General features: G+C 38.4%; 1 protein-coding gene across 6 annotated transcripts; it reads left to right on the forward strand.

Moving 5' to 3' along the window:
* The first annotated feature begins 2,296 nt into the window (after nucleotides 1–2,296).
* Nucleotides 2,297–87,064, forward strand: NUBPL (NUBP iron-sulfur cluster assembly factor, mitochondrial). Of its 6 annotated transcripts, XM_069017772.1 has the most exons (11): nucleotides 2,297–2,444; nucleotides 3,380–3,527; nucleotides 9,252–9,286; nucleotides 19,944–20,034; nucleotides 33,208–33,247; nucleotides 33,338–33,428; nucleotides 55,147–55,240; nucleotides 67,429–67,514; nucleotides 73,096–73,216; nucleotides 77,228–77,310; nucleotides 86,142–87,064. In XM_069017772.1, the coding sequence occupies exons 1-11, from the start codon at nucleotides 2,304–2,306 to the stop codon at nucleotides 86,202–86,204; spliced, it is 993 nt and encodes a 330-aa protein (XP_068873873.1). In that variant the 5' UTR covers nucleotides 2,297–2,303; the 3' UTR covers nucleotides 86,205–87,064. The 6 variants fall into 6 exon arrangements, with proteins under 6 accessions (XP_068873873.1, XP_068873874.1, XP_068873879.1 ...); XM_069017777.1 differs by lacking the exons at nucleotides 2,297–2,444; nucleotides 19,944–20,034 and adding an exon at nucleotides 20,075–20,154 and having other exon boundaries at nucleotides 3,507–3,527; XM_069017776.1 differs by lacking the exons at nucleotides 2,297–2,444; nucleotides 19,944–20,034 and adding an exon at nucleotides 20,075–20,150 and having other exon boundaries at nucleotides 3,507–3,527.
* The last annotated feature ends 57,115 nt before the right edge of the window (nucleotides 87,065–144,179 follow it).

Raw genomic sequence — 144,179 nt, forward strand, 5'->3', positions numbered from 1 at the left:
TATATAGGAAGCCAAGAGCTATTGTGTGAAGTGTACAATCCATAAAACTGTCTTCACAATTAGTAGAGATAGAAACACTACTCAGTCAAACTGCAGTGTATTCCACTAAAGTCAAGGCATTTTGGAAAAGTCTGCTATATTGGTGAGCAAATTGATTCCCTTTCTAATGGCCAAATACTACTTTTCATACTCATGTTCAATACAACCTACTGCCATGTTAGCTACCCTACTAACAGGGTAGTTAACAAACCAGTGCTAAAAGAAATTATTAAAACTAAAAATATTGAGGATTGTTAGCTCCATTTTAGTTTGTGCTAGATCAGCTTTACAAAACCCCACAAAAATACTTGAGTATTATTCTTGTCAGTGTTAGAGCTATTCTCAAAATGAGGAAGTGTATCATACATTTTCACCATGCTCTTTTCTTTGGAAAGACTTTGAAGGGAAGCATCTCTCAAGTGTGAGCCTACCCGTGATCCCGCAGTACCAATTCTGTTGACGTGACATGCACAATACTTTGCACTTTAACACTGCCTCCAACTGCTCAAGGTAGAAGAAACAATTATGCAAATTTCCTGCAATGCAAAAAGTAACATAGTTTCCAGAGGCAGTGGGGAAAAAAAAGCCCTGGATGTACATCTATATAACAGTTTCAAAACAAAGTTGCTTGTTAGTTTTCCGTATTCTTTTCCAGTTTGGTTTGACAGTATGGTAAATTATTGGGAAATTATTTGACCTCTTCAGGTGTCTGTGTTAGTTATGCAAAATATGCTCATGTGGGTACATCAAAAATGTAGGTTGAATGAGAATCACTTCAAGGATAGGGAAAAAAAAAAATTAGCATTGTAATTTATGTGTTGTAGCTGAGCACCGGAATGTGCCTTTGGAAATGGTGGGGTTTAGTAAAATGCTTGATTAGAGCCTTTAATACAATTTAAAAAGCAACATTTGAAATGATGAAAATTCTGCTGTGAGAGAGAGGAAATGTTTATCATAATAACACTTTAAACTGATGTAAAATCCTCTGATCCATTACATATTACAACAGATACCAACAAAAGACACTGTCTACACTGTATTTTATATTTGCAAACTAATGACCTGAAAGTGCTAAGTTCTGAATTATTTCTATAATAGCACTTAGCTGAATAGGGACTATTCATGGAATTGTAAGAGCAAATCATATCAAACCAAACTAATTTCCTTCTACAACGTGGTTACAAGGCTTGTAGGAGGGAGAGAAGCAGTAGATGATGTGTGTCTTAAAGCTTTAAGCGAATCACACATGATATAAGGAACAGAAAAGAGTTTTCGTGAGCTTTTACTGAGTGAGGGTAAACTGGACGGATAATCAAAACTATCACCAGAACAATGATCAGTGCCAAACAATAGGACAAGAGGCAATGGGTAGAAACTGATGCACAGGAAGTTCCACCTGAATATGAGGAAGAACAACTTTATTGTGCACGTGACCGAGCACTGGAACAGATTGCCAAGAGAGGCTGTGGAGTCGCCCTCACTGGAAATATTTAAGAACCATCTGGGTGCAATCTTGTGCCATGTGCCCTAGGATGACCCTGCTTGAGCAGGGAGACTGGACCAGATAATCCACAGTGGGGGCCTTCCAACTTGACTAATTCTGTGATTCTGTGCTTTAGTATTATAAAAAAACCCCAACCAACCAAAAAATCCAAATCAAAATAAGCAAAAAACCACCAAATAGGTGCCATCTGTCTCGGCTACAGGTCTCTTTGTTCTTTTACCTAATGATCTAAAGGAGAAAATGGGATATATTTATTGTATTTGTAGAGCACACCAACCAAGACCAAGCTCTTGCCCAAGCATTTTGCGGGGCCAAGGTGAGAATTCAGAAGGCACCGACGAGCCGAAGGAGCACTGCAGAGAACGCCAGAACGAGCCTCTGCGGGGACAATTACGGCACTACGAGGAATGAGCCCGAAGCGGTTTGCAATGCGTGTGGTGACCCGGTGGTGATCCCTTGGCCCCGGTATTCTTACAAACAGCGGCAAGGATCTGCTTTCCGTGCTGCTGCTGCTGCCCGCTGCCACCGCTCGACGCTCTCGGCGGGAGGGCGCAGGTCGTTTCCCGCAGCTCCGGAGCCGCGGCACCTCTCAGCGCCACACCCTCAGCTCCAGCAAGCAGCGCGCTGTCCCCCGGGCTGCCGGGCCGACCCAGCGCCAGCCCCGCCGGCAGGGCAGCGGGCGGAGTGCGGCGCGGCGCGGGGGGCGGGCCGAGGCGCGGCCGCACGGCGCCATCTCAGCGCGCCCGGGGCGGCCGTGGGCATGGGAGGTGCTGCCTGGCGCTGGGCGCTGCGCGCCGCCCGCCTCCTGCCCGGCGCCGGCGGCAGGAGGCCTCTGGCGGCGCGGCGGCATGGCCCGGGCTGCGCGCCCGCCGCTTGCGCCGCTCCGTCCGCCGGCTCCGCGGTGAGTGAGGCGGGAGCTCCGCCGTGCGCCGCGGCCGCCGCGGCGGGCTGGGCTGTGCCTGTGCTTGCGGGGGCGGCAGGCGGGACGGTCTGTCCCTGCACGGGTGCCCCGAGGGGCTCTGTCCTGCGGCAGCCGCTTCAGCAGTAGCGTCCCTGCGGGAGGGGATGCGGTCGCTGCAGGCGTTGGCGGCGGGGGCCGGTCTGGGGCAGCGCCGGGCTGGGAGAGGAAGATGGATGGGCTCTGCCGTCTTTTTATCCGGACCCGCGTGAACTGCGTGGAAACAGCGCGCGGCGCTCAGTGCCCGTGGCGGTACAATTGTGCCAGCCGGGAGCAGGTGGGAGCTGCCTGCGGGGATGCTTGGCTCGGCTGCTCTGTCCGTCCAGCCGTGGGGGCCCCACGTGTGGCTCTTCTGCCGCAGGAGCAGCGGAGCGCGGCGCGCTCCAGCGCACCCGCATGTGTGCGGTGCCTGTGGCACGGCTCAGGGCAGCGAGAGCCCTCGGACAGCTGCCTGCCGGCACTGCCTGCCCTCAGAACCTCGGGTTCCTGCCCGTTCGCTGTTGCTGTATTTGTTGTGCCTGAAACAGCTGTACCGAAAGGACCGCCAAGTCTAGCCTGTTTCTTAAAGCTTCGGACTTTTAAAGCAGTGTTTTGGTTTATTTCAACACAATTTTTTTTTTCTTTTTCTCTTTAACTGTCAAGATCAATCATATTTAAGTGTTTGTAAAAAAACCATGTGAATGGCGTTATTTTTAACGAGGCCTAGTCCCTGCCTGCTTGTGAAGCAGACTCCCTTTGGGAAAGCCCCTGTGCAGAATGTTTTTTTTAAACGAGTAGGGGAAGTTTCTCAGTGTGCAGGTAGATTCCTTCTTGTCAGATTTTTCTGCGAAAACTGCAAGTTGGTGCATGTGCATTGACTTGCTTTTTGGTTTTGTTAGTCCTCAAGCTCTGGCGATGAGGCTCTGAGGGACAAACGTGCTCGGATCCTGTCACGAGGGCTGCCAAAGCAGAAACCCATAGAAGGAGTTAAGCAGGTGGTGGTTGTGGCTTCTGGCAAAGGGGGAGTTGGAAAATCAACAACAGCAGGTACGGTTTCTTTTTTTAAAAAAATAATTTCCTTTGCACATTTTCTAGTACTCTGTATGGAATATTTACGTGCTTGTGTCACTTTGTAATTGGGTTCCATAACACTGCCCTTCACCTCTGTCAAGTCCCTTTGCAGCCATTGAGAATCTACTTGGGTACAGAAGTCATGACTTTAACTTAGGTGGGAATTAAACAGACAGCTTTGAAATAATATCTTTGTAATAGTGCATTGCTGTCCTGGGACATCAGGACATCTTAAGAAGTGATGGAGGCTTGAGGTCAAGGGATTCATATGCTAGTGCACTGCTACTGTTCCTTGTTCCCTGGCTGCTTAGGTGTGCCTATACAGTTCCTTTCTATGCTATGTCAGCATAGTCGTGTGCTCCGTAGAGGATACTAATATTTAGAAAGTTTCAAGATCAGGACTCTGTTCAATTTTCTCAACTACTTGTATAGGTGTTTCATAAACAAAAAGTGAAACTACTTATAAACCACACAAATTGATGAGAGCCTTGTGAAGCACCTTGAATTCTTCTCTCAAAGTCACCATTAGGTTTTGAATTAATTTTTCTCTAACTGTGCTGTTCCTAGGTGGGAGAATGGGATAATACGTGGGTTACAGTACTGCAGAAATTTACTTGAACTTAGACAGGTGACAGAATGGAAGAATACTTGTCATGCCAACAAATGTGATGGCCTTCGTACACTGGTGGTGGATGAGGGAAGAGTGACTGGTGTCATCAACCTAGACTTCTGCAAAGCATTTGGCATTGTCCTGCATGACATTCTTGTCGCTGAACTGGAGAGACAGGAAGTTGATGGATGGACCACTTGGTGGATTAGGAATTGGCTGGATGGCTGCATTGTGTCCAGGTCTGGATCTCCTATCATAAGAAGGACCTGTCAGAGCAGGTCCAACAAGTACCACAAAGATGATCAGAGGCTGGAGCACCTCTCCTGTGAAGACAGGCTGAGAGAGTTGGGGTTGTTTACCCTGGAGAAGAGAAGGCTTCAGGGAGACTCTTAGAGCACCTTCGAGTACTTAAAGGGGGCTTACAAAAAGGAAGGAGCGTGACTTTTTATGTGAGCAGATAGGTCAAGTGTGAATAGTTCTAAATTAGAAGTGGAGAGATGTGGATTAGATACTAGGAAGAAATTCTATACTGTGAGGGTGGTGAGCCACTGGAACAGGTTGCCCAGACAAGGGATGGTTGTCCCGTCCCCAGAAGTGTTCAAGGCCAGGTTGGATGGAGTTTGTGCACAGCCTTGTCTAGAGGAAGGTGTCCCTGTCCATGGCAGGGGTTTGGAGCTGGGTCATCCTTAGGGTCCCTTCCAACCCAAACCATTCTATGATTCTATGACACTGAAAGTAAACTTCTTTGAAAAGATCTCTGTAAAGTGTTAGAACTTTGTTTAAAGATCTCTTCCTTAGTGTCTAGACTGGAGAAGAGTTGAAGGATGTCCATTCTTTAGTTGAAGGATGTCTGCTGTTCATCTCCATGTGTGGTGAATAACACATGGATATAGCTCTTAATGTATCATTCTGTGGTTTGTATTTCAGCCATGCTTGAAACAGACAGATTGTCTAATCATTTCTAGTACAGACTAACATTATCTGTACTAAAAGTAACCATGCTTAAAAAAAAAGGAATTTTTTTTCTATTTATTTGCTATCTGTCCTATATATAGGATATACATACTGTACAATGACATGCAAAACAATTAAAACGTGCATTTCTTAACCATCAAAAGGTATATCATTATAATACATAGACTGGTTGTTGCAGGTTACCAAAAATATCAGATACCTGTTCATCAATCAACAGTTTACAAAATGAACATAATTTGAAAAGTAAATTCAGATTATTCTCCTCATGTCTGCAAACAAATATCTGAATTTAAGTTCTTGTAACTGGCATCTGTGTGCAATTTCTACATCAAATATAACACATGTATAAATAATACTTAGAGCTATGAGTTCATTCCTATGCATTTAAAAGTAAAAAATCAGTGTTCAACAAGCATTAAATAAGATATTTGAAATGTAAATGAACCATTTAAATGTATCTATATTGGACAGCCTTTTAAAATGAATGTTTTAATTCATAATGTTGAGAAGGAAATCTATATTCTTGTTTATTATAATGAGGATAAATTTCATGGTTCAGATGAGCAATTGAATTTCAGATAGCTTGTATAAACAAAAGTATTGCTTGGCTTCCTTACTGGATTATGTACTTAAAATCATATTCTTCTTACTTGAGGTTTGTGGGGAACATGTTTGGTGACATTTCTGCTGATGCATTTTGAGAGCAGGAATTGAAAAGAAAGGAGACTAGTAAGCACTTCTAATTCCTAAAGCACCACAGAAAATATCATCAGTCTTGGGTGTATGTCAGAAGGCCTGTCAGGGCTTTTTTTTTTTGTTTTCTCCAGTACAGTTGTGTTTTAATTGCTCTGGATCTCCATTTCAGGAAAAGAGCTTCTGCATTCTGGTCAAGTTTGTCAGGGTCATTCCTTACCCTGTTGAATAACTCATTCTGTTTATTGCATATGGCTTTCATGTTGTATTCTCTGTTGTTTCCAGTGCTTTTTGGTCTTCTGAAATCAATGTAGTTAATGATTAGAAGAAATTGTTACAGGAAAAATATTTTTCAATGCATATTTAAATACTTTGATAGTTTTTTGTTGTTGTTTCTATTTGTCTAATATGTTGGTTTGTTTGTTTGCCATGTTTCCTGTCACTGTCCTGTCAAGTTTCTGTCTTTTCACAGCATTCTTCTATATTTACCCCATTTGTCCAAAGTTTGTTTTGTTTTGGTTTTTTTTTGGTATTTTTAAATTCTTGCTCCTCTGTTCCCTTTTTGCACTACCCTAAAGATGAGAGTACTGAAGAAAATTGATCCTGGTGTGAAAAGAAGTCAAAGTGTCGTCTTGAAAGAGGGGAAATTTCCAATTTATTGGAAGTCTTACTGTTTTTAGCTGTGGAAGTGGAATAAAATTAAAGGCTGGTGTTCTTGCTCACATTTTGCTAATCCTGATGTTTGAGGAAAACACAGCAACTGACTACATGAACCTTCAGACATTTTTAGCAAAGGCTAACAGGCTGAGATTTTTCATTATTGTTCAGGGAAGTTGATACATTTCACCATATGCTGACTATATCTCAGTCATATTAACTTCATTTAACTTTTTTTCCCTCTTGCATACTTTTATTCCGCATGTAGGATGTACTATTATTGAAACATTTTTGATTTTGGGCCTTCTTTATATGTTAAAATATTCTCATAAACTCTATTTCTAAATGCTACTTAGATTGAGATGCAGGTATTGAAAGTTATCTTCCAAAGTTCATCTGAATTATCTAGAGGTATTTTATTGATTATGTATATTAACCATGTCAGATACAGACACACTCAGCTGGCTCTGTACTTGTCTGATTTTGGACCAAGAAGTTTTATTTGTATTGTTAGCTCAGTGTTCTGAGAGTTCAACTGTGCTATTCCTAGGGTCAGTTTGGATTTGGAAGTTAGAAAGTCCGAAGTGACAAACTATAACAAACCTTCCCAGACTTGTACTGATTTCAAGAGGACTAGAGGCACAGAATCACAGAATAAGCTGAGTTCAAAGGGACCCACAAGGATCATCAAGTCCAGCTCCTGGCCCTTCATGGGACATCCCAGGAGTTGTGCCCTGTGCCTGAGAGCGTTGTCCAAACGCTTCTTGAACTCTGTCAGGGTGGTGCTGTGACACCACTTCCCTGGGGAGCCTGTTCCAGTGCCCAACCACCCCTTGAGTGAACAACCTTTCCCTAATATCCAACCTAAGTCTCTCCTGACTCAGCTTCATGCCACTGAAGCTGTATCAGGGGAGGTTTAGTTTAGATGAGACCAACTCGAAGTTTAGGTTGGATCAAACTCCGATCTCCCTGTGCATCATTCCTTATACTGGTTGGTAGGTTTAGCATGGGTGGAAAGACCTTAGTGACTTTTCTTGGAGCCTGCTGTGAAGTTGTGTAGAGTTGCTGGCATATATTGCCAAGATGTCCTGCACTCCTGGTTATGGGAATGTATTTAGGGCCAGTATGAATGTTCAGGAGGGGTCAGGTTAGGTCCTATTCTGCATGTTTATGCCCTCTTGGAACTGATAGTAATACAAAAACAAGGAAATGCAAGATTCAGCTGGGATTCAAAATGAAGTGTTCAGCTAGATATCCAGGTAAAAACCTTAGGTTTACATGCTATGTTATTCCCACTGTCTCCCTTCTTTCCCTTCAGTAGTTAAATATCCCTTATTGAAGAAGCATTGTGGGTCATACTTTAATTTTCACACATGAAAGCTGTTTAAGAAGAAGATAGATGTGTAAAGTGATTTTAAGAAAGTCTTTGTCTCCCTTCTTCAGACATGAGCTGCAGCTGATTTTATTTTGTTTTCTTTTTTGTTTGTAATTGGTTTGCTTGTTTTTTTCTCCATATCTGTCATTTGTAGATCGGTCTCCAAGTTTCAGAGGATGAATTTTCCTCTGATTGATTGGGGGAATAGTTAATTGAGCATCTGTTTAAACAAAAAATTGAAGGGTAAAATCTATGTTCTTTGTTAGCTTAGGAGGAAAGAGACTGTATGCCTCTTTGAGAAAGCTGTACAGTTGTCCTTGCTAACCTACTGTTTTGTTTGAAGGAACTTAGCTTTCTTGGTGTTAAGTTCTTCAAGACAGGAATCTGGCTCACCAGCTTCTTCTCAGAACTTTTGTACTCTTCCAGCAGAACAAGGCTGACTGCAGCTTACCTTTCTTGAAAGAGTGTGTGGACTGACATACAGCAACATGTAAAGGAAACAAAAGATTTTTTGTTTCCAAGAAAGGGTTGTGTGTGTTGGATTTTTCCCTTGTTTTTTTCTTTTTTTTCTAGAACATATAACTTCTTGGATTATAAACATTACTATTTGTTTATACTGAAGTTTCTAGGAGATCTTCCAACATAATTGAAGCTGGTGAGCCAATGAAGATACCATTTGCACATGCTATTTGTTTATGAGAGTTAAGTATTGATGGAAATGTAAAAGCTTTAAACAAATGGTCTTTTTAGTTGATTTTTCTCTTTTTGTCTGTTTTTTTTTTCGTTACAGATGCTTTCAGGTAGACGTGACTTTGTTTTCTGACATAAAAATAAGTGGAAAGCATGCATTGCACCTTCTTCCAGAAAACATCTCTGTTCAATATATCACAAGAAATCAAAAAAAGGGATATGTTCATCTTTTTGGTCACTTGTTTTAACAGTTTATGTCAATACTTAACTAATTTCTAGTTTTAGGAAAGTTCACTAGAGAGTGTGATGAAGGTTACTGATGGTAGGGTTAGTTTTATAGTGTGGTATCCACTTTCAAAAGTGGGTACTTCCAGAAGTTTTTCTTAATGTTACTCTTTGGCTAAATACTGAGACTGTATTTTTATTTTTCAGTGTCCTCTAGAAACTGAGAGTCTGCAAGTGTTTGCAGATTAGCTTGAGTTTGTTTGCTGGTTGAGAAGCATGGACTGAAATGTGGGTGCTGCTGCCACTTAGCTGCAAATGTAGAGATGCAAGAAGCTGAGAACTGAGATGATGATGCAGTTATTAAATAAGATGTATTTATATTTTGTCTTGTTAGCAGTGGTAGCATTCTCAATATTTAGGAATTAAGTTTTCCTGCACTTAATATTTTTGTTTTTCCTCTTCTTCTTTTTTGCAGTAAATATAGCCCTCGCCCTAGCAGCAAATGATTCGGTAGGTGAACATTTAATTCTCAGCCTTAATGTGAAATGCATGTCATAAATAAAATGGTTACTGCTGAGGGCAGTTGCATACATTTAATGTATTTAATTTTTTTTACTTAATTTTTAATTTGTTTTTGATGGGCTTTTGAGTTTCTGTCAGCTTGTTTATATTTTATCAGTACCATGAATAACTTAGTAGATCTCATTCTACTTCTGGGTTTGGCTCTGTCCTTTTCCTGGTGCGTCACTGAGTTGAACTGCAATTCTGCAAGTATGGGTAGATGTCATAGAGGTTGCTTCTGCAGGTTGGAGACACTTAAGAAATAACTAAATTCTATCACCTCAGAACACTGACTTGAAAAAAATAGGAGTTAGTGCTGAATAGGGTCCAAAACATTTTTTTTTTTAATAGCTCCACAGATTTACTGTTTCTGGAGAAATTATGTGCAAAAATACTTCATAAACAGCTAAGGAAAAAACCCCAAAAACTATGTATTTTCCCCAAAGCTTGGAAATACAGTTTTTTTGAGTGATTTCCCAGCTTGGTATTACTCAAACTGTTACCTGGACTGTAAATAGAGAGTAGGAACCATTCAAGAGTAAAAACCACAGGTGTTTGCTGTGTCCACCTGCTGCTGTAGACTGGGAGTCGTTCCATTGTGCACATTTATTGCCACAAAGGTAAACTCGGAAGCAAGCCTCCTTTGCAGCAGGAGGGTATATAATGTAGGCTTTGTACTCATAAAACATTAAATACAAAGTATCCTCAAGTACTTCAATCAGGGAAATGTAGAATCTTTTTCTTTTTGTAAAAGAATCTTTTCTTGTTGTAAAAGACAAGTAGAACAAAACACGACAGGTAGAAGGAGCGAGTACTGCATGCAATCTGCGAGCTTCCTGTAGGAATTTTGTAAAAAATTTAAAACAATTTTCCATATACTCAGTCACACTTAATAGGAAGAGTGTTTAAAGCTGTTATATGAAATATGTACTGTTTGTGATGGCATCTGATCTTGTTATTTCACAGTTTTTAATTCTGTGTTTTAAATAGGCTGTTGGAATAATTGAATCTCAGAGAAGAATCTGTCATTTTGAAAAGCAAAACTGCTTGAATGGTTCCTTCTAATTAACTTTAAAACATGGCATTTGCTCTAATACTTCTGCAAAACAAGTATCAGTCTGCAATGTGATCTGTGTTGTGGGATGGTCATTGAGTAGCTCCATGGAAACCATGTCAACCAATTGCACATAACTTTTCTGTACCAGCTTATGTGTTTTTAAGATGGTGTCTGATACTTCTCAAGCATGCAGTTTTAAAATATATTTAGATAATGCATTTCTTAGTAATTCTGACATACACAAGTTTTGAGATTATGTCCTTTGTTAGGAATTTTGATGTTACAATTATGTGTTGGTGTGTGAAATTGGAGGCCAGCATCTGGTGGATGTTAATTAATGAAGAGCAGTGAAACTGACGAAATATCTGTGAATTGTGTGAACTGGTAGTCACAAGTTAGCAAGCTGTTACTGTGGTGAAATTGTGCATTGATGTGGTTACAAGTTAGAAAGTATGAAATTAGGTGGATTAAATAAACAACTTTCTTGTTTGTTCATGCATTAATATATTTTTTCTTTTGTGGTTTATTTTCCTTAAGATAATGATGGCATGCATCATGTTTATGTTTAACCTTTGGGCTTGAAGTTGCTGGTTTCTTCATTTGTGTACTCACATTTATTTCAGCTCACTAATTTTGTGAGTCAAGGTTTTGAAATGAGAATTTCTGTGACCTTATTCCAGGCAGGCACTGTCCAGTGCTGTGAATTCTAGAGATCATTGCAATGTTCAGTTTTGTAATGGTGAGTGAAGTAAATAAGAAAGTTGTTTTTCAGAGTCCATTGGTGCCTCCTGCTGTATTTTATAGTCAATTTCTTTGTCCTCAGGTATGCAGCAAGGGATGCCTTTATTTTACATTTAATAACTACTGATTGTGCCTCACCTTACCATGATTTTTTGCCCTTCATTGCTCTTGTAAGTTCATCTCTTTCAGAAGAAGCAGTAATGATTGTTAGTAGACCAGAGCTTCAGGAGGCCCCTGCAACTTCATTAACAGTCCTTATGCCTCTTATAAATGAAATACAGATTCATAGAAGCTAATCTTGAACTTGATGTACTGCTTAAAGAAGGAAATAAAGGACTCGTGGAGGAATATAGGTCATCATGACTATGAAAGTCTGTCCTTTTTTCATTAGTCTGTATTACAAGTTCTATGCTTGTAACTCAAGTGTTCTTTTTCTAAGATAAAACAAGTTACAGACTATTGACAACACCTGTTTTCTGGTGAGTGAGATCTGTGAAAGATGCTCTTCTCTCAGACAGGATTGGATTAGAGTAGATTCTTGCTGCTTTCAGTAACAGCTGTGACATCTTATTGGTGTTTGGTGTAGCATAAGTCAGAAGATTAATAGTCAAAGAATAAAGGATTTTTTGTCCTCCTGATGAAAGAAAACATCCTTCTATCTTTTAAAAATCTACTTTCTCTAGTTAAAAAAGAAAACAAAAACCCCACTGTTTCTACTGATACATATTTTAAAAAAATTTTTTAATAATATGGAAGCTTTTTCAGTTATCGTAGTGATGGTCTGAAATACTAAGGCATTGACAGAGTCTTGGACATTGTCATGGTCTCACAGTGTTGTTGGCAGAGCCGGATTAGAATTTGGGAGTTCAAAGTCTTGCATGCTGGTGCTCAGTCTGATTGGCATATTTTTACCTCATGGTTACAGAGTAAATAATTCAAGACAGGATTTCATTTAGATGCTTAGATACCGTGTCCAAGACAGAGTACATTTTTTTGGGAGTTCCCTCCTCTCCCCCCTTGTTTGCTTTTGTTTTTTGATTCAGAGCCAGGGAAAGCAAGCAGGGCAGCCTCTTATGCCTTCCTAGAATATTAGTCTTTTTGGTACCCTGGGTTATCTGTTGTAGATGGACTAGTTAAGAAATATATAAGCTCTTGGGCCTGTACCAAGGCCTGTAAATCTATACAGTGTTCTTTTTGTGTTAAGAAATAACTTAAAGTTTTACCCTTGTGTCCTATTGTTAATTGCTTGCTTAGTTTGACAGCTGATTCTTTTCATTCTTTTGATGTACCAGCAGTCAGTTGTGCTCCCCTAGGAGCACTTGGGAAGAATTTTTGGGTTTTGTGCCAGGACGATTCATATTCAGACTAGAATGACTATTTATGAAAGCTGCCTGGCCAGAGACAATTTATTATAGTAGAAACAAGTTGAATTAATAGATGGCAGCAATAATAGGGTAGGGATTGCTTGTTTATGAACAGAGTATTTTAGTGAGCAAACACCAGCTGTGCATGACTAAGGATGGCACAAATCCAGTTGGGAGGCTGTATGCTTGTGCTGTCACTATGAGGCAAGCTCCCCAGTCAGATTTCCTTTGGCTCGCCTTTTCGTTCGGGAAGATTTACATTTTCACTATAGGATGAAATGTTTTTTGTGTTGTGAAGGACAGAGGAGCAAGAAGTAAAACCATATGGACCAAGTTAGCATGTAAGCATAAGCAAGCGGCTTCTGCCTGCAGTAGTGGGGACACGTGGTGAAAGGCAGCAGTTTTCAGTATTCGAACCTAGCCCTGCACGAGGGGGTTACTGGGTCATGGAGACCAGGACCAAAATGTGAAATGCATGAAGGGTGATTTTTATCCGGGGGAGCGGCCCCTGTTTTCCCAAGCAAGCCCCCCGGTTGCTGCGCAACGCGGGGAGTGCGGCTGCGGCCCGGCCATGCCCGCGCGGGGGGCGGCGGCCGGCAGGGGGCGCGCGGGCCGCGGGTGCTGTGGCGCTGGGAGCGGCGCTCGGCGGGGGAAGCGGGTTGGGGTCGCACAATGCCCGGCTGCCAAATTGTCTCAACATCCCGCAGTTGTTCTTCTTGAACCAGAAAACTCGCGTGGATATCTGACCGATGCAAACACAGGCGGGGAAGAGATTTCTCATGCATATATAGTAAGTTACAGCATAGTAATGATGTAGTTAGGAGCCAAGTCTTCGTGTGAACTGACTGCTGTGATAATAAAATTAATTTTTATTTCTTCAAATCGTGTATTTAACCAAAACCCACACATTTTGAAACTACTCAGAAGACACCCAACTTACTTTTTTTTACACTCCAGCTCTTTTTTAAAAAATATTTGGTTTGTGTAATTAAACTGTTTGTCCACAGGATAATATCTGACAGCTACATTCATAGATGACTCTACAATGTATATACATTTGTTGCTGGTAAGGAAAGAATTCCATGTGGGAAAACAAATCTAGAAGAATTCAGACAATAATGGGATCCTTCAGTGAGTAATTGTAGTATGAAGGCAAGTTTTGCCTTGTTTTGTCCTCTTCCCATGCAGCTTTTCTAGTTGTGAGGATTTGATTTCTAGGCATCCTTAACCCTGTTGCTTAGAGAATCAGAAGACTTTAATCACTGTAGCTAATGTCTTCATGTTTGTTTCTTAATGCTGAAAAGTTTCAGTAAAGCTGGAGATGCCAGTTGGAATTGATTTGGTTTATTTGCAATGATAGTTTAGCTTCTAGATCAATTGAAAAAAAACGAGAGAATAAAGCTTAAAAATTTTTGCTGTTTTTCAAATAAAAATGACCAAAATTAAAAATACATTTTAACACAGACCTCCTAAGATATTTACTTAAATCAGATAACTGTATGCTTAATTTGAAGAAAATTTCCTTTTTTGTTTGTTTTGTTTTGAAGTTAAAGTTTGTATCCTTAGTCTTCAAGTCATTGAAAGCCCAGTGCACGTACCAGAGAGACTGATGTGAAAGGTGGACCCTTTTTTATAATAACTTGACATGCTGTGAAAGTGGCGAGGCATCTTGTAGAGATGTGGTAATGTTGGGGATTCTGTTTTGGTAATTTATTTTTGAAATGGTTCTGTATGGAATTTTTTTTTTTTCCAGCGAGATACATAGTGTGCAAAAAGGCCAAACAAGGATGAATTACTGGTATGCAATTGTTAAGAACATTGAGTAGGAGCTACTGCAGGCTGTTGTGGAAAAGAAGTGCCAGAGAAGTCCTGTGGCTGGCAGAAAATTTGGAACACTTCATACGAGGAAAAGGGCTTTTAAATCAGTAGCAGACTGAGTTTTTAAAGGAAGTTTGCATTTCTAGGATAGAGTGAGGAAACTGCAGTGGTACATTTTTTGGCTTAAATCCAATTTACAGCTAGGCACTTAAATAGTGTGCAGCTGAAAGAGTTAGAGAATTAAGGATTAAAAGATGGCTATTCATTGTGTCAGTATGTCAAACGAGGAATCCGTAGCCTATCCTGATTTTAAAGTTCCCTTTTGTCCATGTGTTGCTGCTTGCAGTTTGGGATTAGCTCTAAGTCTATAATGACATTAAAAGGGTAAATTGAGAGTCCTGGTGGTGGATTAAGAGCACCAGCTCTAAAATAACTGGCGCCTTCACTTAGCAAAGCTGAAATTTCTGTCTTTGGAATGGACTACAGCTGCTGAATATTGGGAACACTTCTCGTGTAGGAAGTTCTTCACTGTATAGAACAATAACAGCTCATTAACCTGTGTCTTCATCCCTCCCAGGCTAAACACCAGGGAATTCTGGTGGTCTGCAGAGTTTACTTCAAAGTAAAATACTGTCTACTAGCATCCAGTGGGGATACATAAGCCCTACCAAGCATGGAAAAAAGTCTCAGAAAAGATGAGCAAAAATGAAATTAATGCTGTCAGAGAGTCTCTGGATGTTTAGCAGTAACGTAGGCTATGTTGATTAACAGCTATTTATAGAAGCTTTTTGTGAGCTCTTCTTTTTATTATTTTTTTTTCTCCCTCTTTTCTCTCTGTTGGTATGAGGTCTTTAATCAGGTCTGTTCCTCACTAAAGGATTTGGCAACTTGGAAGAAATTAATATCACCAGATTTTCCATTGCACACAGAACTGTGTGGAGGGGTTGTTTGTGACATGTGAATGGAACTGGTTGCATTTGGTTGAAAATTTGTTTTTGGAAAATGTAGTTGATTCTGTAGTTAATATTCCCTGAAAGACAGAAAAGGGAACCTACATAAAGAAAGTATAGGGATGGACAAAGCATTTCTTAAGGATCCGCTCAGAGAGCTAAGAGGAGGAAAGATAAGGATCATTTTGTCATTAGCATGAATTTACGCCACCTGAACAAGGATTATGTACAGTAACATTTGCCTGCCTAAGAGAGCAAACATAATAGCAGTTGAATACTTTCTAATCTGCGTAAGGAAAAGGAGGCAAAATTTATTGGTTTTTTTACATGACCTCTCTCTGCCAGGACTTTGGCCTTCAGCAACTTAATTTTAATTTTTTCCCCCAAAGGAAGTACAACTAAGTTCAGAGCTTGAAAATCGTTAATTTAGAATATTGCTGTCTTCCAAATCCCCACTACTTACAAGGCAGTGGCCAGGTTCAAGGACTAAACTGAAATTTAATTATGCAGAGAATCTTGCCAGAGAAGATAAAGAGAAGTATCTTTTTAAAAAGTGAGGTTATCTATGCCTGTAATTTGTACACTGCACAAAATGAAGCTGTAGAATTCTCATCTCTCAGAGATATGTGCAAGAATATCTTCTTTATCTATTGATGTAGCATTTGGTTTTCTTGTAAATATGGAATCTGTACCTGGGGACAGTGAAAAATAGTTTTTTATTCTTACTGTAGGTGAGAGAAGTTTCTAAATTGGAATGAAAACTTCACTGTATTTTTAATGGGTTAAGAGCTGCAGTGATTGTGTAACTTACACTGCGTCATGAAGAATGTTTGTCAGAAATCTTTAGAAAGGTCTAATGGGCAAATTAATATTTTGCTGAGAAGATTATTGATAGCGTGTAAAAGAAGTGGAAAGAATTACTTAGTCAATGATGTAAAAGATGAAGAGGAATTATAGTTCTTTATTCTGTAATATAGTTCTTTATTCTGTAAATTTTTTGTGTTCTTGAGGTGATCAGATGAGACCATGACAGTACCAGTACTGCAGAAATAGCAAATCCTAGAGTAGTGAGCTTGTAGAGACTGTTTACCTATGGTAGGGGAACCTTAAAAGCATTGATAAGAAGGTAAATGTGAACGTTTGTGAGTTTTTAAGTATAGTTTTTGCTGACATGAGAATACTTTTGTATTTTCATGTGCTGACAATATATTTATTTCTGATTTCATGGTCTCTGCCTCATGGAATTTTGATAAGGATCATACACTGCATGAAAAGGTCAATGATACTGCATGTGTTTGTATATTTTTTCAAAGTAGCTTCTAGTGACATGACTAAATCGTATGGGAATGCTTACATTGTCAGTTGTATCCTTAGAGCTTAAGTTGCAGAACTTGCAGTAAGGCAACCAAAAAATAAGGTCTCCAGAAAGTATTTTCCAAGCGTCATAAACTTGAAAGTTGATTCGAACTTTCTTTCACAGTAGGGCAGGTGAAAGTAGAAGGATAAATGTTAACTTGAGAACAGCTATTTTGAACTTGGTTATTGCTATGCCATCTGGAGAGATGGAATGTTGTTTGTTTAATAGCACAGGAGAGAAATATGCTTATAAGGAGAAAAAACAGCCATAAGAAGATGGTGGAGTTGTATTTTCTGAATTATTTTCCTGCCAGAGTGCCGAGGGAGGCTGTAGCAGTGGTGTGTGCTGTGCTCTGAAAAACACTTAGTAGCAGGGGGACTTCTGTGTGCTTGGGTATGCTTTTAGTATTGCATTTCTCTCTGTGTAACTAGTATTACTTAAGAATAAAAAGATTCAGCATTGGTATGAGAAGTATATGCATATGAAAATGATGTCAGAGAACATAAGAGGAATCTTAGAGCTCCCCCCCCTCCTTTTTTTCCTAAGTTGCATTTCTGGTCCTGCTTTTGATCCCCTGTAATCTATTCCTTCTGCCTAGATTTTTTTTTTTTTTTTTTTTTTTTACCTTGTGTGATGTTATGTATATGTTTTCAGGATTTGTTTTAATACAGCAATGCTTTGAAAGATGTGCGGTTTTATATGAGATGTGGGTTATATGGGGAGAAAAAACAATTTATTAAAATTTAATTTAATTTTTTAATTATTGTAACTTGTGCATCTGGATTATATTTCACTCAGCATGAGAAGTATCTGGTAATTCTGATTAACAGTTTCATGTGGTAGCATCCAGGTGTGTGCATATTATTTCTTCTCTTGGGGATTTAAAACATTGTAAATGCTGGAAGAGATGATCTGGACTGTACTGTGCATGTCTTAAAAAATCCCTTCGTAGCTGCCATAATATTTTTCCGAGGTAATTAAACCTTGAATAAAGGGTTATTTGCATTCTAGGGATGTTTACATACTGCAAAAGCAGGGGTAGTTGGGAGAAACAAAACTCAAAACCATAGCTTATTGAGCAAATGCTTTCTGTATCAGCTTCTACTTCTAGGCAGTGTGAACTCTTCTCACCTAAGATGTTGAATTGCTTAGTGAAGAAAGAAACCTTTTCTTTAAGCTATTAAGTGAGGTTCTGTCAGTGATTTAAAGATTTTCTGAAAGACCTTTCTCCTATAATCCTGTAGAAAGCACCATGCTTACAGGAATACTTGTGCTTTTGTTTACATGTGTCATAGAAACTTGAGAATCTGTTAATTATGCTTCTGTTTGATGACAGCAATTTTCTTGAACCATGAGAAGAACAGTGCATCTCAGAAACAGGCACTTTTCTTACTTTCGAACAAGTGTGTAAATTTTTTAGAGAAATGGCCAGGTTTATTGTATTAGCATGGTAATTTAAAGTAGTAGCTGAATTTGCAAAGTCCTCTAGGATGTTTTTCTCCAATGTGGATCTATTTATTCTTTATTTCAGGAAATTTTGTACACTTAGGTTAGATAATATAGTAGATACAGTGCTGCTGACTCCTAGGAATAAGTGGATTGTAGTGGTGAATACCTGATTATGCCCAGGAGGTCATAAAGTCATTCTAATTATAAAGTCCTAAATCTTTAGTCCCTTTGTGCTGAAAGTGAAACTCCAATGAGTTGTGAGATCATTGTAGTCAGTCAATAGTCACAATCCTTGCATGAGGGGGAAAATCCTCAAAAAATTCAGGGGAAGTATGTAATCAAGTTTAAAACACTATGTAGGTTTTTCAGCAATTACTTCCTTTCATTTGAGAAGGAATTAGGTGGAACAGCCTGTAGATGATGTGTTGATGGGTTTGATTAGCTCCTGACACAGATGGAGGGACTGAGTCATGAATCTTTCTAATCTGTTAAAATATGCATTTTGTACAAGAACAAAGAAGCTCTGATAGTCTGTTTTTGATGTCTTCAAAGTTTAACATAAAGATGGGTCTTTTCAATGTTTTTGAAATTGCAGCTTTCAACAGTAGGCAAGAAGTAGAATAATTTGTTACAGTAACTCCTGAACTTTTGTCTAATAGTTTTCACAAGACATTATAAAGAAAAAATCTAAATTAAATAATCCATATAGTCATATATGCTTTGCTCTGTTTTGCTAATAAAAAGTATATCAAATAACTGAACCAAAATTTGGTTGATTTTTGCAGTAAAAACTTACTTTTAAAAGTACATAGTAGATCAAATATGGTCATGCTTTTTTTTACTTATCTTTCTATCTTTCCCATTAAATCTGTGATAGCAAAATGGCTCAATATAAGATAACAAATTAGGAAAGCATCATCTGAAAAATGAAGTACACATTTTGAAACACTGACAGTGGAAGTCTGATTCGGCATTGTTGGAAAAGCTCTTCTTGCTGCTTTAACCTTTCAAACAAGCTCTTAAACATACTAGTTTGCAATTTTGCAAAATGTTGAATACAGTTAGCTTTCTATATTAGAGAAACTTGACATTCAGCACTTTAAAGGGCTTGCTCTTTACTACTTAATTTGCAGAACTTGGTAATTGGTACTGTGTCTTGCCATCTGTAGGAAAAATAGTTTAGTTTCCACAAAATATGTATGTATACCTATAAAAAAAAGAATATAGAAAGGAGTCTTGTAAGTCTAGACTACATAGTTGAAATAATTTTTATTTAAAGTTTATTGCCTAATGTACCATATGTAGTTGAATAAACCCATTTCTAGCATACTTTTGTGTAAAGGTATTTCATTAAAATGTTATGCCTGCTTAATTAGCTTCAGAGACTTGCATTTCAGTAACTTCAAGATGTCTGCAAAAGTGTACTCTGGCCACTTAAATAGAAGATAAAAATACGTTTTTTATGTTTTTCACATTCTTTGTAATCACTAGAATGATTTAAATTGCATTCATTTGCATATACTTACCTCACTTTTTTTTTTTAAACAATAAAATTTGATACCTTGTTAAAAAAGTTAGTTCTGTATAAAAGTACATGGAGTAGAGAGAACGTTGCTTATAATGCTTATTAATATAAAGTCTGTGGTCTACATTGTAAGTAAGAAACTGTGCAAGTGAGGATTCTCTTTATGGAGAATCTAGCTCCAGGTAAGGTAAGGTAAGACAACTGACACAACTTGGACATTGTCAGTTGTCACAATGTCTCAAATCAATATAATATTTTTATTTCTTTAAATGGTATTGAATTTTGTTCAGCTAATAATACAGAAAGGAAGACATTTTGGCAATTACTTTTTTGTTCCTTACACAGACAAAAGAAGTTGGTTTACTTGATGCAGACATATATGGACCTTCAATTCCAAAGATGATGAATTTAAAAGGAAACCCAGAATTAACATCAAGTAAGTAGAAGTGATTTTTCTTGCTGTCTTTTTTGTACAGGGATGAGCACGGTCCACTCATGGATGCTTCCTTGGTGTGGCACAGAAGGGATGCAAACAAGATGAAGACTGTGTATGTATGTATGTATTTATTTATAATATTGAGGTTACTTTCAATGCTACCTTGTACAACTAGGAGCATATTCAGAGCCCTATTTTTTGTTAATCTTGGTCCATGCAGTCTCATGGAGTTTTACTAGAGATTCTGGAAGGGAAGGTTATTTATCAGTAGTTTTAAATTGTTATGTAGTATCCTACAATAGGTGACTTTCAATTAAAGAACAAAACCCACTAATCTAGGGAGAGAGACACGAAAAAAAAAGCAGTAAGAGAAGGATCATTACAGCAGGTTGTATGAAATGTCATTAAAATGGTTCTGTATGATCTCTCTTTGGCCAAATGTGCCAAGCCACTTGACTAATTTGTGTTTGAAGTTGTGTGTTTAGGAACATGGTGGTCACTTCCCTACCAGAAGGTAAAGGCAGTAAACAAAACTCCTAATTTTTCTTCTGCTAGGAAGAATTCTGGGGAAACATAAATCAGTTACTTGGTAATCAGTTACTAACATCTTAAAACCCATTTCAGGTCCAGTTCTCTTAACTATTTTAATTAACTCTAGCTGGGCCCAAATTCCTTCCTATTCTAACTAATTTCAACACAGCTAGCCTATAACTAAAATCTTTATATTTCTTCTAAATCTATGTTTCAATAAATTCAGGTAGAAAAGTCTTCAGAGAAATAAGGTGACCCAAATTAGAAAGGTCATATCAAGTCTGTTTAGCTTTCAGAAATTTAACTTTCACCTAGGCCAAACAAGGACAAAAGTGATGAATGACTTTATCTTGATACCCTGTTCATATGATGTTTGAGTGTAAGGCAGTGTGATATTTTGGGGTGGTAGGGACATTGGGGTGATATGGTTTGTTGAATACTTTGTTTTGATTGTCCTGTGAGAGAGTGCATGTAAGTAAAAAAATTAAAAACTTGTAACCACATACAAAACTAGTCCCACACTGTAACACCTGGTTGACACATTAAAACATATTAGGATCCTACTGAAGAAAGTGCAGATTGGCCATATGTGGTGTCAGGACGGGATCAAGGACATCTGCCAGTTCAAACAGGACATGAAAGGGCTTCAGTGAAGTAATCAACTGCAATGTTTGAGGGCAGCAATTGCTGGGTAAAAGGAAAGCTGAATATTCCCTCTCCTTATTTTCATGCCATGATCTCTCTCCTTTTATCATAGAAAGGTCTGGGTTGAAAGGAACCTTTGAAAGTCATCTAGTCCAACCCCCCTACAATGAGCAGGGAGATCTTTAATGGGATCAGGTTGCTCAGAACTCCATCCAACCTGATTTTTAGTGTTTCGTGTTTACCACCACTCTTGGCAACCTGTTTGAGTGTTTCACCAGCCTCATTGTTAGTCTGAACCTACCCTCTTCTAATTTAAAACCATTACCTCTTGTCCTGTCGCAACAGGCCTTGCTAAAAAATTTTTCCCCATCTTTCTCACAAGTCTCTAAGTACTAAAAGGCCTCAGTAAGGTCTCCCTGGAGCCTTCCTTTCTCTAGGCTGAACAGCCCTGATGCTCTCAGTGTTTCATCATAGGACAGGTGTTCCATCCCTCTCTATCTGTTCTACTGTTGCTGTAGAATGTTCATTTGTAACATCTTGATTTGTGCATGTAATATGGGTGTAATGGTTGTTGATCTATGTGTTGTCATCTGGTATAAAGCATGCAGAATTGAACAGCGCCAGTATCTTTAAAGGGTTGCTATTAAGCTTGCAGTGTCAGCCTCTGAAAACTTAACATGGCAAACTTGGGATTTTTTATGTAATTAAAATTCTGTCTCCTTATGATTATGTCCTGTACTCTGGATAAAAAAAAAGTAATGCATTTCCATGTACTGATGTGCTGCACGTACTTGTACAGACAGCTGTCAAGTTGAGTACTTCCTACATTTAAATGCCTGGCTTACAAATACAGGTTTCATTTAGATAAATTCCTGAAAGAGAGGGAGAGTACTTAGATTTATTTGTTGGATTTTTGCTATATCTTTTGAAGTCAAAAGGCTGCTGAGTGATAAATAAATAGATAAATAACTGAGCCTTTTCATGTATCATCAGTGGAATTTGACTTCCTGATACAAATGGAAGTCTTGCATTCACTTGTACTTTGAACTCCATTGAGGATGTATGTCATACAGGCTATGTTTTCCTGTAACAGATATTTTTGCTATGAATTTTGTATTTGAAGCATATTGTGCAATATGAACACAAAAGGGACTATGTTGTGGTGTTCCTATCTCTCCTCTTTTCATTTTTGTGTGACGTTGAGTTTTGGTTTTCCATTTTTTTCCTCACTGTTTAAAAAATTGATCAGATAACTTAGAACTCCTTGGTCATTTTGCTATGTATTTTGTCAATCCATACCAAACTTAAATCCATGTCTTGAGACACAAATTAAAAAGCAAGTTGCCCAGTCTATTTCTTACAGTTGTACAAATCAACTTGCTAGGAATGCAAGACCTTAAGACTATATTCACTGCTGCTGTTGTCTTGTAAGCACTAACATTTTGATCACTGAAATATATTCTTTCTAGTTCTCTGTGGAAAGTACAAGTAAATATCAGGATTTAAAGAACATACCTTTTGTTTTTTCTAACAGACTGAAAAATGAATCTGTATATTTCAAAAGCTTGACAGACGACACAAGTCTGCTGAGAAAGACATAGTAATTTGGCATGAATGATAACAGGATAGAATTTGTATTTCAGGGATTGTGTTCACTTCTTTGTGTATTTTTAACTATTGAGTTGGTGAAACTGTAGAGTAACATCAATAGAAGTACTGTCAAAGATGGTTTAATTGCGAAAGGAATGGCATAGGAAACTTTAATTAAAGTTTAATCAAGGGCTCCTTTAATGAGTGACAGATGGGATAAACTTGCAAAGAAGTGATCAATCATAATATGTATATATATGGAGTATATATAGGTGTATATAAATGCATTGATATAAAAACATGTATGACCCTTGTTTTTTGGTATAATGAGGATTAGTGTTCTGATTTCTTACTATGTTCTCAAGAGTAAAACAAGCTCTGAAGAAATACTGCATAGCAATTGAGAAAGCCCAGGCAGTTCTGTGTTATGGGAGTGCATAAACTATGTCTACATAACAATAAGTCAATTAAAAACATTTTTCATAACATAGCAATCAAAAAAAAAAAGAGTTTAAGGTCTAATGCTGTCTTCAGTATGAGGTGTGGATTTGAAAATGAATCTGTAGAGTAATCCTGGGAGGTTCTGAGCACTTTTGCAATCTTTGAGTTGTGGTTCTTTTCTCACATGAAAAGGGATTAGGGATGCCCAGTACCATACAAAATAAGTCCAGGCAGCAATTACTACTTCTGAATAGAAATTATTATGGTTATGCTATAGTTTAAGCATTCAAAATGAATTAGGAATTCTTAGTGAGGAGTCTGTATGAATGGGAGATACTACATTAATGTAATTTTGCAAACTGTAGTACATTGAAAAGTCTGCTAACATTGAATAGGCTGTTGTTCAAAATACTTTTAACTAAATGGTCAGGGAAATATTGGTTAATAAATTCACAACTGAATTTAATTAGCTAATGGAGGATTATCTAACTATGGAATTAATATTAACATAATCTACAATATATATATGCAGGGCAATGCTAATAGCATGAGTTACAAAAGCATTACTTCTATTCTTTCCCCAAGTAATTTACTTAAAAGCTGTTTTCTGGCTTAGTGAATCGCATGATTTCATTTTTTTCCTTTCAAATCTGCCATTTAAACTAGATGGTAGAGAGTAAAAACTATTACATTGCCAAAAAAAATGCCATTTCCCCAGATAAATAAATTCTCTTTATTTAGTTTCATTATGAAGGTTTTGGTGGGTAAATCTTTATGACAGATGACTGCACTCTTAGTATTTCAAAACTTTGTTGCTATTTTATGATAGCTTCAGTGTCTTTAGTTTCTTTATAAAATAGTCTATTCGGAAGATCGGTAGTTGGCATCTGTTATCACAATTTAGAATAAAATGTAATTTCTTAGAGAAAGTTAACGGTGTTTGTGGCTGCCCCACTGAGTCTAATAAAATTGCAGGAACTATAGAAATGGATGCTTGAATTTTTTCACTGGGATACATTTACGTATCTAAAGACTGTGATAGCAGACTCCCAGAATGTGAAAATTTAAAATAAATTGTTTAAAGATGTCTGCTGGAATAGGATTGATTAAGGGATTGTGGTGCATTCATTTGAGGGTTATAAATAGAAAATTTGGAGTGGACTAGTGAAATAGGCAAAATGTTAGGTAGGTAGCATAGTTATTTTGGTAACTATGAAGAAATTTCTTGGATCTTTGCTAAGGAGTTAAAGATAAGGCTTGTAGTCTCCAAGCTGTCCTTATCATGCTTTATCAGTGGAACTGTCTCATGATTAATTTTAAAAAACCCTAAATTTGATTCTTTAAAAAAAAAGTATTTGCTACTGGCACTAGCTCTTGAGTGGTGAGCAAGTGATTTTTAGATTGTGTATAGTCTAATGATATGTTTTATTGATTCTGTTTTAAAAGTAGCCTAAACTGAAACTTGTGTTTTACTTTTGGTGATGTCTTAACATCAGTTTATCTGGATGGTGGAAGTACACTAGTCCCATTTGCCTTACATGGGACAAAATAATAGTTGAGAATGTTGTAATTAATTGTGGTTTATATTTTGGAGGCTTTTTCAAATGTGATGAAGTAGTTGAAAATGAGAAGACTACTAAAGTGTTTATTAATATTTTATTCTGGACCTTGACTATTGCCCTCAAACCTGTTAACAATAAACCTCAAGCTGGATTAGTTCAGCTACTGTTGAGTTCACTTGTAAAAAAAACTGAAGACCTTGGAAGAGAAAGGAGATGGAGGATACCCAATTCTGCAAGGAATTATTTATAGGCATACAGTTGTTAGCTGCTGTTTAAAAAGAAAAAATCTCTAGGGAATTAATTTATTAAAATTTTATTCTTCATTATACATAAATTCATACAATTAAAAAAGTATAAGATGAGAAATGTAGTGCGTAGTAATTAAGGCCTCTTACTGAGAGCAGTCATTTTGGATAAATGGCAGGTGAAATTTTACCAAATGCCTCCAATATAAATTACTGAAACACTGTAACCTGAAATAATACATGTGAAGTACTTGAAGGCAGATTTGTATTACTCTTCATGTTGTTAATCCTGCAGTTCAGTAATTCTGAACTATTTGATTTGGATTGTGGCTAGCAAATACTCACTATATTATAAAATTTACTCTTAGAGATACAAATGGTTTTTTTGGTTCAACTGGTATAAAAACTGGAATTAAATTGCAAAATGGCTTGTTACAGGAACATGATACTCTTTTCATTATACATACATAAACAAATTAGTCATGCTTTTGTACACTGAACACATTTACCTTTTTGCTTATTTCAGAGGAATAAGCGCTTTCATTGCAATGGAGTGACTTTTCAGAATAGCGAGATGAAGCAGAATGGATTAAAAAATAGGAAAAAAAAGTGGTTTAATCCTTTCCCTATAGAGACCAGAGGCCAGAAGTGACAGTAAGTGTAAAAGCTGGCATCTTTTTACCTTTGGTTTAGTTGATGGTCCTGATCATGTATATACTGAGTGTGATGCCATATGGTGTGGGATATCCCTTTTGTAATTTGGGATTAGCTGTCCTGGTTGTGTCGCTTCCCAGTTCCTTGTGCACTCCCAGCCTGCTTTGCTGGTGGGGTGGGGTGACAAGCAGAAAAGACCTGGATTCTGTGGAAGCACTGCTTAGCAATAACTAAAACATCCCTCTGCTATTAACACTGTTTTCATCAGAAATCCAAGCCACAGTCCCATACCAGTTACTGTGAAAAAGAGTAACTCTATCTTAGCCAAAATCAGCACAATTACACATAATCGTTTGAACAATTTTTTTTTCTCCCATGTCTTTTCACCTAAATTTCTTTTTTTGTTGTTTTCTAGGGTCTTGATTACAGTATTGAGCCAAAAAAGGCTGAATTGACACAAATGTATTGAGTTCTGTAGTTTTGCTTTGAAAGCAATGAAAAGTCCCTAGTTAACTGGAATGTTTTTTGACTTTGGGTCTTGAATTAAAGCTGTTGTGTAGTGAATGTCTGCCCGTTGGGTTCCTGCTGCGCCCTGTTCTGCTCTGCTGTTGTCTGGCACACTGTTAGGTGACTGACCAGGGCAGTCCCCCTGTCACAGCAGCATGTCGTTGCTTCAGATGATGTGAGCTTTCCCAGAGGTTTTTGTGTGTCAGGACAGATGCCTTAAACTGCATGTTGGGTAAGTCTATTTCATTCCTTGTGGGTATAATGAACTAAAAGAACCCGCCCAAATTAGTCTAATAAAGCTTTTGATCCACTATACATAAGCTTTTTGGCTCCTTGGGGATCTGAGGGCATTTCAAAATGTGGGTTATTTTAGCAGTCGTAAGGAAGACATTTGTGATGGAAGGTAATGGCATGATGCTTAAAACCAGTCCTGTGTTTTAAACCTATTTTAGACCTAGCAAGTCAGTGCTGCTTTAAAATGTAACAAAGATGTTACTAAATCACTGTGCTCTTTACTTGTGCCAGACTTGCTTTTGAACTACAGTTTTCCAGCAAGCAATTAGTTCTTTTGCTTTTAGGTAGGACTGATGAAGTCATATCTGCAAAACTGTTCTGTTAATGAAAAAGCTTTTAAAGAGCTTTGTTTCCTCTGCAGTCTACCGGGAGGAAAAAGAGTGTAAAGCCTTTTCAGGTAATGGGACTGGTAGACCCTCTAAATACGAGAACCAAATCTCTTGGGAAAAGTTGCATTTCATTATGCATGTATTTCTTGAAATTGAATGGTGAGCATGGAATAATGCTCTTTAAGTCTCATTACTAGTTTGCTTTGGTTAAGTATTTGGGATGTCTTCGTTGTTAGATAACACTATTAGTGTGGGATGTAATGGGCAATCACAGCCTTCCTTGTGTGGAGCTCTTCAAGCTTAAAATACAAATTGTAGTATTTCTGGGCCAACCCTGCAAGTAAACTTAAAACACAGTGTTAAATCAAGCCTGAAGTCTCAGTCTGTCAATTGCCACAGAATATTGTAGGCTTCTGGCACAAGCACTTAAAACATTGATTACAGTTAAAACAATGATTTAAAATTTGTGACTTTGACTGACCTTTTGGTGACAGCATCCTTTACCCTCTGACATAGATTGGTGTCACTGTTTTATTTCAAGGTACCCTGGGGCCCTGTTCCCCTCCCCTCTGTGGCATTTCTTTCCTCTTTACTATTCTGTGGGTGGAATTCACTTGCCTTTGCTTAGGAAACCAGTACTACTTTAAACATGCTGGAGCATGGTGTCTGGCATCTAGCTGCTCCTTCAGAAGATATGTCTCTCCCTAAGCCCTCTGTCAAATCTGCTAGCCTTCTACAAATCTCAGCTCTTTAAGGCATCCAGAGTGGCAGGACACATCTATATTTACACAAGTAAAGCCCAACCATTTTTTTATTCTTTCTGTCCATCATCTCCTCCCTTTCCCTCTTCCCTCTTCCTTTTCCCTCCTCATTCTTTGTTCCCTCCCCTTCCTGTTATTGGAAAGCCTAAATAGTCTGAAGTCTTTGACTCCTTGACTGAAACCTCACTCCTGCCATTATATAATGTTGACCTTGGGAGGTGACTTTCCAATTAAACAGCAAATAAGTGCCTTATACTTGTACATAGTGGTAGCCATCTGAGAATGACTATTTACTGTGATTAACAGAAGACGCTATGTAAGATGGAGTTCTGACTTAGACTGTGATAGAGTATCCTTTAGTCACTGGCAGCATGAAATTGTACACAATTAAAATCCAGATCATGCAAAAGTTTTTGAGATCTTATAAGTGACCATGCTGAAAATCTGTTGCAGGCTTGTCTGTATGTATGGCACATTAGTTAAGTTCATGTCAGATAATCTTGTTTAATGTACCAGAATCCACAGACTGTTCTGCAGTGTCTCTCTCTGACTAGCGTGCTGGCTGTGTGATTCGTTGTGCCAAACATCACCTGTGTTTCAGGCAGTGAATTGTCACTGAGATGTGAGGAGGTGGTCAATACCAATTTCTCATGTAAACCTCAGCTCATGATGAGCTGTGCAAACAGCAGCAGAACCTGTAGCTTTTGTATAAACTCTGAATAAGTATCAGCTTGCTCAAATTGTGATAAGCATATGCAGAAGAGATACAGTATGGGTTTTATTAGAATAAGATACTATGATAGATTAGGAAATACTTAAACTTACGAGCAGTTCAGAAATATGCTTTTAAACCTGCTGTTTTGAATGCTAAAATAGTATTCAGAGACTTAGGTTTTATGGGCAATATGTAGTGTAACTTCATACGCCTTTTCTGTTGTATGCCATTTCGTGTGCCTCAGTTTGCTTTTTGAAGTTTAAATTCTTGTACAATGTACTTGGGAGTTTCAAAGGAAAATATGTAACTTCAGCAACATGCCTAAACTGTTGAGATCTCCTAGATGTTTATTAGCTGTGCATTACATGCTTTCCAATACTGGAAATGCTCTAAGTAGAGTCATGGCTCCAGAGTCAGAGTATCTGACCTTGGGGAGCACAACACAGGTCTCCAAATCTGCAGGGTTCTTGTATAACATTGATTCTATCATCTGTAAGTGTCCAATAATTTCCCACCTTAGAAGCATGTTGTTGGGTGGAAATGTTCATTTTAGGTGCACAGGTGTTAACAGAAACAGGGTTTGTATAAAAATTGAGAATCAGGAAACAGTCACATTCAGAGTGTAGCCTAGAGCGTGCAGTTGTGTCTGTGGTGGCAAAACTTCTGTGTTGGTAGTGTCTTTGGAAACATTTGGAAATGTGCATGTAAAGGTCAGTAGAAGGTATTTAACTGGAAAATAGCACAAGTGTTCTACTTTTTCATAGCTTTGCCTATTGACACTAGAACAACTTAAAAGCCTCACTTTCCTGCTCAAGGACAAAAATCCAGTTAGGACAGGCAGGTGACTTTGAATATTAAGATTTATTGAAGACAAGGATTAAATAAAGTAATTATTAGAAATCTCTGATCTTCCATTATAGCGGCAAGTTCCAGAAATAACTGAGTAAAATAGGAAATCTTCAACAGGGAGAAAAATCTGCGCTTCTAATGTTCTCCTGTCATGTTTGGATATTTTTTTGGTCTTTGAAATAGCAAAAAACTCTGTTTTTCTCCTTAGTTCAGATACTTGAAAACTCAGAGCAACTCTTCTGCATTTGTGCTTGCTGGGCCAGTGAGTTCAAAATACATTTTCTAGGGTGTTGCATGATCCACTACATTAATATTTAATAATTGCAAGCTCCCTTTCCTTTTCTTAAACAGTATAATGCCTTCTAAGGAGGTGTAGTATAACATCACAATCTTCTGGAATAATGGTCTTTACTTACGTGGTGGGGTAAGACTGAATGTAAGCTTTTGCTTGCGCTAATGTATTGCTCAACAGACCGCTTCCAAAAACTAAGCCAAGAGTTGGAATGGCTCCTTGTGGCTTAACCCTGGGCTCCATCACGTGTAACTGTTATTTGGGAAGAGAAACATTGCAATGCTGAATGTGCTCCTGTTTCTTTTTTCTCTCCCCAGCTTTATATGTGGAGCATGATGGCATATAGTATGGGGTATCCCTTTGGTCAGTTGCGGTCTTATGTTCAGGCTGTGTCCCCTCCCAGTTTCTTGTGTACCCCCAGCCTGCTTGCTGGTAGGGTGGTGTGAGAAGCAGAAAAGTTTTTGACACTGTTTTCATCACAAATCCAAAACATATCACCATGCAACCTACTGTGAAGAAATGTAACTGTATCCCAGCCAAAACTATATATGTATACATATATGTAGTTCTGTACATGCTTTCAGTGCTGTACTATCCCCAGCCATTATTGAACAGCTATGTCAGTCTTTTTCTCTAAAAAGTGGAGTAACTCAGGTTATCTTGTTAGGATAGTCTGTCTGCAAGGCTTGATTTGTTTGGAGAGAAAAAGCTTAGTAAAAAATAATTACAAAATGCATTTTCATTGATGTAATGAAGATCCATCTTCATTACATCGGTGTTATTCTTCCCCATGTGAGTAACAATTCAACCTTCAGACCAGTCCCAGAACTCTTTTAATCAGCAATCTGCTATAATGCTGTCATGAATTTGCACTCCTGCCTTTTCTAGTGTATTCTATCATAAAAGATAGACAATTTCTGCTTGTATTCTATCAGAAAAGGCATTTGCTGACATGTCATTGGTGATATGTTGATCTTACTGATCTGATTTTGTATGTTCAGAGAAAACACAGCAGTCTTGAACTTAGGACCATTAAGCCTACTGGAAAATTGCAAACTAGGCTATTTTATTTATCTCTTGGCATAGGTGGCAAGGTATTGCTGAGTGTTGTGATTTTAAGAAATCTGTTCTGTTATGTGTTGAATTTTTGGAGCTATATAATAGGCTTCTGGTAACAGAAAAGCGTACTCTAAGAGCAATGGGAATTAGAGATGTTACTGAGATCTCATTAAGCTAAATCTTCTTTACATGTTATGTTTTAGAATATCTTCATGAGACCCAGGGCGAAAGAGAAGGAAGGCCTGTTGCTTTTGATGAGACAAGGGTGATTACCAAAGCCCACTGAAGCACTCTAGATTTGAGATTAGTCTTAAGAATGATTTTTAGCAGTAGGCAAACAGTGGGGAGCTCTGCAGTATTTTGTATTACTTTGAAAATATGTAGAACATTATAGCCTGAATATACAGCAAGTTGTGAATTGTTCCTGTGCATTGTATAAATTTGATTAAATCTTGCTGCTCAGAGCAGTATATAGTCCTTGTTGTTAGCCAAAGAAAATAAGATGCAATTTTCATAAGGAAACTCTGCTGTTGAGAAATAAGCAGTGCATATATTCTAAAAACAGAGGCCCCTTTGGCTGCTCAGTAGGTCAGCGTTTATCTACTCACAGCAACTCTCCTCTCCTGTTTTACTAAGGAGAGGGATATATCAGAAGGTGTGTGAGCTTAGTCTGTGTGGCTGGTGTCTATGCAGAAGAAATTGTCCATGCAGGTAGTGGATGTTGAGATGTTAGCCTCTGGGTATTTGACTGGCATAGTGAAGAGCAGTTGAACTGAACTGAGAAGTGGCTTAGTATTTTGGTGAACTTCCCAGAATCGTACATCTTTTCCATTCATGTTACTCTTCAGTTCCTGGGCCTCATGAATAGCAGTCAAAACTTGGCCTCCCTGTTTTGTTTTGTCTTAAAATTGTCCCTATTTTGTGATAAAAAATGAAGGAAACCTTGATTCTGCTATGATACACACTGTTGCAAATACTTTTTTCCTATTTCTTTTTTTTAACCCCTCTCTTAGGTAAATATGTGGTAATTTCAATACTTTTGACAGTATTATAACTTGTGGTGGTATATGTGTTGTTTATCAAGACACCGAAACAGTGCCTAGAGATGGCTCTAGGCTGAAGTTCCAATGTCATCAACCTTTTCATAACTGTCTTACGGCAGGGAGAGAAGTAAGACTGTGATTCCTAGAAATGCGGTTAAGGCAGTACAATGCCACCAAAATAAGCCGTGACTAAACACTGAGGAGCTGCACAAGTGAAGAAGAGCTGTATGCAGTGGTACAGTGTATCAGTCCAAGCCAATCTCTTTTTCAATGATAGTTCCTTACTCATTCCTTAGTGCAGTAGTCATACAAGTGATTTGTTTATCTTCCTGTTTTGTTCTTTTTGATTTGTAAACCAAAACATCCAATCTATTCTCCACCATATTTCTATAAAATTACATGGCTTGAATGTTCACTTACTTGATTGCTTGAAAGCTTTCATCTGTAGAGTTTAGCTGTTTAATTTGTATGTTCTTGGTTGTTATTTTGTTTGAATTTGGAGTTCAACTTTGAATGCACTGTTTTTATTTTACTCACGTTGTTTTTATTTTACTCTCTTTATGTATTTACTTCAGGTGCATCAAGGATTTCGGTCAAAATCAGTATTGTAGTATATTTTATACTGCTTAAAGTATTCTTCCTGTTTTCTGCTGGTTCCTGCCTGTGCATGCTCTTCCAAGACATCAGCTAGACCAAATAAAATTCCATTCATTCTTTTTTGTGTGTGTGTGTGCCATTTTGAGATAAGGTGTGGATTTAGATGGTAGAAACCACAAAGAAGAGTTTTGGCTTTTGCAAGATTTTGTTTGAATGCGCTCTTTTGTATTGTTTTGTTTGCTTTCTGCTTGCACGCCCCTTTACCAGAACAATTACAATATTCTCTCCCTGCTTTTTATTCTTGGCACTGGAGAGCATAGGAATAAGAAGCATGGCAAGGACATTACCTCTGAAGTATTCAGATAAGCATCTTTTGTTCCTACAGAAATTGTATAAGTCCTGCGGACTTCTGTCAACCTGAAGAAATCTGGGACTAATTGCCTGGAGCTGTTGACAGTGTGTAGTTTAGGGGTGGCTTTCTTTAGTATTTCTACTCTGGGGTTTCCATAGCAGATTTAATGGGAGACAAATTCCCCAAAACTCTGGTATGTTAATGGGAATACTCTTCTGATTAGTGAAATTAGTGAATAGGATAGATGTAAAAAAAAAGAATTAAAATCCTGCCATGTTGTATGACTTTGGTTTTGTTCTGATAGAAATGACTCAGCTTTTAGTGATTCCTGATAAATAATTTATGCCTTCCACCATGAGGATTTCCTAAAAATGGATTGATTCTGGCAGCACAAAGTGACATTATATTATGGACAAATACATTGTTATTCTGGCAAAAGATGAATGGTATTATTAAAATGTAACAATCTAAGAAAAAGTGGAGTCAGATTCTTGGGCAGAATAGGTAAATGCATATAATACATATATACATACCTACATATATACATATAATGAAGGGATGAGGGGGAAAAATAAACAACTGTTTAAAGAGAGGGAAAACTGCTGTTAAAAGATAAAATGTGTATGCATATTTCTTAAAAATCCCCTGAAATACCCTAAAACCATCTGCCCTCTAAAAAAACCCCCCTTGTTTGCTTTTGTTTTTAGAAAAACTAATGAGGCCCCTTAAGAACTATGGAATTGCATGGTGAGCATATGTTTTAATTTAAATCAAGCTTCTTTTCAGATGTACTTGGAATTGTGCTGTAAAGCTCAAGTTTTTGCTTTGTTGTTTCAGCATGTCTATGGGTTTCTTGATAGAAGAGACTGCCCCGGTTGTGTGGAGAGGGCTCATGGTAATGTCAGCTGTTGAAAAATTGTTGAGACAGGTAAGGCTTAGTTATGTATTTCTGCTTCAAAGTAATCAGTTATTTTAAAATGCATTTAAGTGATACATGAGTGTCTGTGACATTATTTCCTATGTTAGTGGTGAGCTTTTTTGTGTCTTGGTCTTCTTAAATTCAGGTAAGGGGAAACACTGATATTTTTGTGTTTACCTGTCCCCCTCAAACAGAGCTGTTGTTCCATGCCTTTGACGAGTGAATTACCCCAATTTGCCTTCCTTCTCATTCCTTTTCATGTTTCTTTATGCAGTTGTTGAAAAAAAAAGGCATTTTGAAGTTGCCTAAGGTTTTGAATGTATAGGTATCTGTGCATATCTACAGCTGTATTCCCTTATGTGCTTGTTAATTCACCAGCACTAAGAATTCTTGGATGGCATTTGACGTGTGACAGGTACAGGAAAATCATTAGCTACAATCTCTGTGTAATGCAGATAGATTGTTTAGTTAGTAAGTTTTTTGGCATGTAGAAGCAGGATAACTTCTTTATTCTCTGACAGATTTTTTGTTTATTTTATTGTGAAGTGCTAATGAGACAAACTGCTGAAAAAAAGCATTAAGGTTGCATGTTTAGACTTTGAAGTGACCCACATTGTTCACAGCTGACATCCACTCTTGGGATCTACTGTATACAGCCTGGAGATCACAAGGTTTCTGTGTGTCTTCTTCAAATGCCTCCAAATACTGTGCTCCTTTAATGACTGAAAAGAATAATTTTTTCCAGCCTTTTCAGCCTCTTTCCATTTTTACTGAGTTCTCCTCTAACATGGATTTTAGAATAGTGGCACTTACTGCTCTGGTCACAAAAGCCATGTGTCTGCCAAAGTTTCAGGAAGAACATCTTTGTCTAGAATTGACCTTTAAAAGTAAGGGGTATCTGTGCCAGTAGCTGTAGAGACTGTTCTGAACTCTTTGTGTGCTGTGTCGTGCTGCCCTGGCTCACAAAACTAGAGTGTAAAACCTCGAAGGTAGAACTAAAGTTAGCACCTGCTGTATTGGCATACTCTGCCCTGGGAGCCTGAAAGCTGGCAGGCACTGCAGTGCTGTTCCTCAGTCAGTAGTATCCCCAGATGGGAAGCATGTGCCAGCATCCTTGTGGAGGATGTGGGTAATGCTGTGTAATGAGCTCGTTGCTCCCTAGCAACCAGTGCAGTTACATGCTGGCCAGCTGTGATGTGGGAATGAGACAAGTCCATTAATGCTCAGGGCCTCACTGATTTCCCTGGCAGTGAAACCTAAGTTGTGAAAGAGGAAGGCTTTATGGCTAAATTTCTTCTGCCCACATGCCTTTAGCTTCTGCATGATAACCAGAATAGTCTTAAATCTGAGCTGGAAAAAGTTCTTTCTTTGAAGAGAAGCTCACAGATCACAGGGAAAACCAGTGGGTCTATCTGACGTACAGGTGGCTTTAAGAAGGGAAAGAATGCATTTTCCAGACTGAGACATGCTATTTTGTTTTTAAAAGCTGTAATCTCCCTTCTGCAGTTACCAGCGAGTCTCAAGAACGGGTAGGACCAGTAGTTTAATGACCTTGGACACCTAAACAAGAGAGAACCACAGCATGTGATGATGCTTTTAAAGATACTATCATTCTATTTTATATTAGAAATAGTTGTATGATCTCTTGGGGACTTCAAAAATTTTTCTTGTTTTCATCAACATGTTCTGGTTGGTCTTAGCCTTTTGTTTAAGACAAAAGGTCTTAAACCTTTTGTTTAACAGGATAAAGTTGCTTCCAAGAGTAAAATACTTCTGCTTGTATTTAACTTTTAAAAACCATATTCTTAAGAAATAGCTTATCTCATTAGCTGCATAGAAACCATTTAAATTAGCTCTCTAATCTAGATTTGTAGTATAATATAAGTGTAAGGAGTCCCTCTGCGTTCAGGCGAGCTGATAAAATACTGAGTTCTTAAAATAATGAACTCAGCCTGATAGAAAACATAGATGTTACCAGACTTTTGCATTAAAAACACTGGTGGTATTTCATATTTGTGTTTACTGTTAGATGGTGGACAGGTTTTTTATTTGTTTAATAGCATCAAGACTATGCAATTACTCTGTGAATAATTTTGGATGTCTGTTTCTTTTTTCCGTATGAGCAAATCTGTTTTCCAGATTTTATCATGCTTCAGATACTGCAGTAAAGCATTTGAAATGCTTAGTTTCCAAATTCTGTAATGGGGACTTGTTGATTCATAGATGTCTGTGACTGTAATGAGTGTTTAAATGCTTCTCTTACCCTTGGAACTTTTTAAAATTTATGAAATTCTTACTTTGGAAAATATATTTGTTAAATATATACATAATGCTTTTTGTATATACTTATTGCGTGTGATCTCACTCTTTGTAATAAAGGTTTCTTGAATAGTGTCAGACTGGTAGATAACAGGGAATAATAGTGAAGCCCAAAGTAGTGCTTGGTGTTTTTCTGGTAATGCATTATCTCATGAGCAAGCATGGTTTTCTGCAACACATCATATTATTCTTCTTTAGCAGATTTTGAAGGAAATGTGCCTTATAATACAAAACAGCGTATACAGTTTAGTGTGCTATATTACTTGCATTACCTGTATATTGATGTATGTGTATCAAATTAGTATATAAATGAAAAGATATAGCATATTGATTCTATAACAAAAGAATTGTTCAACAGAAAAGAAGGAAAGTGATGATTTTAAGCTATTGAAAGAACAAGTAATACGGAAGGAAATTATTTTTCACCTGTAGTTAAAGTGAATTGCAAACAGTAATGGAACATTTGATCTTTATAAACATATTCATAACTTGGTTAAATATATCTCTAGTTTATATGTCTTGAAGTTGCCCAACATTTTGTTGTGGCTGAGAAGTAACTTCTTTGTTAACATAATTAGATGTACTGTAGGCCCATTTATACTTCAGGGTGATCTGTCACTTGTCTGGGTTTTAATTTTTATTTCCCTGTCACAGTTATCTTCATATAAAAAGTCTTTCGCATCTGTTAACACTTCTTTTGAATCTTGCTTGCCTGTAGGTAAGATAGAAGAGATTTTTTTTTTTAATTTAAGCTTTAAAAGATAGTTCTTTTCTCTAAAGGTATAATTAAAGTCCAGGTAAGGAAGCTTTAATAGCTCTCCAGTGTCATCCATAGCACTGGGCTTTTTCCATGCAGTTTTCACTTCACATACACTTCAGAAGCTGCCTACTTTTTTGCCTGGTCCCATTTACTTTGTTCCTTTACTCTGCGTATCTTGACTCAGTGTGGTGGTATTTGGTTTAGATTAAACAAGCTATCTCAAAGTGTATCATCTTGCTGTATTTGTTGTGGGAGTGACTTACGATTAACCTTTAGGCTAAGCACAGTAAAGGTACGATTTTTTTTTTTGAGAGTCACCTAAAGCCTGTGCTTGAACAGTAATGTGTCTGAAAAGCTGTTGAAATAAGTATCAAGAAAGCAGCTAAGAACCTTAGACATACAAAGATTATGAAAAAAAAAGACAAGGCAAGCAAAATTTGCTCTCTGATTTGAGCTGCTTTTTGAACAGGGATTTCAAATAGTCATTACCACTGTCCCATACAGTCTGTATGATAAGTTTTCTAGCACTATTCTCTTTTCTGTCTTAAGACACCTTGACAGTTGAGTGGCAAAGGAACAATTAGAAGGGTGCAGATACAAACCTGCTGTATGTCTTGGAATATGTTGTGGCAATTATTCTGCCAAAAGGCTCTGAGAAAGGAAGTGGCACTGTGCTGACTGCCAATTTAGTATCTGCTATAGTCATAGAAGCAATACAAATGGAGGGGGTTTCCTGTTTAAGGAATAATCAGTAAAGCTTTTAGTATTAAAGATAGCAACTGTTTGTTGCTCTGATCTTGCGCTCTGTCTTATTCTATGTGTGTTACCTAGTTGAACTATCAACAGAGAAGGAAAAAATTCAATATTCTGCACACAAGTCTGCTTCTCTTTTAAAAAAATCAAATCAAAATGAGACTACAGATAAAATGCAAGTGTGTATTTTAGTATGTAATATTCTTGTATCATTGTCATCTCAATAGATGAAGTTATATCACTACTGGAAGCAAGCATTGCCTACACAACATGGGTTTAGATACCAGCAATTCTGTTTTGTGTGAACAGTCCCATTGAAACTAGCCCAGAAATCTGCTCTTTTTTCAAGGCATAAATCTCAGGTTGATTAACACCCTTAATAGGATTTCTTACCCTGACATGACATTTTAACCTATGTTTCTGCAGGCTAGTCTGATCTTAAGAGGCAGGACTTCTGTATTTTGTCCTTATCATAGTTTTCAAGAGTATCCAGAATATTTTGTGCATTGACAGCGTCTTTGGTATATTATGGTTATAATGTAGAGCCTCAGTGCTGCTAAGTATTTGTGAATCCTAAAGGTTCCTTTAATGTACTTGATAAGGATGAGCCCATTTTCCTGGAACGGTGATGAAGTTTTTCCTGGAATGGCTTAATTCTAATGAGTCCCTAAAATGCTCTTATTACCATCGAATTGTAATTCCTCCATCTCTTTCTTCCTGCTTATTTTAGTACCACTTTAGCCTCTCTTTTAGTCAAGGTATGTATTGAAAGAAAATTAAAATAAAACAAAGTTTCACTGGGAAGGATATAATTAGAAAGGAAGAATACAGGAAGAATGCAGGCAAATTAGCAGAAAGCAAATTAAATAAAACTTCCAGTGCAGAGCCACTGCACATCAGCAAAAGGAAATGGAGCCTTGCACTTTGATACTTGGACAGGCTTTATCCCCTGAAAATTCATGTTGTAAACCATAAATTAAGGAGAAGACGGATCAAAGTTACTTATTAGCTAACCTGGAGTTGAATAGGGCTGTAGTCTAAAGATTCAGCCTTATCCTTTAAAAAATTTGAACTCAGTTTGTGATTACTTAATCTGTACATAATTTTGCAAATTTGGCTAGCAGTGAGGACTGTGTGTGCTACTTTCTTTCAAAACCAGCACCTGCCAGAGGTAGTGATGGTAGTAATTATATGGTGGAGTGTGTGAATGTATGTATGTGTACTTTGACCTTTTTTGTAGCGTAATTCTCTGATGCTCAGTTGTCATACATAGGTAGTTGTAGCGTATGTATTGTTGTCACTGTGAAGAAAATTACTGCAGCCAGAACCAGCACGCATATGTTGTAGGGAATAGGGAGGATATAGACAGATGGATAAATAGTCTTTAAAATATTGAGCAGACTATGGGTTGTGAGATCTGGATTATTTCAAGAGCCTATATGAGAAAGCTGCCATAAAAAACAATAGTTGTGTCTATAGAACAGTAAAAATTCATGCTTAAAGATTTGGGATTAAGGTAACTTGGAACCAGAAGTAGTATTTAATTTTTGGAAAGCAAATACTATGGAGGCTATATTGTTTTGGGTTTCTGATCAGTCTGAAGTGACTCATTTCTATAGAAATTATAGATATTCAGTACTATTTGTGTTTGAGTGACATTACTTAGTAAATTCCTACATGCAGTTGCTACTGTTTGAGAAGTATGTTATGTAGTTACTGCTATCCTTTCTACCATTTTCGTTGGAGAGGTTGCAGGTATAGATTGGGGCCAAAATTTCTTTAAGTGTGGTTTATTTAGCTATATGTTAATGCTGCACTTGACAAGGCAAAATTGGATAAGGTATTGAGAGCAAATATATTTATATCTGGTAAAACAGCTACCATGCTGCCATTGGCTGTTTTACTGTACACATTCTAGACAGAAGAATATTCTCTATATGGTGTCCGTAGACAGCAGTCCAATCTTGTTTGGCATGTGTGTTCGTAACACTCTTGTGTTATATCTCATCAATTCTTCAGCCTGTAAATTTTCAGCTTTGCACTGCCTTATGTGTTTGTGTGTATAAATGCATTTCTTATAAACAGAACAATGGAAGAACTGGGGGAAAGCTTTCCACATTAGGAGGAGCAATGTGTATTTGATTTGAAGCAATAAACAACAAAAACATTGTCACTGAAGTAGTTAAGTACTACATGCTGAGCCATGTACCTGATTCATTAGTATCGTTCACTAAGAGTTGTCCTTTGGCCTCTGTTTGTGTCCATGTATTGTCTTTTGCCTTATATTCTTGGGACCATGGAAATTTCTTTCTGTGTTTATGCAGTTATTCAGCACTGTAGTGAATTACCACTTTTTGTGAGAGATGCACAGACATACAAAGACTAGTATTTACAGCTTCCAAATAAATATAAACATTTTTATTTGATACATTTGTATATTTATAAAACAAATTTATAAAACCTTTTCTCTTTTGAGCACAATACATTCTGTGTTTCTGGTTCTCAGTGTCTGTGCATGAGTGACATATATCTATTAAGAATGCCTGAGATCATTGTAAATGTATCACAGGCATTCACCATGAGTAGTATTCTTAAGAACCTAAATCTCTTTTGCAGATACATTTGCAATTGCTTAGCTTTTGATGGTTCATGCTACCTTTCTTATATGTTCTCCAGCAAAGAGCCATCAAGGTGATACTGGGGGGTGAAGCATGTAATAGGCAAAGACACTGAGGAACTGGGTTTATTTTGTTTTGAGACGGTTAAAGGGAGATATGAACTGCTGTCTTGAACTACCTAATGGATACATACACAGAAGATGAAAGTAGATTATTTGTGGACATGCACATTAATAGCACAAGAGGTAATGAGTGTACATTGCAATATATAGTAAGAAATGTGAGGGGGTGTTGGTGGTTTGTTTTTTTATAGTTGAAACAATTGCATGTCAGAACAGGTTGCCAGGAGACATTCTCAAAATTCTTTTCTGAAAGATATTAAGGACTCAGCTGGGCAGGAATCAGAGTAACCTGCTCTAAGTTGTTCCTGCATTGTGCAGACAGAGGTCCCCAAGGTCCTTCAAACCTAAGTTGTTCTGTGAATCTGGGATTAGTTCTAAAATTGGCATTCCACTGGCTATTTGACTATTGGTCTGTAACTCCATTAAAGGTCAGAGCAAAGAAAATGGTTCTGCCTATCACAGAAATCATTGGTTAGAGCATTCAGTCAAAACCTAAACTGAGTGTAGGTGTCTCTCTAATGTGACTGCCTTAATCACTAAGCAAGGGAGTCATACAATTAAGTGTTGCAGTCAAATGAACAAGTTTCAACATAATGACTGAGACCACCCTTTCCCCAGTAGCATTTCTGGTCTCTTTAGACTGTAAAGGTACTGACGTGGAGACGTAAAAGTCAAACCCAAATAAGCCTTATCTCTTGAATGAGCATCCTTAATATGAACCATGAAAAAAATAGAAGAAATAAATTTTTTTGTTTTCCTATCATACCTCTTGTTTTTATAGAAGTACCTTGATCTAGGAGAGGTTTGAAGCACACATTGATGTGCTCTCAGGCACCTAAGAATTGCGTAGGGATGGCATAAAGAAGTTTTGCTGGAAACTTCTGGCAATTTTTTTGCATTAACTTTTTTTGGATAAACTTTAGTAGTTTACTGTCTAGGAGGCAAGCCTCTATGAAATTCAGACTAAGAGATCTGGCCATCTGGTCATTCTCTGTAGTGCATGGAGAAGCATACGTTGACTTTGATTGTTTGCTTGTTTAATCTTGCCTCAGGGTCAGCCCTGAGTAATTTAAAGTCTAATTGGACAAAGAAAAATTCAAAGATGGTAGCAAAATTAATCTTAAAAAAGCAAGTAGACTAAATATTTTATGTCAGATTTTTTTAGATGAAAGGCAAGCAGGAATGAGTGCAGGAGTGGACCCTGGAGATGTGAATTGAAGGCTACCATGTTTTTAAGTGTTTTCTAAACAGGAATACTGGTGGTATTTATTTATAAGGAAAATTTCAAAATGTGGACTACAGGAGAAACCTAATGCCACTCTTCTATTTTTTTTTTCACTAGTAAAGGGGTCTGTTCTTTCTTTCTGGTTGCTGCAGGTTAAGTGCAAAAAGGGATGTTGGTATTCGTGCTCTAAATATTACAGTGCCTCAGCGGTTGGTGCCCTGCCTGCAGGAATGGAAATTTAAACCAAAGCTTAGCTTGGAGCTACTGCATACCTGGGGTGGTGGGAATACATCACTTGTCATTCCCAGTGGTACTATTTGAGGCATTATTTTCCCCTCCTGGATTTATCTCCATACTCTTTGGCAGTATCTTAAGATAATAGGTGTATAAACCTTGGATTTTAAGGATAGCAAAAACTTGTCATCCTTTAGATCCATTTCTTAAACAATTTGGCAGAAAGTACCTCTTTTGCTGTGTTTTGTCACTTACATGGTAAATGTCGAAAATGAAATTATTATTAGGGTGGGCAAAAAAGTGTCTTACTACTACAAAATTAGTGAGACAGTATTGGTGGATGAGAGGGAGTAGTGAAATGGGATTTAGCTGAGAATGGCACATATTGGGTCAGGAGGAAGACAATAACAATTTGATGGCTCTGATTTTTTTTGTAGCTATGTTTTAAGAGAATTGAAAGGATGCCCAGAATAGTAGTAGTGAATCAATACTGAAAATTATTCTTATTGTAAATGTAAAGAGCAAGTGAAGAAGGAGCACTGCTGTGAAGCCAGATGATTTTTTTTGGTGGATTTGATTTTTAACACTGTTTGGTTTAGGAAGGGGACTCTATCATGAGATGAAGGCATTTAACTTGCATTATGGCACTAAATTTTCAAGACAGGAAAATTTTCAAGACAGAAAAAGACACTAAATTTTCAAGACAGGAGTGAGATGGTGCAATAGGAAATTTTAGCAAAAGGGGTAAGAAACATAAATAGCTCTTTGTTTTTCAAATTTTTGTAATCTTTTCATGTCCTAGTACAAATGTAAGAGTCTATGCACACTTGTTTGTGTATCAACAGAAGATATGTACCAGAAATGTATATGCTTAGTGCAGATTAATACTGTTTTCCTCTATGTTCTGTGTTTTGGCAAATATCCATCCATCTTAGGATATTTGCTAATTTCAAAACTGACATGTGTTTCACAATATTCATGTGTTTGTCCAATTTATCTCCAAGTAATTGAGGCAGATAGTCAGTAGCAGATATTTACAGTTTACATTACATAGAACTAAACAAAGCTGCTCTATGTATATGCTTATATTATAAACTACAAAGACATGTTTATATTTGCAGTGCATAATTCTAAAGTACAGTAGTCTTACTTACAGTGTCACTACAGTGAAAAATTTCCCAGCTTTTCCACAATTACAAAAATACTTCTTCTGTTTGTTTCTTCTGTTTTGAGATGCCTCTGCCTGAGGTGGACATAGAGATGTTTAGTTCAGACTAAAGTCTGCCACCTTACAGTTTTGGAAAAAGAAAAAAAACCAGGTGAGGCATCATTGTTAGTCAAAGAAATAAGAGCAGTTGCGTCTTTAGAGAGTTGGAAAGCTTTTTTTATTTTAATTTTTTGATCTAGAGTATGAGAATGAAGAGATCCAGACATTTCATCCCTCAACATAAAACCATTGGTATTATGTATGTGTTCTATTTAGAAATGTCCTCTGCTATTGGAGGTATTTTGAAAAGAGAAACAACACTCAGTAATACTGACTGAACTGCCAGTGCTAAAACTGCTCTAGGATATGCCACTAAGACTGCATCTACAGCTGGCAGATGGTAAACTAAAACTGAATGCTTGTGAGATTTTTCTTAAGTCTTTAATAAGCTTTCTTTTAAATCAAGGAAGGTCAAGTTTCATTCCCTTGTTTTGTCACTGAAATTAAGGAACCTGTTTCAAGGGCGAGATAAGATGACCCATTCATACCTTACAAAAGAATTAGTAAAAATTCTTATACTCATTTTTTATTAAATGTGTTTTGCAAAAACTAAAGGATAAATAAACTAGTTTCTTCTCCTTCAAAACTGACTTAAATCAATGGAAATCTCTACACTAATTTCTACACCATGCTTCAGCTGTGATGTTGGTGTTTAGAAAAGCCTGCTACAGGAATTTGTAGAATCATCATTAATTTGCTCATATGTTAATAATCACCTTGAAAGGTCCTGTCTGTCCTGAGAGAACTGCCTTAACCAGTCCCAATCAGTATGTACATATTTAAAGGAAATGATTGTACTTCCTGGAGATCAGAAGCTGAACGTTGATGCAGAGATGTACTGTAGCCAGAAGTGTGGGAGATGGCAGAAAGCTTCCTTTCCACTCCTCTGTCCCCCAGTTAGAGTACTTCTATTGTCACCCTTTGACTGGAGTGTTCCTGTATGTTTTGGGGTGGGTGTGACTGAACGAATATGGGCTTGATTCTTTTTGTTTCTAGCTGAAGCTACAGAACCTGTTCTCTGGACTTTCTTCCCTTAATTAAGCAGTATCCATACAGCTCCCTGTTGCTTTATTGGCTCACATTAGCAGCTGATTTGAAAAGGGATTATAGTTGCTGAAAGCAATTGACAATCATAGAAAGAAGTGTTAAGAAAACCAGAAAACCCCAAAAACATTGGCCAACACTTACGGCTGAACTGGAAGTATTTGTAGTAAATGTATTTTAAATGTCTTTGAGGATTAAAAAAAAAAAGAAAAAAAAAAGCCTAACAGCGTAGTGAGAATGTATTTACAGCAAACATTTCTTGGCCTGGTTCCTCAGCTGTCATAGTTATGACTGTGCAGTTATTGCTGCTGTGGGAACAGGCTGTGAGAGTGTTTTCTTTGCTCTGCTTCCAGTAGTCTCATCTCTTGTGCACATTACACAGGTATGCAAATGTCTCCTCTCCTTTGCATAAAACAAAACAAATGCAGAACATGCAACTGTTTTGCTGGGTTTGTTGACAAGACAGGAAGAAATGGCAGAGAGTTCATGGTGTCTCAAAATGGCTGTGCTGGGCTTAGACTTTTTTTCTTTTTTTTTTACTCAAGGTTTTAAAGGGAAGTGTTCTGAGGTTTAAGATTTCTCTGCAGCAAAGTTCAGAACTTTGTGCCTAAATGGCATCCAGCATCATTCTTGGAAAGAGGTAGTGATTTAAGCATGATTTGAAGTATTTGCTAAACAGGAATACTGGTGGTAAAGGAGTGAGGGAAAGAAGGCACTGCTTGTTTTCTTTCCTAAATGAAACTTCCATTATTTACGTAAACTTTTTCAAAAAAATAGGAGACACCTAATGCTACTCTTCTACTTTCTTTGTTCTCCTCCGCTAGTAAGAGGGTTTGTTCTTTGTCTCTAGCTGTTGTAGGTTAGATGCAGAAAGGGACATGAGCTGTGCTGTACTGTGCTTAAGAGGCTGGTGTCCAGCCTGCAGGAATGGAAAGTTAAACCAAAGCTTAGCCTGGAGCCTCTGCATACCTGGAGAATACATCACTTGTCATTCTCTGTGGTTGTGAGGGGTTACTTTACCCTCCTGAAGGTACCCTCAGACTCTTTGGCAGTGCCTTAGAAGAATAGGTGATGTATCTTGGAGTGCTGAAGTTTAGAGCTTGGTGTGGAATAAGTGGAAATTACTGGTGTAAGTCAGTGGGAGTAGGTTTACCAAGTGGAATTAAGTGGTACTGAAGATGTTGAATGAGAGGGCTATAAGGAAAAGCCTGTGGGCTGTCTCACTTTCTGTATCTGTCCTGGATTTCAGCACCTAAATGTAACCTTATTGGACAGCTGTGTAGGGTGAAGATTTAAAGCCAAAACTGAGCATCTTCTGTTAAGCGCCAAGATCCTTCTTTCAGTTGAACTCCACAGGCTTATCCTCTGTTCATAATAAGAGCCTTGGAAGCCTGAACATGAGAGATGCAAGTTTGGTTACATTACCAGTTTAGCATTTAGGGCTGTATTACCTGCTCACTCACCCACGAGAGTGCTCTGCAATCACATACAGCAGTCATAACCCTCTGCTCTACAGCTAGAGATGCAAGATTCCTGAGGGCAGGACTAGACGCAGGAAGGGGGAGCACGACCAGATCTGTGCAGGAAATTCAGTTAACCTGAAGCTTTAGCTTTCCAGGTGAATACCTCAGCTGGCCTTGTATAGGATCATGGTAGTTTCTGTGGCCTTTGCATTCTTGCTTACATAGTTTTATTCAGGTAAATGCCACCTGCTTGGGAAATTAAATCTGACGTCTTCCCATTCATAGATACATTCTCTCATATGTCTAACTGTGGTATTAAGCAGTTGCTATTATAACAGCAGAACCACAGGCTTTGAGATTTTGGTTTTGGTTTGATTCTTTTCTTTTTTAATGGTCACGTGTGCTCAGCTTTGTGTTGGGTTCAGTGTTTCCAGTGGCAGGTGCATTTAGAGAGTGCCTGCTAGATTGGGCTTGTAAGACTTGCTTCTTTGCCACAAATGTGTGTGTAATTAATGGATCCCAAACGGGCTTCAGGTTGAAATTTTATGCTCAATGGAGATTTTTTATTTCCGTTCCTAAACAGTCAAGATCTTTGGTGGAATGTGTAGGTGGAGCTCAACAGAGCTGCTTTTTGAGCATGGTTTTTTTTCCCCATTTTTCAGCCTTTCTTTTTCATCTTTTTGATCGAAACAAAAGTGGAACCTTGCTACCTCTGAATATTGATTGAACTTTGACACACTGTTTAGCATTACACATTAATTTTACTTACTAAACAACTATGAATGTAACTGTATAAACAGCTTTAAAAAATTAATATTGAACTAATATATGTTAAACTGATTGCACAGAGTTGTTTCTTTTCTTTTCAATAATCCAGCTTGCATTCTGTCTGTTGGAAGCTGACAGATTGATCCTTCACTCAAACCATCCTCCCATATCTCTTTTGCTCCCAGAAAATAACTGCAGATATCCAAGAATAGCAGCAGGTTTTGTACTAGTATTCTTTGTAGAAAGTGATTATTTCTCACATCCCAAGTGATTGACACAAACATAAAGTAATTGTGCTTAAGGTACCAGAGATTAGTGTCATGTGGCTTTTTTTTCCCCTCCTCCTCCCTAACAATGAAGAAGCTGCTTTTTTGTACTATTTATGAAGCTGTAGAAGATGTTTCACTTCTTAGTGTGTTTTGCTCTTTCAGTAGTATCTTTTAAAAGAAAAATTATGTTCTCCTAGAAGAATGCTGCCTTTGGAATACAGTTCCTACTATGCAACTAAAGTGGACATTTAAAATTCTTTTTCTGCTAGATTTTTTATTCTGTATAAAAAACATTAAATAAGAACTAAACTAAAGAAAAAGCTAGGAAGTGAATAAAAATGTGAAGATTCTCCATTGCTTGATGGTAATCACTGGATGTCCCTGAAACTCACAGTATCAGCACCTTCAGCAAATTATTTTAATTAGGTTTAGAATACAAGGAACACATTTATTGTTGTAGATTCGTAACTGAGGACACTGCTGAATGCAGAAGCATGGTTCTGTGGGCACAGCAATTATTTTGGCAATCTATAATTGGTTCTTTCACAGATTATCTGTTGTCTGATTGATAGTAAATGCTCTTACTACTCTAGGGATATGACATTCAGCGCATCTTTAAATTGTGGCTGTGCTATGTGTGTGACTGCAAAATGTGTATTGTTTTAAAATTTGCTTTCATTTTTACATCTCATCTGTGTCTTTAATGTCCTTTCTGTGTTCTATTATTTATGAGGACAATGTATATGCAATTTTTCTTGCTCCTTTCTGATGTAAAGGCAGTTTTTTTGACAGAGAACATGCACCAACTTGCAATCGCAGTCCCATGGTCATGAATCTGCTCTGTTCACTCTCACATGTACCCTTCCTTACATTCTTTTCTCACACTCTCTGATATTCTTCAATCTTCCTGAAGAGTTGAAAGGTTCTATATTTTGTGCAGCCTTATTTAACTCTTGTTGGAAGTATTGATTGTTTTGCTTTGAGATAATTAAAGCAGACTCTCCAACACTGGTTTTATTTGCAAGGGCTGAATTTTTTGAATTCTGTGACTGAGGAAGATATATTTAAGTACAGAAATTTTGGAGGACAAATTTTAATCCATATTTGTGAAAAACAGGTTGTTTACAAAAAGAAAACCAGCATTTTATTATTTAAAATTCATGTTTCATCTCAAGGCTAGTTACTTTAAACTCTCACCAGACAGAAAATTATGTTCTTTATTGAGATTTACTGTCTTTTGGCCTCTGTTCAGCCGTCTACATCTAATTGATTCTATTTGAGTTTTTATGTTGCACTGTTTATGGTGATATTGGAGGGTTTTCTTCAGCAGAGTTTTAAGTGACTTGAATAACACCTATGATGTTGCTTTCTTCGGTAATCCTTTTTTAGGTGGCTTTAGACTGGCCTCTGCAGAAGTTCCCTTTTCTGTACAAAAAAGCATTATACATTGTAGTTGAGAAACAGAATTTTCTGACATTTTTAATCCAATGATTTTTAGTTTAAATGCTGATTTAAGATCATTGTTTCAGTGGTGGTCATGAAGTGGTACCTATAATACCTATAATTCCTATAATACAATATGAAGTTGGTACCTCAGCAAGGAATTTATAAATTTTTTTTCTTGTACCAGAAAATTAACTGAAGCTTAAGGAAGTTCAATAACTTACGAAGCAGTTTAGAAACATTCATTTCCATTGCATTACTTAAGCATTCAGTCTTAAATTATATATCAGCTTTTAACATAATTACAGAATTATAGGCTGAAATACATATGGGGAGTGGTCTTATTAAGCTTCTCCCTTTTGGTATTTGTTGCCAACACTTGAAATATTTCCTTCTATTGTTATGGTAGAGGAAATCTGGTTCAGACAGCTTATATAAATTTTATGAGCTTAAGTTGACTCCTGGTAATACTGCCTTTAAAATGTGGTGTTGGCTTTGGATTTGATAACTGGACAATGATTTTACCTTTGTGTATGAGTAAGGAGAACTCAGAATTTGTAGTTTAGGTGATGTGTTTAACGTAGCTGTATCAACGTGGTGATTAGTTTAATTAGAAGATGTGACACTAGCCCAGTTTCTTCTGATTTGTTTACCTTTATGTTACCTAACTTTTGTAGATACAAAAATGCTGCTAGCGAGGATTTTCTTGTTATTTTCTAAGCCCGTGAGAGACTTTTCTGTCTCACAGAAGAGGTAGCAGAGTATGTAAACAACCAAGCCACCTGCAACCTTGCAAAGTCTTGTTTATGGTATAGTAGAAAAATATTTTAACAATGGATGTTTTAGGATTTTAGCCAGTCACCCCCAAGGGGTGGCTGATCCTTTGTCCAATTAGACTATGAAGAAAAAAGTCTATGAAGAGTTTGTAAAATAATTAAATAAATCAATCTTGCTGCACAATTGCTGCCTGCTGGGTCTTCTCTCCTCCTCCTCCCTATGGCTGCAGGACACAGTGATATACCGTAGGAACCAGAGGCCTGCGGTAATAACTTTTGTGCTTAGTTTTACTGCAGAAAGACATAGGAATAGGCACTTGCTTATTCCATATTTCTTTTCCTGATGTCATTATTCAGAAGCTGAACTGCAGGCAGTTCTGTATTGTAGAACCTGGAAAAAAAAAAAGATGGTGTATTTCTGAAGAAAAGTTTCTGCAAATTATGTATTGCATAATTTGTGGTTCAAGGATAGAGAGAGCAGCAGAGCAATGATCGCTTTCAAGACTGCATTGTAGAAGTTTGCTTTCCAGACTGTCATCCTTTAGGGAAAAAATCCCTGGGAAATGGGAATCCCAGCTCACAAAAGCTCTTTGTAGTAACAGCTTGAACCTGGAAGAAGAGCCTTTTATACATGGTAGTGCTGATAGTCTTCATCAGAATTATTCCTTTTCAGTCATCCCCAGAGATCATCTCCAGGCTCTTGTGGACATTCCAGACTGCCCCACAGCTGGGTTCCATCTGCTAGTCAAGCTGACACGATGTTGACTGGGCTTCCTGAAGAAGCTTGGTGTTGAGTACCTTCCCTCCATCTCCTGGAACACCCCACAGAGAATAACCTCTTTATTGCTGCTTTCTGGAAAGTGTTTAGTTTTGTTGGTTGTACAAATGAAGGTCACAGAAACTTCAGGTTACTGTGTTTGCCTTCAATTCTTAACATTATTAAAAGCCGTCAGGGAGGAAGAGGAGGAGGCCAGTTTCTGTTTTGGTTGTTAAATTGAACAGGACTCTGGCATTCTTCCTAGGCACTTATTTCTAAAAGTTACTCTTAAACTATATGGAGAAAGACTAGGAGAATTTCCTTTTCCTTGTGGATGTCTTTGTAGCAAACTCTTCTTATGCTTCACCTCAATTTCTCTCTGAATTTGGCAGAACAGACTGCTCAGAGATACCTTAGAGGGAATTTGAAGTGTTACAGTGCATCTGTTTTTCATGGTGTTACATTGCAAGGCTTTGAGATTGGTTAAGCATCAGAGGACAAGTTAAAGGGGCAGTTGTGTTTATTCAGAAAGTGTTGAGTTGTTTTAAGCACTGTGGCATATCATATTATCATATTAAATAGGAGAAAGTTTCTATAGGGGCTAAAAGTCTTTCGGTTTATGCCTGGGGAATGTCTTCTTTCTTTATCAAATACTTCTAAAAATGCATTAAAAATTTTGATTAAAATGCCATGTTTCATTGTATTATTCCTAAGTTATCTGTTTTCGTACACTGTGAAACTACTTAGTTTCTGTAAACTACTTAATGTCTGTGTGTGTCTAAGCAGCATCTTGTAAGTAATTTTTCAATGAAGTATTATTTCAGTACATGTTTTATGTTAAAATACATGGTTTTTATTTTAAATGCATGTTTTATCTTAACACATAACTACATGTGAACAGGTATATAAATCTTCATTTAAGAATGTAATTTCTCACCTTTACTTTGTTCAGCAGCTTGCCTGGATTAAATCATTAATATACACACAAAGTACTTAGGAGAGGAGGATGAATCTGGCAGGAATAGACTTCTTCCTGCAGTGTAGCTCTTGCTGTTTTTCTGATCCTGGTGTTCAGAGTTTGGCTGGCTGCTGCCAAGTCTGCACCTGCATAATGCTTGATTGTAACTCTGCATGTATTCCTCTTAATAAGAACAAGTAAATAATATCTTCTGTTATTTACCAAACAACCAAACATGAGGATTACTTCAAAGTCATAAGTAGCAATCCCTCCTCTGTTCTAATGCTCTATCATTTCTGCCTCATGCACAGAGGATGCTCAGGCTTCATTCCTCAGCAGAAATGTCATCTGTATCTATGTGTTCTACCTTGGGTTTAACTTGCTATTTAGAACCCTTACTCAAAATGCATATCTGGTATTTTGATTATGGATTGTCACATAAGCAGAATGATTGATTAAAGTAATTTACATAGAAGCATTCCTGGTGTTTCTGAGCAAGGGAAAATACACAGAAGCACATGGCACTTAATTATATTGCTTAACAATAAATGCCAAGTTAAGCCTTTTTTAAAAAGGATGAATACTGTGCTTAAGGAAAATGCAATTACATTTCTATGCTTTGAAATGTTTTACACACTGTATACATTAGAGGGGCAAAGACATTAACACCTCTGTACATGCAAAGGTGCTGACAGATTTCAGATGCTACAAGGCAGGCTTTTGTAGCTGCTGTCTGCCTATTGCTTGCAAAGGGAACTCTCTGAGCTCATTTTCTTGTGTGAAACTGCATTTGCATACAGACACACTTCTTGGAACTCATTGAGAACATGAGGACAGTGGTCCTGATTTGGTAAATTGTTGCATATAAACAGGATTTGCATTCAAATTAGTGTGTTACATCACAGCCTGATTATATGTTCCATTTTATTAATGTTGAATGAATGGCAGTAGTAGATTTCAAAAAGCCACTCCTGATTTTATGTTCCAGTTCTAAATTTAATTAAAAATGTCTTTCCCCTCTTTCTTTCTACTGTGTTGAAATTTAGTAACAGACCTGGAATTTCTTCTCCCATTAAATAAAGTGTACACTTCTATAACAAATTATCCAAATTACATTCAATAATGTGTTTAATAAAGGATTTTCATACTGCTGTACTCCTGTGGGATGGTAATGGAGGAGGAACTGAACGTCATCCAATCCTTGCAGAATAGAATCAAATAAGAGGACAGTGAGAAATGGGGTTACATGCAGCATTCCCCAGCCCAAGTCTGAGCAAACCTATATAGTAGTCTAGACACTACTGCTCACTACTCAGCAAATACGCTAGCTCAGTTCTTTCCAGAAATTATGGCTGTATCATTTTGGTGCAGCTCTCCCTTCTTGCCCTGAATTACAAATGAAAAAGAGGAAAATGAAATTGTGAAGATAACTACTTGACTACATTCAAAATTAAAAACAAGGTTGGTTTTAATTAGGAGTGGTTTTCCAATATGGTTTGCCACCTGACTTTCTTTTCACCAGTTCAGCAGCACAGCAGTGGCATGACTCAAGAGAGGTTTGTGGAGGGTAGTTCCTTTATATATTCAGTACTTTGACAGACCTTGGCATCTTTGCTGTGGCTTTTTCTGAACTTGTGGGACAAAAGCCTGTCTTCCTCCTATTCTACACAGTGGCAAGATGTCCTCTCCACTGCTGCTGGGATGGTGTAGCTTCTCCATTTTTCTGTGCTCATATTTGTACGTATTATAACAGAGCACACTTAATTTGATAGACAGCTCATTTCTTTTTCTTTTCAATCTGTGAATTTGAAGAAAATTTGTGAAATAAGATGTTTACAGTACCCTAAATTAAATAAAGCGTTATAATTTAATTACACTATGTGTTAACAGAGTATTTTTCCTGTTGCCTAGCAATGAGATTTACCATGAGATTCGCCATGTGCTTAAGATTCCTTTATTAGCTTCATTTTTTAAAGGTTTACAACTTTATTAAAAAATCATTAAAAATCATTATTTATAGGACAATCCAGAAAGTGCATGTTGGATGTTATGGGATCACTTACTCAGGAAACTTGAGGCAGAAAGCTCTGGTGCCCTCCGATTTCTGTACCTTTTTTTCCCTGCTACTATATGGGGTAAACAGTAACTTCTTGAGCAAAAATTTGTGTATCCCCACAAATCTGAATGTCTAGGAAAGGCTTTGAGCCACTGGCATTTGCAGTCGCCTGCAGCAGTGTTGCACAACTGTTATGCTTGGTATGTTGGACGATCACATGGAACTTGATGAAGGAGACTAGTGCTTGAAGAGGTTGGAGGAGCAAAACATCTGGTAAGGCTGAAAAGAAAAGCTCTAGGTCAAGCCCAGAAAGTCACTTTGGTTCACAGGAGGAGCTAGCTTATAGTTAGGGCTGGCAAGTATATGGAAAATCAGACAGTTTTTAGCTTGAGGAGAAAATATTTTTCATTCCAGTTACCAGTAAGGGTGGGATTTGGGTTGTTTTGTACTACTCCATAAGGCAGTGGTGTACCTAGAAGGACTTGAATTCGAGCTCCTGGAGAAAATGGCTGAAAATCACTAAATATCCAAGGGTTTTTTCCAATAATATATCCAAGAACCAAGAGTTTTTGGCAGACAAAGTAATTAGAAACTGGATCAGAATGGTAGTAGTGCTGTGCCACTCATTGATGTGTTTCCAGACTGCATCTTGCTGCAAGGCAGAAAGCAAAAAAACAGTTTATTCATTCTATTCTGTAGAAGCATTTAAGGAAAGAGAATATGATTACTGGAATTGTATTATATATAATTGTATTATATATTATATATCATATATATATATGATATATATATATATATATATGAACTTAATAAAAGATGCCAGAATCAGCCTTCATGAAGACTTGGGAGAGGGGAGGTATTTTGAATTAATCCATTAATCCTTTCTGAAAACTAAAACTGCCTATGCCTACCTAGCATTTCAGAATGGTTGTGATTATTATGAAAGATGTGGGTTTTGCATATTGAGATTTATACATGTTACTTATGGAAGATCTCTGTGTTCAGTTGCAAATCTTCAAGGAATGTGGCTTTATTAATGCTGTAAACTACTACATCTATATAATTTCAATCTGTCACCTTTATTATGGTTGATTTTTAATTAAGAAACATAGAAATTTGAAGTTCACGCCTTCATGTGAGCAAAGTAGTTTTTACTGGACAAGGAGGCATTCATCAGCACTGGCATTTATCTGGTGAATAACTAAGCAAGATTAGTTAAGAAAACCAAACTAAAAACCAGACTTTCTTTCAGATAAAATGGCTTTCCTACCCATAATTGTTTCAGTATGTATATTTTTGCACAGATATGTAGTTTTTCTTCGGGGTTATATAGTCTCAATATGATTATGAATGCTAATTGGTTTTAGAAATCTGCTAGATTTTTGTCATTTTTGTTGACAAAATATAGATATTATAGATGATATAGCTCAATATCAAATGTGAAAAAGTGCAGTGTTTTCTGTGGTTAACATAAGTGGCATTTCTTGTGTAGCTAGACTGTCTTAGGCACCTTTTAGTGGACCTGCAGCCTTTGTATAGAAAATGAGAAAAGGGAGGTGTGTTTGTGAGTCCCTAATTTAGACATGTAAAGTTAGAATTTTCAGCTAGCTTTTACCACCCCTGTTCTCTCATAAGTGCTCTGAAGTCTTCCTTCTTCGTTAGCCTGCCTTGGAAAGAGAAAAATTCCATTTCTCACTGGAGTGCATAGTGGATTAGTGATCTGGATTTCACATGTGCTTCCCTAGAAGGTCATCATCCATAGAAGAACTGAATGAAAATGAATGAGTGTTCCCCTGACAGGGTCTAGTATGACAGTAACTAGGGGACTGGCAAAGTGTTGATTATTTTTTGCTGTTAAAATGACACTTGAGGAAATGTGTAAAATACAATGCTTTAGCTTGGCATTTTCCTGTTTTAAAGTGGCTCATACAGTTGTATCTTGTATATGTTGTATCAATCAGAAACATACCATATAATTCCAGTATATTTGTTGGGAAATGTTTAGATAAGGTATAGGTAGGCTGTCCATTATATAGAGTAGGCCTAGGATCATTTCTGTTCTCATTAAGAGAACATTTATCTCTGTGCACCATGCTCTAGGGAGAGTTTTTTGGCTTTCCTTGAAATCTATCCTAGTAAAAAAGTGTAAGTAATCACAGTGTTCTCATGTTGGAGTCTAATATCTTTAATGGTTGCTCTCATCTGATGTCTAGCAAAAGTTTAATATTTTTTTATTTTGTGCTGTTAAGAATGTTGTAAGTCTGTATAATTATACCTGGTGATTTTAATTTAACAAATCTAGGGTGTTTTGATTCTTTATTTTTCTTTTCTCCCAACACCTCTTTTTCGTAGAGAAAAATCCAGGACTGATAGCTCTAACTTCATAACAACAAAATGGGAAAAAAAGCCTAAATTTGTATGTAGCAAATAAGCTCATAAATAAACTATGTAGTTTCACAAGTGGTAAGAAGGAAGCAAAAGTAGTCTTAAATTAATAGAAACAACTCCTGAGTGATATTTGCTGCACAAACCTCTGATTTTTAGCCTGAGTTTTACCTAATATTTGCTTCTAAGCCATGATTAAGCAGCTGCAAAGTAAAAGTCTTAAGTTATTTCTATTTTTGGGGGGGAAATAATTAAATAAGAATTATGCCAGTTAAGTTAATGATAAAGTTGCACTCTTAGTTTGCAATAATCAGCAAAGATTGTGTCTCAGGAAAATAATGTCTTGATCCCATGCTGAAAGTGTGACTGAGAGGGCATCTCAGTATCATTCTTTTAGGTGTCCTTGGTTCACTTGTTTGCATTATAAGAAACAAGGATCCCACTAAAACATGAAGGGCCTTAAATAGAAACACTTAAATCTCCACATACATTTATATTGTTGTCTTCTAGGTTGACTGGGGTCAACTGGACTATTTAGTGATTGACATGCCACCTGGGACTGGAGATGTACAGCTGTCAGTGTCACAGAATATTCCAATTGCAGGTATGTGTATTGCTTGACTTTCAGAGATTTGAAGTTAATTAAGTTTGGTAGCTTTGGAAAAATCTTGTTTTAAAACACCAGTCCAAAATTATTTTAATTTTTTCCAGCATGCTAAGAAATTGCTTTATCAGTTATATGGTGCTGGAAACATTATCAGTGATTTTTAATATGTTAGCATTACAGTTGTGTTTTTCTTTAAGTTTGGAAAAGATTGAGAAGTCAATTGTAACTCTTGAAGGAAATACAGTCTTGCCAAAAACTGCTAAGTTTAGTAGTAGAAAATAATTCTCTTGTCTGAACATAGTAAAGCTAATACAATAAAATAGTTTGATTTCATTGCTTTTTAGCTAGACAGTGAAAATGCTGTTAATTCACAACATTTATTTAGATAAAGTATTTGGCACTATCATATGCTAATGCATTCTTTTTCCTTTTGTGTTATCAATTTTACTTTTTGTAGTGGATTTAGCCTTTGATGAAACAATCTTGCCATATGCAGGCTGCCCTCTAATCTCATTGGTTTCAGCAAGACTTAGAAATTCTGCTTCTGAAAGAATTCACAAGCATCTCACGAGGTCTAAAAGGCTGTGATGATTTATTACCTGTCTGACACGCTTCAACAGAAGCAATTGTCAATAACCAATATAAACAATATTAGGAACTCAATGGTGAAAGAGCAAAAGCAATCCTTACAGTCCCAGGACCAATTTAATAATTGCTATGGCTCTTCACCAGGAGGGGAGTCCATGGGATCTCCATTCTTGGTAGTTGTCCACATCGTATTAGACAAATCCCTACCTGGCCTTACCTAATGTTGCCAGCAGAAGACTAACAGTTTTGTGAGTCCAAGTTATGAAGGAGTCAGTAGGACTGCTTGCTCCAGTTTTAATGGGATCAGACAGGTATGTTGATACAAACCTGAAATGGTAGCATTTTGTGTTGCACTCGCTCTTTTCTGAGTGCAGACTGGTTCATGTGCATAGGCCCTGGTTCCCTCCAGCACTCCTTTGTCTCTGCGCTTCAGTGGCAGTCACACACTGAAGTGAATCTACTAAATATTAAATTGGTAGAACTGTTTCACTTACATGCAGAACTCTTACCAGACTGTCTGTAAGTTTAGTTAAAAAAGAACTGTGTATCTCTAAGACTTCATATGATAGGATTAAAGAGTTACCTTAAGATATCGGTAGGAGATGGGCCCCTCTATGAGAAGACAACAACTAATGGATTTTGGGATACATCCTACTTTCATAGCAGAAACATTAGCAGGACAGTGATGTCTATAGATTTGAAAGGAGCCCTTTAACAAAATCAGGCATTTTCTTTAATATAGTCATGTCTCAGCTTCAATCATGAACATGATAACCACAGTTATATCTAAATATATATATTTAGATATATATATTTAGTACACAAATTTTTTGACAAATTAATGTCAAGTCTGTGTGAAGATCTCATAATCTTCAATGATATCAAGTTCAGAAAAACTTAAAGCTTTTGACATATAAAACTTAAATGTTCAGAAACATGCTAACTCAGCCATAACATTATTGCCCTGAAATTATTAATAATCATGGGAGGTTCTTTCTGCTGCCTGTGATTGTGTTGAGTGATGGAAGAGAGCAAACCAACAGAGTTGTAATGAAAAATAAAATGATTTTTTCCCAGAAGTAAAAGAGGAGGCTTCTAGTGCCTCACCTTATCAATGACCTGGAGCATGTGATAAAAAGCAAACTATTCATACTCATTTTCTTAGATACAGTGCTTAGTAGGTTGCATGTGTCTGTAGCAAAGCAGGAGGGCCTTTTACTCCCAGGGTTTTAAGCAATGACATGAAACATGACCGTGGCACAGAAGTTTTTTGTAAGGTTGGATAATTGAATCATGTACATCAGGGCAGTAAAATTATGCAATTAAAGACCTGTGGCTTTATTAGGGGCTTTTTTAAATACAATGGGTATTGATAATTTCTGTTTACTACAACGCACCTAAATGTCCTGGTTTAACATAAGAAAGGTCCTTAGACTCTTGATTTTCAAGGGGTTGTTGTGCCCTTTCCCCACAGAATGCTGCACTGCTTTCAGTAGTGTGAGTGGTTATGGTGGTGCACTGTGTCCTCTGGGACAGAGGTGATGGAAATTACTTTAATCCTGTATTTCTTCTAAATTTTGCTGATGTCTGATTTTTATTTGAATTCTGAAATGGCTTCACATTGTTCCTACAGTTGTTCAGTTCAGCTTAGTTTTTCATCAATCCTAGCTTCATAAAATTAGGAGTGGTAGCATCACTTTACATTTGTCTTTCCCATTAGTTGGTTTTGTTGATCATGCTGAAGTTGACTCTTGCAGTTTAAAAAAATAATGTATTCTGCTTTTGATGAAGACAAACACAGCAGACAAGGAGTGATAAGATATGTAATTCCCTGTGTTCGTACTGGCTTAATGAATTTGTGATTTAGGAAGAATTTTCTCTCCTGTTTATTGTGGCTATTTTTCACCCTCATTGTAAGGATGTATTTTTGTGTATTACAGCTTGAACTGTGCATGCTTCTTTTACTTGCTTTCTGTCTTTTTTCTCGAAGAGTCCATAGCATTATTTAGCATGCTTTTATTTTCTTCAACTTGGTTCCTTTCAAGGGTGTGGAAGACAGTGTTACAGGTCTTGATGTTCTTTGAAGCATTCTACAGAATTCTGTTGCTTTGGGGACTCCATCTTCATTTGCAATTTGTATTTTCTAAGCCCTTCGTTGTCTTTTACTTTGTTACAGAAAGTGGTGTGCCACTCTGTTCCCTCTCCAGCTTTCTTTCTTTATCCTTTGAAGATGCCTTGAACAGTCATGGTATTAGTAGAATAATTTCTCTTTTTTTCCTCAGAGACAACATATATATCTTAGTTAGTAAATTTAGAAGTGCAATATCTAATTTGCATGAACGTTGTTCTTTGATTTGCGTGCATGCATATGTGAGATACAGTATTTGCATTATGGTTCCTTCATTATTAATTTGTGGCTTCCTCAGGATAAGCAGTGTAGAATATTTTTATTTTGCCTCTAAACAAATTTACAAAACCCGCACACATTATTGCCAGCCACTTACAGAATTTTCTGTGAGTGGGAGAAGGAGCACTGGTATAAAGATGTTTTGTTTGTGGCGGGTTTGCCCACATGGGGCATAAAAAACTGTAGCTTTGCAGCATCTGAGCATAAGAGAGACATTGATAGGATATATGAAATGGTATTGGGTTTTAATTTTACGAGACTGGGTTTTTTTCCTGCATCACAGGTCCCATAGCTTTCTTGAGTTAAAAGAAGACTAGAAAAATACCTAATAGGTGTAAAAGCAACACAAGATGTGTCTTACAGTTCCAGTAGTCATTAAAGAGAATATCAGCCTCACGCAATCTTGGCTGGAGCAGCAGTTTTCTGTGGGTACTTTTCCTTCTTTAAAAGAAGGTGGAAAAGGAAACTACTGTGACTTTTGGTTTTATTTTTATTAGTCTTAGTCACCTTACAGGGAGACACATCTTATTTAGCATATTATTCTTTAATCATCTGTAACTTTGCTTATGCTGCAGTCGTTCTTCAACAAACTGGTAGATGAGGAATGTTCTAATAGCTTGAAAATGTGATACATATTTCTGCATAAACACCGCTGCTTTCTTCAGATGCAAGTTTGCTTTCCAAATAGAAATCCAGGGTCAGTCTGGAGAAAATGGCTTTGTTCATGTCCATTGTTAGTTAATTTGTGTTGAGTTCTACTTCCTTACTTCTGCTTTATTCTTCTGTTCCATCTTTTGCATGAGCAAAACTTCTGAAGTGGATTCTTTATCATGTATTGAACACGCGTGCTTGGAAAAGTTAGAAACATCCTTAACCATTTTGCAGCTTTTAAAACATTTTAAAAACAGGGGGTTTCAGATGATGTTATGTGTGAACTAATGATATTACGAAAAATAAGGCTTATGATTCCTTTGTATTACCTAGTTGCTAAATTGAGAAATCTGTGTGTATTTGTTTGATCATTTATCTAAAAGAGACATAAGTGTAATAAATACTATTGGAGATGGATAATTAGCCTCCCTAAAGACTGGGAAAGAACTTTATTATTCTCTCCCTTCAGAGTGCAAGGGCTGCGTGGGAAGCAGCAAGAGCCTCTCTGTTCAAGAGGCAGTCTCAGAGCCCTGCACAAATGTTTCTGCCTTGTGGACAAGCTGCATTGTGGGGGCTGACCATTAAATTAGGCTGTCTGCTGCCTCCTCATTAACGTTAAAGTGAAGTCAGTGTTAGTGAAGTGTGACAGCTTGACAGCTCTAGAGACTGATGCTGTCTCAGCTGGCAGAGCCAGTTCCAGGTTAATACTGGAATTGCTTCATTTGCTAAAGTGTGTCATATCACCCTTTTCTTTGGATATTAAGGTGCCATAGCAGTGAAAACCATTAGAAGTGTACATCTGCCCAGTGGGAAGCTGACTGGGACTAACAAATAATTTCACATCTTACTGAGCAATCTTTTAATAATTACAGTAATGAGTATTGAACTGAACTGTGTTTGTAGAGGAGACCTAAATGTAGAAGGCTTCAGATTTTATTTCAGTGTTGTTTTCCCACCTTCTGAAGTAACTTTTTTCCCCATACAAAGCACATATTATTAAAATCTTTATAATAATAAGCTCTAAAAAGGTTGTTAATAGGAATCAGAAAGACAATTAGTCAAGATAAGCAAAGTGAAAGCAATGTGAATACTATTTTTTTTCTCTCAAGTTCTATAAAAGCAGAAGCATTGCTGTTGCTAGTCATACAGGAAATTACTTTCGTCACCTCTCAGATTTAAAATCAACATAACACAGAGTTCCTACAGTATTTGTATTGCCTTATCCTATAAATGGTATAATTTTTCTGAATGTTTGCATCTTTCAGCAATATCTATGTCTTAATTATCTCCTGAATACTTTTTTCAGGTAAGGCTGAAATATTTATTAAAGGAATTTTTGTTAGTTCAAATATGAATTTTCAAAGAATTGTAATTAAAAGGATTTCTTTTGATAGCAGTGTTTTGATAGATAGTTTTAAATAAAACAAAAAACTTATTTTTGTCTCTGCTGGTTAAACATTAAAAGTCTTATTTCTATTCAGTGTACATTGAACAGGAAAAAATGAAGGGATGCCACCAACTTGAAGACATTTGGAAGTTTTAAATTCTTTGTCTCACCAAACTTTGACTCGCCAAACTTCCAAACCAAATTATTTACTCATATTTATGTCAATGTCACACAGATCAGGGTGTAGCCTCGTGCACAGCTACATTATAGCAGTGTGTGGTACTGAAGAAAACCAGATCTTGGCTCAATTTATAGTAATATACAGGAACAGGGAGTTCCAGGTAGTGAGTAGACTGTCTCTTCAGAAATGAACATTAAAAACGGTAAATGGAGAATTTCAAATCAGCATTAAAAAAAATACTGTTGATGTTTTATAAAACTATGCATGATTTAGCATGAAGAAGAATTGTGACTTTATAAGGGTGACTTTCTAAGTTATCTGAAATTGAAAGCTGAATAGGTATGGTGCTGTTGTCTTTTCTTTCCTGAAGAGAAATGATGAAAAAAAGCCCAGTGCTACATTACAAATTGTGTATAGCATACAGTTTAAGAAGCATATCTGTGTTCTGTCATTGCTCTTTGTATAAGTGTTTGTTTGCCCCTTGTTGCACATCTCTGGTGCAAACCACAGTTGCAAGGCATCTGACCTTTCCTTTTAGTTTAATGGTAATATACAATGTTTTTCTCAATTTCTGAGCTTGCTTGTTTCTTCTGTGGTGAAGGTACATAATTATTTTCTGCAGTAAAGTTTTGAAGCTGTTTTATGGGTGCTATTTGGGTAATAGTAAATTTTACTTGATATAATTTTGAATGGTGAATATTTTTAATATCAGATTTTGATGTAGGTTTACTCTTCATTTTGTGCTGTATTTTGATGTTTTAAATAGGTGCAGGAAAGGAAAGGCATTTGGGTTTAGGATAGATTGAAAAACAGAAAAAAACCCTTAGTCACACCAGTGGGGATTTTAAAACAGTTCTTTATATTCATCCAAATATGATTTGCATGCTGAAATGGTCTGCTTCTGTTGTCAAAATAAATGTAATTGACAAATGCAAATTATTGTCAGGGTTTTCTTAGCTTTGGACACTCCTGGTGCTTCATTATGAACTGTCAGACTCAGTAGACTCTGTAAACTTAATTTAGAGACCAAAATATAGTATGAGTTTACACGTTAATATTTCACACTCTTTCGATATAAATTTAAATTTAATTCTTGGCTCATGGAGATTGAATTAACACACATTGCCTGTTGAAGCTGGTGTGATAGTTTATTCAGGGCAAGTTCTTTAAATCTTATTGTTTCTGAAAAATAGTTTCCAGGTATTCAGGAAAAAAAATTGTGAAGAATAGAGGCTTTGCAAACTGGGCCCTCTGAGGTCTGGCAACAGTGGCTAAGTGTATGCTAAGTACTAGATTAACTGCAATTGCCTTGTTGGTTTTTAGACCAGTTATTCTGAATAGGAAGAACAGACTACCCTAGCATTCAGCTGACAGTTGCTGAAGGTGAGAGAAATTCATATGAATAATGGTACTGCATTTTCTCCTCTAGCAATTTCTTCTGAAAAAAGTAAATGTTCAAATCTGCTCCTTATCATCCCCATGTCCAGGGAATGAAGGTAAAGAATAGAGTGGTTTGGGGGGCTGATTGAAGTAATCTCATTGTTGTCTTCTTTTTCTGTAGTAAAATCACTCTTTTACCCAGTTCTCCTCTCTGGATTAGGACCTCTCATTAAAAAAAAAAGTTGTTCTCATTTGTCAGAGAGACTATTTGGGCTTTGCTCTTGCCTAGTACAATTCTCATAATAATCTGGACATGACTGGCAAATGTCCTTGAAAGCAGAAGGTGGAATGGGGTTGAGCAGAAAAATTCTAATTCAGATAGCTAAGAAAGAGTGCAAAGTGACAGTGTCTGTGACGGATTAGCTTTTTGTTTTAGGCCTGTACTTTGCAGATAGTGCTTGTTCACAGATGTTATTTTTAATGTTTTTAGTGTTTTCACTTCTCTAAATAAATACTCCATTGTAAATTGCATTAGTGTGACATACGTGTTCAGTTTGCCGTGTCCAAAACCAAACATTTTACACTGTGAGAGTTGTCTTTCCACATCTTTCTCCATGTGATCTGGTGTGAAATGGATGTTATAATACTTACTGATCAGTTTAGATGAGGGCAGTTTAGCTTTAGGGTGACAGCTTTATCCAGCCTGTGATATTCCTCTGCCCAGTTGTTTCACTGATAGTTCCACTGAGCAGGAGGGAGAATCTTGCTTTAAGATTTCTATTATCTTTTTATGTGGGCTAGTCAGTAGTGTCCTTATCTCTTATTACCTGCTAGTTCTTGGGCAGAAGAGGATGTGTGGCTGTTGGAAACATCCGCTGTCTGAGCAGTTGTTCAATGACTCCTCCAAAGAGAAGGTAGCAAGCAGGCTGGAGGTGTGACACAGCCAGGATCCAGCCTTTGGGACAGTTCTGAGCTATGTTATGAGTTTGAAGTGAGAATCCTGTAATGGAAAGTCACACTAGCGGTTCTTTTAAGCTGCTGGTTGTAATGAGACACCACACACAAAAGCTAAAGGAACGTCTTTTCATGGTTTATCCAAGGAGATGAACCATCTTCTAGTGTTAGTTTATCTCCAATTATTGTCAGTTGAAATTACAGCAAAGACAGAAGTCTTCGTTCTTGCAAGACCTTGTTCTGCATCTTCAAGTGCAAAGTGTATCTGTAGTTGCAGGCACATTTTATCTATGAAGTGGCAAGAAATTTAACAGAAGATCAGAGGGGCTCTGAAGAGATCTGTGGCCAAGAGGAGTCAGGTTAACCAGGCTATTTATGACTGGAAGATCTCACCTAGAAGTTTGAAATTAATGCAATGGAAAAGGTAGCAAAAACTAGAAAAAGTTTTGAGTGGTGTAGACAGGTCAGGCCATCTACAGCTGTACTGAGGCTTGAATATTGTTCCTTGCTAAGAGCGTTCAGTGCCTGTCAGCCAGCAGATAAAATTATTCTGTCTCTTTATCCTCCAGAACTCAGTCGGTCTCCCTGGTCAGTTATACTTCACAGCTTTTGAGGTGGCACTGTTTGCTAAGAGGCTGATATAAGACGTGGTCTAATACTCTTGTGTGATGGGATCCTTAATCATCTGTCTTGGATGAGAGACACGTAGCGTGATTCTGAAATCTGTCTGTGAAGACACTGGAGGGGAAAAAAAGAATATATTAGGGGGATCCTTTTCATCCTAAGGTAGACCTGCTATGCTGCTGCTGATCAGCTGTTTTTTAGACCTCTGTGTTCTTTGCTTGGGTACGAAGTGACTATAACAGAGGTTTGGTGAGATTTCACCTTATGCTTTGTAACTCAAAGCATCTAATGCAAGCCTTAATGATGCAGTGAATGTAGGTGATATTTTCTATACACAGAAATTATAGGCTGTTTCAGCACTTGTAATTTCCTGAACACCAGTCCACCAGAAGGGTACCAATATGCATTGTAGGCACATCTTTCTTTTACTGAGGATTAAGGACCTGGGGTTGAAATAGAAAGGCAAACATCAGTGCTACAGGGTATTGTTAGTTCTGTCTCTTTATATAATATGTCCTAAGGATTAAAAATACAGTTAACATAGTTTTTACTAATGCAATCTCAGCTGGAGTGCTGAGTCCAGTTCTGGATCCCTCAGTACAAAGGAGTCATGGAGCTCCTGTAGGTAGACCAGCAAAGGGCAAAAAAGAATAGGGGATGGCAGCATGTCACTTATGAGGGACCTGGGGCTGTTTAGCCTGGAGAAGATTGAGAGGGGATCTTATCAATGTATATAAGTATCTGAAGGGAGGAGAAGAAGAAGAAGCTGGGCTCTATTTGGTGGTGCTGAGCAGTAGGAAGAGAGGCAGTGGGCAGAAACTGATGTACAGGAAATTCCATCTGAACAAAAGTAGGAACTTCTTTAATGTGCAGGTGTTTAAACACTGGAACGGGCTGCCCAGAGAGGTTGTGGAGTCTCCATCACTGAAGATACTCAAAAGTTACCCGGACAGAAACCTTAGTAACATGCTCTGTTGGACCCTGCTTGAGCAGGGAGATTGGTCTAGGTGACTTCCAGTGGTCCCTTCAAACCCGACCCATTCACAGATTCTGTGTGACTCAGTGAACGTGTATCAGCTTTTTGTCAACAGGAATACATTGAAATTAATTTAAAAAAATGGAATGCATGAATAAGTAGATAAGTCAGTTAAACATAAATGTGCTCTACTTAGATATCTGTACTATGCTCAAGGCACAGAAACTTTTTCTGCACACAGCTGCAAACACAGGATTTTTAGTACGTTTCAGTGTGCAGTGTGATAGCATTATAAAGTTTCTGCAGCTTCTCCATTCGATTTGTCAGCCTCAGTTTGTCGTTCAGACACTTGTGTAAACATGGCACGTATTGCTTCAAGAGCATGAATTCCGTCATATTTCATTACTTTATTGATCAAAGTAACTTTACTGTTTGATATTCCCGTTAATTGTGTAGAGTCAAGATAGCAAGGAAAGTGTCGGCTGCAATATTTCTTGCTTATCATTTGAATAACTTTCTGAATTAAACATATGTAAACTTACTCAGGGAGGGGAGCACTATGAAAAGTCTCATTTGCCATATTTGGTTGCTAGTAAAGGAAATAATGCTGCAAATAATAATTAAATTCTTGAACTTCAGGTTGGGTTTGTTGGATTAGCAGATGTACCAAAGAAAGAGAGAAGATACTTGTTTTATAGGGTGTTGGTGTAAGTCAGTACAAGCTGGCTGTGAATAAATTTTGCCTGTAACTAGCTCAGAGTAAAAAGGAAAATAGGAGAGAAACAACTGTTACATCCTCAACGGCAGCTTCTTGAGCATATTGGCTTTCATTCTGTGGAAGAAGCCATGGAAATTGTCCACAAGCATAATTTTAACTCATCTATTTCAGGAGCCAGAAGCTTTTTGTACATAGGGTTCGTGCTTATGGCAGCCCAAAGTCTGTAATGTGCCATGGGGTCTTTTTGGCATTTTTAGTTTTTTCCTTTGGATGAAAATTTGTTAGTAAAAAGTACCTCTCTGTTAAGCTGCTTGTGGTTTTAGTGGGTGTTTTTGTTGTGCATAGTCTGTCCTTCATGCCATGCCAGTTATTAGATTCTTAAAACAATTAATAGTGAACCAGAAAATGTAGACTTCAGTCTTGTTGACTTCATATTAGCTTCTGTGTGAAGATCCAGGGAATTCTGAGCCAGCATCTTCAGAGAAGAGTGTGAATAAAAGTGTGTATACACACAAGGCACATATTTCCAATTTTGTTTGGAAAGAAAGCAGTAATAAGCATTTTTTTCAAGTATTGAAAGATCTTTGTTTTACGAGTATGCAAAAATCTCAAGGACACTGCATCTAAATTATTTTCTTGTGGCCGGTGCTTTAGGGGAATGCCTGTGCATTCATTTTGTGGAATTCACCCTACATTTCAGTGCTGCCTGTAAAGTGTAACCCTGCATTTGGTGAAATGAGGAGCTAAGGTGACTTCAGTGTAACTGAAAGGCTTACACATTATTCTTTGTGATGCCATTGGAAACAGGTTGATTTGGGAATACCAGCAAATTATTTGGATGCCAGAGTTTTAGCAAACAGGGAAATTGCATTTGCTTGGTACATTATATGTGCCGTTCAGTTTTTGGACTTGTGTATAATACTGTGTAAGGCAGAGATCGGCAGCTTTTCAGGAGCGAGGTGCCAGATTGTATTTTTCTTTCACAAATTAGAGGTTAAGAATGCTGGCTGAAAACATTCAAACATGCTGTCAGGTGGTGTTTGGAAACTGCTGGCTGTCAGCCCGCAGTAGGTGGATGGTGTAAGGGGCAGGGCTCACTGTCCCAGTGCTGCCAGAGCCAGGAGTGATCTCAGAATGCCAGGGCTTCTGGTGCTCTGGTCGCTGCCAGTGATGCCAGGGCTGCGTGCCTCTGGAAATCTACCCACCTCTTCTTTTGCCATGTACACCGAGGATTGAGAACCTCAGGCCCAGTAGGAAACTGTCCCAAGCATCTAGAATTGTCGGTTGTAATTGCTATTAGTGTGAAATTTGACATAAATTTTTTGTGCATGGTTGGCATAATGTGACTCTACAGAAATCTTTTTGTAACAGAGACTTTTGATACTAGATGGTCAGTGTGAAACCAAAGCTAATCAATTGACCAGTAATGCTCCCTTGTACATTACATTTTTCTAAAATAGGGACAAGCATGAACAGTTTTTTGTTGCAAGTTTTGAGGAAATAATATTTGAAACCCCTGAGTATTTGGAAGAAGATGCTCTTTTTGATGTGGAATATTCTGATGTCTGTATTGGTTTTGCATTCTGTATTAATCAAGAAGTAATAACAGTATAGGATAGTAACCTGTAGGCGTACTTTACTTTAGAGTCTAACTTTGACAAAGAGCTCTAGCTGTTTTATATGCTTAATAAGTCTCAGGAGTACTAATTATCAGGTAACCTGGAGCCATGTCTGAACAGTGAACAACACTTTATTCAAACCTAGTGCAAGCGTGCATGAGTTGGCCTCTTCCTTTGTGGTATCATTCATGCAAATGCACTGGTGTCTAGTGTGACATGGTTCAAGAAAGCGCAGCAGGTCCAGAAAACAGCAGTCTGATTGCAAGCATCTGCCTCCTGATTTTAGAACAAGGCTTATTGTTAAAGTAAAAGCTTTCAAATATAATTATGGCATGGGACTGTTACTGTGTAGATATTCCCAGAGTACCACCTCTGCAGTCTGTCAGCATGTGGACCATTGTCTTCTCTCCAAGGTTGTATGATACTACATAATTTTTCTCATTTAGAAAGTATAAATGGTTTCTGCATAAAAAAAGTTATGATGAAAGTATCTAAAATATTTTTATCACTTCATATCATATCATATCATCTCAGTTATTTTGATCTTTATGTAATATAAAACCTGGCATCATTTTCTTCCTTAAAAGCATATAAATGTGTGACTGCTTTGAATTTAGTAGCATGTACTAAATAATCAAAATATTTAGCAGAATAATTCATAATACACATTTAAATGGGATTTCATGTTATCTTTTCCCAGGAGCTGTGATTGTCTCCACTCCACAAGACGTGGCTTTATTGGATGCATGCAAAGGAGCTGAAATGTTTAGAAAAGTCCATGTACCTGTAAGTCTCTCCATGAAAAATACCAGTAGATTTTTTTTTTCCCCGAAGTGTAAAAAAAATTTCTATAGGCAGCAATAGGTGAACATTCAGAAAGCACTTGAATTTAATAAGTTCTTCTTAAAAGGCTTAGAATCCATCTTATATCTGTATCAGGAACTTGAGTTAACTGAAAGGAGAGAATCTTCTCAGACTGAGGCCATAATAATAGGTGATTTGTTTTAAATCTGTTTGTTTAATCATGTGGAATGGATCAGCTTGCTAAACAGAATATCTTACAAAGTAATGCGTGCCTTTCAGTTATACTGTGTGTCCTCATTATATGTCCTCTTCAGCACTGTCTGTGTTGGGGCTTAAAATCTAAAATTTCATGAAATGTAAAAAAATAATTTATTGATATTTTTTAAGAAGCAAGCTTGAATTTTTGTGGAAATACGCCTATATCTAGTTATTTTGCCATTTGAAGGGCTCCGTACCTATCACGACAAGTAGAAGGCTGTCTAATCACTGTTTTTCATTAGGTTTGTAGCTTATGTGTTAGCTTACTTGTTTGAGGAATGCAAAATTTAAGAATGTCCACAATTAGGAGAAAATATTAAACAGGCTAACATCCTTGGCTTGATATATTCTCTGTGTGCTAGAAGTTGCTAAGTAACTGAGTATTATATGCTAGAGTATGTTTATGTAGAGATTAATTTTTACTTTGAAATGGGCAGTTGATGAAAAAATATAAATTGAAATGCTTCCTTATCATAAACTGTAAGGAAAAAAAGATGTTTTCTTGCTTACCTGTGCAAGGTTACTTTTACTCTTTCTTAAGAAAGGAAGTTTCTTTCATAGCTAGTGCTTTGCTAATTAAAAAACTCAACAGAAAGTTGAAGTGAATGCTTTCCCTTTTTTTAATTTACAGGATAGCTTAACAAAAATAAAAACAAAATACTTTGATGAATTCCTTATTACTAACTATTCTTTAAGCATATTTGCATCAAAATGAAAGTATTGTAGCTTTTATAATTTGCTGCCAGAAGGAAAACAAGAAGAATAACATATGGAACATTTTGTTTTGATTTTATGTTTGGGTTTGTTCAAATGATGTAAAATTATTTTCTTCAATTTAAGTTGTGTTTTAGTTAGTACTTCACTGAATTTTCCTTCTGTTTTAAGAGAAATTACTAAGATTTCTTTCTAAAACTGTTTTGTTCAATGTCCTTTGAAGAGAATGGCCTCCAAGAAAATCATGCATTCTAGAACGGGCTTGGCTAATACTAATTGGACTAGTGGAACAGAAGACATTAAGTATGATCTGTTGGGGTTCATTGGAATTATCAGATTTTGTCAAATAGAGTGACAAGTCACAGTGAAGCTGTTACACCACATGTTGAGTTTGAATGTGCATGAACCATCAGGCCTTACCTTTTTCATGATGCTGCTTCATTTTATTCTACCCTGCTTCATTTTATTCTGCCCTCTGTGTACATGAGTACAAATGTGTCGTTTATTTGAGTTTTAAAGCAGCACCTGCCCATGTACTATATTTCTAAATGTCAACTAAATATGAGGATCTAAAGAAAGTGAAGTGACATAATTTTTCATGGACAATTTCAGATCTGAGGTTTATGTCAAAGAGGTGGAATCTGCGGGTCTGTGCTAAAATTACATATCCTGATTACATAATTAACTGATCTTTAAATTTCTAGTCTCTGAAGTCTTTAATCTTTCAGAAAGTGCTTGGGAAGAGCTGACTTTTCAAAGGAGCAGAGTCTATAGGTTGCTGAACTCTGAGTACACTTTTTTATATTTAATGAACTTCATTCTCTCCCATGTACATACAGGCCTACATATTCCACCTTCCCATCACCCCCACTGTTATTAGTTATCAAAGACTCAGATGACATGTGTAGTGTTACTACGGTAAAGTCAAAATTGTAAATGTTGTTTGTCCTTTACTGAAATTGAAGTAGAATGACTGAAGGAACTAATGAAAATCTGGCAAGGAGAGTCAGCATTAAAACTAGGATTACAGGGCAAAATTCGTATTTTCAGTCTTAGGGCATAGTAGTTAAAAAAGAAGTGACATTTGTTGTGCAGTGAAGCACAGCTACAGTTAGAGAAGGAATTTGCAAAGTGAAGCTGACTTCCTATCACAACAAGTTTCAAGATTCATGTCTATTATGTGAGTTTGGCCAGTGTTTTCTTGCATTCCCAAGGGTGACTTGAAGTGAATAATTTTGAGTATTTAGGGAAAAAACCTGCCTATTTCCACCTGCTGAGGCTGAGTTCAATTCATTATATTTTATCTTATCAATCATATCCCTGAAAGAAAAGACAGGGTTTTAGTTAAATCTGCAACTTTTCTGGAAGTTTCCTTCAATTGGAAGATTATGCTGTAGATTTTGCAGGTTTCAAAATACTGCTTAAACTCAGCTATGTGTTTCCTTCTGAGTTGTACTAAAATTGCTTATTTGGCTATGTTTTTAATGGTGTTTCTGAAGCATCCAGAAAAACCAGCTGAGATTATGGCGTCATGTTGGGAGCAGATATTAGAGGCAAAAATTGCTCATTATAAGATGAAAGGTAGGAATGCAGAAATATTGTGCATGTTTACCTGAAGCAATACAATGTGAAGTGACTGACTGATGGTTACACAGGAAGTTGATGGCAGAGGAGCTGTAACCCTGGTCAATTCAGTCCCCATCAGATTGAAGTCAGACCTCAGCACCATCTGTCCTCAAATACAGTGAATGACTGAAGTGGATTTCTCAGGAATTGTCTTCTAATGTAAATACAGAGAGCTTTCATTTCATCACTGTATTTTCTTCAACTTAAAAGGTTGTATATTTGGATTTAGGCTTGATTTATTGTGTAACCAAAAGGTTAGTTGAGCAGAAGAAATACGTAAACATTCAGAAACTCTGTACAGATAACGCATAATGAAGGGGTTCTTCATTTCCTGTTATTTCTTGCCAGATGCCTCTTTGCTGTTTAAAATAACGATTAGACTAAATGGAATACAGCTCCATGCTGCTACCATGGGTTAGCTCCTGTAATGTGGTGCATATAAGTTTTCATGTCATTCCTGAGCCAAGTTTGCCAAGCTCACTAAGGACTAGAATAGTATTCACACACACTTAGGGGATAGCTTGTGTAGACAGTAACAGCTGCTTTGAAGCTATTACAAGTCTATTATTTGAGCAGGGAAATGAGGGTTATTACTAACTTCATTAGCAAGACCTATTACTTTGTAGATTTAAAAGCTTACAACCTTTAAAAGAAGGTCATAATGAGCTCCCTTCTGTAAATATATGTGCAGAAATATGCATGGTAAAAATACAGTTCAGCAGTAATGTTCTGTGTTTGCAAAAATTCTGTATTATACTTAGTATTTTAAGTGGCATCTTCATATTCCAGAAGAACAGATTATATATTATTAAATATGCACTACTCATTGGCTGACAAACAGAACCAACACTGAAAAATTAAAATTGTCGTATAATGCTGAAATGTCATTTGCTTTTAGTAAGGTTTGTTGAAACGGAAACAAAAAAGGACAGTGTATAAGGCCTCTAAAACTGAACTAGCATTGGAGATACAGCTGCATCTCAGCCTTTGCTTTTACATTGGCAGAAGTACTCCTTGTTATTAGATTATTGAAATATTAACAGAACAGCTGTAATAATGCTTAACCATTCACAAAACAGACTACATAACTTTTTCTTTGATGATAAATTTGCTGGATCATAGATGTTGTATAAGTACTTTGAAGAGGACAGAAAATGTGAACCCTGAGATACCTGAAAATGAATTAACTGAAGTATAAATTCTGATTTTTTTTTCCCCTTGTACTGTCAAAAATGGCCTCCCTGTATCCTGGTGAAAATATTTTTATTTTGTCAAATAATACTCCTTCCAGTGTCCTCCAGTTTACCAACAAAGTAAAAACTTCATGACTTGACTTTAGGGGAGATCAGGATGAATAACTGCTTAGAGTTCATCTGTAGAGACTGTGGCCGTACAGATCCCTTTTGACATCCCTGCACCTCGTACCCTTGAACATGAAGTATTTCATGTCTCTCCTAATTTAAGAATTGGATGATAAAATTACCTGTAATAATGTGCCAGTAAATAGAAACTTGTTCCTCTTGCTTCTCTGGCAGTCTCTGGGAGAGAATAGAAAAGGCAGAAAGTCAGTTTGAGGTGTTAAATTAGAAATAGGTTAAATTTCTTTTAACGTAACTATTTCTTAAAATGTTCCTTGCTTTAAACCATCTGAGAGTTTTACGTAATGAAAGGAAGATGTAGCAAATATACTTTATGGTGGTTTAGAGAAAACAGGTGACCATCTTTTGATAAATTTCAGTTTATAGCTAAGGAAACTTTTATTACGATATTGTAAATAACATACTTTATTATTTTCAAGTGCCAGAAGTTGTACATTCACTTTTAATTAAATAACTTTATATTAGTTGGTTGCATTGAACACTGCTATTTCCTCTTAGATATGCTTCATTAGCATAGTGGATATGTTTCTTCTCTAATAACTAGAGACTACTAGAGACTCTAATAACTAGAGACTGCCTTGTTCAAGCACAAAACTAGAAGGCTCAGGGAAATGTAGATGTCCAAAATGCTACAAAGCAAATAACAATATAAATTATATATTCATTTTTAAAACTCAGCTATAGTTTATGTGACATATCTCAGTAACATATAAATCTGAAAGTGAAATACATAGCATGGAATCTCTTAAAGCAGGTGTTCTGTTCATTAGCAGGTGGATAGAAACTTCCACCCTGTAGCATTTGAACACTGTTTTTATCACTTCTGGAAATTTTGCTCTGCCTCAATGAAGAGTTTTGTTTACTATGTGAATAAAATGAGATCAATGCTATCATTAGCATTATTTCACATTGTGAAAGCAGATATTTTGTGTGAATGACTTGGCAAATTTTTATTTGATGTATTTGGTAAGGATGACCTTGAAAACCTGGCATCAACAGAAAGATACCCAGGATGTGTGTATTAGATTTTTATGCTGTGGGTTTTGCCACTTAGTTTCACATAATTATTTCTCTTGTTTGGTCTTTAAAATGTATTTCTGCTCTTCAGAAGAATAGCAAATCTGGTTCTTTTTGAAAACATTTCCCTACAGGATAACTTATGAAAAATACCTTAAAAGCATGTCTGATTGTGTAATTCCTTGTAATAGTATGTTTTTATTTTGTCTTTCCTGAAACTGCGAAGTACAAAACTGTAAAACACAGCATGAAAATTCTTCCACTATTCAGAGTCTGAAAATGAAGTACTGGCTGGGAGAGTTCTTGGCAAGTTAGGTTTTTGCAAGAGGTACCTTTTGTTACAAATAAGGCTATTAGTCTTTGAGGTATAAATGTGAAAAAATTGAAATAATGCACAGATGATGGTGCCACTGAGGTGACTAGTAAGAGCTGATAATGATAATAATGAGTCTGATTCCTATTTTAAATCACCACTCTGTGTTGATTCTTAGTCAATAATCTGTGTTGTCAGAGATGAATAATGGAAATACCAGTGCTTGGTTTGAACATCCTTTCCTTTCCTTTGACAGGTTTTAGGACTGGTTCAAAATATGAGTGTTTTCCAATGTCCCAAATGTAAGCATGAGACACATATTTTTGGAGCTGATGGCGTAAGAGATCTGGCAAAAACTCTTGGATTAGATATTCTGGGTAAGAATATGGAAATGGTTTTATTTTTGAAGAAAAATTTATTGGTGTGCATGAAGCATTAACTGAGCTATGGAACTGCATAATCTTAGATTACTCTATCGTCAGGCAGTTTTCAGATATAATAGAACTAATAAGTGGTATGCTCTGTTCCTTGTCAGTCTTGTAATGGGGGTGTTGACTGCATATGAAAATTCTTGAATTGCATCTTAAATCTTTGTATTTACAAACAGTCCAGAACATGAATTGCTTTGATATCAGTGTGCCATATTACCTGAAATTCATTATATGATTGATTATACAGCAATTTTTACAAAAAACCAAGAATTCTATTTAGTCTTAGGACAGTCCTGAACTGTGTCCAGTAATATCAATAATTTTTTTCTCATTTATTTCATTTAAATGACTCAGTGGAGGTCTTAAAGCATCCTTCTGATACCTGAAAGAAAGCTGGAGGTTTTTTACATAGGCAGGCAATGAAAGAACAATGGAGAATTACTTGAAACTGAAGGAGGGTAGATTTAGATTAGATATTAGGAAGAAATTTTTTACTGTGAGGATGGTGAGGGTTGTCCAGAGTTATGAATGCTCCATCCCTGAAAATATTCAAGGGTGGGTTGGATGGGGCTCTGAGCCACCTGCTCTACTTGAAGGTGTCCCTGTCCATGAAAAGGGGGTTGGAACTAAATGATTTTTAAGGTCCCTTCCAACTTAAACCATTCTATGATTAGCTATGATTAAGCTATCTGTCATGCCTGTAGGCTAAAATATACAAGGATCTTTAAAATATACATTACTGATTTAAAAAGGCATGGTTCAACCTGTGCTGTAAGTAAAGAATATAACACAGCGTAATTAAGTTGGTAAATGGGGTAATTGCATGTGCTAATGATGTGTTTCCATGTATTATCTAATTATCTCAATGATTTTCCATAGCTAATTCATTAAAAAGAACCAGGAAGCTCACTTAGAAAGATCAACACAGAAACATCAAGGTCTGACATAGACTTAATATAGCAAGACAACACATAATTAAAGACATGCTTTTGGGCTATCTTTTAGTTTTCTGAATATATAATGAGTTGTGATCAGAGCCCAAGGGGACTTCTACAGCCCTGAGTTATGTGGATGGATGCAAATGCTCTGCAAGCAGTTGAATCAAACATGCATTTAGATACACAGGCACAAATGATGTGCCATGGCATTGGTCCCATGGGTGGTTTTTGTTATTTCCTAAGAGTGCAGAACTGATTGTGAGTGGATTTAATTAGGAGTGATGTGAGAGATATACAGATTTAGCAGGGGATAGATGAGATGTACAAAATAAAGCAGAGTGAAGTTTAACTTCAAACTGTCAATGCAAAACCAGACGATTACGAATAAAGCCACAAGGATTAAATTTAGAATTACAGTACTTGATCTGATTAGTACGCTCCTCCTTCCAGGGATGACCATTATATAATAACACCTTATGATATTGTAAGAATTACTGCTTACAGATTTTAAGTTGATACATCCCAAATGGAAGTTTTATCTCAGTATTACTTGAATTCTGCCCGAAAACCTTGAGAACATATTTTTACATATATATCTGTAAAATGCATATATTTAAAATTAGTAATTCTAAATTTATTTTGCCTATATTTTCCAACACCTGTGGCTGTTCTGTTTGTTTAGATAGGCACCTAGTCCTCCTTGGAAACCCAACAAGGTAACATCTGACAGATTCTGCAAGCTAACAGTGTGCGGGATTGAAAAGTATTGTCCTTCCACTTGCTCAGAGCTGGCTGTCATTAGTTTTACTGAATACCTTATTTTTGTTTATGACAGAAGACAATTAACGGTTGCCAGGAGACTTTCAAGTGCAGTTCATTATTTCATATACTTCTGATTGTCTTGTATTTTTACTGTTCTCTAAAGGAAAGTGTGACAGGGTTTGTGAGAGAGACTTAATGCTGCTGATTTTTCTCTCTCTGTCTCTGAAATTTTTGTCCCTGAAGCTTGAGACCAGTAACTATGACCACAAAGCTATGCTATTTGTATACATGATACTGAGATAATAATTTCTGTATGTTCCATCCTGACCTTTGCAATTCCTGACTTTTTTAAGACTACCTGGTTCCTGACCATCAGCAATGACTGTCAGATTTTTAAAATTCTTTGGTTTTTCTTCCTACAATAAATTTAAATTATTCTCTTTCTTTGCAGTCAGCAGTAATTGTTAATATCAGAAAAATGTCAAATGACAAGTTCGCATCACATTGGGTAGTGAAGGATAGTCCAAAAGTTTTATCTTCCTCAAACCCTTATCACCCAAACAGCTATGCAGATGGTTTTAATGTCTTCTGCTTAAATTATAGAGTTTTGATTTTATTTAAAATTAAGAATGTATTTTGCTTTATCTTCTAACTGTACTTCTGTTCGTACAAGTCCTGTTAGGCTCCTGTAGTACCAGCACACCCTTGTAAGTCTGAGGAGCAAAAGAGAGAGGCTGCCATTTTGTAATTATTGGTGATTGGTTTTAAGCTGATAGTGAAGGAGTATTTTTTCATTAACAAAACATCCTTAGGAAAAAAGAGAAGATTAGTCTCTACATGAAATAAGAGTAGGAAGTGAATTTCAGGAAGATTTACAAAGTTACTTTTATTCCATTAAGAATGTTTATGGTTAGAAAACTTTCAGAGGACTCCCTGAATTTTTTTTTTAAATGAATACATAAACAGATTATTATGCCTAAATTTATTCATGACTGAAATAAATAAGAAAAAAATAAATTTGAAGGAAATGGACTATAATTATCATAAATAATAAGGTTCTTCAAAGATTCAGCACACTAATCATGGAGCCACAGCTTTTGTGTTTACTACTTGTTTGTTTTTGTTTGTATTCTGCTTGCTTTGGGTTCTGGTTTTTATCTCTCTTAAACTTTGTCAGTTTTCATACAGTTTTTTTTAATGTTTCTTTTTCTGAATACACTGAATCTCAGTAATTGACACTGGCCTTGGTTTGAGTTAAATCAAGTTGCTAGAGTGTTTGAATTAAGCTGATACAGTTTCTCATATGTCAGGATTGAACTGCGGTAGGCTGTTCTGTCTGCATCAAACCATAATGTAAAATGTAGCTATGTCTTCCAGTAAAAGAAAGTTGGTCTTCAGTTCACTTCAAAATTACTTGTGTAGCAGTGAACTAAACATAGGAATCTCCAAGTTTTTTGTAGTGGTGAAATCTGTGTTTCAGAAAGTATGTCTCAGAATAGAATAGGGCTGCTAATTGAGTCTCCTTTAGAATGTTTCTTTCCTCTCTGATAGTTCCCGGCTCATTATAAAAGCAGAATATAAAGATGATTTCTGTTGGAAAGAAGAATGAACTGAATAGTTGTCCACCTTTGAATTGGATCCAAGGCCTAATAAGGACAATAACAAATGCTATTATTTGGAAATTAGTATTCAAAGAAGTCTTTGAACAGTGATTAAAATCTTAAAACAGCACTGAAAAGAATTTACAATGAGGAGATAGGCTGAACAGTAAGTTGCATGATGAGCAGTTGCCTGACACTCAGGCAATTTATTTCATGTGCTGTGCACAGTATATGGCATAATTCAGCCCCACTCTTGACTGCTGCTTAGATGTAAAGATGTATAGTGAAAAAAGTGATTAATGCTGATAAAAGTCATTTGTATCTCAGCCTGTATTTTTCTATGTGTTTGAGGCAAAAAGCCCTGCCTTCTCTAGTAAATGACTGAAGCATGGTCCTTTCTTTTCAGTGAAAGAAAAATCCAAAATATGTTTGGCATTATTCATTATGGATGTAAGGAAACTATACTGCAGCCAATTTTCATTTTAAATGCTGATTTTTGGAGATAAAGCAATTCAAAGAATATACTGAACGGGAATTTGATTTAAGTTGCTTTAACTGCTTTATATGGTTTATATGCTTTTTGTATGGTTATTTTAAGGAAACATTTTAGAAGTACTAGGTCTTCACATATGTGTATCTTGGTATTTTTGATGCAGGAGACATTCCACTGCATGTTAATATACGGGAGACGTGTGATTCAGGACAGCCTGTTGTGATCTCTCAGCCTCAAAGTGATGCTGTAAGTTTGGTGCACTGCACTTAAAACAACAGAAAGCTCTCCTTTGAAAAAAGTGAATGGAGAGTGCTCCTTCTTGTTGCTCTTTGGAAAGAAATGTGTATCTGAATGGGAGTAAGGAAATAAAGTAAAAGAAGGTAGTATCAGTAAGTAACTCAGGTCCTTGATTTTGAAATGCTGGTCATCTGTTCTGCTTCTCTGGGTTTGGTTTTGTTTAATTAGGCTGAATCATTCAGAACAGAGAAGATTTGAGCCACGTCCTGGCATGCTAAGAGGAGGAAGGTCAGTGTCAAGCCTCACGAGACCTTGCAGCTAATGTAGGTCCTCTAAAACTGTCAGTTAAGCCTGTGGTAGCTGAGCCTGCAAAGTGTCAAAGGGTTCTATCGAAAGATGGTTGGAAAAAAACTTCATATTGTCAGTACCTGGATTGTTTTCAGCAGGAAGTGGAGCAATTTACAAACAAGAGGAAATGGATTCTTGAGTGCATTTACCATAACATTTTATTGTCAGTGGAAAATGTGAGCTGATGAGATGGTGAGAGTCAAATATGCAAGTCTGTAAAGAAAAGTAGTTGTACATATAGAATTTCATTAATGCTGATAGAGTAAGATACTCCTGTCTGCTGTTTTCTTTCTCCTTTGCTGGAGTTTGTCTGCCAGGCTCTGTAGGGCAGGGTGCTGTGCACAGTATATGGCATAATTCAGCCCCACTCTTGACTGCTGCTTAGATGTAAAGATGTATAGTGAAAAAAGTGATTAATGCTGATAAAAGATGGTAGAATAAATTCACAATAAGGTAGACTGTACCTATGGAACACTCAAATATTGGTAGATTTTTTAATACCATGATTGCTAGGCACACGCTGAAATTAGTTTTTTCCTTCCCAGTATTTTGGAAGGAAAAAAAAGGGAGGAGAGGATTAACATTGTTAATCCAGTGTTACTAACATACTGAACGGGATTCTGGAAGAACAGTGACAGTCTCAAAATTGTAATTTTGTTTTGAAAGAGAAGAGGCAGCACTATGGTGTGTTGCCTTCTAATTGAATGCCATATTTTTGCAAGATTTGGGCAAGGCCCGTGGTATGGAATAATGTAGTGATCTTGAGTCCAGGTCTATTTGAAAAGGAATCCCTATAATCCATATGGTAGTTTCTCTCTGGGAAGTTTGATCAGCAGTGTGAAGGTTTGAGTGGATGCATGGCTTCGGTCAAAGTTGAAGTACAGCAGCTGGGAAACTAAGATGGAAGTCTCACAGCTCACAGTATCTGAAATCTGTAATAACCAAGAGTCTGTAGCCTGCTGGACTATTGATCTGAGAATTCAGACATGTAGGGGATAGCTGAAAATAAAAATAAAAAAGTCTGAAAATAAAAAAGTCAAAAAAGTCTGTTGTGTTGCCATCTGTTCATCCTTGAACTATGTTCTTGATAACAAAAAGATGGGTTATAATCACCATTTGTGGCAATTAAGTTAAATATGCAGAGGAATAAAGATTGACAAATATGTGTGACTCTGGGGAAAAATCTTAATATCCTTCTCTGCCATTGTGTCTGTGAGATAATCACTCTCCTTGAAGAATGTGTTTTTTTTAAATGTCACTAATCTCTATGGAATGAAAAAGAATTTCCTTTTATTCCTGGTTTGCTTCTCATTTTAAAGACAGAAAATCATTATTCTCTTATATTTTCAAAGAAAAATAAAATTCTTAGCACATAACTGATGGTGAGAGAGGTCATATAAGGTCAGATTCTAATCTTTAATACATGACAGTCATCACCATGTTTCTTAAATAAACTGAAATTGTGGCTATTCATGCATGACCAACTTTTGGGATGGAGAACAATGTCTGTTGAATTTCTCTGCTCTTGTTGCTAAAATGTGCGGGGGATTTTCATACAAAATTCTATGCTGATTTTGTTAGAACACACTTACAAATCAAGTACAGAATCATAGAACTGAAATAACACCTAGCAGATTCAAGCAGTAGGGAATAGGGATGGTGATTGATTTCTTAGGAACCCAGCATGCTATCACACCTTCTGAGCTCTGTCAAGCCTAGAATAAAAGGGTGTTTCTAAAATATTGCTTACAGATCTGCCATGGGGTTCATCTTGCCTTGCAGATATCTAAAAGCATATCTCTGACTTCACACTAGAATTTCAAAATGTCTAAGCAAACTTGTCTAAATTTATTATTTTAAAGCTTAGATGTAGTTATTGGAAAAGGGGTTTCCTTTTCACAAATGACAAGGAAATTACTAACAACTAAAAAAGAAAATTATTTGTAGAATGGTGCAGTGTGAACTTAGAAAGTTCTTCCTTAGGGAAGGCACAGAATACACATGACTAATCTGCTTATGGAAAGTACTGACAATATAGCTAAAGGATATGAAGGTTTGCTGATTGGAGTTCTCTTCTGGTGAGGCTTGGAGGCAGTCCCCTGGGAGACATAAACAGTGCTGGTGAAATGATTTTGCTCTTGGTATAACATTGTCTACGTTAGTGTTTTCTGTCAGCTTAGTTGTTCAAATTGTGGCTTTTTTGTGGCATTTTCTTAATACTCTTCATTGAAAAAACTTTCTGATGTAGAAATAGAATATTGCTGTACTTGCATGTCAGCCTAATGCAGCAACTGGGAGTGGCCCAAGATTCTATACAAGAAGCTAATAATTTCTTACTTTAATCAACAGTGAGGGCTTACCTTCTGGAGTGAGACCCTTCTGGAGATTAATTGAGCATTTTTCTCCTCCGTCACACTGTGGAGGTGGATTAGCTGACTAAGGCTCCATTTTTTTGCTCACTCAAACATATGCAAGAGTCACTGGACAGCAAAAGCTGGTAAACAAAACTCAGGAATGCTGCTAAAATGGTAGAATTAGGGAAAAAAGTAGGGGAAAAGGTAGAATAGGGAAAACAAATGAGGAATCACTGAAACCAGGTGAAATTGATCATGCTCAGATGTACTGGAACTTCCCATGGACCATGGGAAAGGAGCCAGCAGCAAAACAGGTGTTTGGAAGAGGCATCCTGAAGCTTGCAGATAAGAAGACTAGAAGAACAGCAAGAGATACAGAACATGATTAATTGCAGTGGAGTTATTCTTCCACCAAATGAGCTGCTTAAATGCCCAGTGAACTCTCTGTCATACTGGGAGAAAAATAAGTAAAGGTTCCTAAGAGCTCTTTCATCTGTGAGTGTAAAGCCCAGAGAGTTATGGAGCAGTTGGTGGTTATCTTGTGAGGAATTCCTGCTAGAAACTTCTGGTTATATCACAGCCTGGATGGCAGAGTGGATTTATTAGTACTTTGGTAGAACAGACAGGCTATCTGTGACTGTTGAACACCAAACTCCCACCTGTCTTAAGGTCAAAGGAGCAGCTCAAACAAGTACAAAATACATTTGCTATACCAGTGTGTCCATTCACATCCTGTATATACAGGTGAAGGAGTTTGAGTCCAGTAAATTGCACACTGATCTATAGGGGAGGAGAAAAAGCCCAGTCAGGTGGAAAGCAGGGATACAAGGCATCAGCAGTCTGATAGAAGAGAGCAAAGTAAGTCTGGTTAATAATCCCTTTTAAATTAAACCAGAACGTTACAAACCTTGCTGTGGTGTCATGCGAAGAGACAACTCAGATTTGTATTCAGAACCACTTTTTCTGTAGAATTCTTATGAAACGGTGATATTTAAGTAGGGTAAAAACATACAGTCTTTTAAAGATTGTAAGAAGTAGTTGGAAAAAAATAGAAGTACTGGTATCAAATAGTCATAGAATCCTATTTTGTGGTTTAGTTGTCATCAATAATTCTGTTTAATGAGTGGTCAATCCAGGGGTTAATATTTTTAAAAGAAAAGCAAACCCCAAAGAAGGCTGCATGGTATGATTTATAGTACGCCTTTTTCATCAAGGCTTCCTTTGAATGATCACAGTAACATTTGGTATGTACAGGTTCAAATCCTTCATTCAGGCTGTAGATAGTACAGTGCATCATCAGATCCTCATTTATGGTTCTGTCTGCTGAAGAAAATGATGAGTGTAGGATAGTCTGTTTGAAGGATGTTACTCTACTGCATTTGACTTTCACTGTTCTACTTACCCATGTTTTTTGGGCAGGATGTCTTTTTAGATGTCTGTAATGGCACCTTAGGGATAGCAGTATTACCCAGCTGGGGCTCCCTCCAAGAATGGCTGTTACAACTGCTGAAATACAGGATTGATAGGAAATTTCCCATGAGCAGTAAGGAATTTTCTTTGAGATTTTAGTTTCATAAATCCAGCTTACTTACCCATCTCCCCGATTTCATGTTATAATGTATGGATTGACTTTTATTGGCTCATTAAGTTTCCCTTTCTGACCTGAGACTTCACTGTAATTTGGCAAGAGTTGCCAGTACATGCAAAGAAGAATCTTAGGGTAGAACTGCCCAGAGGAGGACAGAGTGAGATAGTCTCTGGACCTCTTGTAGCAGCCAAGAATTTCTCTGGTTTGACACGAAGCTTTTATCTGAAGTAGACTCATTTAAAGCTGCATTTATCATCACACTTTCTTCTGAGTTGACCACAGTAAAATGCAGATATTGGAGCGCAGCTTCAGTCATGCACTGAAGGCTGGAGTTGTGTCAAAGTAACAAGCAATTTCCATGGAAATTAAAGCTATTTAAAAATCTGATTGAACTGGCAAATGGAATGTGGTTGCGCAGAGAGTGCTAAGAACAAAAGTTATCAGTGTCTGGCTGGCTATGATTATGTTCATGTAGATGGTAGCTAAATCTAGTATTTGTCCTTGTTATAGTCACTATTTGATCAGTTGCTCATGGTTGCTAGTTTCCTTCAGCAATTAATAAATTACAAGCCCTAACAGGTCAGCTGAGCACATTTAAATTCTTTTTCCTTCTTTACAGGTATATTAGCATCCACAGCATTTGATATTTTAGACAGTCTGGGCTTGCACAGATTCTCCTTTGGATTGCTGGACTGGATAAAGCATCTTAATAGTCTTGGAGTCTTGTAATTACAGACATTAGAAACCATATCAGTACTGGGATTTATATCCAATGGTGTATGAGGCCTACAACCGCGTGAGGGGATTAGTGTGTGTATCTGAGTTGCTGGTCTGAAGTTGTTTGTATGCAGTGGTTTGGGTGAAGAAAGATGTGATGTCAGCTCCTACCTGCTTTGACTGTGTTGCTTGTAAGTTGTGTTCTTTGTTTGTGTGGCTGTTGCACCAGATACTGGCAACCACTGTAGTGAGCTGTTGGCAGGCTAAGATCTGCACTTCAGTGGAAAGCAAACCAGCAGGTCAGGCCAAACCAATCCAATCCATGAGAACAGGGCAGAGTTGGCCATGATCTGTACAGTCTGCATTAATCTTAGCAATGATGCATGCTTCCCTCAGGGGTAAGATTTTTAGGAAGAATGAAATGCCGTAACTGAAGGCTCATATTTCCCTAGGATTCCTGCGGGGCTTAATTAGATAAGCTAGTAAAAAGTCTTGCAGTTTAAATCTACCCCACATCTATTAGCCCATGATAATACAAATTCACTACAGAGTAATGAATGTTCTGTTTATTTAGGCTAAGCAGGACTTTTCACTCCATTTCCTGGTGAACTTCATTACAGGTTCTCTGTTTCCTACTTCACCATCTATGCTGTCATCAGTCACTTCATCATCAGCTGTGCCCTTGAGGTCTTAAGAACTGTGCCTTTCTGGCACTGTTTGTACCAATGTTGGGAGACGTGAGCAGTTTCTCATGTGGCTGTTTCCCAGCTTCTGTTTTGACTCTATGAACATTACCTTCAACTTCTACCTCTGCCTGTCCCAGTGCTGCTCTCAGACTCCATCTAGGCAGTGTTTGTAATAATCAAGTCTGGTCTGATTTTAGGGCATTCTGTCTTCCTGTGCACTTCTTCATCCTCATGAAGTGGGAAGAATGAAAACTGATATGTAGTTGTTTTAAATATAAAGTTGTCCATCAAAAAAAAAATGGTTTTCAGAAAGTCTATAAACCATTCGTTTAGAGCTTTCAAACATAAAGGGAATAACTGACCCAAGAAATTTGCTTTCATCCTATTAAAATGAAAAAGGATATGAGTGATGAATAAGAACTCATCCTTTACTCTTCCTCTGCTGGTTTTCCACCCGGAAAGGAAATAGTAAACCCTGTTCATTTTCAGTTGCAACCCAACTTCTTTTGCTTAGTAATGATGGATTAAACAGCTGAACTGAGCTGTGCTCTCTGTATACAGATGCCATATTGAGAAGATGATGAGTACGAGACACTATTCAATATGTGTAGGGTTGTTTTTATATAGTGCATATTGACAGTTACCAAGATTCCATTTAGACCTTTCAGGTATGTTGGCTCATAGGTCCTCGCTCATAGCTAAATGATTTGTTCAAAGACAGGAATCCAAGGCTCGAAACGGTTGGTTTTTGCCAAAGCCAGGTGACTGGTCGAGTTCTGTAAGGACATGTGGGAGATACTGCTCTGTTCAACAAAGTAGTTGTCCAGGAAAACAAAAAACCCAAAGCTTAGCAGGCAAGACCAGTTGCTGAGAACACTGTCTAGGTAATGCTGGCATGCTGGCTACAAAGAACTGCACCAGGAACTTCCTGTTGCAAAGTGGCAGATCAGCTTTGTGGCAAATGAGAGTCATTGTCCATTGGGAAACTGTTGCTCAGACACTCATTAAAAGCATTTTGCAGGAAAAAAAAAATCTTACTTTTATTGGGATCTTGACATAGGGTAACATTTATACAAACAGTCAAGTCTGTTTATGGTGAATTTATAATTCTGTGTACAATTTGGTCAACTCTGGAGCAGGCAAACAGCCTGGGCACTCTTTAGAAGGGGCCAGGTTTTGTATGCAGGTTGTTAATTGACTGATTAAAATGCATTAATTGATCTGTGCAAAGTGGGAGCTGTCTGTGGGACTGTTCAGGAGAGTTCAAAATTCCCACCTGGAGCGGTCCTACACCAATTAGTCAAATACTTGACTGCAAAGGCAGCTTGACTTCAGTCAATCGCCTTACTTCAAGTTAGTACATTATATTGTCTAGGCAAGTGGTTAGTTGGGGACCACGCAGGACATTAATGGCTGAGTGAAGTGAATGTTGCACACAGGCTGTTACCCAAGTGCACTGCAACTGTAGCCATAGAAGTCTGAAATTGGTGTTTGTGAGTTAAGCTCTAAATTCATTCTATCGTTCTTGCCACAAAGTCATGCATGTGAGAGGAAGCAGTTAGATCTTGGTGTCTGCATTCCTTACAAACTCAGAAAATTTTATGGCTTTAGTTTTAAGGGGATGTGAGCACTGATACTATGAGGTGTAGAGGGTGGGAGTGCCAGAAAATAAAACCCTACAAGTTGGGAGCAATCCCTAAAAAAGAGAAGATGTGAGCAGTGTGTGGCTCTGCAAAAGGCTCACACCTCTTTCAGACCAGTGACAGTGGGTGCTGGTGGCCCTGGTGTGACAGACCTTTTCTTTCTGTTCCTCAAGCTCTGTCCTCTGGCATGTGTCAGTTTGTTTGCTGTTTTAAAGGCTCATCAGGGATACAAGGACTAATTAATTGTTAGAGACATCGTGCAGGAGAGAGGAAAAATCAGTGCAATAGTGATTATTGTGGGGGTTTGTTTGAGTAAAACAGGGAAGGTTGTCAATATGGACTCTGTATGGAGACTTACTGGAGAAGATGGAGCAGGTTGGTTACGATTGAACAGAGTAGGAGCAGAGGAGCAAGCTCAGTTGGGGGACTTTGCTGTGTACTAGACAGACACAGAATGTGGTGCACCAGCTGGAAACTGAAATATGACAAATTCAAGTTACAGATAAGGTGTACATTTTTAACAATGGAAGTAATCAACATCTGGAACAATGTGCAGTGTGTGTATACATACACACAAAACCACTATTTTAATTAAACATTCTTATATCAATCTTTGAGTTTTTTAAAAGATGTTCTATTTTGACGACAAGTTGTTGAACTTAGTACAGGAATAATTTGGTTTAATTTTGTGGTTCGTTCTGTGTTGGACTTTAGGCAGTGTTTTGATATAAGTCCCTTGACATTAGGTTTGTTAATACTTGATGTTGGACTGATCATGGTCCTAGCTGTGTCACGGTTTTTAGAGATGTTAACATAAGTATGCTTACTTGGGTTGCTCTCCATAGTCCTGCAGTTCTGTGCTATTGTGCTCTCCAGCTCAAGGTGTCTGACCAGATGTCACAGTTTGGTGTGAAAGAGTTTACCTGTTGGATTCTAGTGTTGCAGAATTAGTTCTTTCCAATACCCACTTCAGTCTTTTGGAAGGATGTCTTTTTTGAAAATACTTTAAATGTCTGAATAGGAAGTTCCATAGTGATAGTCTAGTCTGTAATGCATTATCTCAAAAAATTTTTTTTGGAATGCTGTTGTTTTCTCTGATTGTCTATCCTGTGCACGGAGCATCTCAGTTGTCAGGATGAGGGAAGTTTATAGTTAATAGTACCTGTGGGACTAAAGAGTCTATGTCCTCCTCATCATTTCTCCTCCAGAAAACTATTGACTCTGCTTGTTGTTAAAAGACCAATTGTTTAGTCAAGTTCTATTCTTAAAAGTAATACCCAAGTTAAATTTAACACACTCCCTCCCCACCAATATTTTATACAATGCTTGTGCTTATTGTGTGTATTAATGCATTATTTTTCCTGAATGCAGGCTAAATTGAACCCATTTATTTAAACATCTTTGGTTTTCTCTTTGTATGTAAAAGAACAAATACCTAATTAATTGTGAAATATTCCTTTTTGTAGAAAATGGAAGGTGCTCAATATATGTTTCTGTTTTGCAGGCTAAAGCCTATCTAAAGATAGCTATGGAAATAGTAAGAAGACTACCAGTAGCTCCTGCTTGAAGCATTTGCCACTGAAACTTATCAAAAAAGTGATCTTTGATGCAGCCAATGCAGAAGAGTCCTGCTACCTAATTATGTGGAGGCAATATGTTAATTCTAAGAACTTCTTTAGGAATTAATTTACCAGAGGTTAGATTGTGATTGTGATAATTACTGTTTTTCACATCATTGTTTGGCCATGTCCAAATGGATTCAAGTATACAAATGATGATAGACAGTATTTGACTGCTGAATTGTAACATCATCAAGCAAGAAGGGATGAAGTACATTTTTTCATGTGCCCTATTTTAAAGTCAAGAATGAAAAACAGCTTCTCCATGCAAGGAGAACAATGAGAGATATGCCAAGGCATAAATCCTGCTTAAAAAATTAAATTTTCAGTAGTCTAATTACTTTCAATTTTTGTTTGGCTTTTTACATGGTTAACTATCAAATTGACTTTAAGTTCTGCAATATTTTAAGAAGCAAAATCAGTTGTGTAACTCCTGTACTTTTGTGTGTTCATCTGAAAAGAAAATTTAAAAATTCCACATATACTCTGAAGAGTTCTTGTGATGGATGATGAGCAAATTCATTCATTATCGGATAAAGTTCGATCGCGAGGCAATTCACAGTTTAGCGGAGAATGGATTACGTGACCCCGAGGCTTATTTCTCATCTGTTTTACATTATAATGAACTCAGACAGAACAAGGTAACAGACGTCTTCACTGAAAACCAGATGTTTTGCCTGCGCTCAGTTTGCCAGGGAATGCAAATGATCAAGATAAATTAAATTTATGATTGCATATTCCTGCTACACTGCAGCAACTTGGAATTTAAAGATGTATTTTTGAAGTAAAGAAATATTTGGTCTTCAAACTCTGTGGCCGCCTGGTTTGTTTTTTCATTGCCTGTGATCTTTATTTTTGTGTTAGTGTGTGGAAGTGAAAGATTATGCCTTTAGGGAATAAGTTTTCATTTACAGTTAGATCTTTGAGTTGACATTTAGGCTTTTCCATCTACGTAGTCAAGTACGGGTGTCTTAAACATACACTGTGAATACCATACAGTGAATTTAGACATCCTAGGGAGTTCTGCTCTTGACCTCTGAGGGACCAGGATTTTCCCTGTATTCCAAGTACTTAATCAGAATTTTGGATGTAGTTTTTTCTTATTGAAGTGATACAACATAAAAAATTGGTATACATTTATATTAAAAATATTTAAATAATATGTACCCAGAGTTTACATGAAAAATCTAGACACAAGTGATGATTTGAATTTCAAACTTAGGTGATTTTGTAAATATGTAAATTATATAGTCTGAAAATGTTGATTTTTTGCTTTGTCAATCTCTGAACCTCCTTCCCTGCACCCTTCCCCATGAGATCTCATATCAGCGGTCAACTTTTTCAATAGTGCATTATTGTGGTCTGTAGAATTGACAAAATACTCACTTCCTTTCAGTTGTCTGATATATTTTACAAAAATTAAAGTTGGCTTAGTGTTCTGCCCTTTCATACTTCATTGGTAACTTTTTTTTAAAGTTTTGTCTCTGCATATTTATTAGCTATGCTTTGCATAGCAAAATTGTTGATATACTGTTTTTTTTTTTAACAGAAAGTATTTCTTACAGAAAATTATTCTTGTGCTTATTTCCAAATATAATTTTATAATTACTATTGCTGTAGTTTTGAACGTCACTGCTATCATGGTATCATTTGAGGCTTTACTAAAAAAAATTTAAATACAGGGAAGGTAAATGACAACCTACTCACACTGTGAATCTGTGATAGAGCAGGGACTAAAACTGTCAGACACAAGAGCTAAATTCAGGAATTAGTTGCACAAATTCTTTTGTCATACAAATACTTAATATTTTCAAAACAGCACTAACTTTTCATGCTCTAATGTGGATACTATTGTTTTAAATATTATTTTCTGTATATTTGCCATGTCTTTCAAAGGTATGTTGATATGTCTCTAAATAATCCTCTGGTAGTTTTGGCATAGCATAATCTTATATTTCAGTAGAAAAACTGGGATTTCTGGCTGGTTTTTAGCAAAAGACAGTGATATAATCTGAATGTTAGTGTTTGTAATTTTCATTCTGTTAAAAAGTTTTGCAATGTCTGACATCCAGATCCTGTTGAGACTGGGTGAACAATCGGTATGCAGATAGACGGTTGTTTGTCTTCCCTTTTGTTTCATTATTTCTTGGGTTAGTTGAAGGATGAAATTTGCTTTCGAGTGTTCTTCTATTTTTACTCCTTTTTACCATTTTCCCCCCTTTTAATTAAGTACTGTGGTTTTGCTCTGTTGAATCTTTCAGCTGCAGAATTGTTTTGAATGCTTTTATCAAGAAACAATGCTATAATGGTTAAGCATAGTTTCTACACCAGTCTGAAAATTCATATTTAGTTAATAGTTTTGTGGTAGGATTACACAATGTACTTGATTTGATTGCAAATTGTCAGTCATTTTAAATAGATATATAATTGTATAGAATTGGCAGGACGTTTCTGTGTTTAAGGATACCAACAGTCAACCCAAATTTAAACGGAGAACATATTTGCTTTATTTCCCTCATTCTTATGAGTGAAAAACTGTTTCCCAGACCTTCTGCAAGGTAAATGAAGGGCACTGACAGTGTTATTGCTTCTTAATGTTACTTAAACACGTATTAATATTTTTTTATTATACACTACACTGTTAAATACGTATTAATGAATTCTAGTCAACGTACTACATTTGAAGTTGTATTCATAAAATTGTTGATGTAAGTTGTTGGATGGGAGGGCTGGTTGGATCAGGTGGAGGTTTAGCAGGAGAAGGTGGTATTTAACTGTAGTTTATGAATACAGATTATAGGCTTGACACACAGTGCTGTTGCTCTTTTCAGCTTCAGTATTTTACTTTAATCTCATTGATATTTCCTAGTGTACTAGTATGTTTTTGTTCTAAAAATGCTAATCCTAACAAGAGGGCCTGGCTTTCCCAAGCTGTACGAGTAGATGTTCTTTGCTCAGGAGCTAGGGAGGCTTACTGCAGAATTACTGTGCTCGTGGGTTACCAGAACAGAACTACTAAAGTTTGTAGCACTGTGAGTTCAGTTACACACTGAAAAATCCCACAGAGGAGGAAAGAGAAAGAAAGAGGAGGGCTAGGGAGGCACAGGACCAAACAGGCAGGAATGAGGACAGAGGCAATTGTCAGTCCCAGTTTACCTCCTGTGTAGGTTAACAGCAAGACTCCCAAGATCCTTTTGTATTACTGTCAGATGTAGCTTTGCTTTCACAACATGACCCTTTGTATAGTGACTACAGTTCTTGTGTTTGCAGGTAATTCCTGCAGTTTCTTGGGTGAGGAGCCAGTGGGCTGTGTCTTAACACAGTGCATTTCTTGGCTTTCAGAAGTTTTTGATTTTAATGAAAATGAAACTGAGAGAAGGTATAGAATTGTTTGTGCTAGTGAAGTACTTTGCGATGATCTTCTTACTGCTGTGTTCAGCTAATGAGTTGTTCAACCTTTGAGACTATGGCTTGTGCAATACTTAAGATGCTAGAGTCTTCACAACAAAAAAAAATGTTATTTGAAGTTATGAGAAAGAAGTAGTTTGCAGGTCAGTTTTTGTCTACTAATTCAATTAGAGTTCAAACTGCAATCCATTTTAGTTGCTCTGATTGGTGATCATGGTTATGAATTAATAGGAGACATGGCAGGAGCAGGTCATTTCAGTGTATTAACAAAACACCTCTTGTAATTCTGAACTTACTTCAAACAGTCGGACTCACTTGGATCCAGTTCTGCAGGTGAAACCCACTCTTTCTATGGGAAAGATATTATAGACCAACTCAAACTCTCCTGTTGGGTTTTGCCTGTTTGTGATGGATGCAGTGGGTGCTGATTAGAAAAGGCTTTGATCTGAGGCAGCTGCTGTATGCTGCTTTGTTGGTAAACTATGTTCAGGCTATTAATGGACGCCCTAATGTAAGCCAAAGGCTGCAATCAAGGGAGTGAAACAGGGAGTAAAGAAGGGGTGAATCTTAAGCCAGTGGGAACATCTCCAGGTTCCAGAGAACCTGCCATCACAGGGCTTGCAGGTGCAGGAATGTACATGGGAGAGGAGCAGCAAGAAAGAAAAACTTCTGTTGCTTAGGTGAAAGATTAAAGAGCTGTGAGAGGCTCTGTGGGCTACAGAATTGATTTGCAAAGGTTAAAGCACTGAAAGTGCCATGTGACAATTTACATTTTCGTACTTATGTGCAAAGCTTCTTTCAGAGCATCCCCAACCCTGAGACTGACACATGAGCTCAGTAGCCAACTACTCAAGTCACGGGAACTGCTCCTGTCCTTCCAGATACTGGTGGGGGTAGGATGCTTATTTTTCTACATTGTTCGCAGTAGTTGTCCAAGGTGCAAGAAACTTGTTCTACGCCTGGCTTTGGTTAAGGAGATTCAAATCCATAGCTCCTAAACTTTGAAGAGGTCTTCAGTCACCTGGCATAGTCTTTGCTCAGGACCATCATGGAATGTTCATCACTCCTGATAAAGGTGTATCGCTTGTGAAAGAAATAAAGATCTTAATCACAGCTAATTTTTTTTTTTTTTTGGCTTAATGGCTTGGGCTGGGCTTTGCTTCTTGTTCCCACCCTTACTGATGGCTTTTACCTGATGAGGCTATGAATAAAATTATTAGGCTAATCCTTAGGCTAATGCCTGGCATTTTAGCTGCTTACAGATTTGAGGTAAGGCTCTGGGGTTTTGTTTTTGGATTTTGATACCCGTGTGTCAGTTTATTTTCTCATGGCCACATCTGGGCCTATATTGTTGCTGTCATTTTTATTTAATAGAAATACTTCCTGGTGGAGATGGCTGGGGGAAAGCCTCCTGCTTAAGAATAGTTGACCATAAGATGAATCTGAATTGCTGATTTAGTTTCAGAATTGACTTATAGTGGTAGGAGTTACAATGATAATTATGTTTTACTCTGGCAGCATTTCAGCCAAGGCACTGGTATGTCATCCACATATCACAACATAGCAAAAGAAAAAATTAATTTCCAAAGTAGTTTTCAGCCTAAATTTAAGACTTGCCTTTTTATTTTTTTTGCAGGCTCTGTTTTACATTATAAAGATATTAAAGTCTGAAGGAAAAGTATATTCAAAGGTCTGTATTTTTCCATTTCCATTATCTTTGTGTATTCAGAGAGGATGGATGTTTTTCAGCAATAAGAGGATGGGCACATCCTGTCCTTCCTTACACACCTATTTGTCTCAGTTTCTCCATTTGTATGAGTCTGGATCTGAATACCTACTTTAATCAATGCAAATAAAGGACTTTTCCTAGAGATTGTGTGAGTCTTCGAACAAGCTGGGGGGGGGGGGGAGAACATCTTAACATTGTTTTGAGGGCTTACAGATTTATTTGAAGTGTTTTCCCTCATACCACTGGGGTTTTCTAAAATTTGTGTTTTCTTTGAGAGAAAGGCAGGAGACTCCCCTCACTTGCCTAACCTATGTATGCTGCCTGTTCCTAAACAAGGTCTGTTTTAAAAATACAAACTTCTGGTTGCTTTTTCTGAAAAGTGTTAGCTTATGACTTTCTAATGATTCTTATAAGTACTTTTTACTTTTAGGAACTATTTTTTTTCCCCAAATGAATATGGAAGAAATGCTGTAATGTATTTTTAAAGCCCAGTTTGACTGCTATTTAGGAGGAATAAACAGGGTGAGAAAGTATCTTATTTAGCCAAACCCACATTCTGTAGATGTAATTTTGGAGTGTTTGTTTGCTGTGTAAATGTTGCAAATATTTTTTTATCTGATTAAGGGAAAGTGCTAAGTGAAGTTCAGGAGCCTGAACTCTTTCCTGCTCAGCAGCAGGCGTTTGAGGGTGATGTGAGATGAGTCTGTAGCTGGTCAGACAGGCAAGGATGAGTTTCCACATTGGCTTACTTGCTGAATTGGGAAGTTTCTACATGTCTCTTTTTAGAGGAGGAATTTCCATATAAACGGGCTTTTGTCTGTGGTACCTTGAGGCCTGTAATTAATTACATTTCAGATAGAGTCAGGAGGTTTTGGGTTTGCACTCTGCGGTTCCCCCTGCAGGATAATGGGGCCCAATGGAGGAGTTTTAAACAGTTTAACACTTGTTTTAAAACAAGTGTTAAAAGGCTGAGCAAATACACTTCATAAGCATCTAGGCTTTGAAACCAGCCCCAGATTTGTTCATGAGTGCCAGCACTACTGGCATCTCTTTTGTATTGCCTTAATATCCTAAGCTTTTAGAAAGCCTGTGAGTTGTGGCTTGTTAGCACTTTTTTATAAATGCATTTCTGATTAACACACACAGTGCTACTTCACTTTTGGCTTAATTTCTTGACACTGTAAATAAACCTCTTTTTGTAAAGCAGTTTTCCTTGCCTATTGGTAATGCATCCAAAAAGTTATTCCTCTAGAGAAAAAAATGACAAGGCTTTTTGATGCTGAATACCTTCTTCCCTGTAGGGTTAATACAGGAAATTGTAGTCACTGTCTCAGTGAATTGTTGATTTTGTTACCCTGATGGGCTATACATCTACATTAAAACAAAATGAAACTGCAGATGAAATGCCTGTTAATTATTTAGAGGTTGCAGCTCGTGAACACTGAAAACAGTACACCCTAGAGTAATTTATCTCAAATATTTCAATTTATAGATCTTTGAAATATGTTTTTCTAAGAAAGTAATAATATTTAAGATGTTTGAACAAGCTCTTTGCTGTTGATATGGATTGCTTTCCACTGCCTGAAAAGGTCTGCATTTTCACAAAGAATATGACTCAGAGAAGTTATGTATTATTCCCCATCAGTGCCTGTCTGCAGAATCCTAAGTATGAATCTGCAGTAGCAGGTGACAGGAGGGAACAGAGATGACGTACCAATGTTTGCCTGGAATGACCTCATGCCAGGAAGCAATAGGAATTTGTTTGGCATAGCAAAAATACAAGCAGAGTTGCCTTTTTAGGGAAGGCAGATGGGTCAGGCAAAGCGGGGATGTTTTATAGCTGATAAATGTGACTGGCATATGAAAGGAAATAAAACATTATACTCTCAGAAATAAAATGGGAAATGCATCTTTCCCACTTCTGCCAGAAATGTACAGCCATATGACCTGGGGTGCCTGTCACCCTGGGGATGTGTTGGTCCTGGTGCTTCAGAGAGGTGACAGGACTCAGCAGAGTATCAGGAGCCCTCATTTATGACACAATTTCTGCAGTTTAGGGAAGCAACTGAAAAATGTATTTACAAGTGAATAGTTGAAAACAGCTGATACAGAATGTTCCTTGAGGAATGGGATGTCTCAGTTCTTGGTCAGTTTCACATCAGATAACATGCCATCCCAGGGTGGTCCTTTATTAAAGGTAGCATTTTAGCTTTCTTGACCACAGGAGCTGAAGTTAAATGCAATACAAAGATATATAATCTCTGCAAAGTGCTCCTCACACTTGGGCAATACCAAGTGTCAGGAAAATTTATTGAATTATGAAATTATTGTACCTGAGCTTAATATGCAGTAACTTAAAGTTTCATTCTATTTCAGTCTTTCTTTTTTCTATAAGAGAGGTTTCACATTTCCATTTCCAGCACTTTACTACTGTTGATTCCTCAGATAAAGATAAAAAGATTTATGTACAGGGGATCCTCGAGGGAATTTCATGCTTTGGCATAAGATTATATCATCTTCTTTAAAACAAAATGGTCAGTGATAGGATTGTTCTTTATTTTCTGTTTAGTTTTTAAGAACTACAGTTACCAGAAGGAAAGATACCAGTTGGACATAATTTTGGATAGTCAGATTGGAACTCTTCTAACAAGTTGCTGATCATACCTTGAGAATATAAACCCACAAGCAACATGAATCTCTTTTTCTGTGTGGATATGAGTTTCTTTATTTAACCTTACTGCCATTGGCATGGAAAAAATAAAGAACTATAGCAGATAAAATGCATTCCTTAAAATTGAAAACCACATGAGTTAGTGATCATGGTTAAGGATAGTGCAAATATACCTGCTGAACCCAGGTTCTGGATGCAGCATGTTCTTGTGCTGGGCCTGGAAGAGTCAGCAGGATTCAAACAGCAGTTTTTGCCTCTTAAGTGAACTCCAAACTCATTCTGTGATTTGCTGTTGAGAAAAGTCACACCCTGAACTGTGTCAGTATTGAACCTTTAGATTGTAGGTTTGCATGTCCCTAACACAGGAAGTGACTCACTGAAGTGTTTGTTCTTCGTATTGCTGTCTACTCTCCCTGGGAAAACAGGGATCTATTTACTCCATAGTGTGTTGGTGCTTCTTATCAGACTGTGCGATGTCCCTGCCAGGGCTGGCACTGGTCAGTGTTTGTTATTTGCTGCTGTTCTGTTTGTAAAAGGACAGTTGCTGTGTGTAATACTTGGGAACTGGAGCAGACCTTGCAGTTGTTACAGGCTCTGCTCTCTGCTTTGATTTGCTTTGCATTTGAGTAATGCTGCATTATTTGCAGGCAAATCATGACCCTGTGATTGTAGAGTGTTACCGTTCCAAGGTAAAATCCTGCACTGAGAATGACCTCTGGAAATGACACCTTAACCCTTGTGTCTCTACCGCTTTGGAAGGGAGCTCTGCATGGGTGCTGGGAGAGTGTGGCAGAGTTATCCACTCTAATTAAGGACTTATTGGGCCTGTTGGGACACAGAGATAGCTAAGGGTTAACAAAAAGGTACGAGGAAATAGCCTGCCATGTTATATTTGAACATGAAACAGGAGAGAAAATATAATGGAAGGCTTGTGACTGGGGAAAAGGACAGGGAGAGATCACTCACTGGTTACAGTAATGGGCAAAACAGACTCATCCTGGGGAAATTAGTTTAATTTATTATCAATCAAATCAACATAGGATGACGAGAAATACACTCAGATCTTAAAACACTTTTCATTCATCCATCCCTTCCACCTGGGGTCAAACTTCACTCCTGAATTCTTTACCTTATCCCCAGCAGCAGCACAGGATGACTGGGAATGGGAGCTCCAGTCAGTTTATCACGTTGTCTCTGTTGCTCTTTCCTCGTAAGGGGGAGGATTGCGCACACTCTTCACCTGCTCCAGCAGGGGATAGTAATCCACAAACTTCTCCAAAGTGAGTCCTTCCCACGAGCTGCAACTTTCCATGAACTCCTCCAGTAGGGGTCCCTTCCATGCGGTGTAGTCCATCAGGAACAGACTGCTCCAGTGTGGGTCCTCCACCACAGGTCCTGCCAGGATCCTCCTCCAGCATGGGCTTCCCATAGGGTCACCTGCTCCTTCATGGGGTCCTCCATGGGTTGCAGGTGGCTCTCTGCTCCACCCTGGATGTCCATGGGCTGCAGGGGCACAGCTGCCTCACCATGGTCTTCACCATGGGCTGCAGGGGAAACTCTGCTGTGGTACCTGGAGCATCTCCTGCCCCTCCTTCTTCACTGACCTTGGTGTCTTCAGAGTTGTTCCTCTCACATATCCTCCTTTCTTCTCTGGCTGCAGTTTGCTTCTGCCCAGTAACTCTTTTTTCCCCTTCTTAAATACATTATCCCAGAGATGCTACCACTGTTGCTGACAGCTTGGCAATGGCCAGAAGCAGGTCCATCTTGGAGTCAGTACCTCTGCTGATTTCCAGTGGGGTTCAACTGCAAAAATAGGAGTACACATTTCATTGGTGTCTGTTTAAGTAACTCTAAGTTTTGAATAAACGTTTACTATTCTAATGTGCACTTGTCAAGCATGACTTGGAGCAAATTGTGAAGATGTTTCTAACACTTTTATTGGTCTTCAAGTTATTTTGAAAGTGTGTTGTTCATAATCTTTAAAAGAACTTTTAAAAAGTAGCAGTGCTTAATATGTTCAACTAAGAAAGAAAACTTATAAAATTGTTTATGACACAGTTTTGTAGTTTCTGAGGGGGCATATGAAATGCATATTTTCCATAATCTGTGCTCTCTTAGTTCCAGTAAGATATGAAATAATATAGCCTGGCATCCATGCAGCAGAAAGGGTCAAATAATTGCAAAGAGGTAGATTTGTTGTTTGCATAGTAGCATAGAGAAGGTAAGTTGCCTGTATCTCAGAGCCAAGCTCTGAGTAATGATCTCTTTTCAAATTGGAAATATAGTGAATACTAATCCCTAGTTGTAAAACAGAATTTCACTCCTGTGATGTATTGGGGAGAACCAGATCACTCTATCTCTGTGTATCTCTGTATCTCAAGTTAACAGCTTGACAAGACAGCAGCAGTGAAGTTTCCTAGCAATAAATGCCAAACTCTTCAAGAGGATTATTTCATTTAGATGAAGATCAATTTTTTGTTATGACTGTATGTAAACTATTTCATTCAGCCCTTGAAACTGCTGAATTTTAACCCGCAGGAATTTTTTTCCCACAAGACACCTAAGAATTTATTTTGGCACATGGTCCAAAAATCGTTGACTGAGCTCCAGCCTGAGGTGCACAGCTCTGTGTGTACATGGGGGAGGCATGCATTGTCCATCTTGCCCAGGAAACCTCTGCCTGGCTCACTTCAAGCCTTGCTTCCCCAAAGGGAGTTTTGAGCATTTGTGCTCTTTTAAAATGAGCTGCATTGGAAGATAGTCTTGTGAAGCAGAGGTTCCACAAGAGCAGAAATACTGTCAAAGCTCCTTCATCCAGGAGCTTGTATTAACTGCTCATTACCAGTGTTTGTCATTTTGTTTTCTTCAGCTGTTGGTTTGGTGTAAGCAATGTCAAGTGATCTGACAACAGCAGGAGATCACACTGCTTTCAGAGGGTCAGATGCAGTTGCAGTGTATTTCTAGCAGTCAGCTATCATATGCAGCCTAGCATCTTTTTGTGGGGGACACCCCCTCTGCAGACCAGTCGGGATGCTGGCCAGTTCCACCATTCCAGCTGCACGGTGCCCTTGGCTTGGCTAGCTCCATGCAAAGTGCGTGTGGGCAGCGCTGCTCTGCCATGGGCCCCTGCTGGCTCCTCACAGCTGGGGGCAGGGATTGGTGTGGTCCTGCTAAAGGGTCACTCATATGGACTGCAAGACATTGTGTGCATGTTGGTGTTTGTCATACACACCCTCAGCCAACCCCTTTCCTTGCGTTACAGGGGCTCAAAACACAGAACTTTCTCTTGAAAGGGGAAAATCAGCCTCCTTAATTCACTATGAGAGCTATAAAATGGAGGTGCTTTTCCTAGCAGTTCTTGGTTGAGAAGTCTTCCCAGCCAAGTGACCCCCTAGGAAACATTAGACTGTGGGAATGGGGCACAGCCCTGGGGCTCAGTGGCAGGCTGAGCAAGGCTCATCTCCCAGACCCCATGGTGAAGGCTTGGCCCAGCCCTGCTGCTTCCAGATGGGTTTCATTACTTAATTCTCTGGAGGTTATAAATCAAATCCAGGTGTTACAGATCCCTTTTGTGTCCTGCCAAGCACTTCCTGCCCCTTTCTTGGAAGTGGTGCAAGATGTATGTGTCAGGTAATGTCTGTCTGGGTGCCACACTTGATGGAAGGGGAAGATGGTGACAATTTCAACAGGGAATGAAGTTCTGCATGCAAAGCTGAGTACTGGGAGTATGCAGAAATACAGAGATACACAGAAGTCTGTGTGTTTGCAAACTAACTGCAGGTTTTATTTAAAGAAAAATGTCCCAATAGCTGTGTGTTATTAGGAGGCAAGGAAGAGGGAAAGCAAGAGTGCAAAGTCGTGGTTGTACAGGGAAGCTCTCACACACGTAACTAGTGCAATAATTCTCTGAGTTAGAAATCTGACCTAGTTACTCCCTTTCAAAGAGAAACATGACTTTTTTTCTCACAGTGACTGTGAGAATCACCCTTCTTGACATAACTTCCAAAAACGAGACATTTCCTTTCATAACTTTAATCTCACTAGTCCATTAGGGGATGAAATAACAGCCTTTACTAATATAAAAGATAGTAATTGGCTTGGGGGCAGGGTTTTTACTTGTAAGGTTCATTCTGCACTGGAAGCACCTTAGAAATCAGTTACACTGTTGAGCTGTAGAGTCACCTTTTAACAGAGTAAAGTCACAGTGCTAAACTCTTCAGCACAAGCAGTTTTGTGGAGGGGTGACTACCATTGCCTGGTTCTTCTGCTCCGTCAGTGAGATTGTTTCTTTAAGTGGCTGTAACAGAATGAAGTAAAACAGCTGTTTATCTCATGATTATCTTTGGTAGGAATAGGATTTATAAAAATCAGATTATATTTTTTAGAAATTTGCTGGAGTGTTTTTTGTAGCTAACCACATAAAATGTGTAAACTGCATTCACAGAGAGGCAGATATATGAGACATGAACACTTGTATTTATTAAAAAATTTCCCCTCAAAAAGAAAAAGTCCGTGGCTTTCTTTCTATTGACATTTCTTTTGCCTTTCATTATGTAAAGAAAAACCCCACCAAAACAGAAACAGCCAACACAACCTCCCTGGTTCGTACTTTTTCTGCTTTCTTTAAATGACTCAGTTATTGAACAGAGAACATTGAGCTAGGTCTTAAGTTTGAAATAACAGGAGGCATTGGAGCTGGCGGCACCATTTGGGTGAAGACTTTCAGAGTGTACCAACCCAAGCAGTACAGTCATTTGAGGTAGATTCCATTAATTTAGTTCTTTACCGGAAAATACCTTTTTTTTTTCTTGGCTTTATCTGCATGACAGATGCCAAGAAACTTATGTGCCTTGGTAATTTCATATTTATATGCCTACCCATACAGTATGTTAAAATAAGCTTTTTTCAAGACATTTGTGTTCTTTTAAAATATATATACATTTTCTTTACATTTTCAAAACAGAATTGGTAATAAGAAGGCTTTGATTTTCAAACTGGACTGAATTGCACCTTATTTTTTAAGGATTTTTATTCTAAATTTTGGTATATTGTATACCAGGCCATTGTTAAAATTATGTGCATTAATTTAAAATCCTCTGACATAAATAGATGGGCAATTAACTCAGATCTTTTTCTAAGATATGGTATATATCCTATAATGACAGGATCTATACCATATATAGTTGCTTCTAAATCCAACTAATTGATTGTGACTATATTTTTCTAACACTCTCTTCTACAAGCTTGCAATTTACATTTCAGGAAATGCTACCATATACATTTATTACATTATTTTGACCCAGCTTATAATAATAGTGTGATTTTGAAAAGGATAAGAGAGTAATCCTCCTCCCCCTCTGTAAAGTACACCTGGTGTGGCTTGGTAAGGTACTGACTAAGAGATCTGCCTTGTTCTTTTTGTCCAGTTTGCAGATGGCTGGATCAGATGCTCCTGGGGTCTGCCTTCAAGATCTAGAAAACAAATAGGTTTGTCACAAATGTTAGCAGCAGAGGCAAGGAAACTTCGGCCTGAGAAATCCTCTCTGTTATATTGCTAAAATGAAACACAAGGAGATGGCGCAGATCACGGCTTGGCTTAGGTAATTGTTCAGAGGAGAAGAATTGGGCTTTAGCCCAATTTTATAATGTTAAAAAAAAACAATACATGAAAGGGCTGGATTTATCTTGGTCTCCAGAACAACTGCCTTGAATACAGTTTGTACAAAGATGTAATCTCCGTTTGCATCCTGAATACCTGATGCCTGCATATCTTGGAGGTATAATGTTTCTACCGGAAATACCCATGTACTCAAATTTGGCGTACAAAAGAATCTCTGCTCCAGGGAACGAACAGGTCTGAACTAACTGAATGCCTGTGAAGAGATGTAAACCTGTCTGTAGGAGGGGATGCAAACCTTGCTACCAAAACTGGAAGATTTTTCAGCCCGGATCTCTCTGTGCCTGTAATTCCAGCATACGTAAAGCAGTAAGGCATTTGTGCAGCTACTTTTGTGTGAGGACACAATACTAGGTAAATTCATTTATGTATGTGCCTAGTAATGCTCCACCTGCAGTCTCTGTGCTGTCATACTTTGCATACAGGCCTGACTGTGCATCCCTGTGAACTGCCCGCACGTGGGCATCGCTGGTGTCATTGCCTGCACCCCTGCATGTGGAACAAGTTTCTGCTGTCCCTCACACCCCCCCTGGGCAAACCTGAGTTTGTCTTGGGGAACAAAATGTACTTCTAAAATAGCTGTAAGATCAGAGATGCCTTCTTCAGCTGAAATAACTAAATCAAGGCCAAAACTCACCACTTTTGAAGAGTTCTATTTTCCTATTCCTTTGGATTCTGTTCTTCTCGCCACTATTACAACAGCAAGCTCCTGTGGGTTGAATGCTCAGTTACTCTTTCTGATATGCAAGAGATAGTAAAAGAACTAAGCTTGTGATTTAATATTGTTTTCATAGAAAAATTAAGATACTCTATTAAAATGATATTGTTGATACTGATTCAGCTATCTAGGTATGAGTCATAATTTTTGTAGAATAGGGGGCTGTCAAGAAATGGTTTGGAAACTGTGGAGTGGAAATCACTTCTAACGAGGAAAGGTCACCATAAGTGTGTATGAACAAATACTGCCAGATGTTCTTTAAGAACAATAGGGAACAATCCATCACTTCTATTTCGAAGGTGCTTAGTATGCTCTTATTTCAGTATTTATCTCATGCAAACAATCCTCTAAAAATTCTTCTGCTTGTCTCATTGACATAAACACCTTCAACACATTGAAGGTGACTTCTACATCTGCTTGCCTTGTAATTTATTAATAAGCACATACTGTTTAATACATAATTTTTAAAAAAATTAAGAATTTATGTTTAAGATATTTTTTTTCTTTTCAGACAAGGGAGAAAATACCTTTGAGTTTGACTTTTTTTTCCCTTTCTATCTGCTGTAGATATGTATCTTTTCTGTCAAGATACCAGGTAGTGAACAAAACTTTGCAAAGGTCAGGGAAAATATCTTTACAATACAATGAGACAGTGAAATGCTGAACAGGGAATCCAATCCTGGAAGGTCATTTTGACTGTGAATAATTTAAAGAGTCAAAACCAGTACCCAGATTTGCTTTATGATTTTGCAATAGAATGATGGCCTTAGCCTGCAGTCATCCAGATTTTTCTGATGTCTGTTACCAATTTTTTTTCTTTTCCATGCTGAGATGTGATTTCTTAGAGCTTACATTTTTACCTCCTGGATTTGTGTTTCACGGTTACTTCTTTGTGACTTGGAGCTTTGATGAGAAAATTACAGCCTCTCTGTTTCCAATATGCTTTTATGCATGTTATACCTCCTTATATGCATGGCATCTCTACTAAAGAAATTATAATTATCAGGTTGGCACAGTCTGTGTATGGCCTCTCAGGGCACCTGGACATTTGCTGAGTGTTGATTCTTCTGCACAATGTGAATTAATGGAAAATTTTAAATCCTGAAATCTCTTCTCTTACCTGCTGCTTTACACAGCATTGCAGAGGGAACATTATCAAAATAGGGATTTGAGTGAGTGTCAAAGGAACTGACCATGTGAGTTCTTGGTGTATTTGCACAATTTGAGATAATTAAAGCTAAGCAGGAATAGAGAAATGACTGTGAAGTGCAAAACACTTTCATACAGCTTGAAAACAGGTGCCTTCAGACACCATAAGGTTCCTCTCCTGTGACACCTTTCAAACAGCTCTCATAGACTTCAGCTGGCACCAGCTGATGCTATAAAGAGAGCATTCAGTCATCGCTGGCCTTTTCTGGCTTCATTTCTAGGGGAGAAAGAGGTCACAGTGGCTAAAATGCAGCCAGTATGTGTCTCAAAAAGGTGAATATTTTAAAACACATATTTCTTAATGTGACTACCTCTCTAAGCAAATGGAAATGAAGGTGAGAGCAAAAAATCAAGAGCTAATATTGACTCAGAGTGATCTTCAGTTCAGTACTGCCAAAGCTGAATTGCAAACCATCAGGCTGCATAAAACTCATACTCTGCTTAAGGAGAACTGGAAAACTGGTAAGGCAGACAACCAACCAAACAAAACCCCCTTTTTATTTGCCTATTGTTTTTGAGATTCTATTTAAAACTGTGTTTACAGGTTTCTGAAACTGTGATAACTAGAACTGTACTGGTTTGTTTTAGTGGAAGTCAACATGATAAACTCACAGAGCTGCAGTATAAAGGGAAAAAAATAGTATTTTAATAGGAGTATTTTAATAAAATTATGAAAGTTGGCAAAATTGCAAGTTGTGGAGATACAGGGCAAAACCCTATTACTGTTAAATTATTGCTCAGGAACTTAAAGAAAGGATTAGTTTTCTGTAGCCCCATTTTAATGCAGCTGCTGTGGCCATTGGATGAATAAAGTTGTAGATAGGGCTAATCAAGGAAAGGAAATCCTGTGGCAGACAGTGGGTGCAATGTGACCAACTGTAACTGTTAAGTGAATGAGGGTCTCAGACAGAATGCCTCTTTGGAGGGGCTCACTTAGCTCCTGCATTAGATGGACCAGAGGGAAAGGTATGAGTGACATTGCTGGATGCAGATGTCCTCGTGCCCTCTGTCATTAGACAAACACAGAAAATCGCCCTCCTGGGATACCACCCCCTACTGCAAGTATTTCCTCTTTCAGGAGGCCCAAGCCTGCCTTGGTGGGGTGGGTGGTAGGAGTCCCAGGCAGGGGCAGGGTGGGTGATGGTTCTCAGCACTGCACCTGACTTCCTACGTGAATGAAAGGCCTGGCGAGAGCTCCGTGCAAGAACATAATTGCTCTGATTGCTTCTCTTTTGTACCAAGCAGGTCAGTACACACAATACTGAGACTGAAATAAGCTGTATCCCTGATGCACCAGGTCAGCTGCTTGGGGAACTTCTGGAAAATAGTGTTTCATCAATAAGTGGTGACTGAACGAACCCAAGTGTTCATGTATTAATTTCTGTTTCTCCTCTTTCTCTCTCTAGGTCCTGTTCTCCCCTCCTTGCTACCTTGTTATCCCTTTTGTTCTGCCAGTGGTCAATGCTGCAATCTTCCCGTGCCTATAGCATGTCTTACTCCTAGTTGTGCTTCTTGACAGACTGGCATCAGGTGTTCAGGGATCCATGAAGTAAAACCTACCTGGAGACGAAGGATTTCTTTTACATGGCTTACACACAACCTCTGCCTGCGGTTTTTTTTTTACTCTTTGTCTAATTATTTTTTAAAATTGAGAATATATACAAACAGGCTTTCTGCCTTTGTTTCCCCAGTTCTGGGCCCTGCTTCTGCTAGGCTTGTAAATATTTTAAATTTTTTAAAAATTAAGTTTTACTGTATATATTCATAATTTCTGCTGAGCTTCTTATGTTCTCTTAGAATCCTTCATCATGACAGTGTGCCTAATGTCCTCAGATTCAGGCATAGTCTCAAATGGGCATAAACAACCAGAGAGGTGAAGGGGTGAATGATCAATATGAATTTATTTTTTTAACTTTCTTTTAGTTTTTTTCTTCATACGTACTGCTTTCGTATTTGTATGTCCTCTTGGTTTGTTCTTCCTTGGTCTGATGAAAGAGTGCCAGCACGAAGATCTCAGTAACAACAGCCTGTGTGTGTGGTGAAGGGCAAAGAGGTGAGATATTCCCACCAAGATAGAGGGAGAGAAGAAAAGAACACACAAGGAAGTATATTCCCAGCATGAGCATTAACACCTGGTACCTACTAAACACATAAAGGCTGGTGTTTCTGGCCAGTTAAAATGTCTCAATCACAGTTGCCAACCAAGTCAGTGTGTTTTCTATATAAATTTAGAAGTATGGTCCAAAATCACTGTGTGTGGCAAGTGACAGTTCTTACAGTTCATCATCAGGTTCTTGGACCCTTCAGATGTATGTCCCTTCCAGCCTGAGATCCCAGGGTGCCTGACTTTTCACACAGACTAGGAAAGCAGCAGTTTTCCAAATCTCCAGCAGGTTTCCATTTGACTTTCATGCACCTGGTTCTAACCTTATTTGTTACATTTCACCAGCTGCTGGCTGCTCCTTAGTCACAGTATCCCCAGGGTTTCTGGAGATTTTGTAACTATTTAATAAAGTGTGAGATAATGGATATTTGAAATTAATCAGATCAGTAAGTAAAAGTTGTTTTGGGAGCTCAGAGAATGACTTGCTCTGTGCCTGTGAGGAGCAGTGCTGCTCCTCTCCTCAGCTCCCTCCCAGGTTGCATCTGGAAAAATATCCTGCAGTGCTTTCCAACAGCTCCACAGCTGCCAAAGCAGTGACCCAGAGCTGCACAGGGTGAGGAGAAAGAAGGCACCAATGTCATGACTTTGGAGCTGAAGTGGGTGTTGTGAGAGTGGGTCATAATGCTCCCAGTGCTGGTGGAAAGAGAAGCAATGATAGAGAGGATAATCTCTGCACTCCAGTGTCTTTTACTAAGCCACAATCCACTTCGGAAGCTTATTTCTGTATGCTAATAAGAGGGAATTGCCTTTCTGAAAAGTGTCAGTGTCAGCACAGTACGCAGACTTGTATACAGATTTTCACAGTGAAAAAAAGAGTTCATAGCCTCTTTTACTCTAGTAATTGCTGTTCTTAATAAGTCTTTGTTATCTCCAAATTGAAGTAATACTGTGAGCTACTCGTGCTTCCTGCTTAGCTTTACTTAATTGTGCAGACATTTGAGTCAGCACTGACTAACCTGGATGCCAAGTCCATATGCTAATACGTTCCCCTGCTCTGAGGGGACTGTTAGTTAGCAAGCTGCCCATGTAATGCTGAACACGTGGGAATGGCTGTGTGCTGTGAATATGCTGGCCCAGCACACTTGTTCCAGTGCCAAAATGTCTCACAATCAGACATAATTTTTCAGTGTTACATTCACTTTCAGGGAACTCTCCTGACACAGGCTTTTGTTTTCTTCTTTCTGAACAACCATGAGGTGCTCAGAGATTGGGAAGTAAAACCTGCTGTGAGACTTGGGAGGGCTTTGTACGGTTTCCCACTGCCTCCCTTCCCTGCAAATGCCAAGGTAGCAGTAGCCATTGAAGCAGTTATTTTCCCACTTTCCTCCTCTTCTCTTTAGCTTCACAATGTCCTCTGAACCTGTATTTTGGAGGATTATGCTAGGAGACATAGGATTGAAATATAGATTAAATTTAGCTGAAAAAGAAATGCAAAACCCCCAAATTCTTTGCTTTGGGCAGATGGTGTAATTTGGCATGCCAACAGTGCAATGCCATGAGTGTGATATCTTCACACAAAATCCAGCCCCTTGCCCTGTGACCTGTAATTCACAGTGGGGTGTAACCAAGGGGTTTAACTGGGCCTGACTGGGTACCAACCTGCACATCCAGCTGTCTCAGACTGTGAGTGATGGCAGTGCAACGTGAGTCTGCCTCTACTTGAGACTACTTTGTTGCAGTTGTGGCAGACCAACGATATAAGCAATGTGAAGTTTGCAGGTGGAGGGAATATCTCAGGGTATCAGCTGGGAGAGCTGGAAAAACTGATCAAGAAACAGAAAGCCATTCAAGAAACAGAAGCTCAAATATAAACTCAGCATTCTGATGTTGTAGTAATGAAGAAACCCAAAAGCTTGTCCAGCCTTTCCAGCTTTACCAGTTGCTCTAACAAGAGATGGTACCTCTACCTTTAAACTTTACAGGCATTGCATTTTCCCTGCTAGGAGCTACACACCTAGAGGTTGTGGGCCAAGTTTACTGAACAGAATGGTACTTCCTAGCATCACTGGTTCACTGGCACAATGGACTTGATCTGGTCTGTCATGTTTCTGAAACCCCTTCAGGTGGGAGGACAGAAACAGCTGTATCTTCCCACCAAGGTGTCAGAGAAGGTCAGCATAGCAGAAAGACCAAATTGATGTATTTTCTGTGCACTTACCTGGTCTCTCTTCCCTCTCAGCACAGCTCACTTCTGTCTGCAGCGGGCAGTTCCAGCATAACAGCAGACTCCCCAGGGTCCTTGGTTATTGTTGCGTAAATTCAGCTCTAGACCTGTATAAAAAGCAGTGAACAAGTGTGAAATAAAAAAATGAAAGGTGAGAATACTTACTTCTTGTGTTGTTTTGAATCACACCACTGATCATCACTTTTGCTCTCTTTTGTCTACTGCGTTTTTGTGGACAGAATTTTAATTCTGTCTCAGTGTTCCTGTAACATTGTACTCACCCACAGTTTTCTTACCTTAGTGTGGGGTTTTACCATGGTGAAGCTTGCAGGAGCTGTCCTTCCCTTTGGAATTCATACCCATCTTTATTTTGTTCCCCACTGTGAGTATGGAACAGCATCCACTGCTGGTGTTGTGCTCTGGTTAGGCAGAATGAGTTCTGTCAAAAAAGAAAAAGGAAAAAAGTAAAGGGTGGGAGCATTTCTTTCCTTACTGGGGGGCTCGGCAACATTTTGAGGCTTGGGTTCATTAGAGCGGTGAATGGGACTTGGTATTTTAAAACTAAGCAGAGTCCATAGTCCTTTCACAGTCATGGATGATTGCACATTGTGCTCTTAGCAGTTTATTAGTCTAATGTTTCACTTGCTTTCACATTTTTGAATGGCGATTTCTGCATCCCCAATAGGCTGGGGAAGTCCTGGAAACAGGCTTACTATTGCGTATGGTTGGAAAGTTGTGGGCAGACGTTTTTCTTTGGAAAAATGCTTGTTCATTGAAACTGAGTGGTGCTGGGGACATGGATTTTGATTTTTTTTGCACTTATATTTTGCTGTAGATGTTGCTATTATATAACTGTGATTTTAGTTGGTACAAAATAAGAGGCAGAATAATGAAGAAGGGTGAAAACAAGAATGAAATGTTTTGATTTACTGGATTTTTAATGCTCTTTTGTGGGAAGTTTCAATTTTTCAGTCTGCTCTGGAATGAAACCATTTTTGCAACTTCAGTAGTTCACATGAGAGACATTTTGAAATCGGCCAGCACTGTGTGCTGGTCTGCACTGCTTGTCCACCTCTTTCCAGCTGGCTGTGCTGTGCAGCTTTTGCTGTGGTCAGTGGTGTGACCTGTCAGGAAGAACTGGAAAGGTTGTCTAAGTATCAGTCTGGAGAAAAGACTGTGGCAGCAGTGATCAACTTCTGCTGAAGCCAGGCAGAAAGGATGTGTGGATAGTGGAACAAAGATGGAGGAGCCTTGCTGGCTGCAGTCCTGGCTTTGGAAAGTCTGAGGGGAGAGTTTCAATAACTTTACTTATCATTTGCATGGCAGTGTCCTCTGCAAAAAGGACAGGAAACAATAAGAGTCCTAGGGAAAGAAAGCAGAAGAGGGAAAAGAAAAAAGAAGGAAAAAGTTGATGGAGTTTTCACGTAAAAAAAAAAAATAGTATCTAAATTACTGAAAAGTTTGTTAGAGGAAGAAAAGGGAAGAAAAGGAAAAAAAAGTGAAGGTAATGGAGCAAGAGTTGACTCCATGTGTCTTAAACATGCTGAGAGAAAAGACAGGATGGCTGTGACTGGGAAGCTACAGAAACTGAAATTATGGACAAAAGTAAGGAGAAAAAGGAAAATCAAGTAAGGAAAAAACCAAAGAACATGGTGAGGTTCTCTTCCTTGTAATTTTGTGGAAACAAACAGTGGCTCTGGGTATGAGGTGCTGTTTTCTGTGTATTGAGGGAATGATAAACACCCTGACTTTTGGTACATTTTCCCATCTACTTCAATGTCTTTAGAGGCATGATCCTGCCCTGAAGTCTGGTAACAGGAACAGGTTAGGCTGTGAAGTTCTATCACTTTTAATTTATCTGGCCACCATGCATGTCGCAAGGAAGGAGTATCTTGTAATTACTCTTTAATTATATGATTAGTTAATAGGGTTTCCTATTAAACACCATGTAACTATGTGAAGATTACCATGTAATTACCTTTAGTAGATCCAAAACTAATTAGCATATAACCTGTATTCTTGCCTTGTGGTTGGGAAGGCTATAATCTTGTAATGATATGGTGCTCACTGTGTTGTCAGCCTGCCACTACACGCTAATTTCCATGTAGTTAAACGCACAGTAGTTTTCACACAAGTAGTATTTGTGTTCTGTTACCAATTGTGCCATAAACTTGTGCCCCTGTTGGCATTGACGATGACTTAAACCAATTACATTTTCAAATTGCCTATGTGAAAGTCTTTTGTTGTACCCTTTGCTTGCTGCTGCGCTGTAAACTCAGCTGGATGTGAACAGTAAAAGCAATCTTGAGGCAGGAGACTTGATTAGCTTCCTTCATTTGCTTCACCAGATCTAGTGCAAAATGCACATGTCCAAGTTACTGATGTTTACTGTTCTTTTGTGGGAAGCAGTGGCTTCTGGGTAGTAAATGCTGCAGGTAAAGCATCAGTTCAATGATCATAATAAAATAATGTGTACTTTAAACAGAAGCGTCCCTGCACAAGTTTAAGTGGACGTAAATTCTTTCTGTGTTGTTTCACTTCTAAAATTCAGCTGAACTATTGGTGAGCAAAGCTCACTTGTTGGATAAACAGAGGATAGGTTTTATGTTTTACCAGATGAATAAAAATATTTTTAAAATAATGGCTTTATGATTTTTCGTATGTAAGAGCAAATAAGCTGTTTATTTGCCGTTTATTCTTTGCTATTCAGTTTCTAATGAAGAGCTCCATCATACCTCTTGGCTGGGATAGAACAGGAAAAGTGACCACTATAAATACAGTTTGGTTGATTTTTCCATTTTCTTTTTCTTTTCCTATCTCTTTTTCTTTTCTCTACATTTACCTTTCTGAAATGCATTCTGAATGTTTTATAGTTTTCTTTGAACCTAGAGTAACCTCAAATACATAAATCCACTCAGTTTTTCCCCCATTCCTCCCCAACTTTTTCTCAGAGGGCCTTGTTAAACCCTTCAAGGCGGACCTTGAAGACACTGGCATTTGAAGTGATGGCTAAGACATACTAGCAAGGTGGGCTGGTTGTGGTTTGAGTCTGTTAAATTCTGTTGCCCAAACCATTTGTGCCCTGTTAGAGTTCTGTCACCTGTGGGTGCAATAAATTCACATTCCCATGTTCAGGCTGCCCAGGAAATTATTCAGAAGGAGCAGACCCAAGGTGAGACCAGGTTGTTGCAGGTCTCACTACCCAGTCTCTCTATTCTTCACTTTGTCAGTGACATTCTGCTGGGTTTGAATGTGTAGGTTTTTTCCCCAACTAGTTCTGTACCCATCTTCCAATAGTTTCATGTAGACTGTATTTCCCTAGCCTACCTGTGCTAGGAAAGTCATGAGAGACAGTGTCAAAAGCCTTAATAAGTCAAGATATATAATGTGCACTTATTCTTTTCTATTGCCACATCTGCTCCTTTGACAAAGAAGGAAATTGCAATACCTTGACATGACTTGTTCTTGGCAAATCCATTATTGGCTTTTACTCATCTCTCTCTCTCCCTCTTCTTCTAAGATCTTTGAAGTAGTTTGTTTATTTGCTACTTTTCCTGACTGCTTTAAAAAGGTTTTTACTCCTGAAACCATCTCCGAAGTTTTTTTATATATTATGTCATTTATCTTTATAGAATTCATTATGTCTCCATATCAACCCTTTCTGCTGTGTATCTCTACACTGTCTAAGCTACGAAACTCTGCTGCTGCTCAGTATTTACACAGATTGGTCAGAAATTCCCTAGCTCCCCCATTCCCCTCTTCTAAATAAGAGCATGATATTGCTCTTTTTGCCTTTTCCTAGACCTCATGCTTTGATATTCATGAGCTCTGAGAGAGAACTGCTAATGCTCATGACACTGTTTCACCTACTCCTTCAAGTATCCCATGATGAAATCAGCCGGACCAGCTGAACTGAAAACATCCAGCTACTCTCTAATGTCTTTTTTGCTCTTCCAGGCAGCTATATTAACCCATCTGTTGTTGGTACTACTAGTGTTAGCAAACTGATTACATGAATTCAATTATTTGGCCTCTTACATATCTACTGACAGCTTTCTCCTCTATGAGCAGCAAACCAACTCTTCTCTTGGTCTTCCTTTTACTAAATACCTCTTTATAGAAATATACTCTCCTTGCCTGGGATGTTTCTTCCAATTGTATCTCATCCAGCCCTGTACCGGTGCAAGCAGCTGCAAGCAGCTGCAGCTATTCTTCCTCTTGAGAAGAACTCAGACAACCACTTCTGGTGGTTAGTGACCCAAGTTTAGTGTGTAACTTCAGTCATGGTGAGAACCCAGGATTCCCTTGTTTTGTCTTTTGCATGTTTTCCCCTGATTGGTTAATATTTTTTTCTTCTTGTTTTATGTATGAAGTTGTATATATTCATTTTCCTTCTTTAATATGTATTAGTTCTAGAAAGTTCTTGTTCCTCAGCACCCCATTGGATCCTTCCCTGAGTCCCTCCTATGTGTTGTTCCCATTGGTTCCCTTCCTGTCAATCCCACCTGCTTGTCTCTATCCCATTGGTTGATATCCCTTTCCCCACCTATTCTGTACCCAGTATAAGATCCCTGGACCCTTCCCCCAATTGGTCTCTTTGTCCCTGTCTTTTCAGGGGGATGAGGCTGCCTGGAACACATATGGAGAGTCCCTCGCTTTGCTCCTTTGCCTGCGTGCCTGCCTGACAGCGACAGGAAGATCCAGCCCCTTTTGGGTGAGGAGCTCTGCCCCGTTTTCATTGTGTGGTGGGCACTGAGTGCCGCCTTCCAGAGGGGTTTCAGCGTTGACTTCCAGGCTTCTTTGTGTCGGCACGCGAGGGGTAAAACCCCCTTCTGCCAGCTCCCAGGGGCTGAAAACCCCTCCACAGCCCTTCTCTCGTTTTTCCCCACCTCTATTTTAGATCCATTCTTCTGTGCCCTGGCTTTACACTTTAGAGTATGTTTCCTTCTTGTCTTGAGCACAATGAAGAGCTTACGATACAGAGAGATGAAGAGATAAGCACCACTTTATACTTAAGTATTCTGAATAGATATATGAGATCACAGGTATGTGAGATGCATGAATGCAGGAATTCAGATGCACAAGTGGACACTGGTTCAGTAGAACTAGAGTTAGAGAAAATTTTCCTGATGGCCTCTACAGTGTAGTGGTCTTTTTTGTGCAGCACTTAAGGTCCATCTTTGCTGCATGTTGTTTCTTGGGACTGATGATGTGATTTATAATTTCAAAGGAGATTTCTAGGAACTGAGATCAGGCAGCAGCACTGCAGAACAGAAAACTCACTGTGCAGGAAAGCTGTGGGATAAACTTGGAGGCATCTTTTATCTTCCAGATTGTTTGCATCGGTCTTCATTTCTCTCTGTCATTCTTCTCTTTCTCACATTTCACTTTTCTTCTCTGTCTTGAGATGTCAGAGAACTGTGAAAATTCACGTGGAAGCTGGGAAAGCCCAGCATGTCACAGGCAAATGTAGAAAGTGTCAGGAAGTCAGCAGGTGCTCTCAGCTGCAGTGTCTGTTGGTAGGATGAGTGAGCCACTGCCTATGAGGTTATTGTGGTGGAACTGGAATCATTGGTGGCTCTGGGATTCTTATTACCAGAGGGCTGGAAGCTGCCTTAGTGATGAGGTGTGCTGTGAGGTCCTCCTTGGCATTTTGTGTGATATCAGGAACACAGCAGGACTGTCATGTAGTGCCTGAATGTTGTATGCCTATACTGATTTTAGGGACACAAATGAGGAGAGGAGCTTTGGCAGCTCAGTTGGTTCTGTTTATTTGAAATCTCTGAAGGTGGCAAACCTGTGGTCTCTTTACCAACACTGCAAAAAGAATCAGCTTCTTTACCTGTAGATATACTAATGCTACTTTGAAATAAATTAGCTGTAATGAAGCTGGTTTCACCTGGGATGCCTGAAATCTGGTGTTTGATGAGAAGGTGAGTACAGCATTGTCCGTCTTTGTCTGTTCTCTGATCTGTGGTGTACTAAATAACTTCTGGCACATGTTGTGCAGCTTGTGCTGGCTCTGAACCAGTAGCTGCTTTGTGTGGTAGCTAATGAGATCAATGCCATTGGGGGCAGACTCCATGCTCACTCTCAAATTTAGTGCGTGATGTTTTGTGCTATCTAGCAATAAAAGATTTCTGCAGTACTCAACGTCTGACTGCCTAGAACCCGGAACCTTTTTTTTTATTTTTTTTTTAATTTATTTATTTTTTTTTTTTTTTAATTTTATTGTTGATTTCTCTCCTGTTACGGAAAAATCCATATGATTTAAGATGATACTGTTCTGGGTGGTGAGTATATACATAATTGCCTGGACTCTTAAATGCAGGAGAGGGACAAATCTGTGTGATATGTTAAGTTCAGATCTGGGAACAGGTGCAGGCTCTTTCTGAGATAGTAACGCAGATATTAAAAGAATAATATCCTAAAATGACAGAAGTTTAGTAACTAACAGTAGGAACAGGTGGAGTTCACTTTTAGGAAGAATATGAAATGTATCGGTGGCATTCAAAGTTTGATTTCTTTAAACTTTCTGCCCTCACAAGAGCTCTGGTACTTTTTCCTGTTCTGAATGGAGCTGGAGAGAGCATCCTGAAAGAGTCATAGCACTGGTATTTTACTGAGGTCTTAAATAGAGCTGTGCAGTGCCCTATTGACCCTGCACTGGTGCTGAGCTGAAGGACTCTCCTGGGTCTCATTTCTCCTTCCCTACCTAAGGCAGAGTCCTTTGGCTGTGTGACTCACAGACTGGTTCATGTGATGACAGATACATGGAGGGTACACTCTGTAGTTAAAACTTTTATTAGTCCTGCTCCTGGATCTCAGATTTCCATATGGGACTGGGTGCCTTGGCTTACCTCCTTCTGAATGGGGTGCTGTGGTCTGGATAACACAGCAATGGTGCGTTTTGAAAATTGTTTTTGGATTGTCCCAGTGAAAAAGTTATTTAACACATTTTAATTTAATTTGGATTTGTTTAGTCATCTATAGTAACCTTTTTCTCCTCTCTTTTGTACGATGTGGCTTTTAAGAGTACATTTTTTCCATACATCTTTCTGAGTTTCAGTTGAGAGCAAAATACAGTTAACCCATCAGCAGCTGTGCATGAAGAAGTTTTCTGAGGAGCCAGTCTGCTGTTTTCCAGGCATTTTCTTTTCTTTCTCTTGCAGTGACTCGGTAGACACAAAATCGCCCCAAACACGTGGTGTGTTTAAACTGTATGGTTATCTTTCCACAGTTGGAATAAACAAACATAATTTGTTTAGAAACTTCTATTACCCTCTACTGTTCTCTACAGTAACTCACTTGAAATATTCACCCTGCAGATGTTAAAAATGTAGGTGTCAAAATCATCTTCTGCTTGTGCTCCAGCCCTGTTATGGAAGTGTTACTAAATTGTGTCATTCTATTTACAAAGCTACATGATTTAAGTGAAAATGAGTCTTTCAACTGTAAATATTTTACCTCTCAAAATACTACTGAAATAACTTCTGGGGAAAAAAAAAAGGTAAATCCTAACAAAAAAGAAAGGCTAAATAAATTCCAGATACATAAGATGGTATTTGTTCTTTTCAAACCAAAACTGACAGGAGACTGTTATGAAACGTACTCTGACCATCACATAGCTATTCATGGACAGTGTAAGACTTGGCCATGGAAAAGGCACTACTTGTGTACGATTCACGTTTTATATTCACATGGCATTACCTCAGTCTGCTGTCGTACAAAGCTATGCTCAAACAAATAATCACCAGAACCATTATTACATTTTGACATATCTGGCACAATGTTTGAAGGTGTACAGACATGATATAATGTATTTTTCTAATCTGTAGTGGGATGAACATGTGTCTTACCAGCCTTTGTCACAGACATTTCACAGACTGAGTATCCCAGAACCATAACTCAGATACTGAGACAATTGTTTCTCTTTTTAGAGCAAAAGAAATTGAAGTCTTCATTCACCTTGCTTGTTCCACGAAGTTGCTTGAGTACCATAATTTCTGTCTCTAGGTTTTTGCTTTTAAATCTTCCAAGGGTCCTGTCCTTAGGCTAAGCTCGCGGTCATAAAAAATTTGACGAGTTTGTTCCTCAATAAATTTGAATTAATTTCTGAGTCTTTGCTGTTTCTGTAATGTGCATTTGATAGAAACAAAGATAGTGCCTACTGCCCTTATTAGAGATTCAATTTCAAGAGGACACTTGGACTATTTCCACTTCTGAATCTGCTACATTATATAGCAAGGCAGGACAAATGTGCTCTGGATAGATGATATCCTTGCGTAACAAAAGTAAGAAAACTGGGCAAAATTGTTTTCGTGCTATCCTGAAGACCACTGAATAGAAAGCACATTCACAAGAGAGCACAGATGAAAGGGGAAAAAGTGGCAAAATAACAGATGAAAGCAAATACTTTTTCACCAAGGTGCAATGTGGTTTTGGGACTCTTAACCAAAATAATTTCCAAGTGCAGAATTAGGCAAAAAAAATTTAAGAAGGGGATTGAACATATAAATGAATTTCAAGCAGAATATAGTGCTTGAATACAAGGTTGATTGACACAGCATTATGGTAACAGAGCATTATATATAAACCCAAATGTTTGTGCTCCTGTATTTGACCAGAGTTTTAACAGCTTGAATGAAATTCATGTCCTTTTTCTTTACCTCTCAAAAAGCTGTGTATTTAATCTGAGCTAATCTTCTAAACATTGTGTGTGGTGTCAGGGGAGAAGGAGAGACAAGGAGCTATTTCCTTAGCATTTTAAAGCTTTGGTTTGGCAATGAGCTCTCTATCTGCACCAGGCAGATACTTCATCAGGGCTGGACAGCAGGAGCTCTGCTGCTCTTGCAGAGCTTGGGTAGCTAACACTGCCTGTGAGCGAGGATGTTGCCTTTAGACTGTGGGCCAGGGCAGGGACAGAATGGAAACCACACAGAGCTCCTTCAGGACTGGGACATGAATGTGATCTATAGTGATTGCTCTTCTAATATCATCTATGTCTAGACAGATGAGTATGCTCTTGTTAGCTGATGAGTTGTGTTAATGGCATTGGTAGCAATGTGTCTTCAGACAACCATTTACTACCTCTGAGAGCTGCATTTATGATGTTCCACGAAGACTGTACACAATTCAATAGATGTCGAAGAGCCTCTGAATGTTTTTTTCTGTCTTGATGTTTTATTTTAAATAGCATGTCATTTACAAGACTCCCAAAGACAGATAGCTTTCCCTGCTAGCTTGCAGTCACTCTGCAATTATATGGAACAGACGTTGAAATGATGATGGTGGCGTCTCACTGCTACATTTTGCTGCTGCTGTGATCTAATGTATTTCAGCAACAAGCTATTCCCCCTGCATTTTGTATTCATCAGATGTCGACATTAACACACTGTCACTTCTGCCAGCTATACTCACTTTTTTTTCAAACTTGTAAAATGTTTTCTAATCCAGAAAAAGTGTCACCATATAGCTGTAATTGTAAAGGTGGAAGTTGTCCAATGCAAAAGTAGAATGATGTCTTACCTTTTAAAAATCTTATTCTGAGTCTTAAGATATGTGTAGTGGCCTTTATGGAGTTAAGTTTACTGGGTCAAATTTCTCATGCTGTAAGCTTAACTTATATTGTTCTCTGTAAGCATCTGCTTTTGACAAAAACACTGATGTGATGTGCACACTGACATTTGTAGCTATCGTTTTAGTTTGGTTTTGTGATGATGATCTAAAAAACACCTGTTGAGGTTCTGTCCATCCTTGATCAGAAGATAAAAAGCAGAAGAAAAAAAGATTATGTACGCCAGATTTCGCTCAGAGATAGCATCACACTCATGCTACTGAAAAATTCTCTGTGAGGTTCCAGCCTTTCCTAAGTATACTGCACCTCCCTGGGGGACGTGTGCTTGTTTACTTCACAGAGGTATCACCTATCTTTACAGAAGTTCACAGTTCACAAAGTAAATTCTGTATCTCGTTTTTTATCTCTGTGATATAAAAGTTTGTCAGGTTGGTTTTTATAATGGAACAAACCCAGGCGTTCTAGAAAACAAAGGAAAAGTATTTGTTTGGTTTTCATCCCCATGGCTGTAAGTCAAGAGATCAAAGAAGTATTGAAAGCACAGAATGCTGAAACAGTGAGTAGAGAAAATTTCCTCAGTGTGAGTTGGATATTAATACATGTGGAAGAGTCTGAAAAAAAAATGAACGTTTTTCTTTACCTCTTATCTATTTTTCTCTCTACATATTTGGTTTACAAACATATTGCAATGAAAGTTCTTTTCACATATCCTGCTGGTTGAAGATTTAATTTCTTGTACATATCTAAAAATACATAGATAAAAAAAAAGTCTGCATGCAGCAACTTACCACCATGTGAAGACTTCCTCTGCATATGCTCAGTGTTTTAAAACTGCATCAGCAACAAAAAAAACTGCTCACACAGCCTTTACTACTGACCTGCACTAACTCTTCACTCACCAGGCAAAACTCCTCTCTGCTAGTTTGTACCAAGGCTGCACCTTTGTGCACTGTACACAGCTGAAGAATCTTCAAGATCAAAGCCTCATGCCTGAGCATAATCTTGTTCCTGACATGTCATGCCAGGCCCTTTTCACTGTGGGCGCTTTGATGCAGCAACAGGAAAAAAAACAAACCAAGAACAAACTGAGAGAGGAAGGAGGCAATGCAACGTGTTCTCATGGCTCTAGGCTTCTGCATTAAAGCTAACATGTGCAAACCCCCTGGTTTGGATAGGTTTCACTACTATTGTTTTTCTCAGTTTCTGTTTTCACTGTCATGTCTGGAGTCTTCATTCTCACGTTCTTGTAAGGGGAAAACATAAAGGATTCAGGACAAGAGAAGAGACTATTTCCAGCCATTCCCAGTGTAGAAGGAATAGTGCACGCCCCTTGGTTCACCCAAACCTGGCCATCAGTAAATGGAAATGTAGTGCATGATATTATGCAGTATCATCAACCTGGGAGGTTTGCAAGAACCTTGAAAATTCTATATTTCCCTTCTGTGGGGCCCTTCTTTGCTCAGGAGTGGCTGTTCTCAGTGGCTGATGCTCAGTTCTGAGTCACCTAAGGGACCCTCAGCATATTTTCTTCTGCCAGAAGAGGCCAGGGCACAGGGCTGATAGTGGACATCAGAGATGTGGCAACTGAGGAGAACCTCTAGGACTTCTGAAATGATAAGCAGGGTTCCCAAATAGAAAGTTAGTGCATGCACAGAGGAAAAAAAACCCTTTGTGAACACTATTTGAATACTACAAAATTTCAGTAATGCCAGGGAAGGGGGGAAAAAGGACCACCTTGGAAGCCGATGAGAAGCAATACAGAAAAAGTACAATGCTGGTATAATTAGTATTTCAAACACAACTTCTGGAGGGAGCCAGAAAAAAAGCTTTCTTCTTTTTTCCTCCTGGTAGAATAGGACTGCTACCACCCTGGCTAGCAGTTACACTGCAATACCATGTTCCTGCTGACACTGTCTTTTCACCTGAAGGAGATGGCAGTTCTGTGCAGGAAGTCTCTTTGGTTTCCTCTCTGTGGAGAGGGCAGACAAAAACGGTTGCAAAAAGAAGAAGGTTTTTCACTAGAGTCAGGGCGTGGTCCTTCAGGTCACTTCTGGGAATCTGTGCAGCTGCAGCCAGAGCACCTCAGAAGGTACCCCAATACAGCAGAAGCCAATTGCCCAGTTTCACGGTAGTTCTGCCACTTCTGCCCCTGGGCCCAGCTGCACCCTGAGGTGTTGTGAGATGTGTGTTGGCAGGGTTTCAGCTGCAGACACCTGAACCCCAAGGAGCAGTACAGGAGTTTTGTGTCTGTGGCATGTCAAACACATTTCTTTATCCAGCTTCTGCAGGTGTATGGGCATTCAATTAAAGCCAGAAGAATAATGGCTTGATATTAAGCAGATACATGATCTCTTTGTGCTTTCAGCCTTTACCTAGGGGAAAGTCCTATTAAATTCAGTAAAAATTTGCATAAGCTGGGATTTTAGGAATGAATAAGAGTATGGATTAAAATTGCTTTTCTGTGATTATTTATGGCAGCACTTTTTATATACTAGACAAGTTACAAACCCGTAGAGATGATAGTCAGAAGTTCACTTGATGAAAACAAGCACTGGATTGTATTTAGAGAGACATACAATAACCTAAACAACTACTCCACTTCAAAGTTGTCATCTCTACTTGCTTCTCCTGGGCTGTCTGTAAGGATCTGCCAACCCATAATCAGCAAGCTCAGAGCCAGTAGGGAATACAGAGATTTTCTTCCTCGTGGGGATCGATGCTTTCTTTACCTTATCATGAATTACTGTCAATAGCTGATTCTACTGAGTTTGCCAAGGCTCACAACTGTTGTATGTTCTTACAGCTTCCCTTGTATCTTGTATTTCTTTAGGTTGCTTGCTGTGATTACTTAAACTATCTGCTTTTGATTAGCTGTCTATGAGCAGACGTTTTAAGGTGCCTATGAGTATATTTCACTTATTCTTGGTTTTTGCATAATCAAGGAACTAGTGTGTGACAGGGGTTGTTTCTCTGGTACAGTTGCACTACTTCCACTTTACTACCATCTCCAATTTTATCAGTAAAAATCCTTTTGATTATTCCTTTGCTGGATAAGCAGAAAAATCCCCTTTTGAGCCACAGATGATATTAATGGGTATGGGCAATGCCAAGCTTCCACTTTTGCTTTCATTATTTTAATAAGAGATTTTCCTTTGTCATATCAACAGGAATAAGTGTTGATACCAGATAAATAGAGCATGGGTTAAGTTCCACAAGTGACATTAATGTTTGTACTTTTACAAATGTTGCCTGTAGTAATTGCAGTTAAACTCCTATCTGCTTTCCACCTCCAATCATTAGGTGATGTCACCTGGGTTGTAAGACTGGAATTCACTAAAATAATACAACATGAATCCAAATGGCCTGCATCTGTTGTTCTTTCATCTGAAATTTCTCTCCCCTTGGACACACCAATTCTTCAAACACTGTCCCAGTAGCAGGACTTAGTATCTGCATCAGCAATTAGAAAAAAAACACAAAACCCGAAGCAAACAACCCCATAATGTGCTGCCATTAGAAGATCTAAATGAGAAAGCTGCTACACACACTGTATTCTTTATGAGATGTTTGTGTCATGTGATTTTTAAAGCATTATATTTGCAGTGTTAACCATTATTTGGTCACTGGAAAAAGTTGGCCTCCTTCAAGATGTCAATTATCCTAGTGGGTATCCTATCCTAAAAAGCCTATGGGTATATACTTCTGACTGGAAAACATGCTAATGGATTGATTCAAGCCAAGCAAATCAGTCTATTTCAAACTCTTGGAGACTTCTGAGTAAAGATCTAACACCCATGCAATATAGATCATCCTCAAAAGTCTTCATTCTGTGCCATGAAAGTTCAGGGAAGTTTTCTCTACTGTCTTTCATGGAAACAGGCTCAAACATGTTATCCTGCCCCCAGTGACGTCAGCATCAAAGCTGGCAGACTTTATGTTCGTTGCAAGAACGTAATTGTCAACCATTTGATATCTGAGGAAGATGAGCAGAGAATGTTCTCCATTGTCATAAATAATAAAAAGTAATAAATTATTTTTTCATAGATTTTGAATAAAAAATTTTAAAACCTTTTCGTTCAGGAGAAACACAGATATACTTTGAATAAAGATTAGAAATACATAGTATAAATCAATTTTTAAAGGTCAATACATGTGCCCAATATATATTCTCATAATTGTTTTTCTAACTTGAGGCAGGCGTAACTTGTATAAATGTGAAATGATTTGTGAAATGAACACAAGACTGTTTTCCTACAGACAATGATTGTAGATGCCACTGAATAGGAAAGACTCGAATGGTTTTTCTTTGTAGATATCATCCTGTTTATACAAATACTTACATTCTGGTTTAAACTTTGTGTTTTATAATAATATGTAATGAGAGAACGGTATATAATAATGAAGTAGTCACAGCTAACAGAGACTTTTCTTAATCGTCTTCAGAACCATCTCCTAGATAAAACCTTGTCTTTAAGTTAAGGGCAAAGATGACAAAGTTAAAACCAAACCTCTAGTGCAGATTGCCTCTGGAGCAATGCTTTACATGCCCCTTTTTCTTTTTGCATTCTTGTACTGCTTATAGCAGGCAAGGGAAAGAACAATGTGAAATATTACAGCCTGTGACTGGTAAATGTGTGCACATGGTCTGTGTCCGGTCATATTTCAATTATAACAGGGATGCAACAGCCTTGGTGCCAAAGCATTGACTGCACACATCACAGCAAGGTTGTGTTAACTTGATTGATCTGATTTGATGAGCTGCATTAATAGTACAAGCTTCTGGACCTCATTTGCATTAGATGTAACAGGGAGAGCAAAAAGTCACAGTAAGAAACATTTTTCACTATGAGGGAATGAGTATGTGAGCACACAAATCAGTAGGGTCACTGGGAACTGCCTTTCTGGAGAATTTTGGCCATCTACTTTGGAAGTGATCAGAGTTAAATAAATAACAAAAGTGATGAGGCACAAGGGCTGTGTGCAAATAGTATCAATTTCCCTAATGAATTGCCCACTATCAGTCCTGGAATGTGTTAACTGCACAAACTGTAATAGAAACAAGAGAAACTTCTTTTCTCAGTGATGTGCAGAGCCGCCAAACTTATTATCATATCACAGACATTCCCCACGAGTTGTGTATATCCCGCATGCTTGTGCTTTCTTATCACTGAACATTAGAGTCTGTATTGCACTACATATTGCTCAGCTGCTTCCCTTTCATGGAGGCTCATTTATCATGTATTTTGGCTTGTGCAAGGATGAGATTAACGGCCTTCTAGTTGCTGCCTGATTCACTCCTACTTTTCATAACTTCTCAGTATAGTCAGCTGTGTTTGTTCTTAATGGGTGTATTAATTATACTTAATCACCTTGTTTACCTGGGAGAAACAGGATTCCCTGACCGTACATCTTTGATCACTGTTCTCCATGAAAGCCAGGCATTTTCAGAAAAGGATCCCCACTCCCCATCTGCGATGATACTTCTCCCATCCCATCCTTGCCCAAAGCTGTGTATCTTTAAATTTTCCTTAGTGTGTTTTCTGTATGCAGTTGGGTTTTGGTCACTGCCTCAGGCACAGACCTTTCTCTAAGCTTCATCTTCTGTCCTTCCTTTGTTTTCCTGATGCAGCCCAAGTAATTCAGCCAATAGTTATTTGACCCACAGCTGCAAGCAGTGGTAATACTGAAGTAGGAATGAACATATAGGGTATATTCACTCTATTGCACATTTTAAATCCACCTAAGCAAAATGTAGAGCACTGTTTGTTCCTATAATATGTTGATGAGGGACAGTAAACTCAGCCAAGAGGGGTAAAATTTCTCTGAAATTGTTACTTTGTCCAGAGGTTTTCCTTTTCTCAATGGATTTAAATACTGCACCACGGTTATGTTGTTGCCAAATATAAGACTTTGCATCAAAGCTGAAGGAGAAATATTCCAAGGTGGAATCCAAGTTTCTCCTTCCTATGCATCTATGTTTTTTAATCTATTGCTACTTCTCTGAAAGAGCAGCCAGGGGATAAAATGAAGAGCATGTTCCTTCAGTGGTGCAAAAAGCCTGTATTTCAGCAATAGAGGTCTGTCTCCTGGCAGGTGTTGCCTAGGGCTTTACTCTTCGGGTGCACTTTGTTTTGCTTTCTATTCTTACACTCTATCTATGGTTCCCTGGAACCAGTGCCTCAAGACACTTCCCTTCTGGACACTGCTTCTGCCCTCCCCCACACTAACTGCACATTGAACTCTGCCAGTTCCTGTTTTAAGAATACAATGTTCTTGAGAGCTGACAAAAATATGATTTGCAGTGGCATTTCATTGACTTACCCGGCTTTCTGAGGGTCAGGGTAACAGCCTGCAACAATGTGGCCTGCAAAAAAAAGTCAGTAAGTTGCTTTTCAAAATCAGTAGTGCACAAATAGCAAGTCACGCTCCTCTGCCTTGCTTCTGCTCTCTCTAAAACTTTGAGTTCCCATCTGTCAGTATTTTCTCTGGGACATCTTGTGTCTCAGTGAAATCTTCTGTGCCATCTTCTTTGACAACATTCACCAGAAGCGTCTTCAGCAATTAAGGCAACTTGAGGTGAACAAGATCTCCTCTATTTTATTCACACTCCATGTTCTTTGAAGAAATCTCTAGTTGTCTCTTTTCATAAGAAAAAACATATGCAGCAAACAGCAGATAGCCATAAGCCTACTTCAGTCATGTCCATATGTTGCCTGGATGTCAGATAATTAGTTTAATAAAGCCCAAGATGTTAGGTTCAATACAATTGAAATGCCTAAACCCAATATGTTTCTTTTAAAAGCCTAACCTTCAGTTGTAATATATTTTAACCTTGTAGGCTAATTAATAACCTTGTAGGCTAATTAATAAGGGCCTTTAAAAGACATTAATCTGGAACACCTAAAGACATTATTATGTCCATAGGTGTGGGATTAGGGCTGTGGCATACTGAGCTTTTTAACGTCCTACATCCATTCCCATCATCCTTTGAAACACACTGTCTGAGCAATGTATGGTTAAAAGAACAATCCCAGCCAGGGCCACGCTTCTGTTTCAAAATCTTCAGGGTATATTGAATAGACTGCAGTTACCTCATTGCTGTGTCCTTGAACTCTCAGCTACTGGTTCCTGGCCTTCAGCTGAGGAGCATTTCGGGTTGACTGGGTTAGTCCTCCTGGCCCCTTCCAAGTCAGACAGATTAGGTTAAGTCATTTTGGTGGTGATTAAACTTTGTAGTGAAGTATATTGAAGTGTTTTCCTGCGTTCATCTTCTGCTTCTCATCACTTTGAAACACCAGGAATTTACTGTCTGGAGCAGCTGTGACATATTTTCTTCTTGAACTGCTACAGCTGTTTCCCAAGCAAACTGAGGAGCTTGGCACTGACACCCCTGTACTTTTCCATTCCTACTGCCTTTGAAGAGAAGGTCAGATTCTCTTAAAAAGGGCCTCTAGCCCTCTGAGGGCTGAGAGACTTCCTTAGCCATTGGAGAAAAGGCATCCTGGCATAGCTGCATGGCTAAACAACAGGTGTAGTGTTGTGAGGATCTGGTCTCAGTCCCAGGTCCTAAATACCGATGTGCAGACCAGAGTTACTTCTGGCTTAACTCACTTGACATTAACTCTTCTTGCCCTATCACTATGATAAAATTCAGGCAGCTTGTTTGGTAAAACCATCTCTGAGAAATAGTCACAGTCTGTGCAAGCACCAGGAAAATTATGGAACTGGCCCCCAGAACAACTGTGACCATTGCTGTACCTGACGGATTGCTGCCGTAACCTTGCAGAGGTCTGCTCATAAACCAGTGGGGTGGTTGGGAGTGGGTGTACATCACTAGGAACTTATACCTGGGATCTGTACTCAGCATTGTTTACACAGGAGATTTTTGCCAGTAGCTCACTGAAAACTCCACTGGAAAGTGCTCAAGAAATGGGGCAGTACAATCATAGCCAGGAGGACATGGGTAACATTGGCACAACAGCCCTGGATGCACTACAGAGGAATATCTGAGTCTGCTGCAGCCTTTGCATGTGAATAATTGATTCTGTCTGTCACCCCTTCTAACCCAGGAGAAGCAAAAAAATCCAGAGGAGACTGGTATTACTGAGCATTTTTCAAAAATAAAAGATGGTGGCTAATAATTACCTCAGTCTCATCTTAAGAGTAAAATAACAGTAATCAAATGAGCTGGGGACAGAACTAACCCCTGTGCCTAAAAAACAACAATCTGAAAAGAGTAACAGGGGCTTTATACCATCATCATAATGAAGTTGAGTGAATGCACATTAGCCATCACATTGATGTTAATAAGAAGTGAATTCTTTTTTTCTGGATGTAGATTAACGAGTGAACCCTATGCATTAGTAGTAGTGGAAATACTTTTGTCTAAACCAAAGAAAATCAGAAACTGTTGTTTTCTAGCACCCTTCCTATGAAGAAACTCAGCTGCAAAGATTTTTCAGCCAGCAAGAGGCAAGGCTGCATGTAGGGCAGATCCCAGCATTATCCAGCCCTCTAGCAGCATTTGCAGACCGACACAGCAGCCAGCTGCCCATCCAGCTCTCCCAAGGCTTGGCAAGACTTACAAAAAAACCCGGTCACTTGGAAAGTGCGGGTTACAGTAGCAGGGGATGGTAGAGCTCTGCAAGAGAAATTACAAGTATTTTATCCCACAGGGGTGTAAATCTCTGTCCTCAGTGGCTGCTCTAACTGCTTTGGGAGAGCAGCCAGCTGGATATTGCATAGCTGCACTCCTGTCAGGGCCTGGGTGCTAGGCCTCTTTCCAAAGCCTGGCAATTAAACCAGGAAAACATTCAGTTGAGGGTTAATTTAAAGCCTTAACTGTAGTACTAACCAGAACAGGAAATTCCATCATTTAGCAAGACTGGTAATAGTTCTTTGCTCTATGACGACGGGAGAAGCATGGAACAAAATCTAACACTGTGAATATATCTTTGCCCCTCTGGTGAATCAAGATTCACCTTTGCACATATTTTACTGGATAATTTCAAGCTAGTCATAAAGAAAGAGTAACAAAGAAGCCTTTCCTCTCCCCCCACCAAGGAAAGGGTTGCTCATCTCGTGAGCACTGTGGGCTCTCACTGAGCTCTTCTGCAGGACGCTGCTCACCGTCACTCAGGGTATGACACTCCCCTGCTAGCTGAGCAAGGCACTGTGCTGCTTAGAGCAAGGACTCCATGAGAACAAGGATGTCCCTGGAAAACAACCTCTGTCATGACAGGACAGCCTGTGGGTGCCGTCGGGGTGAACTGTTCTCACTGCAGGGAAAAGCTCCAAAGGGATTGCTAATGGATACTGTACATCTCTGACAGAGTTTCAGTATAATCTTTCTGCATGTGGAAAACTTGAAGATGTTGCTTAATCTGTTCATTAATTTTTGTGGTTTCTTTTGGCTTGTGAAGAGGCATGGAGTGAGTGTAAATTGTCCGTATGTCTGTAGTCCAAGACAGACCTATTGAACTTTCCTTTGAACATTGCTTTTCTACATAAAAATATCCCTATTGGAGGAGAAACTGAAGCATATTTTTTCCCAGGATGTGTCTTTACTAAGGCTATTAGACTGTTTTTTTAAGCTCTTTCTGTCACTGAATATTTAAGTGCTTTATCCAGACTATTTCATTCAATCTCCTCTAGCAGCAGGAAACAGATTTGCTAAACAGCCGGGGAAGGCTTGGAGAAGGAAGAAGGTAGTTAGTGTAGGTAGTAGCCAAAGCAGGTGGAAGCTACTCCTACTTTCTATTTTTTTTTTCCCCATCTGCTCTTTGTTCCCTTCTCAGTCTACTGTTTGGGCAGAGCTTGATATGAAGAGCGTGTGGTGGAAGGAAGATGGAAAAGCAAGGGAGAGCCCTTGCCCTTGCCCTGGTTGCTCCTTCTGGATTGCTGACTGCTCATCTGAGCTCAGCCGCGCTGTGAAATATCACAAGGCCTGACCAGTTTTATGCTGTGTTGCAGGACAGAGTGATGTGACATGGGTGCTGATGTCTAGAAGAGGATCTAAATGTGAGTTTTTATGGTGGCTTAGAAAGTCCATGAGCATTCAAGCTCTCAAGCTCCAGCCTTTGCAGTGTTTCTTGCTGGAAAGCTGAGGTTGTTGCTTGGACTGTCAGCTGATGTCTGTGAACCCTACTTTTTAGCACTTATTTCTCTCTATGAAACATGAAACAGCGGCCTTAGGACCAGGACCCACTAGGCAGCAGGATGGTTAAGATGTTGAAACCAATTCACCTTTAGAAATTAAACGCCTTTTTATTTCCTCTGTATGGTACAGTTTGCAATCTGGCAAGTGCAATTAGCTCCTGTCTCAGTCTCTATAGATACATAATGCTTTTTGTTTGCTTAAATCCTTCTACAAGGGCTCGTGTGTTTGAGGACTCATCAATAAATCTGGCAGGGTGACTGCTGTATGTTTCTAATCCTTTAACCATTTATTTACAAACAACAGTTGGTTGTCTATGCTGTGCAAATTAGTCAAAAGGAGGAGAATGTAACAAAAGGCAAATGAAAGAGGATTCGATTTTAACTATTTGTTTTTCAATTTCTAAGAAAATACACATAAATACCCATTTTTGTGGAATTTACATCCTTCAGAATTTATTACCAAGTTCTTAATTTTCCTTTTTGAGATACTTGCTTTGTGTAGCTGTCAGAGTCCAAGTCTAAAGGTGGGGTGAGACAAAAATACCTATTCCATACTTAGGGATATCTTGAGTGAAAAAACTTCACTAATTCAATTTAACATCACGAATACAAGTCTAGTTCTAAAGTACTTCATTTCTATGGAAGGTTTTAATCTGTATACTCTCATTCATGCACCTTAGTGAGCATGCCTACTTAAACTTCACCCCATTTTGCATGGGAAATGGGAGCACAGATCTGAGTGCCTTCTACTGTACAGCAGGCCCACCTGCAAATCTATACAAAGTCAGGACCCCCACCATCTAACAGATATTGGACTACCCTGTTCAGTGTTACTGGTGTATATATTGTTCTTAAATTAAATTCAATTAAAATATCATCCATATACAAGCTCTTCTGTCATATCTTAGAGGTAGCTATCAATTTATTATTAAAATTAAATACAAAAGTACATAAAAATAATCTTATCCTGAAGAAAAAACAATACTAGAAGCAATTGATTTTCACAAATGGCTTGATTTTGGTTGATATCAGTTTGGGGTGCCAGGCTTTAATGGATATTAGCATGGACTCTATGAAAATATGCTTCAGTATATTTCAAAAGGTGCAGGTTTTAGAAAACTCAAACAGTAGTAACTTGAAAAGAATAGCCTATAATATTCTGTAGTAGAATTCTGTAATTGCTACATGCTTTTGGGCTACTGTTTCCAGAATGCTGTAGTGTTTTTATAAGATTGTTTAAACAGATGTTCTTCCTTTTTTGTATAAGAGCTGTTTGCTCTTCTGGGGCTCAGAGATGTTCCTTCTGATGTTGAACTGACATCTGGTCTCTCTGTGGCAGGATGTCTGCAGGTAGAACTGCTGTAGAAATACATCTGTTAGATAATTTAGGTGCACTAAGTTTTAGAGTTGTGGCAGACAACAAGATTTGTAAGCTCACAAATCCTGACTGGTATTAAAGGTACTTCCTACCGGGTATGAGAATTTAGGGACTTCGCAGGTCAGATTTTTCTCTTAGATGTTTCTGCTGCATCTTGAAAGTACAAGGACAGATTAATCCAATCATTAATTTAATATTTAGTTCTTGAGAATCTAAACAGTTTTCTAGGAGACTCAAGTCAAAGACAAAATGGGTAACTCCTGAGCCAGAGGGAGCAGTATTAGAGACACTTAAAATTGCCTGGCTGTGAGACTACTCACTCCAGGGTTGTTGGTGAGTTTGTAGGGATGGATGAGCATGGGAAAGGTCACAACAGGGCTTATCCTCCCTGCTCTGTCCTACTAGGATGACACAGTGAGATAATAGGATGAGCTTCCATTAGTTCAGAGAATACTTTAGTGTTTGAATTAGAGAGTATCAACCAATACCGAACTGGTTATCTTTGGTATCTGCTGACCATTGGAATATTTTCAATTTTCCAGATACTACAAGTTTCACCCTACAGAATGTGCCTCTTTCCAAAATGAGGGGCCCTCATATTTCTGTCCAGGATTTCAACTAGGAAACTTTTGTGAGCTTACACTATGTCATTCATGTGCCATAAATCCAACTTCTGGATATGTCACACTTACTGTGCATACATTTAGAGTCATTTAGAGTCAACCTGATCATGTTTAGTTCTTATCTGCTCCAATCAGGATATCCAGAAAAATAACCTAAGTCCTCCTCTTGCATCCAAGCATGTCCAGAGACATACCCCAGCCAGACAAGAGTTAGACTGTGGCTCGCTCTGTGAAAGAAACAATGTGGTTTCTTCATGCTTTTTGAACCTTTTTACATGGACTTCCTGTAGTCAGAGATGAGAAATAATGCCATGTTTTTCTGTATGGACTGAGGCTGCTACCCTTCCAAAGCAAACAGGGCCACTCTATCCCGCATCACAGCAAAAGAAGGAATATCCTTTTGTGTGGAAGGGCTTTCTCCTCTATAGTCTCAGTCCTCTGAGTCATGCATTCCCATTCCAGCCAGGCCAGGTGTGACGCTGCCTCCGTCCCTTTCAGATGGTTGTTTGCTCAAAACATGAAGCCTGTTGCAATCATTCGTCCTTCCCTTTTGCAACTATGAGTTTCTGTTCAAGCTGTGTCATTTTAGGAGAAAGTAAAAAAGATGGGAATGAAGTCTAGCTGCTGGTAGAAAAGGAGAAAGGAAATACAACATTGAATTATCCGATGTGTAGTGGGAAGTGCTGTTGGAAAAAAAAGGTGCATGTCTGTCACAACCTAAGAATCCGCCTCGTCCAGGGTAGGATGTTTGATAAGCAGCTCTCTGTTCACAGTTCTGCTGTCACAGCCAAATTACCTATTCATGCTGCTGGGACTGCCTTCAATGGAGCTCCCTGCAGAATTGATGTGCTTACTAGGTTTGCTGGTGTTTGTATTCTAAAGTTGCATGTACAACTGGGTAGAAAGCTGTCTTCCTACCTCGAAACACTGAATGCTAGTTAAATATAAAGCTACTTGCAAATGAGTTCTGTAGTCACTGGCCAGTTTTCACTGTGGTACCTCATTATTTCAAGCTATATAATTGTCTTCTAATAGGAATTCTCATACTGGGTCTTATTTCCTTCATGCGAATTTCCACAGGTGCACCATTTCATACTTCAGCTGCAAGACATTGCAAATGACATAGTGCTATTTAAAGCCAGTGCTTCTCAAGGACAGAAAATCCTTTATTTTGAATCATCCCTAGTCAATCAGCTTAAAAGCATCAGATTTGTCCTAATCCAGTAGTGGCTCCAAAGAGTTAAACACATTCCTCTGGAGCAATGCCACTGAGACAAATTAGATATTCCAAGCAGAACCAGGTTCATTGTGTAGTTTGCACATGTGAGACAGTGCTATTCATCGAGTTTTTATCAAGAAAAGATACTGAACTTGTCAGAAAATAGTATGTATTGGCCTAAATTGTGCAATTCTCATTCATGCTTGTGAACATTTGTACAAATAGACCCATTGACTTCATGAGGAAAGTGTTTCATTATGATCATTCCTATTTCAGTGATCTTTATGTGATTTGAAATAATAAAGCACCACAGGCTCATTGACTTCAGTGATAGTACTTGGTCCACCAACATGAGTTGGTGTGTTGTGCAATGTAGTTAAAAGGATCTTAGTAACAAAACCTCTGTTATCAAGCTAAATATAACCCCCACCACAACCCTGCCACAGAGTAGGCACAAAACTGCATGGACACAAGCTCCCCCATCCCCGCACATACACACACATCCCCCTCCAGTTTTTCTTTCGGAACAAAACCAGCTGTAACTAGAGTCTGAGTTTTACAAATTGAAAGGAGCTTGTAGCAAAAAGAACAAAAGTGCTAGTGTGCAGAAGCCACCCTGCAAAGAATGTTGGCAGGAGAGGAAGCCAGGCCCTTCCACTGCTGTAACCTTAAACTATCATTTGTTGATGTATTTCTAATAAGAGAGGAAACGAGAACACAAGAAAAAGGGAGATGGAGAACTTGAGACCTTTTGGAGACTAGGCTTTTCACATTTTTATGTAGCCTAGTAAGGCAGAAGGAACTCTTTATTGAGTGATAATAGCATACACTGCACAATTTACCCGTACGCTAATGTGAACGGGATAGTGCCATAATCTTCAGGCTTTTCGTTTTACAGGAGTGAAACCAGTAAAGAAAAAATGCTTTGTTGCTCAAGTCTGAAGTGCAGACAGATATGGGATTGTGGCTCCTGCTTCAGAGAGCTGATGTTTCTCCACTGAGCAAGCTATTTAGCTATCAGATCAAGTGGTGTGATCTGGAGCACAGCAGTGCATTGCTCCAGTGTGAAGTTCAGTCTCTTCATGCACACTGGGAAGGAATCTTGCTTAAAAAAAGCACCATTTTTGTAGCAGTGCTGCTGCTTAGGGAGCTGCAAAGCCTGATGCATGGATTAATCTGTAGTTTTGGGCTGAAGGGCTGTTTTTACTTGCAAAACAAACAAACAAAAAAATCTAGGTGTCTTCTATAATATGAAGAAAACAAAGTAATGTCCATAAGCAGTCACCTTCCACCTGAGGATCTCTAAGCACCTCAGAAATAGGCAGTGCTCTTATACCCATTTGACAAAGAAATTGTGACCAACAGAAGTTGTGGCAAAACCATGCCCAGCACCCACATTTGCCAGCTCACTCTCTCTGACCCCAGAACATACCAGTAAAAGGAGTTTTCTATGTCAGTTTTACAGCTGCCTTCGACTTTGAGTGGTTGAGGTTGAAATCACAGTTGCAGAGAAGTCAACAGCAATTCTGTCCCTCAGTGTGTTGTCCCAGTTAAGTAGTAGATATTATAATAAAAATATTTCACAGGCATCAACCCTATATGAATTATCAGCAGCTGTCAGTTTTTATACTGAAAAATATAGGCCAATAAAAGACATGGTATCTTTTTAAGTTATAATGCTATAAGAATGAAAAATTCAGTCTATTCCAAGGGTTAAACCCAAGCTTCTGCTCTAAAGTTTCTATGGCAACTAGATGCAATCTATAGTGATATTGTAGCTAATGAAATGTTTCTTCCAGACCAACAGGGCAACATGTAGCATTCAGTAATGAGGAATGTCTTTGGGGAAAGAAGAGTGGCATAAAAGATGCCTTCTAGCAAACTATATTGGATGATAAAAGCCTGCAGTAAAGTGTGTCCTGAAGTCCAAATTCCCTTCTGTTTATTCACAGTGCTTCCTTCATATCTGCTCTGATAATGAGAAATACTGGTAATAAGAACAGTACTTGAGAAGGAAGAGAGTAAGGAAAGAAAATATATTTTATCACTTCTTTAATTGAATCATAAAAAAGAAAAAAGAAAAGCTTGTAAAGAATATCTTTTGTGTGTTTGAAAGAGGTTTACTTTTCTTTATGAATGGAATAGCTAAATGTTGACATTTGGTGTCAGCATGCTATATCATATCTGTACGTGCTCGTGTATGAATCGTGTGGATACAGATTAAATCTCTCTCTTCCTCTTGACTTCTCAGAAGCTGAAATCTATATTAGCCTCAATGCAAACCCCAACATTTTCCAGTTGTACTCAACCCATCTCATAAAAGATAAATCAGATGAAAGATGTGAAAGCCATGCCATGTGTATCTGAGAGCTGGAGGCAGCAATTTAGACACAACACTCTGCACCTGAGCGGTGACACAAAACTCCCCTGGTGCCTTCTGGTCCCTTTCAGCAGGGGTTGGCCATGCTGCCAAGACCCTCTGCTTCTGGAAAGCAGCTGCTTTCCTGTGCACAGGGGCAGAGCTCCTCCTCTGCTGAAAAGGGAAGAAAGGCAGGTCAGAGCAGGGTGCAGGAGCTGTCTTGTGGCTTTGTGGTCTGCATGGGAAGGCCTCTTCCCTTTTCTGCTCTGCAGTGAGGCTGCTTAGCCACTTGTGGAGCTTTGTCTTTGCAGGCCCTCCAAACTTGCAAGAAATCTTAACAAACCTGTAAGTAAATACGACCACACATACCTGATATTAGATGTTCAGGTTTCTGAGTTTCTAGAATTACTTTCCTACACACAGGCCTTGAAGAACTGTATTAATATTATTATTGAATTTAATTGAGTATATTGAATATAATTAATATTATTGGGAGGTATCTAGACCTAATGGATACCTAATGGACTGCCTCATTTCCATGCAGTTAGTTGTTCTGTGTATGTGCTATGTTTATGTTGTACATGATATATCTGCTCTGCTGTAGTAATGCTGCTGTTGTAGCTATAGCAGGCTAAGAGCATAAAGAAAGCAAACAGGGCCTCCAACACAGAAATCCTTCTTCAGGGTTTGGAAAATAGTTTAGATATTAAACTGCTTTCTGCTTCTCCCAGTGCTGTAAATGGATTTAGTAAGGAGAAGCATACTTTTTCTTTCCACTTGCCTGGCCTTGCTTCAGACATATACACACAAGAAGAGAATAAAATGGGTTACATGCAACACAAATTCTTACCCTGGACAGAGAAATGGTGGCTTATTTTAGCAGGGGAGTTTCAGAAATGCACTGAATATGGAAGTGAGAAGAAGCTTGTGCTCAACACCAGCACATTGGCTGAGGGGCTGTGGTGCCATGGTTTCTTAGCCTCAAGGTAGATGCTCTATTAGGCCCTGGGATTTTGTGTTTTTTTGGTTGTTTTTTTTTTTTTTTTTTTTTTTCAGAGCACTGCTGAATAGTGAGAAGGTTATGTCCTTTTAGCCGGACCTGTCAAGGATTTTCATGTCCATGTGACATTTAGTGTTTTCATTTAGATATCTGCATTTGAAGATTTTTAGCAAATCTAATTTTAAATGTATAGACTGGCTTTAAAAAACCCTCACGGCTGTATCTCTGCCTATGTACTATTAAAATACAGTAGAAAAGACTGAACTCATCTCTAGTGGTGTTCTGGATAAGAAACAGTGTTTCCTTAGGCAAAATTACCAAGAATTTTTTTTTTTACTCTCTGGTTCTTGAAGTTGCATTTACAGCCACAGGAAATAAAGAACAAGGTACCTTAAAACACCCTTGTAAACTTTATACAGTCATTTAAAGTGAAGCACGGTAGTAATTTACTTCCAAAAGGCTGAACTTCGTAAAAATTTTTTTCACTCAGAGAAGCTTTCCCTTCCTTAGCCAGGTTACATTAAAATGTATAATGCTTCTTCTCTGAAAGGCCTTGTTCCCTCTGTCTCTCCTCTTTTCTCCACTCATACCAAATACTTTCATGGTTGAAGTACTGATAGTTAAAGCAGTGTTAGGTCCAGAAACCTTATCTTCATGTACAGGGATATTTGCCATTGTTTTAGCAGCTGCCTAAAGAAAGTCCTACAGTATTAAACAGAAGCACTCTGTTGGCAGCTTTCTCCTTATTTTGGAAACTGTTTGGATCACTAAAATGAAAACAAAACTGCAGGAAGGAATTTATATGCCTGAGAGAAGGATTCTAAAGCCTCATTTTTACAGGCTTCAGTTTTGTGAAATATAACATCTTACTACAGATCCTTTGCTATTATTTGAGGTTCAGAATAGAATTTCTGTTTTAGATTTCACCTCTGTGAAAAACAAAACAACGCACACAGTCCATCAGGATCACAATAAAATCTTGTGTCATCAAAATTCAATGACCCGTTCACAGGCAGTGAGAGCGCTTTAGTAGGACAGACAGTCATTTTGGTGGTCAGGGTATTGCACGTGTCAGCATGGCAGCTGCTGTGCTATGAAAAGATCACTGTGCATGGAGCTGAGGCACAAAGTTGGCTGGGAAACATGTTAAGTTTGCTATGGCCAAAGAAATTAGATTCTTCTGCAAAAGTAAGTCAACTTTGTGATGAGTATACATTTTGCATTTTTATTAATTTGGTGCAAGCTTCGTTAGACAACCAGCTCATAAATACACTCACTTTTTGATAACAGTCTCAGAATAATTAATGTGTATGAGCACTGATCAGTTATCTGATGAACTGTGTATTGCAACAAGTGAGAAAAATTTCTTTGAGATGGATTATGACTTTGCATTACAAAGTTAGGAAACTGAAGATGCTGAATAAGCCCATCCAGAACATCTCAGGCAATAGACTGAACCTGCTGAGACCCTGTCCTCACTTCTGACCCTGTGTTTGCCCTGGTGCTCTTGTGGTTGCAGAACAAATTGTTCCAGAGAAGTGATGAAAACTCATCCTACAGGAAAAGGCATTAGTTCATGGTTAGATCATCTTTCTGGTCAAGCAAGGCTAGGAACACACAAACAGGAACAAGGGGGAAAGACTTAGGTGGATTTAAGTTATCCTTGAGGCATTCTCTGGGGTTGCTTTTGCATTCCATTGGTAAAATTGCTGAGAAGGGTGTTGGAGGACTAAACCTGTTGGAGCATATTCAGTGAAATTTGTTGCTTTCAAGAGGAAGGGACCTGGAAAGCCCTGATATGAGGAGGCTTCTTCACCTTTGCCCACTGGATAGGTCTAGGTAAGCAGATCTGCATGTGTAGCTTTCGCTTGCTTTGCTCACAGTAATTTGGTTGGTATAGAGCTACAAACAATTCCCATGGCAAGTGGATTTAATTCCTTCTTGGATTTCTACAGTGTGAAAGGTAGAAAACAGAAAACTGCTTGCTGAATGTCTGCCCTTCCCAGTTTCTCACGAGTCATTTTTGTTCCATACCTAAAGAAAATGTGGTCTCACACTACCGAACCAGTACAAAACAGTACACACAGGATCACAGGATCCCTGCTCCTTCTACGCCACGGCAAAAGCACTGCATCCTGGCTGCAGTTTGTGAAGTCCCACACTGCTGTTACAAGTGACCTGTCCTTGCTCTTTCATTATTGCTGTGCTTCCTCACTGCACTGAAAGATTCTTGACTCAGAGAGTTTTTCAGCACACGACTCTCATCCCCATGAATCAAACACTGTAATATAGAGCTCATCATTTATCAAGCAGGCGCGGGGCTGAATTCAGATCCGGTGTAATGGCTATATAAAGATTACTGTACGTGTGGTTTTTCTGGGTCACTCTGATTGTTTTGTGGCAGTATAATGTGTCGTATGAGCTGGGCTGATTGTGGCTGGTGTGACAGCTCTAGCAATGTGAGATATTAGTGTATGCTGTTTTACCACCACACCTACAAACTCAGTGTGCAGCAGCTTTGGTGAATGTGATGGTATAAATCGTGAGATGTCTATAGAAGCATTGCAAGCATTACAATTGGGAGGGGTTTTCCCCAGAGCAGTGGCAGGGGAGTATGTACAGGAGTATGGCAGGAAACCAGATTTGGATCCTGAACTTGTTCCCTGACTGAGAAGAGCTTGTGCAAGTTTTACACAGAGAACATATTGGGTCTTTTAGCAAGAACACTGCACTTTTGGAGTCGGAGGTGCAGGACAAGGAACACCAAACATAATGATGCTTCTCAAACACCGGGAAGGTTGTCATGATAAAAGACCAGCTGAGTAAGGAGGCAAAGATTAATAAAAAGAATACATTGCATTTTGGGAGCAGGCCTCCTCTTCTTTACACACTGCTCAGTCATCGTAGTTATGAAGGTCAAGGCTCATCAGTATTCCCCCGTCTGGAGTCAGTGTCACAGCTAACAGTTTGTTGTTCTTTATGATGAAGTCTTTGCTTCCCCAAATAAATAAAACTGTCCATATCACGTTTGTCTATTGGAAATAAGATGTGCAGATTTGCGCAGCTCCCGGCTCCACAGGAAGCTCTAAAGCTAAGAATGGAGCTGGCTGAAAACCTGGGGAGTGAGGCGGCGTGACAGAACCAAGGGTACTGTTACTGCTGTCTCCGTGTCTGCTCACAGTTTGGCTCGTTCCTCTCACCAGGTGAAGCAGCTGGGGCAGTACAAAGGGATTTCCAGGCTCTGATAGGGCCCAAATCCCCTGCGTGTGCAGTGGGGTGAGGGCTCACGTCCCCCTGCCGTCAGTGGGGTGCCGCGTATCCAGCAGCAGGGGCCCGGGCAGCTGGCGGCAGAACGCTGCTGGGAGCGAGGGGCCCTCCCGGAGTGTCCCGGGCCGCCGCAGCCCCCGGGCAGCGAACCCCACCCGGCTGCGCCCGGAGCGGAGCCGCGCCGGTGACCACGGCACCCCTCGCTGAGCTCCGGCTCTGCAGCCCCGCACTGTGCCCCTCCTGTCGTTTCACGGCACGAACCTCCACTACTCGGTGTGCGCCTCTATTAACTTTTTTTCTTGAATATTCTTCCAGCACCGGTAATGTCACTAGGTGACCTAAATCCTTCATTCACTCACATTTATTTTTAGTGAATGTCAGATAAAATAAGAGCATCACTGTGCAGGGAAGAAAAAACCGACTGTGTGAACTTTTTTCCTAGAGGTGAACGGTCTGTGGGGAAATTAATGTCAATTTTTAATCACAACATCACAATAATATTTGACTGCCACTAAAGTCTTTGCATTTCAAATGCAGGGGAAGAACTAGAGTCTTAAATTCATGAAGTAAATAAATACAAAAGTATACAAAACTACTTTTGAAATGTGTAATTTAAGTGTAAGATAGCTGAAAACAAAGCTGCTATTCACTTATTGATGAGAAAAGAGAGACATTAATTCACATAATTAGGTAGTTAATTGTCATAAATGTTATTTAAAGGTTCTAATCATAATCACACATATCTAAGTAAAAACTTGGAGACTATTTAGCATTCATAAACTTATTTATTCTAATATATTTATATATTCTAATACATATACATTATATGAGTATATAAATATATAGAGCTCTATACACACAGTACATCCATTAACATAGAGTAATCTATTGCAGCTTTGCATGTATTGCAGATTGTTCTGTAAGTCTCCTTTTCTTTCCCTTTCGTATGTACCAGGTGTGGTAGAAGGCCTCACTGCAAATGAAAGCTAATGTTGTTGTTTAAAAATAAAATTCCGTTCAGTCATTTTACATGTAAAACAAAAGTTATGTATGTGTATGTAGACATACATATTTACGATTACAGTATTCATAATGGTAATATGGAAAGGCTGAACATCTGCCTGAATGTAGGAGAAAAAGCTCTGCTGAAGTGATAAGTGAAAGCTGGCCTCAAGTACTCCCTGCATGCAAACTTTTCGCAGGCAGAAGTTGATCAGTGTAAACATTTTTTCATTTTGAATGGAGCAGAAGGAAGAAGGGTCACTAATAATAGGTAATGAAGTAGAAAGATAAAGTACTTGAAATGAAATAATGGATTAGGAAGTGGACTAAAATAGATATTTTTTTTCTATCAGGAATCTGACCATTAATTCCAGGCAACAACATTCACTGTGTCAGTTCCAGGTTTCCTGTAAGTTCATGTCTGCAGCAATCACCGTTTAATCAGTGACGCAACAAAAAGGCTTTCTAAATGTTAAAGGCTAGGCTTTGCTTTACACAGGGAACTGCCTCTGTGCTCCAGTTTAACAGTGTGTCTGGGACCCTGGCTCTGTGAACCTGCTTCCCCAGAACCTTGCAGAGTTCACATCCAGGCCTGAACTCCATGGCATTGGTCTGTCAGCCGGGGCAGAGCTTTTACTGTACAAATAACAACCTCTGATTCCCCTTCTGTGTTTGTTACACATGTTCTAGTGAAACTAGACACAGGATTTGTCAGGGAGAGCAGATTAGCCTCACTGAGGCTGAAGTAGGAGCAGTGTATATGGTGAAATCAATTTACAGACACCTTTTATTTCTGAGGGGAACGGTATTTTGTGAATTGGATTAGTAGTAGAAAAATGTTTAAACTTACCTAATAGATTTTTGGGGGCATTATGCAGAATTTCCTGTGCAACACTTAGCATTGCTCATGGGGAAAACAAAGTCATGCCTGAAAGAGAGCCATGCATAAAAATGATCTTAAGAGTACTTGTTTGTTAAAGCCTGCTTGGACTCCATTAAGTGTAGCAACTGCTGCCTCCTGTCGCTTACCATCTGCTAGTCCTCAATTCGACCATCCCCTGGGAGCTGAGCTGCGCGGCTCCGCCCCGGCTGGCACGTGCTTATTCCCATGGTTGGTCCTTACGACTCCCATGAAAGTGCTCGATGCTGCACGAGCTGCCCAGTCCAGCTCTTAGTGGCTCTCCAGAGGGACCAAGTAGATGGACTGTGTTCAAAGTGTTTGGCAGGAACCATTCCCTCAGTGGAGGCAGCACCTGTGCCAGGGACCCTCTGGGACAGAGCAGAGAGGCTGGATGTCCATGTGCCAGTACTCCGACACTGGGGAGCTGGGGCAGAGCTGCATACTCTGTTACTCTTCACTAATTTCCACTCTAATGGCTTTTGTGCCAGTGTTACATGTCAGAGAAGCTTCTTTGTGACTTTATTGCCACAGTCTCATAAACCTAAATTAAGGACATTGTCTTAATAGCTTCATCTGCTGCTCAGCTGAGTGGAATTTGGACAAAAACAATAACTGAAACTTTTCCTTTACGAGAAAACATTATTCTAGAGCACTGCTAGAAATATTGTCTAGAAATACTCCTTTGGAAAACCTCTCAGTGCCTGTCCAGTTCAAGAAGTGCCTTCGCAGGTAGAGAAATTGAAATGTTGCCCTTAGAGGAGTGCTGTCCTGCTGTAATTTGGTTGGCTTCATCCTTCAAATGTTGTTTTTTAAAACCAGACTGTCACTGCAGCAGCCTACTAGAGACTCCTCATGCTGGAACAATTTCTTAAGCAATAATTTGCAGCTAAAGTAACCAGGCAAAGTTTAAAGACATGATCCTGAATTTTAGGAAGATGAATGAAGTTGTCCTGCTTTTTGGAATAGCAGTGTAGTTTATTATTGCCTGTAGTCCTTATGATGAGGATGACATGGCCATGCTCATAGGAAGTAACTGAGGAAGTGACCATTTATGCTGTTGCTGCCCAAAAGTCTACAGCATGTGGTGATTTATTTATCCACTGCAACAATTGCTCTATAAACATACAGTACATTCTTGGAGAGAAACAAGTCAGGATCTCTCAGCAGGGAAGAGGGAGCCCACTTGTGTGTCCCACCCAGCAGAGGCAGCCAGCCATTGTTCGGGGCTGTGCTCAGTTATCGCACGGGGGATCTCAGCCTGGGCTAAACACAGCCCTGGAAGCCATTCCTGTGCCAAAAATCAGTGTCCTCCCAGTCCAGATGAGAAATTTAAACTGAAGCAGGTGAAGTTGCCCACAAGGAAGCATCCCATTTTCGTACTGCTGTCCATGTTAAATAAAAAGTGTGAGAAATTAAGCATAGAAAATGATACTAAAGTAAAATGGTTACTGAAAGGATACAAATTCCATTAAGCACCAGCAGCACTGAGTTCAGTAAATAGAAAGGTCATCTTTCTGTCTCTGCCTCATTCCCAATTGCAGCATGACTCAGAAGAACAAACAATTGAATAGGTTTTGTTGGATGCTTGCATGCGTTCTGGGGTTTTTATTACTTGAAATTTCATTCTGTTCCCTGTTGATTGTACCACAATCAACAAAATAAATACTTAAAAAATTAGTTGTAAGCCAAATAATTTTTTGCATATGTTTAACAATCAAGTGTCCTGATTTCAGAAAGATTTCAGCTGATTTTATTACATGTCCCTGCTTTGGTGAAATTGTAGAAATTGAAGACAAAAAGGGAAGGGAGAAGTGAGAAGAAAAGCCATCCTCGACCTGTGCTTGGATTGAGAGGTTGAAAGTGCATACACAGCAGGTGTGCATGTGCTTTACAGCTAACCATAGCAGTGGTAATGGTTGTCATAATCTGAAGTGAAGAGGAATAAAAGGAGAGCTGGATACCACCAAGACTTCACTTAAACCATCAGATTTGGGATGCCTCTCTCTGCAGGGCAGACTTCTTTCCAAATACTTTGTGCCCTCTAGGACAGGCAGAAAAATCTAATCCTTGTGACCTTTTTTTTTAAAAAAAAGCGTAAGTAAAGTTTGCAGCATGGTATTTGTATGCAGAGATTAGCTCTTGATTTCTTTGCTTGGTACCTTAGGGTATGTTTTTAAAGTACTACACAGAATTTTGGTCTCACTTGTCAACTTCTATTGACTTTAAACCTCATGAGTCACTTTGACAATATATCCCAGAGGGTTCTATCTTACATCGGCTTTAATTTAAATTCCCCTGCTTTTAGGGGGGTTATTTCTGAATTTAGAGTTAGCTTGCATGGGAAGTTGGCTTTCAGGAGAATTTTCCTGTCTTAGAGATATTCTGCTTCCAGGTTTTCACAGTATTATTTTATGTTCTGGTTTTCTTTGGGGGGGAAAAAAAAAAGACATTTTTGTTAGTATCTGCAATTTCTTTTACTTATTAGGTTTATTCATGCTGGCAATGGCTGCATTACCTCAATGTCAGTATGCATGGCCCCCGTGTGAGTGCTATTGTAACTCATGTGTAACTGTAAAAGTATTGTGAGGAATGAGACAACTCTTTGTAGAAATTAAAACAATTTATTAAAACAGAAAAATTGAAAAATTGCAAAAACTAACAAAATATAAAAATTTGGGATCCTAGTGGCTCAAGAGGTATGCCCCAGGAGCGCAGGGATTCAGGAGCTTTTGGCTTAAGGCAGCTCTGAACCTCAGGTAGAAAAAAAAACTTGCAGTCTAGGCTGGTCAAAAAGAAATCTATTTCTAAAAGCCCCTAGAAAGGGGTAGGTTTCTCCAGCACTGCCTTAGCAAGCTGGAGAGGAAGGGAGACTGTGAGGGCGTGTCTTTTCTTACACCTTTTATAGCTTTTGCTCCGCCCACAGTCTGCCCACAGCCCACCCCTTTGGTTCAAGGTGCTCTCCCTTTGACAGACCATCTCCGTCCACCAATGGCTCCTCCTGGTCAGAGGGGTGATATTAGTTGAGATAAGGGTCAGGTGCTTACAGGGGCTGGGCTGTTTGTTGCAACTGGGGTTTTTAAAATCTGCCTTGAAACCAAGATACAAGTAAAACATAAAAAAAAATACATCCAACACATCTTAAAACACTTGTAAAAGTATACCGTAAACACAGGAAGACCATAAAAACTTGATCTGTGTACCTGGGCTGATGGGTTAATTTTAACATTCAATTTAAAAATATTAAGCTCAAAATTAATTAAAGCACTTAATATGCAAAGACCAAGCACAAATAGGGATTTCATGTATGACAAGTATGTACTTGGTAAGACTCGTTGTACAACAAAGGCTAAACTCTGTAAGTAAAACCTAGCCAAGCATTTATGCATTATTTTCTTCGCAGAAGGGCTATGTTCTTCTCTCTTAAGGAGAAAATCCCAGCTGATTTTCCATATCAAAAATTCCAGTGAGTCATGTGATGTCATAAATCCCTATGGGAGTGATATGCGGCTCCATGGCAGCTGGATGCACATCAAGTCCTCTGCCTGGTAATGTGTTAAGGTGCCCAGACTGGTGGATTGGTCATTATTTGTGGCTCTCACATAGAAGTTTTGTCAAACAGATATATACAAGGGTGAGAGTGACATTTTGCTCGTCCCCAGAAGGGTTTTCTCACAGTTCACTCCATTACTCCTCCAAAATGGTAAATAAATAAATGACATTTAGAAAGGGAGGTCAGTGAGAGACAGGTCTGTGTTCTGCTAAATATGGATGGCAGCCCGAGTTATCCTTAACTCCTCTTGTTGACTGGTAGCACCAGGGGGGCTAAAAGGCATGGCAAAGAGCCAGCTTCCTCAGCTGGAGAAATCCTGGGCATGGTAACCATCTTTGCCAGGCTGTGCCATCATGTACCTCTGGGTGGAGCATCAAACAAGTGTGCTAACAAAAGGGTAAGTATTTCCCCTGAAGTGTTTGACAGAAAATAAACAGCTGGAGCAACTGGCAGTAAATTCTAGTTTCCTCAACAGCATTCTGGTAACAATGGGAAAAGGAAGGAGAAGCCAAATCAACAGTACCTCTGTTATAATTGGCACAATAGTCTGGTTTCTCCTCTTTTGTCTTATGTGGTCATATACAAACATGCAAACAGCAACAAATACTGCCTTAGCTAAAGACAACTGCTCTCTGTCTAGGAATTCAGGTAGCAAGATGGTGAAAATTCAGGCTGAGCATTGCTTTCAACATAATTTTCTACTTTGCCATGAAATATGAGCTGATCTTCCATTTTCTCAGTATCTTTCTCATCTAAGGGACAAAACATTGCTCCAGGATTGGTAAACATACTGAAAACATTAAACAATATCAATGAAATTCTTATTATTGGGCAGAGAAAATAAACTCTCAGTCTTTCCTTAGTTCTTGCCAGGATAATAACTATGGCATGCATGACATGGCTACACATCATTATCAGCAGTACAAGTTTCATTAAAAGAAACATTTTCTCTAGCACCACTAGCCATTTCTCATTTGATTTTTTGATTCAAATGCTTTACTGACCTCTAATCAGCCTAGGTGTACTGCACTACCTTTGGCTGGAGAGTTGGTTGTCTTGGAAAAGGAAGATAAGATTTTGTTAGTATTTAGCTATTAAGTAAGCTCATGTTATATTCCATTCCATTTTCATTGCACCTTCAGGTCTTCTCCTTCAAAACTCTTTCTACAGCTTTGCATTTTGTTTGGATCAGTCTAATGGGCCTGCCATGGTCCCAACCACTCCTTTTTCTTCTTCCTTTCTTTCTTCTTCTACTTCATATGCACCTATCACAGACATAATTTTCTGGTTACTTAGTAGCATTCAATTGAATAAATTTATTCCTAATATTTGGTGTCAGATCTGGAATTTTCTGTGTCCCTCCTTTTGAAATTCAGTTAGAGATGACCGAGCCCTTCACATGTGGACATTGGCTTCCAAGACAAGTTCCATACCCTTTTTCCAACCTGTCCCTTGCTTAATTTTAGGAATGTACCTATGTGTCCTTTAATAAGTCTCCCTTCATGTATAATGAGCTTAATGTTATCTTTCCCTGCTTTTCAGTTTTATGACTAAAGGGCATTGTTTTAATTTCCTGTGAGTATTGAATATATTGACTTTATTCTTACACCTCCTGACCAGCAAAATGTTTGTTTCTTGGCTGACTGTTGGTGGTTTTTTGTGATTTCCTTATCTTCGGTAATGTTTTTGAGACTCTTCCTACAAAACTCTGCCTTAGTGTATAAATTCCAGATAAGATTGGCACCTTTGACTTAATGACATTCCTGCCTTCCTGAAGATAGAAGTGTTTTTCCTGGCTGACTTCACTAGTCCCCCCACTTCCTTAAAGTTTGTCCTTCTAGGTCTGGAGCTTTCACTATTATGAGTATTGCAACCCTTGCAGTAATAAAAGTGTAGTGTAAACATCCGTGGCAGCTTTGATTTAGGTTATTCGTGCACTGCTCTAACTGCAGCAGTTAGTTTTGCTTAGACTAACTTACTCAATTTCTTAGGTAGGTTTTGCAGCCTGCCCTGAGCTCCAGGCTGCTTTATTTCAACCTCTGCTAATGCCCCAGTTTATTACAGTTTACTGAGTTACAGCTTCTGTTTGTTCTTCCATTCCATTTAAATGGCATCAGCTTCAGACCATTCAATTCACATGTTCCTGTGACCAAATTCTGTTATTAATGTTCTCACTACTAACAAAACCAAGCTTCAAATAGAATTCTGTCCAGTTGTTTTAAGAGTTATTTGGTAAAAATATCAGTTGGTTATTGTGCTGGGGAATAGCAGGCCTTTGAATTATTAGTGGCATTTCTCTCAATCATTTTGCTTGGGAAGGTAATGTCACTTACAATTTGTCTCCTTCCAAAGCCACAAATTTCTCTTTATGTACACAGAATTTCCTCTAAGTAATTCTTGGTCAGAGGAAAAGTGGTTTTGACTAGACCTCATGTTGTCACTTGTTCCTTAGCAATAGTCTCTGTTTTAGCTGCCATTTTTTCTACCATCTGAATAATTGCGTGTGTTTGCTCTTAAGTATCTTCATTTCTTCTGTGGTGGAAGTTACATCATTTGTTCTAGATCCAAAAGAAAACAATAGATGGCAATTTCTTTGATGGACTTTCTGTTGCAGTTTGGTATCCTACCATTATCTCTTTGTGTAGCATCAACCCTGACCCTAATGAGCAAATTTCCTTTTGTCTCCTCCTACTTGGCAACAAGTCTTTGCAACACTTCTCTGTATATCTGGCAGAGATACTTGCTGTAGCAGCATCTGCAGGCAAGTGAGGAGCAATTGTTATTGAGTTGTAGTAGAGACGCATTTCAGGGATGTGCTCTTAAGTATTGCTAAGTTGAAGTGTAGGAAAGAAAGTCAGGGAGAATTCTCTCAAGGTCGCAGAGTAAACCACATTCTTGTTCCGATGCACTGTTTCTCTACTGACATCCCTTCAATGAAAATCTGATAAAAAAATGAGTATCTTGAGGAAGTCATGCTTTATTTATGGAATTTGGTTTGCTATTTATTTATTTATTTTGTATTCTCAAAATTTCTGCTGAAAGGGTGGAAAATTGGTGCCTGGAAGCAAAACTGGAGAAAATTCAAAGCACAAACTCTTTCAAAACACAAATTCTCCTTGCAAATTCATGTAGAATAAATATTCCACATT

Source organism: Aphelocoma coerulescens, chromosome 5, assembly GCF_041296385.1.
Source record: "Aphelocoma coerulescens isolate FSJ_1873_10779 chromosome 5, UR_Acoe_1.0, whole genome shotgun sequence".
In the NCBI taxonomy this organism is placed as follows: domain Eukaryota; kingdom Metazoa; phylum Chordata; class Aves; order Passeriformes; family Corvidae; genus Aphelocoma; species Aphelocoma coerulescens.

Excerpts from the sequence above, each read along its gene's own strand:
- NUBPL (XM_069017772.1), top strand. The coding sequence starts at position 2,304 with ATGGGAGGTGCTGCCTGGCGCTGGGCGCTGCGCGCCGCCCGCCTCCTG. Across the intron at positions 2,445-3,379 it reads CTCCGTCCGCCGGCTCCGCG|TCCTCAAGCTCTGGCGATGA; the intron begins GTGAGTGAGGCG and ends TGGTTTTGTTAG. Across the intron at positions 67,515-73,095 it reads TTAGAAAAGTCCATGTACCT|GTTTTAGGACTGGTTCAAAA; the intron begins GTAAGTCTCTCC and ends TTCCTTTGACAG.